We start from the raw sequence: 144,179 nt of genomic DNA on the forward strand, positions 1-144,179 counted from the left end.
TCAAGTACCGATTCATTTAAAAGAGAACACTGGATAACTGGGACAAACGCTATGGACATTTGAGCCGGAAAGCAGCTTGGAAGAACAAAAAAAAAAACGAAACGTGGTTAGAGTCTATGCGGCTCGCTAATGTCAATATCATGTATATTTTGTAACGGTTTAAAGCTCTATGGACGTTTACAGAACGAACAGTACGATAAAGTTAATAAGAGAGCTTACAAGAAAGTCAATAATTCAAAAATAGCCGCTTAATGCACCTATAATAGTCATGTCACTTTCCTTATAGGGAAGAATGTGCCAATATCGCTTTAACAATCTTCTTCGTATGATTTATACTCATTGCAATGGAATGCACTTTTAATGGCTCGTTTTCTGTGCGTGCATTATGGTAGTGATCCACTATTTTTGTATGAGTCCATGCTAGAGAGAGGTTCTAACGAGTACACTCTAAAAACTAATCTTTTAATTTTAAAAGAAAGTCAGTTGTCTGAGTGACACTAGAATGTATACTGCTATTGCAACAGAATGTTCTTCTAAATATAACACACATATTCTGTTAATTCAGCATAAATATTCTATTAGACTAATAAAGTATTATGTTGAATATGACAGAATATTACGTTATAATAACAGAATACCTTATAGAATCACTGAGACAATAGACTTTCTGTTAAAATTAACGCATTAGATTTTTGCGTTTACCTCTCTCCATCACTGCTGAATGAATGACACTATAACCCAATGAGTGAATGATGGCTTATTTCATCTCCATCGGTGTTACAGCCCTACCGTGGCAAGAACATGTTTAATACAAGTGATTTTCAATGCCATAATAAGAATATGAAATAGGACACATAAATAGGTCGACATATTTATAGGCAGGTTAAAGAAGCGCAAAAATATATTAATTTCAAAAACAACATGAGCATCTGTTTACATACACAAAGTACAAAACTGTATATTGTACTGTAAGAAAAACTATATTGCATAGCATGTGCCATTATTTTTAAAATATTGAACAACTGCATTCGGCAGCTGTCAAATTATTGAAATTGTGTCGACTGCATGTTTAGAAACTTCCCCGACTAAACGAGAGTGTACCCAATCACCTTGCACACTATTGGCTCGTCATGTGACCAGTGATGTGACGAGTTCATGTCCAGATCCCGCTGGTTCTACTGTTAAAGCTACAATTTATTTTTTTGATTGGTGTTTTACGCCGCACTCAAAAATTTTTCCCTTATACGAAAGCGGCCAGTATTATTGTGGACTGAGTTAGAGTAAAAAAGGTCGTGCGTGCCTGATCATGTTTAAAAAATCGACAAGTACTTCACGAAGGGCTGCAGTTAAAGGTGATGAAAGATTGACTGATGTGTATTATTAGGCAGTGTCGTGGGGATTTCTTCATTCAATCAAGAATTGGCGGCAAAGCCAAACAATAAAAGGTACTCGTTGAGGAGACTATTTTTTTAATATTTGTCATAATCATTAAACCTTCTAGATATTTATAAAAACATCTGACCATGCATTAGTGAAACAACAATAGGCCAAGGTTTTTTGCTATCTACTCAAACCCAGGTCGTATCATACCAAAGACTTTAAAAATGGTACTTGCTGTTGCCTAGATTAACGTTCAGCACTGAAAGGTTAGATGACTGGTTGGTCCGGTGTCAGTATAATGTTACTAGATGCGGTGTCATGTCTGGTGTCTTCGGCACGTTACTTCAGCACATTGGCTGCACGGACTAGCCCTGCTGCAAGAAGACAAAATATGTGCACATAATTCGTGACTCCTGGCCCTCACGTGACTGAACAATTCTTGAGTTCGACGTTAAAACCCCAGTCATACATAATCTACCCCTTCATGAGCAACCTACGGAATGTCGTGGGTGTCCCCCAGGCTCTGCCCGGTTTTTCTCCACCATAATGTTGGCTATCATCTTATAAGTGAAATATTTTTGAGTATTGTGTAAAACACCAAACAAATAAATAAATAATTACCCTTCCCTAACTTTTAATCACGTGGTACTTAAAGGTTTATCGGGACGATTTCAGTTTTCAAAGCGGGTAAATTTTATTCTGGGTTAACATGAGATAGCATCCTTTGAATACGGTAGCTGTTTATCATCAGAATGCTTATCATCACGAGCGACAAGGCGAATAAATAAGACCGAGTACATTCCGTTCACCGGCTTCATGTAATAAAACCTTATCTTGTACATGGTGCAAGTTTAGCCTTTCACAAGCTCGGGTGTTTGTTTTTTTTTAACACTGGATGACAGTGCAGCTTGTCAGAGCTAGTTCGTCCCAGAACAAAAGAACGCCAAACGAGGTATGCGCACACCGTGCGATCGACTCAATTACACGGAAGACTGTAGGGCTGAAGCCATTTACAGCCTACACCAATCGGCAATAATTTACCTCCCTCCTGATCGATCCCTTTCCATCTGCCTAGTTTTCTGGATACCCTGCAGTTTCAAGTCGATCCTCATGTACACGAGGGTGGATTTCTGACAAGCGAACACTTTTTATGATACCTTCGGCCGGACGGTGTTTATCGAGGCAGCTTGATCGCTATCTGCAAAAAGAAGGGTTGGGATGCAGGTTAAATTCAGTTCCACAAGCCGCCCGGACGCTATATCTTAATCGGTTTCATCAACTCAATGCCTGTCGTGCATTCCTGCAGCGATCGGCCAGACCGTTGCTTTTATGTAAACGTCACCAACGATTTATACGGCAATACATACGCTGGGGAGGAGGGATTGAACTAAGAAACGATGCACCGTTAATTCCAATCAGATAACATCTTCTCAGGGTACAGATTAGAGGGTGAAGTTCGCAGAAAGGGTAATCACACTAGTAAAAGTCGAACCCCATTCCCTAATTGTGAATATGTCACCATGCATTGACATCCGAGGTACGAATTGACCCTTGCCACGGAGTTTGCAATCTCGCAAGACGAGTGATCTCTACGGCAGCTACAGCTAGCTACAGCGTTCTGCTGAAATCAAGCCGCGCAACTGACTGTTTTAATAGCTGTTGGAATTGTACACGAATGCTGATAATACATCTAACGGGAGAGGCTGTCAACCTCACGCTTCTGCACTCGTTGTATCCCTCTTGTCACAAGGAAGGTCGCGATCAAACAGTTCGATCAGGTAAGTCAACCCGCAATGTTCACAATAACCGTCGTATGTCACAAGCTGCTGCCTCTATATTATCATGGCTGTCTACACAGTTTTGTATCAGTGAATTTATGCAGCGCACTTCAGTCGTATTCATCTTAATTCTCGTAATAAATCTTTAGCACATCATTCCCTCTTCATACAAAGCTGCGGAATTATTGCTTTCCGTTATTAATGCGTGCGTCGTAAACTTAGACTTTCTACGTAGACCAAATGTAAAACCGCCTGCAGCTAATTTCCCCTGTGAGTGATTCTGTTTTATATATCAGATACTAAAGCAGGACATACATATATGCCTCGATAATGTGTTTTCGAAGGTTGTTATGGCTGAATCGTTCAGAATACCTAGACTTGAATTACCATAAACCTAAATATCATCGTTTCAAAATATCGACATCCTCGTGCAAGGTAGGGGCCTCCATGGTTTAGTCGGTTAGCGGGCTAGCGCAGCATAGTGACCCAGAAGCCTTTCAATAATGCGGTGGCTGTGAGTTCAAGACCAGCTCATGCTGGCTTCCTCTTCGGCCGTACTTGGGGAGGTCTGTCAGCAACATGCGGATGGTCGTGGGTTTCCCTTGGGTTCTGCCCGGTTTCCTCCCACCATTATGCTGGTCGCCATCGTATAAGTGAAATATTCTTGAGTACGACGTAAAACACCAATCAAAAAAAAAAAAGAAATCGTGCAAGGTATAGATTCTATACACATTTGTAATAGAGTGGCTAATCACCAATCCTCTAGGGAATAAAACTGAAACGTCAAAGATCCACAGTTTTTAAAGGTGGAGTAAGTATGTAAGTTACATAAGGTCCAAATGAAAGAGAGGGAAGTTAGCTATCTTATAAAATAGTTATAAGGCGGCTTTCCTTCAAAGAAAAAGAGACACTGGAAAATAATTTTTTGTACGATGGGTATTTGGGACATTTTCTGGGTATGTATGGAACGCTACCGTTCTCTAAACACGAATATTACCTGCTATACGATGGAAAGTGATGACGTCATGTTGCACTGAGATGTTACCCTGGTGTCGTTATGACGAAACTCGAAAACTGCGTTTTTTATTAGCATTACTAAAAATATATATGCAATGATAAGTTTCCGAGCTTAATAGAGAGGATAAACGAAATGGAACTTTAAAAAGAAGGATATGGTTTTAAGGAACATTAAGAACGATATGCCCAAAATATAAGGATATAATAACTTTTTCATTTTTGGGCCATACTTGATATTTCGTAATAACACCTGTATTTTATGCATATTTTCCTTTGGAATTATTCGGGAATGGTCGATTAATACACATCTAATCCCCATCTCCCCCGCCACCCCCCAAACACACACTTACACCAATAAAATTGTTTTCACAGCTATCACCGTTGACATTACGACGTCAGGTTATTTAATTTCCTGAGTGACCGCTGGGGTCTTTTGAAAAGATATGCCCATGCAGAGGTACTTATTAAGAAATAAAAACCAAGCGTTTTATGTATCCCTTAAAGAGTCAGGGGCTTACGGCTTGATATAATGAAGCCGTTTAATGTGTCATCTGTCTTGTTCCTTCGCACATTTTAGCTGTCCAGGGAGTTATTTGCCTGTGGCCGAAGCTGTCCAGTTAGTCATATTCTTGGTGAGAATTCATACATTGAAGCCATTCGACGACTCAATTGCCTAAGTGCCATGAATCAAAGTTCAAAAGCTGAAGCAGTCGGAATGAACCTGTGCTTCTGTTTTGTCCCAATTGCTTTGACTTCTGGAGCAAAGGTAATCGAGAACTTTCAATGTGAATTTATGGATCAAAACTTAGTACACGTGTACTAAATGCTTCATGAATTGAACCGTGTTGAGGAAGCGGATCGTGGTCGAGTGGTTAGAGTGCTATCGGTTAAACTGCTGGGACATATGAAGTATGGGTGCAGTCATATGTGAACCGTGAATTTTTCGATTCCTAGCTCTCAGTGATAGTGGGCACTTTGTGACAAAAAGAGTTAGATACTCATGTGTTCGGTAGAAAGTCGTGCCATGCAAACATCGCAACTATCGCTCGGAGTGGTCGTTAGATCAGATCGTTGAGAGCCAGTTGACTTCCACAAATATTGTTCATATCTCTCTATGACAAACGTTTTCAGACACTCCGTTTTCCACCGTCAACAGAATACCCCTCCATTGCCTAAATGAAATAGTCTTGCTTATGAAGATAAACAGAAAGGAAACAATCAAATCAATCTTTTCAAGTAGTCAGGTGTTTGTGAGTCTCCCTTGGTTGAGGTTTAACAGATTAAATGTACTAGAGAACATGAGAATTTTGTGGCTTCACGGAGTTAAGCTCCTATATGATTTAGTTGCTGTTGAATATCCTAATCATGTTGGATATGCTAATAATCCTAATCATGCTGGATATGCTAATAATCCTAATCATGCTGGATATGCTAATAATCCTAATCATGTTGGATATGCTAATAACCCTAATCATGCTGGATATGCTAATTATCCTAATCATGTTGGATATGCTAATAATCCTAATCATGCTGGATATGCTAATAATCCTAATCATGTTAGATATGCTAATAATCCTAGTCATGTTGGATATGCTAATAATCCTAATCATGTTGGATATGCTAATAATCCTAATCATGCTGGATATGCTAATAATCCAAATCATGCTGGATATGCTAATAATCCTGGCAGTTGGGAAGAATTCGCTTATCCTTGTAATGGTCCAATTGAACGCATTTCGGCATTTTCGCAGGTAGCTGGCAGGCCTCCCCATGTACGGAGAGGAATTTTAATAGCAAATTGATTTCCCAAGGATGTAAAGCCAACGTTCTTCTTATAAGTAAAAATTTATCACTAAGCATTCATCATTTATGTTTTTAGCAGGCGTTGTGTTCATTTGCCTGCCTTTACGCGTGGTTCATATCTGGTCATCAGGATGATTAGTGTACAATTAACTCCAATATGTGTGCTCTATGCATCGTTACCACAATTACCTGCCTTACGGCAAGTCTCGTTATCAGAGATTTTTCTACATAACTGCCGTTACATGAGCTTCATATCTGGTTATCAGGTTGGTCTGTGTAAAACTGTCATTACGTGTACTCGAAGTATGGCTTTCAGGGTTACCTGCCTGGCCTTGATTAATGTCTGGCCGTCAAGAGATTTTGCAAATAAGAGTCCTTATAAGCGCCCGTCATGTCTGTCTATCACGAGGATTTGAGCATTATTGCCAGCCCTTAGGCGTGCTTCATTCCGTCTATCACATGCCAGAATTTGTGTACAATGGCACCCCTTACTACTTTTCATGTCTTTCTATGAACAATGACCTCCCATTATTAGTTTTTCAAGTCTTGTTATCATGACGAATTGTGCGCAATTGCTTGTCACGCGTGTTACGGTTAACATGTATAATTGCCTGCCCTTTATGTGTGCGTGAATCATCGTGATGGGCTGTACACATTTACCTACCCTTATTATACATGTTTCATATTAGATTATCATGGGATCTTATCCAATGTGGGGTTTTTATTTTATATCAACGTATGTGCTTATTATCTGCACTTCTCCATTTTTTGTCTTTGTAATCACCTTCAATTACGCCAGGCTTGACCTCGTTACACATAAATTGTGCACATTTAAGGCAGACATGTGTTCATCTATCCTTCTCTTTTACATCAAACTTCCTCGAATTCGCTCATATAAGTCAAATCTGCAATTGAGCAAAGGAAACGCTAATCATTCACCTCATGATTGGCCATGTCTCAGTCCGAATTATGTGGAAATAAAATATACATATATATTCAGCGTGGGAAGTTAGCATTCCGACTTCATGAAAACACACAAGGGAAATCAAACCGGCGTGCTAGTTTTAGTAGCGTGTGATTGGGTCAGTATGCTCTCAGTCCAAGCCACGTTGTTGACTTCCAGTGTGCCATGGATGGTTTATTGTGCCTGATAGGTTCCAGACAGGTTTCTTGATGGATTTCTTGGACGGTTCCGGGTTGCATTGACGTTAAGCGGACCTGCCAGCACACTCGATTTCGTTTATGTCAAGCCGTCCTCGCGATATTGCTAAATTACCGCTCACACTGCTGGAGTGGACGAAAGATGGGAGGAGTAGAGACTTGAGCTGTCACCAGCGATGCCTGTGCCGATGCGGCAGAAGGTCGTAGCCGGGGCATTTGTAGACAGGACATATGTCGCTATCGATCAGAAGGCACTTTTAACTACGGGCTCACTGGCTGTCTTCTTCTGTAAGAGCTGATAAGCCGCGCTATGTGCGTGTGTGACGCCCCTAACAGGGGAATTCCCTATTGTGGCCAGGTTTAGAACAGCAAGTGCTGCATTAGTCTTGTTATATTAACTCAGCTAAGGCGTTTACCTCAATGGGCCGCGCAAAAACGTTCCAAACCCATATAAAAGCCAGTGTTGTTTGTTATGCAACTGACTCAAGGTTTGTCCTGGTGATTATACAGTAAAAATGACAAGAGCTACTTTTTATCTGGACTCTGTGAAATATCTGCAATCCGCGGTTGTTATGCCTAATACCGCTACATATCCTCTCTGCACATTCGTCGACATTTAATCTGATCGTGTTCATACACCATATGCTTCTGCTTCCAAGCCATCCCCGACCCTAGTCTACCCCCTCCCCCCCCCTACAATCCGCTTCACCTGTTATCACATTAACACTTCCTGTATCACAAACGTCACCATCCCACGGTTCCCAAGTCCGGAGGTTTGTCAGGAGGTAATGACTAAAGTCGGAGGTCTACTCCCACCACCCCGATTTCCTCCATCGATAAAATTCTTGAGCGGTAAACGCCATTCACTTAAATGAAATGAAATTCATCCCACCCCCGCCTGTAATAAGGAGAAAATTTCCCGCCGAAACAAGTTGGTGCCAAACTATGTCAAACACATGGTGATCCATCCTCTGCTGTAACCTTGCAGTGCGGAGCACTCTTATGGGCAAAACATTACAGAAATTGGAATGGTTTACAAAACGGAACCAAACACTCCACTTGTTTTAAGCGGTCCGTGTTTCCTCTTTTCAGTTCAAAACATGTGTTGCATTAGTTGCATGAGTGCATTGATTTTCCTTTCTATGTAGCAAATTTTTCAACTTAACCCCCCCCCCCCCCCCCACACACACACACACACAACACACGAAAGTCCAAAACTTTCGGCCGAGGTCAGGCCATATAACCGCATGCAGCTTGAACTTAAATCTACAGCATCAATTCAAAATAGACATAATTTTGATATGTTTTAATCAGGTGACAAAACAGTGCAGAAATTTATACTGCATTAACATCCAATCTGTCCACATCCTATCTTCAGTTCGAAGGCAAATCTTGAACCGAATTTGACGAATTGTGCTTTTGTAACTTTGGGCTATTCTCTCCATCAACAGTAAGCTGCAGTGTCGCTGGCTGCCAACCGGACCCGTTCCTCACGGCACTGCGTGTCTACTCCACACAGGCTTGTTCACAACACCGAAGCTGAGCCGCGTTGAGAACACATAAAATGTCTGAGAGAAATTTCCCGAAGGAATCGGATGCGCTGAATGTCGTAACGAAAGCATTAATCTATGGTTGGCTCTGACAATGGTGAACGTGATGGTTATTGTCAATTTGAAACTATTTGGCACGTTTGCGGTTGACAGACGAACAGATGGGAGCTTCAGCTTGCGTCTGTTCAACGACAGAAACGGCTTGTGCTGTTGAAAGTTATATAAGACGAAAACGAAGAAACATGTGTCTGTACATTGAAATGTCAAACGACACCCACTGGACTCAAACTGGAACATGCCTGAGGAAGTCTACTTGCGCTGTTTGAAAACCCATATAGGGTCCATTTTCGTAGGCAAAGAATGGCACGGGTGTTCGTAGGTTTGTAGCCTGCCTTTGTTGTGTATGACTTCTTTCTGATTGTGCCCGGATGAGAACTGCATTTTGTCGACAAATCAGACAACTCCTAGTAAATTAAGATATTATTTTAAAATATACTATTTAAAGCGATCTAGAAACATTACTTGTTTTCACTCTGCTTATGGGTAATAAAAATACGCATGTGTTTCTACCTATTTTGGTTACCAGAAAAAGATAAGCAATTATAGTCGATTTGCGTGCTGTTTATGCATATTTCGTGGGACGCTGAGTATTAAGTACACATGTCTAAAGTTGTGTGATCCTTTATCCACGTTTCAGTATTGATTTCTTTCTGTAAATTCTAAGTGAAATGGAGAATTAACTCCAGGATACACTGGACAAATCAGTCCCCCTTCTCCCTCTCATTTAAAACCCCTCTCCCTCCCCTCTCCCTCCCCTCTCCCTCCTGGACCCCCCCCCCCATTTAATCTCTTACCACAATGATCCGTTCATGCACGACTATTCTCCATGGGCATCACAACGCATAATGCTTGACTGCATATGTCAAAGATATTGACTGAGTATTGACACGATGTCTTCACGATAACTGACAAGATCCGCCACAATCCGCCACAATCTGCCACAATATGCCGAAAAACAACATCGGCTACACGACTTAATTCGTTCATATTTTGAGCCTTTAGGCCTGTACCTATTAAGTCGCTGTTAAAGGCAATGCGACAGAATATGACAGCGCAACCACGCACGGCATTATGTTTTCAGGCGAACTCAAAGTGGCGGACAAAAAAAATCTACATTGCTGCCATTTGCATGGAAATGATTACTGAAATAAAGAGCATCTGTTCCATTTACAGGTAAATTGCAGTTCACTGCGTTCAGTAACGGGTCACGGTGAACTGCACTTACGATCAACCACGGCTTACCAAGTGCATAATTGCCCATTCACTAACGTATTAAACTGAAATGAAATACTGGAAACTGCAGATTTGCCAGATGTGTATGGGGTTACCGTTCATGTAATTCAAAATCCCGCCATTTCACGTGAAGTTTCGATAAAATGATGTGACTGACACGGGAACAGGCACCTTTCTGTATAGTTGATGTATTTACTTCTTTGATTGGTGTTTTACTCAAGAATATTAGACTTATGGGACGGCGGCCAGCATTACGGTGGGAGGAAATCAGACAAAGCCCGGGGTAAATCCACGGACAGCCAGGTTGCTGGCAGACCTTTCCACGTACGACTGGAGATGAAGCCAGCGACCAGATTGGTGAGAGTCTCCTGGGTCATTCCGCCGCGCGGGCACGCTAATCACATTGGCCATGGATATGGCCTTTAATATATGAATTTTATGGAGTGCTAAACACAAGTTTAATGTTAGCTTGTCTTAGAAATACTTGAAATCAGAGAAAAAAGGCAGATTGAACTTATATTTAAACTCTTTAATGTGAGAAGTCTGCTGTTTTTGTTGTTGTTGTGATTAGGAGCATTTGTCATATAATGTTACATATTTTGTATCATTACGTTTCATGCAAAGTTGTGTTCGCATTAAAATCCTGTCTGCGACCCTGTATATTGCCGGTCACATATGTAGCTAGTCTCATTAAATATCACTTATGCTCACTCAACTTCGTGAAAATGTTTACCCGTATACAATAAGTGACCACTGGATAAAGATTTAAAAACATCACCCTTCCTCTCTGAGAACAAGTGTTTGCCATGGATTTGTGCGCATGCGTCGTACTTAGACCAGAGATTTGTGGTTAAATGAGCAGAAGACACGCGAACGATTTGTCTCGCGGAGTCTCCGTTTTCAATAAATAAATTACGTGGGAATTCCCTTGACACGCGAACCGGTGGAAAATCATCACATGTCTCCTGGTTGTGCTGAACCCAGACGCTGTCTTCAAACAAATCCGCTCCATTATATAGCCTCGGAGTAAAAAACACAGAATGCAGAAATGTTAGACGGATATAATTACATGAAATTGCAAAATGCGCGGAACGTTAGATTGAGGAAATTTCAAAATGCTGAAAGTTCAGAGTGTAGAAATGACAGAATTAAGAAAATTCAGAGTATGACTATGCTTAATGGAGAAAATGTAGAGCGTAAAAAATCATGAATATACAAAATAGAGTGAAGAAATTGCAGAGTAGAGAAATTGCAGTAAAAACTTGGCAAGGTGCAGAAAATGCCGCGTTCAGTTGATTGCAAGTGTAATTGAAGAATGCAAATATCGGAGAATGCATAATTACATCTTATATTAATTCAATATATTAATGCAATATATTAATTCTGCTGTCGTAAAGCAAGTAATTCTCCTGGCATAAAGCTTTTGGGGCAATAAGCACGGAAGTCTGAAAAGGCCATCATCGTAAAGTTGTACCATTGTTTCATGGCCGGCATGGAGTGTAGCGATGACACGATGATACGAAACGATAGCACGACAGCACGAAGCGTTGACCCGATACTAGCTTCGTACCATCGCTTCGTGCTGTCGTGCTATCTCTTCGTGCCGCCGTGCTATCGCTTCGCATCACCGTGCCATAGGCCTTAAGACAAGTAACGCAGTGAATTTATTACTAGTTCCGCTTCTGCTTCCTACTTAAAGAGATAGCCATTTAAGCCACAAAGAAATATATATTTATGTGCTGACCAAAGAATAAGAAAAAACTTAAGTTACAATTGTAAAGGATACAGGGGTGCTACCCATCTCCAATATCAGCAATTTGGCAAATTTTTAAACAAGTATCAGTAGCGGAAACAGAAAATAAAGACCACAATGCACTGCTCTCATCACGTGAGTATTATTGTGAGTGCGATGGCACGAAGCGATGCCACAATGGTACGATGGTACGAAGCGATCGAGCATCGTGTCATCTCTTCGCACCCTCGCGCCATGGAACGATGGTATGGTGGTAGGATGGTGGCTTCCATAGATATGCATTATTATTCTGAATATGTGACAGTTATTCGTTGTCTAAAGATTCTAAACTCTTGAATACGTGTGCAAAATTCAACGGAACGCATAAGGAAATCAAACCAAAGCATAAACTGAACGGTAAAGACACAAACAAAGAATTGGTGTTATTTATTTATGTATTCATTTCATTGGTGTTTTACTTCGTGACCAAGAATATCTCGCTTCCAAAAGGGTAATCAGGCGTAATGATGATTTGAATCTTGGGCTTCCTTCCTCAAGTTAAAGGTGGTAACAATGTGACGCTGTTCATTGGATATTTACGAATGCCTAATAAAACGTTTGCGAGAATTAAAGTAATACCAGATGTTTGCTAGAAAAATGGCTTTGGCATAATACCGGTAATGCTGGCAAATTTAAAAGTTAATAGTTTTGAAACCCTATCCTAGGGTACCCAGCAGGTATTTGGGAAAAGGAAAAGAAAAAAAAGAACAACAAAGTGATTTTTTGTGAGAATTTTATTATGACTTGTACATTACAAAATTTTACCCATAAAGTCATGGGATTTGTTTTTCTTATGACTAAAACTCCTTAGGCCAGCGCTAGAAAGTGGGCATAGAGGCCACAAGTGCTCATTGTTTGCCGTGTCGAAGTCGTGTGGGCTTAGTCGACAACGCTCTCCTTTCAGGCTGTGTGATCTTGTCAATAGCTTCCGACCACGTGATGTATAATGCACAATGCTGCCTACTCTTCGGATTAATAAGCAGAGTAATTAGACTTCGCATGACACCATGGAGATAATCACATGACTCAGAAAATTACCAGCCGATTTGGCTTCTCATAAGTAACGGAGAACCGCTGTGGATTAACAGGGAAACTTCCGCGAGCAACGGCTTAATTCCCGTTTACAATGGCTGCCTAACAACCGCCTAATGAGGAAAATGTCGTCTAAATAGCGCGAGGGCTGCGCCGATAGAAAATTGGAGGAATTTTATCAATGCACAGTAATAAACCGACAAGCCAATTAAATAATTTGGCAAACTATTGGCTGTTGTCACTCACTGTATCATACCTTCAATCAGCTACTCAGAATCCGTGATCATAACTCATTTGGTCATTCAATTACATTTATACAACAAACCATACGTCTTGATGTATTTAAGAATGTATTTTGTTTTTCAATCTGGGTATGCTTCTTGGGTGAAAATTTACCTTGATATTTAGAACAAAATTTTAAAATGGCGTGTTAAACAGTTCAGAGGTTCAACGCAATATATCCTCATATTGCACGTTTATATGATTTAAAAACATTTGGAATTAGTAAAAAATGGCCAACCTTCGGTAGGTTATGCTTCGGGAAGAACGTGAAGTCTCTAGGAAACTCAGGGGAGACAACTGTGTTTTTTTTTTGTATTCAGTGTATATAATTACACCAGTATTTTACTGGATACCTGTACAGGACTGTGTGTGACCGTATACTCTCGAAACTGCCATGTTAGATAAAAACTTGAAAATGATACATTCAGCATTTCGGTTGTGGTGGTGGACCAATAGCATTTATAACACTTCCGGTTTCCTTCATCCATTACACACCTTCATACTTCGAATTTTACATTTAGTAAGGTGTTACAGCTCAGTAAGGTTGATAAATATTAGCCGGCGGCTACAAAGTACAGGTAGTTCGGTAGTTCAGTAAGCTCTATATAAATGTCTAGCCCCCCATGTATGTTTTAACCTGCTGCTATACGCTAGACCCCCCCCCCCTTAATCCTCTGACTCTCTTTATAACGTCCTACTCTTCTCCTCAGTCTGTCATTGATATCTTATCTGTATTCATATATGTCTTTATTTATTCATTTATTAATTTGATTGGTGTTTTAAGCCGTACTCAAGAATATTTCAGTTATGCTATGACGGCCAGCATTATGGTGGGATTAAACCGTGCTGAGCCCGGTAGAAACACACAACCATCCGCAGGTTGTTGACAGACATTCCCACTTACAGCCGGAGAGGAAGCCAGCATAAGCTGGACTTGAACTGACAGCGACTTCATTGGTAGGAGGCTCCTGGGTCATATCACATTACATTTCGTATGTATTTATATATACAACATATATTTTGTATGGTACACTTACATTTTCCATGTTTATGTCATGTGGCTTAGCCAAGCAACTACTTTTTCTTATTATTGTTTTTTTTAACACATCAAAACGTATTCTTCAAAAGGTCTAAAAGAACTTCCATCGTTCGAGTAAGTCGTCCACTTCGCCACGGGACATGTCATTACAACTTGAATTGCCCCCCAGCCCCACCCCCGCTCCTCCAACCACCACCCCCCACCCATCCCCACCAGTTCAGTATGCTGTGTAGTCTTTTGTACAGTCCTGCCTTTGTCATGAGGTTTTTTGGGTAAAATGGCATAAATCAGATATTACAGGTGAATATTTGCATCTCAGCTTGGGCACGAGTCAGCATTGCGCTGCAAAATGTACCCGGTAGCATGGAAAGGGCGGCATGTACAGTGAAAAACATTATAAAGAGTATGACAGGGAACGAGAAGGCAAGGTCATTTCTTTTCTCCCGATATACTATGCGGGGAAAGAGACAGGCGTTGATAATCAGCTGGGAAACCATCACTTACCTCCCCCACAAGGCGGGCTAGAAGCTACAAAGGTGGAACACCTGTATAGTCGATTGGCTTCAGGGGTTTAGATATGAGAAGATCGTAACATCGACAGTTATGGCCATTAATCATTTTAATATAACAGCGGCGAGGGCGGGCTCTAGCCTCGGTTGACACGAGATCAATTCTAACAGGGCATGTGGTGTCGCGCACTGGGACCCCTATTAATGTATGGACTGCTTTTATTGAAAATTAAATCGTCTTCTGCTAAATATGATTTATTTCGAAACGCCATGTGGCACGGGAAGATTTAATTATGAATTGTACAAAGAGTTTGGCGCATGTTATAGGACAGGCTGAGATTTATATGAGATGATTTTATGTAGTGTACTTGTTCAGGTACTGGACACTATCTGCCAAACGGTGCGAAGCTGTGGTTTATGCCTGTTGGATACTACCTAGCGACTAATGACGCAGGTTCAAATCCCATTCCCGTTTGTTAAACCGTGGGTTTAGGTCAGGAGGGGTTTGCCAGTCAACTGACAAGGTGTGGAGGCTTCTCTTTGTATGATTCCGTCCTATTTTCATGCTTTATATACTTTGTGAGGTCTTTGGTCGTCCGTGTCAAACGTGGTTTTGGGAATTGACCTTGCGAGTATTGGCCTGGAACGTCCATTTTGGTTGACGGCTGGTATACGAATGTCTGTTTCCTCCTCCGGGAAACCGGTAAATAAAACGCTCATAAATTCGAAGTCAAATGCCAAAGAAGTGAATAGATAAGAGTAGAGGGGTTATGGCTGACAGGGTATCACTGTAAAGGTGGCATCCTGGTAAATGTGACAAATATTTGATACCCGCGCTAACCAAAGAGCAAAACAAGTATATGGTGTCCAAAACCGCGTCATTAGCGTAGGACATTCCCTGTGCCTCACAGAACATCACTAAAAACTGTTGTCTGCCTCTGCGTGACCCGTCCTAACTTTGCATTTCGTATACTTTCTTAGTACTTGGTTCTTTGTGTTAAACGTCGTTTTGGGCATTGGCCTTCTGATTATTCACCCAGAACGTCATTTTTGGTTGATGGCTGGTATAGGAATGTGGTATGGATCTCCGAGCTTTACCGGTTTCTTCTGCCGGAAAACCTGATTGTCGCCAAGTGAAAGAAATTTTCGTAATCACGAAGTTAGATGCCAAGGAAATAAATGAATAAATAAATAAATAAGAGCAGTGGGATTACAAAATGTCACTGTAAAAGGTACTCTAGAAATACATTTGGGTACATGGGCTGAATGTTTGATATCTCTGAGAACTGAAGAGTACTTATATCTGACAATGTCTTATTGTCTTATATCTATAACGGTAGAAGAGTATGGGTGTCTGAAGGCTGAGAGGGTGTCAACATCGCCTTGTTGTGAATGTGCCTAATGTTTGGTGGTACCTATAACCGTGTCTGCTGCATGTACCCAACAGGGGGTCATCATAGAAATAGTTTCTTAGTAATATGGCAATTGGTTAATTATCCTCACAACAGTAGAAAAGGTGTGTTGATGAATATATGCATATAGATATAACCGTTTTGTAGGTGTTTCAAATTTTGTGTGGTTTTTTCTGTTAATAACCTTATAAAAGCAAAATGCGTGAATGACAGCTGATAGGATGTCACTGTAGAATCAACGTATTCGTATATGTACCAGATGTTTGATAATTCTAGTAGCAGTAAAGCGACATAAAAGACCATGTCAATCTGAGTAAAAGCCATAGCAGCGAAGAAAGTGCAGTGCCTCGTAAATGGTCACATCTAAAACGTTTACCTCATTTAGGACAAAACGAATAACTGATGTCTGACAGCGTCTTCCGATTAAGTGTGAAAAACATCTGAAAACGTACTGTAAGTCTTCAACTTTTTTTCTTTAAGCCTTTAAAGCACTTTTTCCAGTGGAATTTACAATCAGTATGAAAATGAATGTTTCAAAGTATTGGTCACAGGTCAGTTGAAAAGGTAGAAGAATGAAGGTTTGGACCTTCATTCTGACACACTAATCGTCTAAATGGAGCGAGCTATAGGTGTTTCCTAGTGGTTATAGTCCTACAGGAGGACAAGCCTCGAGACATATGCTGACATGATGTATAGCTCGAAGAAGTTTGTCTTATCGAAAATCCGGATGCTAAATTATTAATTTTCCCGGTGGCCCATCTTTAGACTAATCCAGGAACTAGGCGTTAGCTAGATAATCAGATCGATTTTGCTTACGGGTCAATCCGTTCAGCTAATCACAAACAAAATGGGGATTAGCTCATTACGAGTTGAGGGTTTTTTTTATTGCTTGCCCTTGTCAGTTCGTGTCACGCGTTCTTTCCTTCTCAACAGCACAATAGCTGTGTACTGACGGAAGGGCAACCATTGTGTGATTATAGACCGCATCGCCGATTTATCTTGACACTGATTGGTTGGTTGCCAGTATAAGCCTGCTATTTTGTGTTCGCGTGCGGCCAGAATGGCAGTGATTAGCATAACGAGCGAGGAAAACACAGTTGACTTTTGCCATTTTATCCACACAAATGCAAGCTTAAAAAAGTGTACTGAAAAAGTAATTATTGGTTGTAGAATATTAAGACAAATTGCCTAAGCGGAAAATTATGACAAACGTAAATTTTTTACATGTTTGTTCCAAGATAATGAAGAACACCTCTGAGTTTTATTCAAAATAGAATTTCTGTCGGCATTCCACTTTGGCCGCATGTATTTAAGCTTAGCTAGCTGCAGAGTACCGACACAATGACTGAATGAGATTTAATTATTTAAGATCTATCAAGAATGTTTTGTCAAGCTCAGACAGTGGCTTGGAGAAATTTATTGTAACCAAAGGTAACTTCCAGTATGTTGGAATCACGTTGTTTAGAACTCGACACCGTCAATAATTTCTTTCCTTAATCTTTACTTAATCAATTGGCTCTTTACGCCATACCTAAGTATTTCACTTATACGACAATGGCTTATACGACCATCCGCAGTTTGGTCATGCCATTATTGACGCCGAACATGCATCATTTCTGATGTGTAAATATCTCGTTTGAATCCTAGATTGTCATTTTTTTACCAGTACTTATAATGTTTGTGTAACGCTTTGTTCAAGAAATGTTTATTCATGTGACTGTAATCAAGTGCGCGAAACCTGCTAGGACACGTTGAAAACCACCTTTCTTTGGCAAGTACTTAACAAACATCCGTACGTAAAGCAGCAGTCGAAGTTCCGTTAACAACGCGCTTTAATTGGTGAAACGATATGGCAAGTCGGGCCTGCCAGATCTTTAGTTGTTCATTTTGCATTATCCTTTGTTCTAACAATAAATCTGCATGCCTCACTTTAATTGGATCGTTGGTAAATAGTCACGATGAGCCATATGTGTGCTCCAAAACGAATATAGGTGTGTTAAATTTGAACAAGCACGCCGGGTTGTTTGAAGGGTTTATTGTTACACACCTTCCGATCGGAACAACTGATTAATTAGGGTTGGAATGCTGATGAAAGTTTTAATTAGAGGCGATGGTGAAGTAAAAGACACGTTCGGCCTGTAGCACACCTGTCTGTTTTACTGATTACGTAATCTAACGGTGTGGTAACGTTAACCTGTACTCCACGGGCATTGATTTCTGATAGACCCGTGCCTGCTCGATGCTGAGGTATAATAGATGTCACTCGTCGTATCTGTATTGCTCAGTTAGGTAAAGAAAATATGGTGCAGTTTATGCGACTTAAATCCCGCGTGATGCGCTCACATGCAAAATGCATATACGTGCGAACCGCACTCGAAATTGTTCCGTAGATAGCGCGCTGCCACAAGCCTTATGGTTGCGAGTTCAAATCTCATTCAAATCTTTTTTTTTTCATTGCTTTGATTTCGAAGTTTAAGAACATAACTGGGACATAGTAAATTTGGTAAAAAAAACTTATTTGGGTTACATAATGTCGACAACACAATAGCTTGTTCGCACCACGTCATGTCCTGTTCAACATAAGATCTCATTTGTTCAATATAATGTCACGTTCGTGGGACATCACATCTTGTTGGGACGAGTAATTAGTCAACTGAAATACATGATACCGTGCGCATGTTCCTTCTTTTCTGTTCTATTAAGCACCAAAAGTCACTACCAGACATTCGCCATACACACCCACCAAATTAAACCAAGCAAACACCACCAACCAACTAATCAGTTACGAAACTCGTCGATTTTTCGACATATCTGCCCAACCCTCTAGTCGTCTGTTTCGTTCATATTTATATCATGTATTATAATTCCCCAAAAGATATTTCGATATAAGAAAGATGTTTTGAGATTTGAAAAGAAAAAAAAATACCTGTGCCATCACTAATAGTAATATGTTGTGGTACTTATTTGCCTCTCAAAGTACACTTTTTGGGCGAGATATCAGGTTATTTACAATAGTCCGTCCCATACGACCCGCAACACCAGGTCAGCTTATCTTGGATCCTAATACATGTACTGTCGGTAAATGTCATAAGACCTTATCCACATCACAGTCTATTGGAAGCCAGACTGTGCAAATAACGGGAAGATATACAAGTTCGTGTATTAACCTGTGATGTTTCCAGTCGTAATAGCATCAGCGGACCTATGCTATCGGACGGACTAGGATCGTTGTTTGACCGTGCTGGCAGTCCCCTTTCTTTATTAGATATTAGACTGTGTGCTAAAGGTACAAATTCGCCTAACGCAGTGCGTCAGTAAGTGCTTGAATAGAAATGAGCGCATGCGTGGTCTTCGTAAGCTGGGCTCCTTTGCTGCTTTTATAATTTGTGCCTAGCAGATTAATTCATGATTTATCGTTGCGACAATCAGATCCACTAATGATAACGTCTTGATTTGATTAGTTATTTTCCATCTGACTGTTTACTTTCATGATTATTTAATTTTTTAATCAATTTATTTGATTCTTTTGTTAACGCCATGAGTTTTTCCTTCATGCGATGGTAGTCGAATATTTCATGACTGCCTTTTCGTCTACTTTTCTTTGTTTTCGACTGTGGCCTTTAGTATGGGAAATTTGTCCTGTAGCTGTCGAGGGACAGTGTTTGGCTCCGGGCATTCACCGGTTTCCTTCACCCCCCACAGTCAAACATCCGTTTACTCCTACACAATGCATGTTGTTGTAATGTGATTGTATGTTAAATGTGATGGCGACACAGCGTGTTGAGTAATTTTAGATCGGCGATGTCTCATAAATTGCAATTAACATCACTGCATTTTTTTTACCTAATTCTGCTTAAGCCATTGTGCTATGAGGCGTGTAAATGGCTACCATTTACGCATTTACATGAATAGTTAGAATAAAACCTTGGCCGATGTAAAGTGACAGAGTGCCGTATTTCACCGGTTACGTGTAAACATTTGCAAGCTATCACACTGTCGTCGCTGTTCTGGTCTTACTGTCTATGGTGTACGTCTTCAATTATATAAATTAAAAATGAAATAAATAGGTAAAATAGCTTGTGTATGTTAAATTTTGCATGGAACTTGTTCAGAAAAGGTAGTCTTCTGTCAGTTTAATAGAGCAGTTATCTGGTTACACCGTTACACCTGTTGATATGACAGAACAGAACTGTTATGTAGAGCACAATAGCATTGTATATAATAACATAGTCTATTATGCCAACGCTGAGAAAAGATGGTCGTCTTTTCAATTTAACTGATTAACTTTAAACGTTTTTTGCACATGTTTCTTCAGTTTTGTTATGGGATACCAAGGGTTCATTTCTTTCTTCTCTTGCTAACGACGGCTTTCACAGAAATACCTGGAATGTTGCTGAGAGATGCATGTCCATCAATAGTTATTACATAAATCGACCCGTTTTATATAGACCGTCTATAAATTACGTTACGTAATTGAAAGGAACATGAATACTAAGCAGTACACTTGGTCGATACGCAAACATTCCCTGAACTCCTTGCTTAACAATAAAACAATAAATTTCAATATCCGTGTTTAATTATGAATCATTCTTTGAGACATTTTAAGACTGAACATTTTAAAATGTGTTCACCATCCAATGTGTTGGAAAAAGTGGAAAGCACATCTATATAGGAATAATGGCTGAAACATAGATAATGTGGAAATGTCTACAGTTTGCTTTTCTTTGGAAATATTGTGGTGTGTTGTCAGTGAATATCAAAGTTGCTGTGTGTGCTATGAAAGATTTAATTAGGAGCAAGTCGTTGAGGTGTGTCTTTGAAAAATAGGTAGTATTCCGTGTAGACAAATCCACATAGAGCTTGAGATAGTTGATAATTGAGCCAGGCGGTGACTAGACAAAACCTCGGTTGACCTAAAGTCACTTAAAACCCCGTGGTTTCACTAAAAATGCATTATGCATTAAGCCTTGGGAAAGCTTTGGTACTTTTGTGGACCGAGCCAGAAGCACGGGGCTTGCTGGAGCCGCTGGCAGTGGAAAACAGGGCGGGAGAAAGCGGTGGCCTGACCGTGGGAACGTTGCCGTATAATGGACCACGAATATAATCTCTCGGTCTTACTAATGATTTGTGCAACCTAGATTTTAAGGAGAGAAAACCAAAATAATAAGTAAACAAGATGCTTGTGGTCCTTTTTATGCGAAAATAGTCAATCAGCCAAATTATTCCTGTGCAGTGTTTTGATTCTGACACATTCCTTGAGCAATATGAGATTTGGAGGACAGAATACCTAGAAATAAATCGACAAGGTATGTGTGTTTTTGTTTCGCTTTTCTCTTGAGGCCAATGTTCCCTGGTTATCGGTTGCTCCAGTAGAGTGTGATGCGGAACTATGGCTAAAGCTGCCGACAGATCTTGGGTCGTCCATATGTTATTGAACATCGTCTACAGCAGCCTGATGTAATGTCAAAATTTCCAGGCGTGCGCGGCGCGTAGGGTGACAGCCGAATAACGAGTTCCCATTATCTGTGCGGTAAGAGAAAGCTGACGGCGGTCCGCAAGGTACTGACCGCATTCCTCCGCACTGTTCGCTAGTCACCGCCGTATTGACGTATCCAATAGGCTCTATCCGTACGGATTGATCGAGAGGCCGGCCCCTTGGCCGCCTCTCCTTATGCAGAGCCACGCGTGCTTACGCTGAGACACAATCACGTAGTGTCTGTGCGCGGACCAAATGTGAACAACGGGATTTACTAAATGATCTCTTTTTCTTTGCTGTCTCTCGCCAGATAACCCACCAACCAACAGGTTTGGGCTTGATTTCCGGATATTCCCAATCGGTAGTGGCTCCCGGACGATCCGGTCAGCGCCGGTGACATTTGTGAACAAACGGAGGGCTAGGAACTATCGACGTAATTTGCGGGTGCTGGGAGGAATGCGTTTTGTGGCCATTCCTTATGCTCGAGATAAGGGCTGTGTTCGCATCCCCGTCAACAGCCGGGCCTTTGGAGGTTGTATGTGGCATGGCCATGTTGTCATGTCTAGTACTCTAATCCCAGCGAAGCAGGTGGGTCCGTTAGTATAGCCTGTCCCATTGTATCCATCGACAATAGCACAGCTGGCACAACTGGAGGTGGCGGCGATAGTCAGTCGGGCTGCAGTCATACAGACAGGCATACGGCGGTTTGGAGTGTTCAATACCGGTACATCCTCGTAGAGATATGCCGAATCGTATTTGTCTGTAAAGCCTACCCGTGTCGAGCATGACCGTTCAGTCCTCGTTCAATTATGTGCGGCTGTATTATCGAAAATTGACGGTGGCCTGTGCGAACAAAGAGGAAGATGACCAGCGTGCTAGCCCGCAGTCGCAAAACCAGCGACACGAGTATCTCGGTGAAGTACACGCCATGCGCTAAAACTGAGCCGGCCGAGGAAGAAGACTTGGAGGAAATTGCCATAGTGAGTAAAAATAACGAGAAAGGGTCGATCCGAGATCAAAACGATTCAAATCAAAGCCATGAGAGCAGAGATAGCGAGACGGCTGTTACTGCCAACGGACCCCGCATTCTGTCTAACCTCGGGCCATTCCAGTCGCCCTCGGATCGTACGAAACTGATCGGGGAGAGACTGAGTTCTAGCGGAACGGGAGTCATCAATATCTCATCCCCAGTGTACTCGGGTAAAATCGTGGAGCAAAAATCCAAATCTACTTCCAAGCAGAGCCTGTTGGAAATCGTGAGTACTAAGCTGGATCGTGTTAAGCAGAGAAACCGGCAGTCTCGGGACGAGGTCACGCTAATGAACAAGACAAGGTCCAGCGAGACGGTTACATCCAAGGGAATACGCAAACTCCGACGGAAAGAGATCGTAGAGAAGTTTGGCAAAAAAAGCCAGCGCTTCGAGCACTTCGAAACGTCAACAACGAGCACAGAAAAGGATGGCTGTAAATGGACGTTTGTGTTCGACCCGTCGGGTCGTCTGTGTTACTGGTGGTCGGCCGTTGTCGGCATAGCCTTCCTTTACAACTTTTGGGTGATTATTTACAGATACGCGTTTCAGGAAATAGACAGTTCGAATATAGCCTTGTGGTTTACCCTGGATTACAGTGCGGATCTCTTATACGTTCTGGATATAGCTTTTCACTTTCGCACCGGATACCTGGACGAGGGTGTTCTTCAGACGGATTCTACAAAGTTAAGGATACACTACATGAATTCGGCAATGTTCTACATCGATTGCCTGTGTCTTTTACCGTTAGACTTTCTTTACCTGTCTATCGGCTTTTATTCTCTCCTCCGTGGATTTCGTCTGGTGAAAGTCTACCGTTTCTGGGCATTTTTGGATAGAACAGAACGACACACGAATTTTCCCAATTTCATTCGCACCTGTTCCCTTGTGCATTACTTATTAGCTTTGTTTCATTGGAATGCTTGTTTATATAAAATTGTCTTAGGAAACAACAACGCCACGTCATGGGCTTTCCCCGAGGATGACGTTGTGTTGAAACAGTACCTTCACGCTCTTTACTGGAGCACGTTGACCTTTACGAATGTCGGGGGCTTGCCGTCCCCCACGACTATAGAGGATTATCTCTTCGCTGTTTTTGAGCTGATATGTGGTTTGCTGCTCTTCGCCACAGTTCTCGGCCACATTGCTAACATTGTGGCCAGTGTCAGCGCTGCCAGGAAGGAATTCCAAGGTAAGCACATATTAATCGCTCTTTTCACGCACATCACATGTTTTTATCACACCACTGTAATTACAGCTATACATTATTCAAATGGCAATTATGTTTTTTTCTCCTCTCCCAAGTTGAACATGACTTGTTTTAAAGCGTGTTTTTTATTGTCCAAAACTTGCATGTCTTAAATGCCAAATACACAAGAACGTGGACTAATTTTCAACATCCTGAATTAGTATGACAAAGATTGCACAGTAATCCACTTAAGCATAATGATTGGAGAAATGCATATATCTATCTCTTGCAAGATCGTTTAACTTGCATATATTGAGTCTGTCACGTGTTATATGGCCATGATATCTACCAAGTTGGCTTATTGTGTGTCAGGCCAGTAACCTGTGGTTACACATGAAAACATGGATATTTTTCCTGCCCTGTAATCTGTGTTGTATTGAGAGAAAGAAAAAAAGTGATGGGCGTCTATATCTCTATGCATATCTATTACCGCTGTGTTAAAAACTGCACGGGTTTTATATGGCTCTTCGCCGGCTCAGAATATAAACAATGCAGCATTAGTAAACGGCCCCGTCCAATCGATAGTACTTTATTTGCCATGTGCATATTAAATGGAGGTCGGTTCTTCAGTCAGCCTGCATGAGCCATTGATCCTAAACGTAAAATCAGCAACACCTTTCCCTATGACATTTAGCTCAGGGAGTCACACTTGTATTTCAACTCGCGTCGGCGCTGAACGTTTTTCTGTCGACAGATAACCACGTGTGATCTTGAGTTTGACCTTTATGCATTGTACGCCCTTCGCGCGGTTTGCGGTTGCGGTCATATGAGGGTATATTTATTATCAGACAGTTAATATTCGATTTATGCCCTTGGTTAGCATAATTAAGGCGGGCGTTATTGTACGTTAAACGTACGAGACAATCCTTCATTATTTCATTGTCCGTGCAGAGTTTGATTAGCTCCCGCTTTGCAGACGTGCTCATAATAAAGCGCTATTAAACCTCTCGCCAAAAGCTGTTACATACTAGTTTATTTCATGAAATTTGAGCTTGTTTCTCTGACGCATATGCAGACGTAGACAGCCTCACGAGCTATGTAGCTATGCATGTATTTTCCCATGCCCCAGTATCTCTCTCCTCCATCTGCCCTAGGGGTTCTTTGTCCTCTATACACTGGCACACGTGTCTTTATTTGTCAACTATACCACCTGTTACCCGCATATACAACATTCCTTCTGCCATACCTCCGTCAGTAAAGCCACGGACTTTTCTAGATCGGCTGGCCGCCCTCAATATTCTTGAGTACTGCGTAAAACACCATTCAAATAAATAATAGAATATGTAGATAGCTGTGTTGTTCTCAGTCAAATGGCATGGTCTTTCAAATAACTGGTAACACTTGATACACATTTTGATACACTTATCGAGATACGACCTTCGTAGAAGTTAAAACTTCTTTAGTATGACTTTAACGAATAATTAAATAAATAAATTCTGGTGACAAGAATATGTCTTAGGGAATTGTCGTGAGAATCTATGCGTCGAAACAGACATTCGCATACCAGCCGTCTACCAAAAAGGACGTCCCGGGTCAATAATCGCAAGGCAACATCCCAGAGCGACGTTAAAGGAGAAGAAAATTTAAATATCAAACAAAAGAGTATGCATTTCCTCGCAGGTGCATTCCATAAAAAATTATAATATGTACCTCAAGTTGATAAATTATAAATGAAGTCAGCGCCAGAATCCGCTCTGGGTGACTCCATTTTGCCTAAGAACTAGTCCTGAAGGCTTCTGTGTTACGAGGAGAATTGCCGTCGGAAACCGCCGAAGTGCAGCTCGTACATATCTGGTAGAACTCTTCTTCTCAGCAGATAGCGAACAGTACAGTTCGTTTTCCGCTTGACGATAGGGAAACCGGAATGTTGGACGACGGTTCCGAGTTTACACGAGCCAGCCGGCAGTTTTAACGACTCCCATTGGCTGAGAGGCAACACACCTCCAGCATAAATTACAGGATGTCAAAGATGGAGGACGTTATGGACTCAGCGGTATATACCAGCTTTGAAGTTTTTAGGCTTTACTCTGCCTGACGCTGTGTTGTCATGACATATAATAAACAATAATACGAAAACAATGTCAGGCCACGTGGGTAAATAGTATACCAGCGAAATCCACGTTTACCTACGAATACAATGTACAAGACTTACAACATGCAGAGTAAAACCAGAACAGTGACAATACTGCCATAGTTAGCAAATGGTCACACTAAACTGGTGAGGTCAGTTCAACTCAGTTGGGTTTTATCCTTAATGCTAAAGTCTAAACAGTAGTAAATTTACAGTTTAATACACTTATTAAGTTGCACGTGTTGAACCCTGAAATGCATGTGAAGAGTATGGAAGCGTGTCAAAAATTGCACGCGTTGAACCCTAAACTGCATGTGAGGAGTATGGAAGCGTATCAGAAAATTGCAATCGTGCAAACCTTTATTATGAGGAGTATGGAAGTTAGGCCGAAAATTGTAATCGTTGAAACCTGTATTATGTGGAGTATGGAAGTGTGGCCGAAAATTGCATTCCTGCAGACCTGTATTGTAAGGATTATGGAAGTGTGGCCGAAAATTGTATTCCTTGAAACCTGTATTGTGTGGAGTATGGAAGTATGGCCCAAAATTGCATTCCTGCAGACCTGTATTGTAAGGATTATTGAAGTGTGGCCGAAAATTGTAATCATGCAAACCTGCGCTGCGAGAAGTTTGACAGAAAATTTTACTTCACTACAATTGTGGCCGAAAGTTGGAGCCGTTGAAACATGCACTGTAAGGAGTACTGAAGTTTGGTTGAAAATTGCAGTTCAAACTTCACTGTGAGCAGTATGGAATTGTTTTAAAATAACAGTCCTTGAAACCTGCATTGTTGGGAGTACACAAGTACACTCTACGATAATTGCCGAACGTTTAACCGTGCACTGTGAGGAGTAGGCAAGTGTGTTCGAAAATTATGATCGTTGAACCTGCACATTTAGTAGTATGGACGTGTGTCCGAAAATTGGAGTTGTTGAAACTTGAGCAGTGGCTGACATCAGAACATAGAATTAAAAAAAAAATGAAAAGAAAAGGAAGCGATTCAAACTGAATGCCTAATGCCATCCATTCTTTTAGCTCATGCCTAATTAACACGCACACCCGTACTTTTGAATCTCCCGTCATTATATCGACATGAATCCTACGAACAAAGGCTACCATAAAATTACATGTTAAGACACATCTTATCCTTACCACAATACAAACGTGAACTGCGTAAAGATGTTGTATGTTTTCCAAACACAGCATATTTTTCCTACACAGTACGAACCCCTAGCCACTGCTTCACTGGCAAAATGCTTTCATTGTCCGCTTCAAAATCGGAAGACCCGGGATCAAACCTGGCTCAGGTCATGCCACAGACTTTAAAAATAAGCTTGGCACTCAGCAATGAGAAATTAGAGCAAGCAAACAAGACTGGTTGGCCAGGTGTCGGTATAATGTGACTGGCTAAGGTGATACTTCAGTGTTATTTTGGCAGAATGCCACAAGAGCACTGTAAGTACACACATCTAGTGACTCCTCGTAGTCATTGATTGGAAAGTTGTTCAGTACGACATAAAACAATTATACTTACATATGACCATCAAGTGAGGGAAATACACAATACAAGCTGATGTTAAGATTTCACGATCTCCTCTTAACAAGCAAAGAAATGTAATGCCAACAATATTGCAGTTTTAACCACAGTTTGGCACCATGCCCAAATCTTAAATACTACACGATTGTCGCACCCACAGTCAAGCGTATGATGAGGTTCTTTAGATTGAAATGTAACATTAGCCGTGCTAAGGCGTGGTGTGTCACAGCTAACACTGTGCAAAAAATAACACATTTACAGTTTTCTCTTCATGTAGACGACGAAATTGCCCCTTATTTACAGAAATTTTCAGGAAAGTTGTCAGGAAACACTTTTTAGCCGTAACAAAATATTCTGCTACTACAAAAGACAGAATTACCTTTTTGTCAACATTGTATTTGCTCGGTGTAAAATCAAAATTGCTAAAATGGTAAAACTTTGTATTCTTACTTTGGTTTTTGGTACTTTGTGTCATACGTCGTGTTGGGATTTGGCCCTACTTTTATTGACCGGGAAGGTCCATCTTGGTTGACGACTAGTATCTGCATATATGTTTCCACGCCTAGATTCATAATAAACCTTCGTCGTCGTATGACTGAAACATTGTGACGTACGAGGTTAAACCCCAAGCATTCATTCATTCGTTCATAATAAACCAGGTCGTGGGTTTCCCCCGGGCTCTGCCCGGTTTCCACCCACCATAATGCTGGCCGCCGTCGTATAAGTGAAATACTACTTGAGTACGGCGTAAAACACCAATTAAAAAAAAATAATAATAAACCAGGAATCTGCTGGTGAACTAGGCTTCCCCGAGATCTGCTCTGTTTGTTAGTTTATTAAACATTGGGCTGAGAGAAGTTCTATACCAGTGACGTTTAATCTCTTACAACAAACATTACTTCATGTTTTATCAGCTAATTCTGCTTATGCCATGGCACTAGTGAGAACGTCTGTGAAACTTTAAAGTATATAGAAACAGTTGGAATAAGATCTTATCTGGCGTTTGGAAAAGAGGTCGTATTTCACAGGTAATACCTGTGGTCACATGTCAACTACCAAGCTGTCATCACTCCTCTGGTTTTACTCTTTATACTGTATTCCTTTATATTATTTGTAGATTGAATTTTCTGAATCAGTGTTATTTGCAGTTCTATGACGTTACTGTGTTGCCAATTGCATGGGCTTAAAGAGTGTTAAGCAATGTTGTTGCGGTTATTAAATATTTCAGCATAACATATAACATTTTTACTTCAGGGGGATTAAAAATGTCTCCATTTATATATGTCATTGCTAAAGTAATTCGAACCAGAAATGTGTAGTTTATTGTTTTTTCCTGCTTTGCGATAACGGATAGTGTAGTGCTCATGCAAAACAAGACAACAACTACCAGATAGGTTTGGGTTCAGGCTCCAGTTATATCCCGATTCCAACTCTATCGCATATCAGATGTACTCTCTGTGGTATAGAAACCTAATTTAGGTGAATTAGGCGATCGGCATATATGCATATACCGAAGTCACCAGCCATTGCCATTACCAGTACACAAATTTACTGAACACCTGTTTTGAATGCAGCATGGGCTAATATGAAATAACACGACAGAGTACAGTCGGTGGAAGGAAGTTCATTTGAATATCTTGCAGTGAAAGAATCATATGTTGAGTGTCACTGTACAGAATATTCTCACGGTGTATCTAACGTTCCCAAATATGTATACGTGCACATCATGGTCGTTGATACAGCTGTATGACTGAATATATTTTAAGATTATTATTATTATTATTATTAGTGTTGTTGTTGTTCTTATTATTATGGTCTTATTATTATGCCTTGATCTTGAGCACAAAACCATCACCATAATGACAGTGTTACATATGTAAATATTAGTCAGTCCTTATAGTTTTGCTTGTTATCACCGACTGTTTTTTCTCATGATATGAAATGCAATTAAGGGCAAGATGAACGATGATTTGTTAAACTGCTCGCCAAACACGTCAGCCGTTGTGAATGTTGTACACATGTCAGAGGCAGCAAACACTAACCTGCAAATGGAAATGAAATGGAATTTATGTTACTGAGTTTTTTGACAAATGTGATCAGTGTGAAAGGCTGGATTGTGAGACGTAAAAAAAAATAAGATTCCCATTTCACCCCCGCATTCTACAGCTCTGCGCCCTCTAGGAAAGAAATGGCCCTCCGCGAGGCCTTCATTTGCCAGTGAAAATTGGGAGACTTTATTCACTTCCACACGGTCCCTTGCCATTTGCAGACGACAGATAACACCGCTTTTCTCCTTTATCCGTTCTATTTCTCCACTTCTATCTCGTCCACTCTTCCGTGCCAATTTTTCCCCTTGGTTTGATCAACCTTTCGGATTAACCACTTCTATTATGTGCAGCTCAGTGAGAGCTGCCTTTATCCGAAGTGTACTCTGGTCCGGTACTCAGTGCATCACTTAGCCTTCGAAGGTGTGATTGCGCTCTTCTCGGTTGTAACGTGCAGATGTAGGGGGGATGCAGAGACCAGCATACTGCAGTTATACAGGGTTACTGAGCGCTTGCTGCCAACACTTCAACCCTACGCGTTCATCGGCGTTGCACGTCGTGAGGCGGGGGCTGGAAAAATTACTCTGTAATTAGAATTAGTGTAATGAGATTAAAAGTGCTGCGAAATATCTCCTTGATAAGATTTCCTGGCTGACAATAGGCCCCTCACAGCGAGGAGTAGAGGTACTGTGAGCACCCTTATCCTCCTGCCGATTTTCTCCTGCTCCGGTTTTCAGGAATTATATTGAGAGCCCACGTAAAAAAATATCATTTTGGAGTCTGCCCGCTAACCAAAAATGTTGTACCGCGAGACTGTCGTCCGTATGCAGGGTCACGTGATCAGGATCACGTGATCCCTGAATTGGCTTAAAATTGACTCTGTGAAGGTTTTCTCAAGAAGAGGCTTTTGTGAGTCGAATCCACTGCTATCTAAGTGCAAGTCAACACGACATCTCATTCCGCGTCAGAAATGTTGACCAGGAGTGCAAACACGGTCATCTCAGCATTTTTGCTCAATATCTGCCCCCCACCCCCCTTACCCCGCTCCCTTCTCCACCCCATCATTCATTGTCATCACTGCCAAAGTGCATGGATTAAAAAAAGATTTTCAAGAACTAATCGTTTTCAAATGATCATATTTGGGCGAACAGCGAGACAAAATGATTTGGTCTCTTACAAAATAATGGACTTTATAACGGTTTATTACTGTGTGAGCATAGCATCAGAAAATGAATAACACCATTTGGCCACCATTTTGTTCTATACATTTGATATAAAACTCATACGGTTTACCGCAAATCACATGTCTTAAGAGTACGAAAAGTATTTCTAACACCGAATAGCGTGAATCATTTCTTATTTACGAAGTGTTTCGAATGCTCTCTTTATTTTACTCCATTGAACATTTTGCTTACACGTATCTGCATGTTCGAGCTATTACCATTTCACTCAGTTTCTGTGAATCGGGAATGTCTTCAGTATTCGGCCTAGCAGGAAGTATTCGATGACGAGATTAAAAATCTATATCTCACACACGGACCACAGGGAATCTGAGAACTTTATTATGTAACCGGATGATGGGCTTATTGTGGCCTATAATTAGACAAGTTAAGATATCCCGGATATATATATATATATATATATATATATATATATATATATATATATATATATATATATATATATAGATAGACAGATGGACAGATAGACAGATAGATGAGAGATACATGTATGTCACATTACGCAGTTTACACAGCTTGCTAAGGAGCGGCTACCTTTCCAACACAATTAAAGACGTCCACCATAGAGAGTAAGCCCAGAGCGGTGACGACAGTGTTATAGCTGGCAAACAGTCACATTTAAAAGATACAAACGTTAGCCTACATTACGCGGATCCCAACATGGAATACGCGAACATTATTACGTAAATGGATGATGGACTTCTTGTGGTCTATAATTTGAAAAGTTGAGAGATTCCAGAACTATGTATGAAAAGGGTATATGTAAAATTACGAGGTTTACAGAACCTGCAATGGAGCGGTTATTTCAGGCTAGCTCCCTTACCATTATGCTGTAGTTACCTTCTTCAGTAGGTGCGAAAACGTGGGAAGACCAGTGAGCCCGTGGAGCTATCACGGAAGTAAAGTGGATTGCTTTGTCTCCGGTTATTAGATTGCCTGCGAACATCGTCCTCGTATCACACGGTACTAGATTCACATCCCAAACATCCCCCTGGCAGGGGATTCTTAGACTTCAGTCGTCGCCAACGCAAAGTATTAAGCCGATTTTCCCGCGGGTTATTGTCTTGTGTAAGGCGGGTCATCAAGTCGAATAAGAAAGTACATTAAATTCGACCTGTAAGTTCTTCCTCTGGTTTGTGGCTTGACTGGGGGTGAGAAAGGTCGCTATAGCTACAAACCAGTGATTAACCGCTCTAATCCCAGAGGCTTTTATTACAGTAGTAGTTACCCGGATTTTACTGAACCTGTATACAGTGCTACTGGCAAACCCGCCTAAAGAGAGATACAGTAATGTCCATGCATAGCTGTCTATGGACACAGATCTGGTCCAGTCGTTCTGGAAATCAATGGTGGCTGTCTGTGTGTGTTGTCAGAGGCATGTCTATATAAACATCAACTGTTTGTCCGCGATATGACTGACATTGTGCGGGAAATATCTCTCACTGACAGGTATTAAGTTTACAAAGTCAGGATCAACATCTGTACACGTAACATGTATAACCGACCGCTACGACAAGTTAATATGGCTATAGTATCTGTTTGTCTCGCAATATGTGCATGGTCTTTGTGATTTCGTTTATCAACTGTTGTAAAAGTTTCATCCAATACGAAAGACAATGAGGCGAGTCGGCATTTCAGGGGTCCCAAGTGTTCACACAGATATGGACGAAATTTGTTCTCGTAAACTAACTCAGCTAAAAGAGCGAGATTTTACGCTACTTGCTAGATTGAATACACCTTTCGCATAGCCGGTTTTGTCGGCCCAACTGTGCCATTAGCGGCTGCCGTAAAATCCCGCCTTTTCGCTGCGTTAGTTCACAACATCCCACATCCTGTCTCGTCTCAACCTGCGTAAACTCGCGAGATTCCTGATATGTCGACTAGGATTTTTTGCGTGAGATGCATATATAGTGAATGGTGCAGCAACTGAATCTCACTTCAGTATCAGCGCGACTCGCAACATGCGCATGGCTTTTTAAGCACTTTTGTCCATTGACTGAGATGCATGCGTAGTGAACGATGCAGCGTGCAGCTAAATATTGGTATGGTATCTGTCCGACTCGCAACATGAGCAAGATCGGTGTATGATTTTGTTTTCTTTGGTGGCGTGTCATTTCTGCTGTCTTCGGCATGATACTTCAGTGGCGGCAGCACTTTAGCGGCATGGACTAGCCTTGCCACAAAAACACGCAATATACGTACACACATCTAATGACTCCTCGTCGTCATATTACTGAAAAATTGTTAAGAACGATGTTAGACCCTAAACATACATACAAACATACATATATCGTTTACTTTACTTGACTGCAGAATGATGGATAGGGGAGAATGTTAAACATAGATGGCGGCCGTCACGTTTATTGCTGAAGGAAACTGGCCACGGAATTTGACGAACTTTGTTGAAACGTCTTGACATAAGCTTCGCAAGGTTTCGAACAAGCCCCCTCCCGTATTAGAGCGTGCTTGTCACAGTAGTTCTTGACAAATAAACACTTGATATACAGTGTTGCATGTATACCAATGGGCTTCTTGTCTCTGTGCTTGTATATAAGAGATGTCTAGAACAGCTTACAACGGTAAAAAACTTCACGGATGCAATAGTTAAAAAATCGAAAGACACATTGCGATGCCAGCAGTTGTAGGAGTAATATCACCACTGCATTTATTGGGCTGTCTAGGATTTATCACTCAAGGCAAATACATTAAGCACAGAGAGCTTAATAAAATGTTTTTAACGATGTGAACTGAACTTGGGTTTACAGACGCCACGTCAAAACCCGAGAAGTCTCGGGTGTGAGCCACGTGTGACGCCACACCAATCACACGAGCGGACCACACACGCCACGTGGTCGCACTAACTTAATGTGAAATTCCATCGTAACAGACATCCTGATATGTCTGTGCTTCTTCATGCACTCTCATGTTAAAGGGTCCATGTGTCTCTATATAAAGATTGACAAATTATCTAACAGTTATTAAGATGTTGATCGCAATGCCGTAATAAAATGAATGACGAACTTGAAAGGAAATCTAAAAAAAACTGGTACATTTGAAACCAAGATATTGTTATATGCACATTTAGTCCTGGACATTCGAGCTATGTCGTTATCTTTTCATTTATATTCCCACTTGTAAGGCGGTGGTCACATATGATTAAATAAACCGAGCGTCTTGGGCAAACCGCCGCTATTCACTAAGAAACGAGCAAACCTGCTGACTTAACCAAAACAATGCAAAAATCGAGACTTGGATTCGATTCTTACACCGCCTTGTTGGGGCGGTCGAGCAGCTGTGGTTAGAATAACATCTTAAGTCACTGACCCATCGAAGACCCATATATCGTCTTTATCGTCTTTATTTGCAACCTATTTATTTGTTTTGTTATTTGGTTGGTAACACTTGCTCAAACCCACGGCCATCCGCAGGTTGCTGGAATACCTTACCACGTACGTCCGGAGAGGATGCTAGCATGAGCTTGAGTTTTAATCTTCCTCCCCCATACTGAAGTTCGTCAGATTTAGGATAGAGGATACCGCATCATTAATGTGAAAGCTGAATTAATGTTCCTAAATTACTGGCACAGTTTAACGAAGCAGTCCCAACATGTGGGTGGCGTAGCTTCCTACATAAGCTATAATGAAAGAAAACGTCACCATGGAAAATGCATGCGGCAGCGTAGTAAAGCGAGAGCCCATGTAGCGAAGTGTTCTCCAAACATTATATATTTTTAACTATTGTAATATCGACTCTGTTAATGAAAATGGAAATGTACCTCCAGGCTACGTTATCAAACTTCACAGCACAAAATGTGCATTTAGTATTTAGCCCATTGGTCACTTTAGCGTGAATTGTTGTATTGACAGTCGGCCGAGTATGCATATTTGTAGCCCAAATTACGTAGGCCTGTATGACTTTCTTATTGTTTATCGTGATGAATAGTATTGTGTTCACCATCTGAATACTACTCCTTGTGTAACGTGATCTGTGAATTTCATTCTTGGTGGTCTTGTGTAATATTGCAGTGTGTAGAATGTGCGTATAATACTTGTTGCGGACCTCCGAAACCGAGACCTCCAGCGCGGCACAATAAGCCAGAAGCCTTTCATCATCGCGGCCGCTGCAATTCATGCCCAGCTTATGCTGGTTTCCTCTCCGGTTGTACGAAGGTTATCGTGAGTTTATCTCGGGCTCTGTATGTTTTTCTCCCGCCGTCTCACTGGCCGCCGCCGTACAGGCGAAATATGTACATGTGTAGCTGAACTATATTACCCCAATAGCACGGGGCTTTACAACATCACCAGATGCTATCAGATCTGTTTTATTAGATATACATAGTATAGATAAGTTGATTTCCTCTGGCCAGTGTTATGTATTGATACAAAAAAATATATATCATCGATATTTACTTGTGTTGTCAAACAAAATATGCGTGTATTTTGAAACTGCGATATGTTGCTTTCAATTAAATTGGCATACTTCTGCACTTTTGTTAGAGTAAAAATTGTATTGTGGTGATTTAAACAGGGAACACAATGTGAATGTCATATTTAGTATACTAGCCCCTGCCTTTGCACAATCATTAAACCATGCCTTGAAACTGCTGTCCTGGATGAATCCAGAGCATTTGGCACCATTTCCTTGTCTCTCGACGCCGTTTTAAAAGCAGAATTTATCTTACACGAGAATCTGCTTTAGCCAGTCTCACTGACACTGATCGGAAAGGTGGTGACATATCGGTTACGATTGATCGGCCTGCAAAATCTCCCTGTGCGGTTGTGGATCCCTGGGACCTCTTGCCGCCGCCATCTTGGATTTGTCTTGTCGGCTGCCGGACATGTTCTCGGCATATTACTAAGCCGGCCAGTCAACTCCAGACAGCCTCGGCTTAAAGAGTCAATCAGCTGAGTTTTGCTTTCAGTGATTTTTTTAGTTGAATTCATAAAGATTGATTTGTTCTCTTAGGCTGTATCTTCTTCCTAGCCGGTGTGATATATATAGTGAGAAAAGGTCTTTATAGACACAAGCGCGCAACAGATGTGCTGCAATAACTTGGTATTCGCACAGTCAAGTGAGGAGCGTCTTGACAGGAAAATAAATCAATGAGAAAACCTGTTCTGAATTCAGATCTGCATGACATGTCAAGGCAAGCTGGTATCAGGAAAAAGATGTCAGTGGTAGATCCGGACCTAAGGACGGCTCTGTAATGTGTTTGTACGCCGGGACTATATCAGAATCATGGCCGTGGATCATTCATTACCTAATAAAAGGATGACAGGCAGCGCACCAGACCGGCCTTTAAGATAGATTGCAAAACTGACTTATTTAGATGGGAGACAACTGTCAACGTCCAGAAAAATTCATCATAGGAGCAGTTGACCGAAAAAGACTGAAAACATGCGTTCTCCATTAGGCTTTAAACGGTTGCCAGGTTAAAGCACATTATGCTGGGTAATGGAACAGAGTGTGGTAAAAATCTCAATACATCACCTGTTTCACGGTAGACTGCGAAAAACAAGCCAGATCACAGCAATGGGCAGTATCTCATAATATAGGAGACTGCAACACAGCGAATAAAATCAGAACAGTTTTACACTCATCCCATTTATGCATTCAATATTTATTTATTTATTTATTTGGTGGTTTACGCCCTACTCAAGACTATCTCAGGTGTGCGAGGGCGGCCAGCATTATAGTGGTAGGAAACCTGGGGGAAACCCACGACCATCCGCACGTTGCTGCCAGATACATTCAATAGTAGCAATGTAAACGTCCCTATCACTAAAGAGAATTAGGTATTTAAAAATAAGTCGTGATGTTAATTAAACGTCACTGGTATAGAATTACACAAAACGCTGTGTTTTCATCACATTTAACGTACAAAAACAGGGAAACAATGTACAGGTTAGAGGCCTAGGGGATGTTTACCTCACCAGCAGAATCCTCTTTTATGCAGGCATACGACGTGAAAGGCTACAACTCGTTTAGTAAAACCATAGCAGCAACAACGTCACACAGGCTGATCAAACACGGTATATGGGTCTGTGTGAACTTCACATCCATGGTGCGTACGCCAGCAGAGGAGAGTTCTGCCAGACAAGAAAACGTGGCGCATTGGTCACACATGTAAATAGAGGACAAGGTTAATGGTATATTGAATATTGAAAATGGAGCATTATAGAAAATCTTTGCTGATGATTATAAACGTGCCACAACAGAAAATCTATGCTGGATATTACCAGTGGAACACAGCAGAAAATACCCGCAGGTGATTACTGGTTTTCGTGAACAGTTAAAAGGAAACACTAACTGAGGTTAATTCACAAAACGTTTAATTTCACTTGTTACTTGTGACCATTTACCAATTATCGCACAATCGTCGCTGCTCTAGTTTCATTCTCCATGATGTAAATCTTTTATTATAATGTATTGCGACTTGACATGTGCAAATCTTTGCTGAAGATAACAAATGGAGGTAAAAATGACAAATATATACACTCTTTGTACAGAAGCTTTCAAACCTTGACTACAGTAACTAATGGTAGTTGATACTACCCTATCACGTGCATGTGGGGATTCGTTCTAACCAGTGAGTCTTTCCCTTATTAAAGAACACTGAAATTAAACACAATCAGTGGTGAATTCCATTGAAGAGTTTTGACAGTTTTCAAACTGACAGACTGCAGATCGTTGAGTAAGCAAATAATTTTGAAGCAAAGAGAATGGTGTATTTAGTCGATAAACCTTTGAATCAGTGTGGTGTAGTGAGTGTCCCTCGCCAACCACCAGTATAACTGAATTGAATCAAACCCCATCCTCATCGATAAACCACGTAATAAGTTCAATCAAGTTATTTTAATCAAGTTATCTGTATAAACTCTACTCATTTTGTGACTCCACTCTCATGATCTTGAAACCTCAGACATTGGGTTTGTAGATTTCATTGGCCTCACTGCTTGAGCACAGTGAGATTCGTCGTTTGTGCAACCTAACCATCGCTAAAGACCTTTTATCTATCCCCAATATGCTGGGCATAAGTATACGTTACGTTTAGAAACGTTCGTCAGTAACGTGCCCAAAGTCGCTGATTATGCATTCCCTGTATCCTCTGAACCGACCGCCATCGCGTACAGGAAAACTTTTTGATGTCGTTACACAGAAACTAGACAAGTTGTCCGGTTTACTAAAATACACCATGAGTAACCTGTACTGGATTGCTCTTTAATATCATGGACCCTATGCAAGCCCGATGTACATAGACCGGCAGTTTAGTACCCCATTTTGACACAGCAATCCGAGGCCAACCGAACGAGTTGCCGTCCAGGCGTACATTTTTCATGGAAGGAAAGTTTTTCCGGGCAGTATTTCAAACATTCATGACCATGTTTCCAACTCTGATCACTAGCCCTGCCTGCTTCATCACACACACATTTTCTCCACCTCCGCCTGTTTCAGGTCCAAGCTGTTTAGGCCATTGTGTATTCCTATCTTTGCCAAAAAGAATTATGAGCAAATTGCTAAGGTAGTAATTGTGTATTGGGAGATAATAATTTTAGATCCGGCTTGGCCCCGAGACCCCACTGCGTTGAAAAGGTGCTGTGTTCTTCTTGCAGCACTGTTATATTTCTGTGCTCGATTCCCACCCCAAGCTCTGCAGATCTTCATTTCACGTTTAGCTACCTGTACAGTACAGCAATGCCCGCATTTCCCAAGCTGTCCAGCCCGTCCAGCCTCTCTCCCTTCTTCCTCCCCCCGGCTGTCATTAGAGATATTACTTAGAACCTTGGTCTGACAGTAGAGGCAAGCAGCTGAAAAGTGTATTGATCTCTAGTCATATTTATGATAAAACAAACGCGGTCTATCTCCGCTTTTAGTGTTGCTCAAATCAAGGGTCGCTTTACCTGTGCCTCTCTCTCCCTATTGGGTTTCCAAGGTAACGCAGCATCCCACACACACGGCGCTGGCATATCATTGAATGCCAAAGGTTATCCCATCAGACGAGGCGCCTAAATTAGGAAGCCTAAGTAGCAACGGTCAGCCAAACTGGTCTGCTGGACAGACAGGCCGGTTTATGACCGTTGTCCCTGGAATTAGCAGGGCAAATAAATTTCTCAGATCCTGAGACCAATTCCATTTGAACCGTGTTCCGCACGTTGTTATATGTAGCAGAAAGGCACGATGGGAGCAGTTTTTGTTGGGGGATAGGGCAAAAATGGGGGGAGACAACCAATGTACCCTTTGGAATTAGTGAGTAATGCTTTGACTAGGGCACGATTGACCTCTTTGAACATAGCATCTGTGGACTGATTAGCGCTCTTTGTGCAGCAGTTAGTCAGTAAATCCTCTAGAAGTGTCACGGACACGATCACTAACCGATGGTTTAGGCTCATTCAATCAGGGAACGTACCAGGCTTTTGTACCCAAATGATCTGGATTATATTGCACGGAATCTAAAACGGCCCAAAATCTCAATGCGACTGTTTTTTTTTTTATGTATTATTCCTGCATAAACCAGGATTCTGCTTGTGGTCTAAGCATCGCCGAGACCTGTTCTCTATGTACCGTTTCCATGAAGCTGTTTACATGAAGCTATTTACATGAAGCTGTTTACAAAATGTGATAATAACATAGCATTTCGAGTTCTTGTAGACCGTCTAATGAATTACAATTTACACCACTTCTGGTTCATAATTCTACTAAAGCCATTGTGTTAGAGGGCGTCTAAGTTGCTACAATTTAATCAGTTACATGTACTCTTTGTCAACCACCACACTGTCTTTGCCGCTCTGGATTTTGCTCTGTGCTGTCGTTTTTTATATTTGTGTTTATCTATGTCATATCAGGCCGAGTTGTTGTGCTTAGCTATATCGTGCAACATGTTATCTTGTTTAACTATTGCGTAACACATCAATATACCTGCGTTTTAGTTATCATATACCACAATATTTTTGCGTGTTTATTACCTACAGACATATATTACCATAATTTATTGTTACCTTGTGCCACGGAATGTTCTTGTGTTTAATTATCTCGTACCACAGTACGTTCTTGTGTTTAATTATCTTGATTATCACAATGACCACCTTACTTTTCACCTTGCTAAGCGCTAAACACTGAGAGGTTAGAGCAAGGAAACATGACTCGTTGGCGAGGTACCAGTATATTGTGACTGTGTAGGGGTGTCATATCTGGCATGCCGCAAGAAGACACAATATATTTGTGTTTACTCTTTTCATAAAGTAACGTGCTCGTGTATTTATTTATGACAGCTATGTGTTTGTTTATGACAGATGACAACACATTTATGTGTTTATTTATGACAGAGAACAACACATCTATGTGTTTTTTATGCATGACAGATGACATCACATACATGTGTTTATTTATACCAGAGCAACAAAATCGTTAATGTGTTTATTTATTTAAACAGAAATACTGACGCACACAGTGCGGTAGTGCATGAAGAATGGTATACGCAACAGCTGTATTTTTTATGTAGATATCGCACTGGCAAGTAGATATTATTTTGTTTATTTAATAATTCCTGTGCTTGCGTTATTAGTAGTTTCTAGTATACGACAAACACATGTTTCCTATATGTCAGTATTCTGTTATTTCGTTCAAGAATTTGTTACACAATGGTGTCTGCTAGTGCGTTTACTTCGGTTATTCCAAATGCTGCATAACTTCCTCGAGCACCTAACACGTCTCACCGATCATCCCAAAGAGTGTTATTACATATACGTTTACTGTTACGAGTGTTTTGTATCGACAACTGATACATTATTTGAATACTGATTGTACTCAATCGCCTATAGCATACCATGCGCCTTTCCAACATCAATGAAAACTGTTGACTGCTTCTCTTCGCATGATTCCGTCCTATTTTCGTACTTTCTTAACTGTTTTTGGCCTTGCGATTATTGACCTGGAACGTCCTAATTCGTTGACGGCTGGTATACGAATGACTCTTCGGACGCATAAATTTAATATATATATATATATATATATATATATATATATATATATATATATATATATATATATATATATATATATATATATATATATATATATATATTAGGCCTGGATCAGCTCCAAATACAGAGGCTTCATAACACCGTTAGTGTCAATACCTTATAGTATATATATATATATATTATATATATATTAAATTTATGCGTCCGAAGAGTCATTCGTATACCAGCCATATATATATAGGCATACATATATGTAGGTATTGACACTAACGGTGTTATGAAGCCTCTGTATTTGGAGCTGATCCAGGCCTAATCTTGTCGTCGAGTCTGCCAGCAATCTATGCTCAGAGAAGTTAATGTTTCTAGGTGTTACAAGTATCAACACGGTTTTCTCGGGAGAATACCGCCTTGGCAACCTGCCCATCCCCAATCATCCTCATATATATACATGTATTTGCGTCCGCAGCATGTTTTGCCCCTCGAAAAGCTTGCGTGATGCAACCATTGGAGATGGTTCGACCCATGTACACACTAGGATCGTTCTCCACTCACTACGCCGTTTATCTACAGCTTTGACTTTCAAAAGCCATTTGCTTTTGACCTCAGGAAACAAGACAGAAATTAACCATCCTCACGCGAATCTTCCATTGCATCTGTATAATCTATACGCTATTGTTAGGAAAAGGTTTTCATATACTATACGTCTTCGCAATGCTGACAAACTGGTCAAGTAAAAGAGTGTAGGTAGTATTTGTTGCCGCACGAGTCTTGGCGGTCGATCAATAGTACCGCTGTTGCAGTCGATATTTAACACTGTGAATGGCTGATCTGTCTGATTTGTCTATACTGTTTACTTGAGCATTTTAATTGGCTGAGTTTGTTTCAGGGCGTGCTTGTCTGTCCGTTTCATTGGTGTTTAACGTCGCTTTGAACATTATATTCATGTAGCAAGCCGTACGCAGTGCCGATACATATATATGTATATAGTGTTTCCCCAATGGAACGCCATGTCGAAGACAACTGACACGACGCCCTACCCAGTGACATTGGCCTGTTCGTCTCACACTAAAAGGCCAAAATTACTGTTGTTAAGTTCTTAGGTATGAATCTAGTATGTGATTCACCATCACAGAAGTGCACTACACTGGTAGAGTTGTCTCCGCATTGGAAGGGAGACAAGAGTTATATCTTGTGTCCCGTTATGTTTACAGCTTCAAAATATACCATACAATGCACTAAACAGCCCTTCTGTCATCAGCACAGTTGTAAGAGATTTAACGTCGTATTTTACCATTTTTCAGTCATATGACGACGAAGGAATCCTTAGAATGCATGTAATGTGTAATGTTGCAGGACGGATTTCCTCCGCTCTTTTATCTAGTTCTGCTTCAATGAGAAACAGACTACTCAACAAAAAATTGGCAGAGAAAAGGAATAGGCCAATTCTGGCCTTGGGGTGAAAATGACAGTGGCCTATGTATTTTTCTGTTGTTGCCAAGCATAGTGGGGTGCATGTAGTATTAAAAGCAGAAGGACCTTTTGAAAGCACAAAAATCAAGCGTAAATGTGATCATTAAATTTCTTTTAGTTGCGTAGTACACTGTATTTGTATTTAAGAGGGAGATGTGAATTTTGAGTGGACTTGCCATTGGAGCTACCCAAAAAGATGCCGTCTTATAAACACCGAGCGATCGGATTGGAAGAGAAATATTATTTACTACTTGTTGTCACTACCGACGAATCTTTCTTTAATGATAGCTACACAGTTCCCATTAACAAAGCTCCCCAGCGTGTACCCTGGGTTATTACAGGACACACAGTCACTACTGTGGATCTCTTTTCATTCCACATCCTATGCCGAGGGATTCCATTATTATTTATTCACGAGGCAAGAAGTGACACCTGCTGGCCACATTAATTGTGTTGAAAATGTTTATATAACATCGCTAATTAAACTGACGAGAATAATTGACGTGAGGTGATACCCGATCCGGTTTCCGTGGAAGTACATTAATTATTTACTGTTTCTATGGACGATTGCTGTTAAGAGTTAGACGTGACACGACTGGTGGGTATCAGTTACAGGAGAGGCCTGATTTGTCACGCGGTTTCCTATCAACTATGTCTTCCTGAGACGGGGCGATGGCGGCAAAACGCCACTCCCCATCAAACTGAACATAAGTGTCCTTTGTCACTCCCTATTAAACTAAATCCAATTGTCCTATGTTACCGTCATTAACCTAAACCTAAGTGTCCTATGTCATTCATTATTAAACAAAACCTAAGTGTCATATGTCACTCGTCATTAAACTAAACGTACGTGTGCAACGAGTGACATTCGTATACCACACGTAAACCATGAATGGTCTTTCAATGTTCCACGTCGAAACTCCTACTTTGAGAAAGTTCACCGGCCCTGAAATATGATTTCCGCCATGTATAAGTGAAATATTCTTCCGCACGGCGTAAATTACTAATGAAATAAATAAATCATTTGTGATTTGAAGCACTCTTGTATTGCTTATAGATTCAATACTTCTGAAAGGCGCCAAATATATTCGCAACGAATCATGAAACGTAATCAAAAATATCACAGTAGCGAGACCAAATTCGTTACTATCAGATGGATATATCGGTACAGTGATATCCATACATATACATGTAGGTCTGTTTTTTACTCATTGATTGGGATCTGGATCTCTTGCCAGGTACGTTGTCTTCGAACTGACGTCTAACTGAACTGCGGCTGACCTGATTTGATCGCTAATTTAATGTTACACATTCTGGAACATCCGCTATCTGTCTTAGATTGAGTCAGCAGGTTTGTCGTATTTATAGAATAATATATGAACAGAATAGAACTGTAACAGAGGTAAACTGATAGGATGCCGGATTTCACTGGTTACGTTTGTCTGTTTATTCACTAATATAATATACAAAACATAAGGTTCATATAATAATACAGATACATACTGACGGGAATAAAGCTCCATGGAGCTTGCCCTATTCCATTAACATACAATTTGTATATAATACAGGCATGTGAACTATGGTGATCATAAACATCGTGATTATCTGTTCCTGTGAAAAAAGTAAATAAATAAATAATATACACAGGTGCTTATAGTAACAACTATCAAGTATATTATTGTGTGTTAGACTAAATGGAGAATAAGTGCTGCAGAATACACGATTTCAGTTTAGATTTGAATAAGGAAATTGACTGAATATGGCGTAATTATTAAGAGAGTTTGTTCCGTTCCCGAGGGCCTGCTACTTTAAATGAACGATAGGACAGATTACTTTTAAAAGGGGTTCGATACAGATCTAATGGCCGATGTGTTATGCCAAAGTAACGTACGTCAATGTTTTTAATAATGTAATTATTAAAGCTAGCTGGTAATACTTCGGGGTGATAAAAAAATTTATGCAATATCATATTAGTATAAAAAATGTTCAACTCAGATAAGGGCAGATTTTAAGAATACAAAAAAGTGGCTTTGTGTGTTCCAGAGGCCTAGACATAGTCACAATTCGAATAGCGCGTTTTTGCAACATTTGCAGAGGTTGCAAGGGAGACTTATACGTGTTTGCCCACAAAATATTCCCGTATGAAAAATAAGGGTAGATCAAAAAATAATAAAGGATAAAAAGTGTTTTTTTTATTCACGGAGTCCTTAATGCCGTTTAATATACCTAGATTCCTCGAGACCTTTTTACGTATACAGTCTATGTGTGATGTCCAATTTAGCCTTTCTTTAAACATAAAGCCAAGAAATTTGAACTCCCTGACTCGTTTAACATCTGTCCCAGAAAGAGTCAAGGGAACAGTAATTTGTGGTCTGTGTTTACTCGCGGGCGAAATTAACATATATTTTGTTTTGTTAACATTTAGTGAAAGGTGGGTTGTACAGAACCAAGTGTTCAGCTTTACTATCTCGTAAGATGAGGTCGTGATAGCCACATCGACATTTTCACAGGAATAAGTTGAGCTAGTATCGTCTGCAAAGAGTGCCATATTAAGGACGTCTGTTACTTTCGATATGTCATTTATATATAATAGGAATAGGATTGGTCCCAGAATCGATCCCTGAGGCACACCACATGTAACGTCTGTGGATTCAGACAATACATTGCTGAAGGATGTACATTGTGTAGGGTTTGACAGATAGCTACCCACTCAGTCATTTGACAGGTCCCGAAAGCCATAGTGATCTAGTTTTGAAAGAAGAATGTCATGACTGACAGTGTCAAAAGCTCTTGATACACCAAGGAAGGTAGCCACAGTATAACGCTTGTTCTCCCTAGCGGTTATAAGTTTGTCATGTTAGTCTACAGTTTTCTAATAGGTCATGTCTACCAGCTTTGTAAACCGGGAAAACTTTTGCTTTTTTTAGATTATCGGGGACGACGCCTGATAAGAACGACAGATTAATAATGTGGGCTAGAGGAGCCGATATATAGTCAAAAAAATGTTTCACAATGGACATATGGATAGCCCAGTAGCAGCATTAGATTTCAAGGATGTTAGGGCATTAAAGATGTGTGTTGGTGAAATCTATAGAAAAGAAAAAATATTGTCATTGGGATTTCCGAGATAATCTGAAAAGATTTTCTCCACTGAAGGTATATTAGACTCAAGATTTGAAACCAAAGAGCTAAAATATTCGTTGAAACCCTTAGCTATTTCAGTTTTATCTCTTGACTTACGCCCATCAATTTCAAAACACGAGGGTAAGTGTTCCTTGTTTTTCCTGCTCATTAATTCGTTCAATGTTTTCCACGTGTTGTTGATGTTATTGTTATACTTGTTAAACTTATTTTCAAAATATTTTTTCTTGCCACGCGAAAAGTGGAATTGAGCAGATTTCTGTACATTCTATATTGTTTTCGCGTCCGATCAGTTTTATTTATTAGCTGCTGGCGGTAGAGTCTATTTTTCTCATTGATCGATATCAGGATGCTTTTGGTTACCCACGGTTTGATTATTTTTTGTTTACGCTGATCGTAGTTGATGGGGAACATTCATTATACAGTGAACTAAACTTTTCAAAGAATACATCCATTGACATGTTTACATCAGTAGTTTCTTGATCCCAGTTTACATTTTGAATTTGCCGGGAAAATGCGTCTTTGTTAGCAATGAAGAATATGCGAAAGCTTGTTTCATGTACGTATGGTTTTGTTTATATTTGACTTTTAGAATATGGAATATGGGGAAATGATCGGTGATGTCAGTTAGGGGAATGCCAGAAAGAAAGTGATCAGTGTGAAAATTAGTAAAAATATTGTCGATTAAAATGGCAGAGCGGGATTGGACCATTGTCGGCTTGGTTATTTGAGGAAAGAAAAAGTGTGAGGTCATGATTGGAAATTTTTAGACAGTTGATGGTGATCAGTTTTAAGAAGATTAATGTTGAAGTCGCCCATGAAAGGCATTTTTCTTTTCTCTTTGGCAGATTTGTACGATTGATAATAGATGGGCATTAAATTCAGCTATATCCTTACCAGGAGGGCGATACACGATTCCAATGAGGCAGACCTTGTCAGAAAGTTCAATTTCCACGAATTGAGTCTTACAGCTGCCATCATCTTTTTAAAAAAAACTTATGTCTTTCCTTACCGTGCATGACTCTATGGTGTTCCTAATATATAAAGCTAGTCCACCACCCCTCCTTTCTGAGCGCATCGAAGAAAAGCATTTTTAGCCGGGCAATTCGTAAAGAGTTGATGTAGATAGGGTAAGCCAACATTCGGAAAAACCTAGGACTGAAAATGAATAGTTTAGGTTGTGTAAGACACCAAATATTTCCGTGAAATGCTTTTAATGCTGCTGGCATTCATGTGAAAGAAGGAGGGATGGTTATTAGAGTTTTGTAGAAGTGTTTCAGTGTTGAAAGCACTGGATGCGAAATAACTGGATTGGTGAGAACTAATGTCATTCCAGTAAGATATTTCACATTCATACACACATATATCCATACAGACATAGGCCTATTTATACCATGCGCACACGAAAGACAACAAGATACTCAAAAAAATGAATAAATAAATAAACTAAAAAAAAAAAAAAAAACCAGCAAGAGAAAAACGTTTGTGCGATCTATCGAGTTTACCTCGACGAATGATACTTATATACTGTATATGTTAGACTGCTTCGGCTGTAGGGAAGTAGCGAAAAATATTAAGGGGTGCAGTAAATAATGCTTATTTCATTTAGGTAGGTGACAGGTTTATTTATTTATTTATTGATTGATCTGATTGGTGTTTTACGCCGTACTCAAGATATTTCACTTATACGACGGCGGCCAGTATTAAGGTGGGAGGAAACCAGGCAGAGCCCGTGGAAAACCCACGACCATCCGCAGGTTGCTGGCAGACCTGCCCACACACACGGCCGGAGAGGAAGCCAGCATGAGCTGGACTTGAACTCATAGCCACCGCATTGGTGAGAGGCTTCTGGGTCATTACGCTTCACTAGCGCGTTAAACGACTGAGCCACGGGGCCCCTGTAAATGACAGGATTCAGATATTTTATTGAATTAGAATAGTACTTATTCTATTTAGGTAGAGTAGTACATATTACATTTAGGCAGAACAGTTCAAACTGATAAATGACAGGATTCAGGTATTTCATTTAGGTAGTGTAGAACATATTTCCTTTAGGTAGAACAGTTCAGGTTGCTAAATGACAGGATTCAGGTATTTCATTTAGGTAGAGTAGCACATATTTCCTTTAGGTAGAACAGTTCAGGTTGCTAAATGACAGGATTCAGATATTTCATTTAGGTAGAGTAGCACATATTTCCTTTAGGTAGAACAGTTCAGGTTGCTAAATGACAGGATTCAAGTATTTCATCTAGATAAGGTAGTACATATTTCATTGAGGTAGAACAGTTCAAGTTGTTAAATGGCGGCATTCAGATATTTCATTGATGTAGAATAAGATATATTTCATTTAGACGCATAATGGAATAGAAGTGTACATTGACCAGGGCTTTGGTCAGTGTCTAAATGTCTTCGGCCATAATAATCAGTTCAGTTAGTGTCCACTCTCTGTCATCTCCTTGACCGGTTATTTTGTAAACATGAGAGAAGACTAAACGCATAGAATTTACGAGATAGTGGTTGATTCAGAGAGGTCTGGGTTGTACTATATGCAATTACTGGATAGCATGTCACACCTCCTATTGACTATATCGTCGCAGTTATGTAGGCGTATTATTGAAGTGAGGTGTAGCAGAGCCATGGGATTTCGGAGAGGGGGGTATACCACTCGCGAAATCATGCAGTTCAGACAAAGCACAGAATTGTTTGACTTGATCGTTCAGGGTCTTGACATAGATGTTTCCATTCCGTGACGATGCCGAGCTTATATTATGGTTATTTACACAGGCCCTCAGTAATAACTGGTTACGTTGAGTCAGATCTTTCTTTAGCACAATAGAAGTTCCTTTGAAAGCTCTTCATATGCGTATGCACTCGTTTTTAGTTTTTCTCGACACAAACTTGACAATAACATCTCTTGGGTTAGATGGAGTTATAGAACCAGTAGGGCAAAGTCTGTGCACAATGCTGATATCACAGGACTTTGTGATATCATTAATTTGTAGCTTGTTTAATATGTCTATGATTTTATCAACACAGTCATCAGTAGTCCCTGTCGGGCTGTCTCCCTCAACCCCAAACACTCGAATGCTCTCCATCCGCCCATACAGCTCCCGAATATAGAATCGACAGCATTTAGTCCAATGGTCAGACTCTCGATCTCGTTCTGACTTTTCTCAAGTTGATAAGAAATTTCCATCACGTCTTCCTGTAACAAATTATTTTCTTTCTCAAAATTAAATATTTTAGATTCTTGCTGTTCAATGAATGTAGTCAAGTGAGTCACAATTTTAGTCTCCTTGTTATTCAGATTTTCTAACAGTTTCTGACCTGTCACAATATGCTCCAGCTTACTCATGATCATGCCGAGCTGCTCCTGCATGAATGACACAGGTTTGTGAGCTGCCACAGGTAGTTCCATTGCAGCTGTTGGAGATATCGGTTCATCAAAACTACTCTGAGAAGAGATTTCCTTCCTCTTTTTCTGCCTAGGTGGTTTAGGCATAATATAAACTCATCACGGTAGAAAATCCACTCAGCACACCCTACAGTATTGAACAACAAACTGGCTTGCTTGAGTGCAGCTTGGGATCCCTGCAGAACGTGCAGTGTTTGTAGCGACACCTCGATATCCCATTTATCACTGTAGGACTATTTCACAAAAACATCTGTGAATACTGCCGCTTTTAACCAGTAAATCTGCACACATGGAAATGTCATCACTCCTGACACTACAACAACCTCAAGTAGTTTCAGTAGGTATCGTGTACAACGAGTAAATTACAACTTGATCGGAGAGGACTTTACTCTGACCTACTACCTGTCGGCTATATTTGCGTGGTTCACGTGTGATCATTTGCCAACTATAACGCTGTCGTCGATGCTGTGAAATTACTCTTTTCTGTGGACTTACTGGAAACTTTGTTCCGTTTGTCCGGTTTCCTGCGAAAAATAATCCTTTCAAATAAAAACTTTTTTTGAATGCATCGCGCTAATACGAAAAAACAAAACAAAATAACCGAAATTTGTATTTATGTGCTTAGATACATTACTCAAAACAACAACAATAATAACAAAGCATTGTCCGACGTTACATGTCCTGTGACTATATATAGACCCTAGTGTTCTTTCGGCCGAGGTGAAATCTAACCCCGCGCTGTCCCATCGAAGGATTGATTGATTGGTACTTAAGAGACGAAGAAGTCCCAGGTGTTTTAGAAAAGGTCAGCCAAATATCGGGGCGAGATCTGTTGACAGTATTACGGTTTCCATGGGGAGCTCTTTCCCTAATGTCTCCACTCACGAGAGAAACTGCACTGTTCCGAGACAAATGGTGGAAATTTGGTGATGCGTTTGTTTTATTGTTAAGCCGTAAATAGCTAGCGCAGAAATCTGATCGCCGTACCGTTCCCGATGACTCTTTTGTTTGTCTCCGTATATTGAAAGCGATCCCGTTCTACACGATGACTTCAGTATCTGCTAAATGCTGGACGTCTTTGTCCAGTTCTTCTATGCAGAGCCGAGAATAAGACCTAGCCCTTGACAAAGATAATGCAGAGTAAAATTAAGTTGTTTCCCAGCTATATTTCAGAAGAAAAAAAAAAACATTTGTCACACAACTTGTACATGTATGTCATTTCACAAATAACCCAGGAAAGCTTCCAAGGTGCGGGTAAACTAAAAATACATACGTCATCTGTGCGATTTGAACCCTCCTTGGACTATGCTTAATAAATAAAGCGTATGCTTCTAATTGGCCTAACACTGTTATGAATACTCCGTTGGAATTAGCCCGGAAACGAACTCAAGGTGCCTAATTAATTGTAGTATTCCCCAGCATGGAATATCAACGAATACCATAATAACCCGGGAGAATAATTCCATGGTGCTACACTGTAACAGCCTTGACCTTGTACCAGAACAATACAGGCCAAGCAAGTAGCGAAACCAGACCTTCTGGAGCTGTACATACGCTACCAGGTTATTTTTAGTGGATAATCATTATTGGGCATGTCTATCTGATTTGATGCAATGAAACAATGTCGAGATAGATTCCAACATGTTATCACTGTCCAGTTACATTCCAGTACGTTACTACTGTCAAGTTAGATGTCAATACGCTATTACTGTCAAGTTAGATTTCAGAACGCTAGTACTGTCAAGTTAGATTTCAGTACGCTAGTACTGTCAAGTTAGATTCCACTACGTTACTACTGTCAAGTTAGATTTCAATACGCTATTACTGTCAAGTTAGATTTTAGTACGCTAGTACTGTCAAGTTAGATTTCAGTACGCTAGTACTGTCAAGTTAGATTCCAGTACGTTACTACTGTCAAGTTAGATTTCAGTACGTTACTGCTGTCAAGTTAGATTTCAATACGTTATTACCGTCAAGTTAGATTTCAATACGCTAGTAATGTCAAGTTAGATTTTAGTACGTTACTACTGTCAAGTTAGATTTCAATACGCTAGTACTGTCAAGTTAGATTTCAGTGCGCTATTACTGTCAAGTTAGATTTCAATACGCTATTACTGTCAAGTTAGATTTCAGTACGCTAGTACTGTCAAGTTAGATTTCAATAGGCTATTACCGTTAAAGTTAGATTTGAATACGTTAAATCAGTCAGTTATATTTTAATACGCTATTACTGTCAAGTTAGATTTCAATACGCTATTGCTATCTAGTTAGATTACAGTACGGTATTGCTATCCACTTAAATTTCCATGCTCTGAATGTCCAGGGATAGATTTGAATACGTTTTCCTTGAGTACCAATGTAATACATAATATATCAACCGGCCCCCGTGGCTGAGCTGGTAGAGCGTCCACTTCGGGGAAGGTAGATCTAGGGTCAATCCTGTGTAAGGTCACACCTAATACCTTAAAAGAGATATCTTGTTTGGCGTTCAGCATGAAGGGGATCACTGGTTGACCCGTATCAGTATAATTGCTGGGATTTGGCGGCTAATGATGGATAAGTCATCTCAATGAAGCAACACTGCATAAAAGATCGGCATAACTCCGTCCTGCAACAAGGAGGCACATTTTGCGTGCATACACTCTAAGGGCTTCGTCTTCGTCATAGGGCTGAAAAATTAAGTACTACGTTAAACCATAATCACTTACTCACTCTATTATACCGGAAAATGTTTGATCTCTGTGACACGTTGTGAACAAGGCAGACAGACCAAATGTACATAACGTTATTCAGCGACGGACGTAAATCACGAAGGAAGTATTTGCAAAGAATGTCGGAATGGTGCACATGCACTAGAGTTCCAATAAGTTAGCTTCTTATGTGTTTCTATGGCAATAATTTTTATCCCGGCCAACTTTTTCCCCCCACACCAACTCAACCCCCTTATCCGACATGCTCCCCAACCCCTCCACTCGACAGGCTCGGCAAAGATCACTTTTATTGGTACATTAAATTAACAACCCCTTTTGCTACAATGAGCTTAGAATTTCAGGAAACTCTCGTCTGGTGATAATTGTGCCGGTCATGTTTCGGTCAAACATAATGAAGCTGGCGATTTCCCCCATCGAGCGTGTGTTGTCCCTCACACCACGGCTGTCTTGTTAAGACAGGAAGGGGCATCGAACCATCTATGATTAAGCCTGTTTGAAATTCGCCCAGCGTTGTAACTTGGAGATTGGGTCAGTTGTTACGTCACAGCTTTCTCGATTGATAAGCAATGGCCGTAAAATTATTATCCCGTCCCTGATGAATATTCATAATTACAACTTTGTCGCCAGCTATCGTTCTCATTGTTTTATTAAACATTGAATTCTGCTCCAATTGTTATGTAGCCCGGCCCTCATTCATCATCGTATTGTGTACCTGATGACTCAATCGATTTTAAGCAAAATCTCCACAATGCATGTATGTATTATTAATATAGCCGAAGCACTCTCATCGGACAAGCTCTGTGGATTTTAAGATCTGGAGCAAAACGAGTCTGTTGTGTAGGCTTACCTAGTAGGCATATGCAAAGCCACAGCCGAATTATATCACCTACTGTGTAATTCACCACGCGCGGAACTACTGATTTAAATATATCTCGCAATCCATCATTTCCATCAGTTGATGAATCCATTTCCAAGCATACGAATCGCCGTTCTGATCAACACTGTCTTGTTTACACCATTTGTAGATTCTCCAACGTTTGCGCAATATAGCATTCCTTGTGAAATAAAACCTCTCTTTTACCAGTCTGTGGATATCTGCACACCACACATGGGGAAGATTATGATTAACTTGCCAAAGTTCGGTGTTTTTTTCCAGATAAAACAGATCTTGCTCTCAAATGCACTTTTAATGTGTAGTCAAACCTCTAGTACACATTTTTTTTGACATCGCGAGCTACACAATTTATTTATTTATTTGATTGATGTTTTACGCCGTACTCAAGAATATTTCACTTATACGACGGCGGCCAGCATTATGGTGGGAGGGGAGGCAGAACACGGAGAAACCGACCACCATCCGCAGGTTGCTGCAGACCTTCTCACGTAAAGCCGGAGAGGAAGGTGAGCTGGACTTGAACTCACAGCGACCGCACTGGTGAGAAGCTCCTGGGTGAAAACGCTACGCTATGCTAGCGCGTTAAGCGACTGAGCAGCGCAGGCCCTGCGAGCTACACAAACACACTGGAGAAACACAATACGTATTTGCACTTCAGTACTTCATACCAAAATCAAGCAGTAAACCAGTGCGTTGGTTGAAACCCACCAAAAACGAGGCTGGCACAGCATAGTCAATAAATCGCGAGGAACTATAGGTGAAACGTCAGAGCCAAGCCAGTGAAAATAGCCTATTCGTTGCCTGGAGAATCTTAGGCTGTTCCCCGAAGGCAAAGCAATACAGGAAGCTTCGAGTGGCCATTTTTTACATCTCCCAATAGAGCTCGCTAAAACCATGAGCACATTTTTCCGAGCTAGTTGATTCCTATCGAATTTCTTAAATATTTGACCCTGTTTTATGAGGTTGGATGGCTGCGAATTAAAACGGGAATGAATTCTGCCTGTGGGCATCCGCGGTGATATTGCATGACAAGGTCCTATAGTGACGGTTCTTGTTCTTGCACTCGGGTTACAACAGAACTGGGCTCCTCCGATTTTCAGAGATTCCGCCTCGTTTTGGAGCTCCTTCCGTGGATTAATGATCTCCATTGTTAGTGAAATCCGGTAGAAACTTTCGGTAGCAAGATCTGTGGCTAGGAGAGTAGTTTCAAAGTAAGCCTTCAGAAATAGTCACGTCGTTTAGAAATGTAACGTGCACGACTGAACGTGTCACGGTCGTGAACTGTTCCAGCAATCAAGTCATTCTCTTATCTTTTCTTGAAAGAGAAAGAAAACTTCTTGATTTGAATTTTGTACGTATCGTTGTGCGTAATGTCACTTGTGTGGTTTGGGATTCTTGTCGATATTCGCGAAATCAAGATTTACGGTACAAACATTAACTTATATAGTGGTCCTTGCTTTGCAAGCTGTTACTGTAATCAGAAAACACACCGAGGACAAACTGACATGGTTTACGAACATGATTGACAAAACTGACTCACTTTGTCTTTCTAAAGTAGCAAGCTATGTTGTAATTCTACAATGTGTTTTGATTACAGTAAGTATCGTCATAATCCTCTTTCGTACCACAAAATCTATATACCCAGAAATCAGAAATAGCATATCACGTTCGTAGTCAATAGTACATTTATTAATCGCTATCAGTTTATGGGCCGGTTTCATGAAGCTCACTTAGCTAAGTAAGCCCTTAACTATCATGATAACGTATGTTGTAGAGATATGAAGTCCACTTAGCTAAGGGCAACTTAACACTAAGTAACCTTTCTGAAACCGGTCCCATGTCTAATTTCTTTTTCTGAATTTGTGTACGGTAGCCCTTATAGTATGTGTTTTCTGCACAAAAGCTATTAAGAAAAGAAAAGATTCGTTGTCATTGGTGCGGTAATGGTGTTACTTGGACGGCGGCAGATCTCTAGAAACTCCAGCGGTAACCGAAGCAGTAATTCAGCAATTCAGTAAGCCTGAACCGTGTGGGTTGTTTGGAAATGCCCGTCATCTCCCGCTGGTCTATTACCAAGGCATGTTATTGTCAAACTTCGTGTAAAGATGTTCGAAAATTATCGATGCCTGTGAACTCAGTGTGGTTATTATACGTCTCATCTGTTTGCCAAACAGCGTGTAAATCAGTCCAAATAGTATTGGTCGGTGGGTCAGTTGCGTCCCGGTGTTACCGTCCGTCTGTCGTTTCTGAGAGGTGTCTCAGACTAAATCGTATTGTTCGCGATCCCAATGTGGCTGTTCGATGTTCACCTTTGTAAGAAGTAACGTAGACAAGACTGCGGAGTGTGTGTAAATTGTTGCCTAATGAGGTCACGAGACATCTTACTGACAGTAATAAACAAGACTTTCACCGTGGCCTCAGTTAATGATCTGGAAGCCTGAAATTAGCCTGCTAGGAGCCGCTAGGAGGCGTTGAAAGCTTACCGGTACATGTGTACTCATTGTCGCCATGCCAGTACAAGTTGCATCTCGACGCACGCCAGAATGGTAAAAACCAGAGAACAATTATGAGAAAGTCTACATCACTTACGTTGTATATCACATACATTTCTTTCATTCTTCTCCAATGTAAATAAAAAGAATATCAATATTTTAATACATGGTTTAGGACACTCCTGTACCAATTGACAACTATACTGGATGTTCCTTGTCGGTAATCGCAAGACAAATTTCAAAGCATAGTTACGCACAAACCTCCTTTGAATTAAAAAAGTTTTTAAAATAAAAAATGAGGAAGGAACGCCTTATACGCGCTTCTGTGAAAGGGAGAGGATACCCAAATGATTTTAACTGCGTTTCATCCGCATAAGGTCGAAATTTTTTTTTCAAATCTAGGCGCCGAACAGATAGTCGTACCAGCTATCACAAATAACAGACGTCCCAGATTAACAATCGCAACATAATAAACAAAATGGCAGCATAGAGAGTAAAACCGAGTGATGACGGCAGTATAAAAGTTGGCAAATGGTCACACGTAACCGGAGAAATACTGCCTTTTGTCACTTTATCTCATTTATGGATTTTCCTCTAGCTATTAATGTCTGTACAGTAGCAAATTACATGTTCCATTACACCATGATGTTAAATGTAATTTATAAGACGTCGCTGTTCTAGAAATACTCAAAATGTTGTGTTGCCTTAAAATTTTCCACGCAAAAACATTAACAGACCGATGTCTAAAACAATGTTTAGCAAAAAACAAGGAACTAAGAATTTATACTAAGTATGAAGCTAGAACGGATTTAGACAAATCAAGCCGGAGACAGTTTCCAATGGTGTCTGAAAGACGCAACTAATCACTGGTAAGAAGATAACCAAGTTGATATCTCCTGAGGCAAATCCTAAGTCGATTAGTCACCTAATCAGACTGTATTTACAATCTGCTAGCACTAAAACCTACACATTTGGAAAAAAGGTCGATATGTCAGTCTTAAAGCCCTCAAAGATTTACAAGAATTCCTGGAAACAGACCCTGAGACAGAGTTCTTGGAAAATACATCCAACGATTTTGGATGACTAAATCGATAATAAAGAGCACCAGTTTTTATTGTTCCGTATTTCTTTCCTGAGACCTGAAAGTCTACATGGTTTAGTTAAATTTGAAACAAAGGTTTGTAGTTGGCGTGGCCAAATCTATACTACGTATAAATAACTAGAAGTACTTCAGTTGGATGCTAGTTTGACACAAGCTAGTGAGAGTCATGTTGTCTTTTTGTTTGCTTTTTTTTTGGTGGGGCGGGGGGGGGGGGGGGGTAGCAAGGTCTCATTTGTCATTTTGTCTTGTTTGTACTCATATTTCTTGATCCTGTGTCTCCTCCACTAAACATGTATTTGCGATCTTCAACTAAACGTCCCTTGGTGTTTTTTATCTGTTCTGCATTTACCCTTTAAGGAAAACGTTACCTCACATGGCTGAGCCGGGGACTATTTTCGTTTTAATTACAACCTCGAGCTGCTTTTTTTCTTTTTTTTTTCCTGTTCTTTCGCCGTTATCGAAATTCATCCGGGCCTTTGCGGATATGTCGCGGCGTTCTAATGATTGGATAATGGAGGAGGTTGTTTTCTTCGGCATTTGGTGGGCGAATCCTGAGCCGAGTCCAGCTCTACGCCGACCACGCTTGGTGACAAATAGGGCCAATATAGGGGCGTTGAAAGAACTAGACAGTCATTGGTTGATAAAACGCCTTCCTCGTATTTACTGAACACTTTTACAGCCTCGGTTTACTGGAACTCCTTGACCTCTTCTACGAAGCCAGTTTCGTGCAGATGAAGCCGCGCTAACGTAGACAATGTTTTTAATAGAGGGGTTTTCTTTTTTTGAATTGTGGACGACAAGCCTGCAACCTGTTATTTAAGACCCAACTAATATTATTTTGTGAATTGGCAACTAGATCTGTTTAGTGGGTCCGAAAATACATCATGGATAGAGGCATTGAATATTCGGTCTTTTAAGAATCATAAAGGACAATTCAGTGTTCGAGTTCTAGCTATTGAAAAGCATGACGGTTTGACCACTAGGTCACTGACAAACGTAGATGTAAAACATATATCCAACAGTACATTTGTATCACTATATAGGGTGTTTCACTGTGTGCATTTTACTTGCTAATGTCACAAAACAAGACACCCTGCCATAACATAATGTAGAAGCATTCTAAGAGGACACGCGAACTATTTATATAAAAGTGCCTTTACTGCTGTATCTTATAATACCCTCAACAAAATCAATAGTAATGGAACGCAACAAACCTGCTAAAAGCATAAAGCAGTGGCCTATCTATAGCCAGATTACGAGCAGGATTTAAAGATTTAAACTTTCACTCATTACTTCATACGTATTCTTCCCATATTGGACAGCACTGCATATCAGCATGCTGTTCTTTGTATTCCCTTGGCCGTGGCCTCTACGGATACTGTTGTACACAGTATATCAATGTAAACATTTAGCTACACTTACAGCGGATGTCAGATGTTTTACGTGATGTCATAACTCGCCCGCTTTTCGATTTCGCCAATAGGTATTCTGTTCTGACCATGACCACAAAATGTGTTGTCAAAGCCGAATCTCTGTTGTCTGGCTAGAATGTAGCAATATCCATGTTACAAGTATGTGTAATATATTAGCCAGAGTTCTACAATACATAGTTATTTGACTGAATAAATTATAACGTTCACAATATTTAGAAAATATACAACATATTGACGACGTTGTAGGTCTGAAATGAATGTAGATGTCCGATTTTTTATCAGATTTAAAGGAAATTTAAAGGAAAAAGAGAGAAGGGTCGACATTTGCACGAGAGTACGGAGAAAATTTGCTCAGATACTATTTCGAACGTTGTAAGGTTCTTGTAGCCGTGCGTCTGAATCTCAACTGAATATCTATGAAATCTCGTCTTGTACATGGCTCAGATATCTGTATGGCGCCAGTGTGGAGGAGACAAAAGAAAAGGCGCTGGGATATTTGACAGTAATGAGAAATAAAATTGAGGTGGAAATATTCCAAGGCAGGCTTAAATTTTATCGATCAAGTCAATTATTAAATTTAAATTTCAAGCGTCTGCTATTCTTGCAGGCATTGGATTTTACGCCATATTTTACAATTTTTCGGCCATATGTCAACGGGAATTCGTTAAGTGTGTGTACGTTAAGCTTGTGTGTTCTTGCCACAGTGCGAGTCCATGTGGTCAATGGGCTCCCGCCACTGAAGTATAATGCCGAAAACACCAGGCATGACACCCCACCCAGTCACATTACACTGGCCCCGGGTCCAACCAGTCTAGTTTCCTTGCTCTAACGTCAGTACTGAGCGCCAGTACCATATTTAAAGTCCGGCCGGGGTTTGATCCCTAGGCCTCCTGGCTACGACGCAGACGCTATAACACGTTAGGCCACCAGGGCGATCGGACCGTTTAATAGTGTGATGAATGGATTGAAACTGCTTATCTGCGTTAATCCTTTTATTCTTTAGTTTCCGATTTTATATCTTATGATATAAGGCAATGCAGTTCGTAATACTTTGGTTTCTGACAGCAAATATAAACCTAGACTGCATATGTACTTAACGTAGTACATACTTAGGTATTTAGACATTGTAAATCTTGTCTGCAGCTAATGCCCCATTTGATCGAACAGGCTTGCGAAGCGGATTGTATTAATACTCACCACGTGAAAACACGTAAACCCCTTTCTCAGAATGCCCTGTGGGGCCAAAGTTCCATGTGGGAGGCATTGGTGTACAGCCACAATTAAGGTACACGGCGAACACAGTGGCAATCTGTATGCACATTCTGCATGTAGCTACATGCTAATGCTTCTCTCTAGCCAGAGGCATTTTCTTTCATCTTTTTCCATTAAGACTGCACTGTTTAATGGGAACTATGGAAGCTATTGAGATCACATTACCTCGGCTTCCAGCCTTGGGACGCGTGACGAAGTTGGCATGAATTGCAAACGAGCAGAAAATGTGTCGCGTAGAGGCATGATGACTTGAGCGTCTTAACTTATCAGAGTGAAGCTCATCTCGAACTAAGTGGTTTATTGGGTGGTTTCTTATCACATGCTGAAGGAGTAAGTGAGATGGCTGTTTTGAATGCGCATATAACTGGATGTTCTTTTACTGATAGACAAACAAATCCACGTTCCTGGCGTATATTCATGTATAAGGCATTGTAATCCTCCATAGTCACGCACACTCAAAAATTAATCTATTAATTTTAACAGAAAATCTATTGTTTGAGTGATGCTAGAATGTATTCTGGTATTGCAGAATATTGTTGTGTTATTTATAACACACATATTCTGTTAACAGAAAGATTCTATTAGACTACAAGGATGTTATGTTGAATATGACAGAATATTGTGTTATAATAACAGAATACATTCTAGTATCAGTCCGACAACAGACTATCTGTTAAAATTAACGGATTTACTTTTTTAGTGTACAATTCTGCACATTTTCTGCATTTTGAGTTAATCTTTAAACTTTATCAAGACTTGAGCATAATTTTAAAAAACGAAAACTGTAGGCAGTCATGTCAAAGCTGTAGCTTAGAGTTGAATGGCTATGTGCTGTATATTTATCCCTTGTGTGTTCCCTTCAACGCAAGCGTACTGATGCATCACACTAAACAGCTACCCGGCCTCTTGTCCCCAGGTCCAGTTACCCACCTGCATCGCACCAGATTGAGAAAGTGTTTTCTTTTGCCATTCTCTGAGTGAATCAGTGAGTGCTTGGGGCTTAACGTCGTACTTGTAATGTCCCTCCTTGTTGCAGGAGGGATTTACACCGCTCTTTTATCTAGTGCTGCTTCACTGAGACGACTTACCGAAGGCAAGTAAGTCGCCCCGCCCGAGCCATTATACTGATACGGATCAACCAGTCGTTGCACTATCCCCTTCATGCTGAACGCCAAGCGAGGAAGTTACAACTTCCTCTTTAGTTGCCAGTCTCTGTCTCAAATACTCTTGTATTTGTGTTCTTCAAGAACTGGACATTTTCAGTACTGTCGGTAGCTGTTGTGGATAGCTTTGACTTTGTCTTGCTAGGGTATGTGCTTCATGTGCCAAAAACATCAAAGCTGAACAAACACCTTCTTCTTTTCCTTGGGTTGAAATATTTGTTAACTCTCCAGTGTCAGTTCTATTAATATACATGTGAGGTACATTATAGCAAAACCAGAGCAGCAACGACAGTGTGGTAGTTCTGAAATCGTCACGCGTAACAATCGAAATACACCATCTTGTCATTTTATCTCAGTTATAGGATTCGATTCTAACTGTTCGTGTAATTTTAAGTAGTTAAGTAGTTACAAATTACACGCCTCTTAGCACCATGACTTAAGCTGGATTATGCAAAAAAGAAAGTGATTAGTTGCAATTTATCAGACGTCACTGGACAAGAATTACTCTACTTCTTACCCAGAATTCCCCCTTGAGAAAAAACGCGTTCAGTTAAAGGATAATATGGATATAACAATATTAATTAAAAACATTAGTAATCAAAATGTTGAGGGACATTTAAATAGGCTCTGTCTGTTTGTCGATCCTTATTTATGTCTTTGAATAACATATTCTTTAGAAAAAATTTTAAAAAACCCAATTGTTTTACAGCTGATTTTGTTACATGGAGGCACGGATTCGTTACCATAATTTCATGCTTATGGAAGACATTAAACAAGTTTTAAGAAATAAAACCTAATAAAAAAAAACCGTGTGAGAATCACCGGAAATATTTGTTAAATTCAAATTTTGTCTCTGGGAAAACACATTAAGGTATATGTGTTTCGTTTAAGAGGTTTTAAAAAATTGGTTCTATTTTAGTGCATCAAAATTGTGTTCCACAATGCAATATTTCTTGTACATAATGACAATTGTACGTAATACACAGGTTACCGAAGCGCGAAAAAGTGCACTGAATAAATCGAATTCATACAGATGAATAATCAAGTTAATAATTCTAAACATTACAGTAAATACCCTAGGTAATATATAGCCGGCATCCCCTCCACACACCACACACCACCACCCCCACCCCCCAACCCCCTCTACGTGCCGCTTCCACCCTGGTACCTCTAAAAGATAAGTAAGAATCGAAATCAACAGCATTTCTGCATCCCTCTCTCTCTCTCTCTCTCTCTCGCTTTTCGAGCGTAATGTTCCTCGCATTGAAAACGAACTCTGAAAAATGGACCCCTTTTTCTTTCCTGGCTGAAAACGGACCGCCTTCCGTTCAGTCAGCTGGAAAGTTTAACCCAAAGTGGAGACGACATTGACGAATACGGTAAAGCGGCTGATGATAACAATGCACAGGCGATATATCATAGACGGTTCACAGGAACCGATGATTCGGGGTCCACTTCTACCAGCTGAAGTAGCAAAAAGGATATGATAGTGCATGATTTATTGGAAGTGGTGATATTGAATTCTGGCAAGCGTGTCACATCGGGAAGTTCGTTTTGGATTGTACAGAACAGATTCTTGTGCAACGATATGGATCTTCCCAGACCCGTATCGTGTTTACTTTGAATTTGCAACCCACAAATCAATTTTTCTCAAGAGAAGACTTTTTTCTGTCAATGCGTTTTTTTTAGAGTTTTTTTTATAGTAATCGTGTCATCTTGGAAATGATTCTTTGCTAAACAAAACAAGTTGGATACGTTTTCGCTTTCAGTTCTGATCTTTTTGAACTCTCTTTGAACATCTCTCCTTTATAAAAAAAGCAATTAAAATCTATTAAAACAGTGTCACACTTGTGTGTGATGGAAAAACTAAAAAAAACCGAATGTGTCAAGATTTTGAAGTTTCACTGATTTGTAGCCGCACCACTTCTGTAACTTCAATTCAATGTGCCTGTTTACTTCAAAGATGTAAGAATATATATAGAACATCCAGGACACACAATATTTCCAATCTTTTGTTATATTCAGCTAATTTGGTGTTTTATGACATACTTAAAACATCACTACTTCCAGAATAGCTTTATGCGACTCAATTTAGCCTTAGAAACTCAAGCCAGTTCACTCCATTACACATGTGTTAAATGTTTTATTGAGCACAGATGTATATGCCTGTATAGCTAAAGGTTAAACTTTGGAGTGGCAAATGAAGTGTTTCGTGTACAAATGAACGTGCCTTAAACATGTATGTTTTCACAAAAGTGGGTGTAGTACCCTTCTTAGAAAGCAGATAATGTTACATAACGCGATGGTTGATATAATGAATATCTAATGTCAGATATGTTCTTTGCGGGTTTTTTTCTTCTTCATTGCACATGCTGTACTGTGCCATTTAATGATTGATGTTGTGTTTGTAAAATCGCGAAACACACAAGCGCCACTTATACATTTTACAGTCTCTATAAATTATATCTAATACAATTTACTCTCTTATCACTCAGGAAAGATAGGATTCTGTCAATTTGAACACATTAATTATTAGCCTGTTCTTTACAAAAAAATCGCAGAATTTCGGCACCATTAAAGAATACCACAGCTAGATTTTGACCAAAAAAATGTACTGAACGTGTCAGTAGGTGGGAATCATCATGACTCGAGTTGGCGGAGATCGTTGGAAACTTAATTCCTAGAGATGTTAGTGTCATAACCACTAAAACTGTCGACTTGTGGCAATCAAACTGAGGCGTGACTTTATCGGGACTTTGCCGAGCTGTTAAACTGATAGGCCCGTGAAGATTCAAAGGTCAGAGATGAACAAGTCTCAGGAAAGCACGCACCAACCTTCCTCCATTCCGTATCGAATTTGACAGCAGTGAAACGTAAAAAAAAAAGCTCGTGCGCTTCCCCGAGAACCTAGCTAGAACACTTCCGACTTTAATAAACCCTCTAAGTGCCGACTCAAAACTGCTTTTCAGAAAATGTGCATTAAAAACATCGCAAGTGATGCATTGCAATCATGTCTGATTTAAGTTGGTGTCTTTTTTTTAGTTTTTGCACCTCGTCAAGGAAATTGCATTTAGATCCACATGACAAAATAACAGGGTCAAATTTGTGAGAAGATATTTGCAGCAGAAAGCTTTTCCGGGTTTTAAACAGTACAATACTACAGTCCCTGGAATTATTCGCCTGTCGACCAAAACCTTTTTTTTTTTAATTTTTGGCCTCTCAACTAAGCGTAAAGACGTTAAGATGCTAAATATCCGTGGCGTTGATCATTGGGTCGAATTTCGCTCCTTCAATTTCGCTCCTTCGCATGCGCACACGCCACTGATACTAAATTGCTGGTATGTCGATTTCAATAGCTTTTATACCATCACAAGATAATGAATAGATTTGCAATGTCACTGAGTGTCTTAACCGACTTAATGTACAGAGCACTGTCTCAGTCACACAACAGGCATTTGCTTACCGTCTAATGTTACCCCTGGCAATTTTATTGGTCGATATATACATACATATATATATATATATATATATATATATATATATATATATATATATATATATATATATATATATATATATATATATATATATATATATTCAGCAAGCTGGGAAGGAAAAAAGTGGTCTTTCTGGCATGTAGTGTGGATTTAAGGATGCACAAATCATAGGTATTGTTGTTCACTAGCGATCAAGTGAGACACATGCACAAGGAACGTTGAAATGTGAGAAATACAAAAGACATGGATGTGTTGATATCTGATGTAACGGATCATGAAAAATTTGCCGAGCGTAACACGCGTTTAGGCTATTTAATCAAGACTCACATTCACACGTCGTAGAACTAACTACCACGAGCTTTAAAAAGCAGTTACAACTTGCAGCCTCTTGTAAATTTTATGACAACAAGTACCGCAGTGATGAGATACGTTGCCACAGTAAATTCCCCCGTTTTAGTGTTGCCAGAGCGTCGTAAGACGTGCTCCTGTTTGAATTACAGAGGAAATGGTGACATATATCTTCACACATATATCTTCGCACACTACAAATATGTGGCAACATTCAGTTTGACATGTGTATGGGTGTTTTGCTATTAAACTATTGATAATCTTATCGTTTTAATTATTTAACATTTAAACGGAGTACTAAACTTCAGGGAGACTCGAATTAACCACTGCCTTTCCCCAGGTATCTGGAGAATTTCTTGGTTTGAAGTCTACATATGACTGAAAAATAGGTAATTACGACGCCAAACCTCAAGCACACATACGAAACTATGACTTTCTTAAAGAAGCAAACGAAAGCCTTTGATCGTTTTTTTTTTCCCGAAAAAGTAATATCCCTGTTAGGCTATTCCTGTTGCGGTCTTGTCATAGGTTATTAACATTGATTCATCAGGACAAGGTTTCCTTGTAACAGACTCATCTTAATACTTATTTATTTTATGTGCTGCTCACTGGAATGGTATGTCAAGGACACCCACCCAGAAATGACGCCCACGCTGTCACACTAGGTACTGTACTGATACCTAACAGACCATGCAATGGTTACCGCTGTCCATTCATGAGAGTCAAATGAAGAAATAAGAGGTCTTTTGTTATTACGATATCTCACGACCAAACATCACAAAAATATATCTGTACGTCTCTATTCTTATATTTGGTCTCGTCTGATCATTTCTTTTAAGGCTAGGAAATGTATACAGGAAATGTACAGCTGTTGATCAGACAAAAACCTGTGGGATAATTCAGGCCCACCATATCCACGGAACGTATCAAGTGGATTGCCTTCAGTTTGTAGTGTGTAGGCTGAAGTACTCTGAATTTTCCAGGAGCATTGGATTCCAAGTCCAAACAGCAAACTGACATAATCGACTAGTTGCTCGACTTTAATTCACTTGTTATAATGCATGTAGTCATTTCATTTTAGGGTTGTAAGCAAAGTGTCTATTTTGTGCGAAACATTTGTGGTAACACAACCAAAGATTATTTTCTGTGTTCGTCCCATTTAGCTTTTCGCCTTATTTTGATACTAATTTCTCATTAGTTTTGCTAAGAACGCGGCCTATTTTGAAGAGCCGGATATGCTATTATTATTTTGCTATTTAGAGCGTAAGTGTAGTGATTAGCTCGAGGAAAGACGAGTTTTCTCCTAATGTATAAAGAGGGCAGGATTTTTAAGGACGTGACCTCTTCAGATAATGATCTGAATAAACGCGATTTCACGGTTTTGCGCTTGGAACGTAAATAGAGTCACGTGGTGCTGCTTGACCATTAAGCACGCGCGGTTCAGTTACGTGGGCATTCGCTTGGCCAATTCTACCTCTTTCCGGCATCCTGACTGTTTATGTTTCAAAGTGTGACCTACTTGACCGTATATGGCGACGCAGGGATTCCGTAGCTAAGAGGATTAACACGCCAGCACGGAGCAATGACCCAGAAGCCTCTCACCAATGTGGTAGCTGTGATTTTAAATCTGGATTCCCCTCCGGCCATACGTGGTAAGGATGGTCGTGGGTTTCCCCTAGGCTCTGGCCGGTTTCTTCCCACCATAATGCTGGCTGCTGTCGCATAAGTGAAATATTCTTGAGTACGGCGTAAAACACCAATCAAATAAAGAAATAGTATAAGGCAATTAGACCGCTTGTTTAGAGCAGATTTCAACTGAAGTTAAGAACGGCGGCGTACAAAAAGATCAATAAGTAAATAAGAAATGACTATTCATGCCTAGCAAATTTTGATACTTTCTTTCCTGTTTATGAATAATAAACTTAGAATCGTTTTCCGGCGTTATTAACGTCATTATCAATCTATTGATATCAACTGCAATATCCTAAAACTATCACTGTCGCTGAATAATCTCAAACTACAGCGATACCTTTATCATTCTTTGGAAGAAAAGTACTCCTTCAACTCTCGACATAAGCACTCGGTTAATCCTTCACGCACAGCGGTCTGTCAGCAGCCTGCCGATGGTTGTGGGTTCCCCCGCCTCTGTACGGTTTCCTCCCAATATATTTTTCTGGCCGCTGTCGCGTAAATTAAATATTTGCTGAATTCGACTTAAAACACAATGAAATAAATCAATAAATCAACTCAATAGATTTTTTACTTGATCAAGTATACTGTAGCCAAATGCGTAATTTTGTGCCTCACACTGTTTAAAATTTAAGTAGGTACCTTTGCACTGTCTTAAAGCGATTGTATATTAAATCTGATGACAGCACAGCATTTTGAGTATTTCTAGACCAGTGACGTCTAATAAATTGTAATTAACATTACTGCATTTTTTTTATCTCGTTCTCCTTAAGTCAAGGTACGGGGTGGGGTGTTGGGGGTGGGGGGGGGGGGGAGATGGATGTGTAAATTGCTACTATTTCTGCATTTACATGAACAATTAGAATAAAACATCGACAGAGGTAAACTGACAAAAGGCAGTGTGTATGAGAATTTGCCAGCTACCACACTGTCGTCGCTTTTCTGTGTTTTTCTCTCTATGCTGTACGTCCATCACACTGTCGTCGCTGCTCTGGTTTTATTCTGTATACTGTACGTCTATCACACTGTCGTCGCTGCTCTGGTTTTCCTCTCTATGCTGTAGGTCTATCACACTGTCGTCGCTGCTCTGGTTTTCCTCTCTATGCTGTAGGTCTATCACACTGTCGTCGCTGCTCTGGTTTTACTCTGTATACTGTAGGTCTATCACACTGTCGTCGCTGCTCTGGTTTTTCTCACCATACTGTACCTCTTTAATCATATTAAGTAAAGATCATAGGATTTACAGTGAACATAATAATGTAAAACGGTAACGATGAGAAGCAATAAGGGTACAAACGTAGAAACTATCCAGTTTCATCCCATTCAGTAGCTTGAGCTTCTCATTACACTTTATTGTTTCTGAATAAGCAAGTCTGTACGCCACACTGTTTAACGTTGTAAGAAAACGTATATGTAATACGGTAACATTACAGAGAAACAAGCCACTCAGTAACTTTGCATTTCGCCAAAAGCACTGCACCTAGAGAAGAAAGCCTATGTGTCACACTGTTTAAGATTTTTAAGAAAACGTATATCTAAGCAATAAGAAGGAACGAGGGCATAGACATTTTTACTCCATATCGCCTATATCAATAACTTTTCATTTGACCTGCCTTACTTCTCCATCCCCTGAAGTTAGATATTTGTTGTTGTTTTTTCGATGCGTTAATGGACTCCTCGTTGTCTCTGGAGTGGACAGCTTGGGAATGGAAAAGCTATCGATGAATTTCACAATAGGTTAGTGATTTTCTATGGGAGGCGATGGTGTCTTCTATTCTTGTAATACCAACATTTTTGCATCATAATGGCATTGCAAGAATAGCTAGGCTTGCGTGTAAGTCGATTCCACAGACTGGTATTCTGGCGTGCAAGGCACATTACTCAACATACCCCCCCCCCCCCCACCCTCCCCCAGATACTACCTGACCAAGGCTTTCATCCCATCAAACTATGTGTCTACACGCTTGAACGAGATCGATGAAGATCATACACGTGACGACATGAATGCTAGTAAGTATACTTGTAACTTCTCTTGTCTGCGCGGTCACTAGAACTACTTCACATTTCCCGCGTGGTGAATCGGACAACCTCTTAGACTTCACAACGGCTCTTGAAGGCAGAGTTTCCATCCCATCTCCATCCCCAGCTTTCCCAAGGGAAACTGTAGACATCCTCTCAATAGACAAAACGGCCTTTGTAAGGTTTGTTAAACCCCAGTGAATCTCTACAGCACCTTCAAAATGTCAGGTTGACCGCAGCAAACGCATTGTGTTGAAATGGTTGCTTTTCCAGCAGGTCTACAGATTACAGGAGAATTAAAGGGGAAGTAAGCAGGCAGAGCCCAGGGGAAACCCAAGACCCAAGGTTCCCACATACGGCCGGCGAAGGCACGAACAAAAAGCTAGAAATATATCCTATCCAATTTTCATTAGCATATAGATATACTAGTGGAACCATTCAGTGTATGTTTGTACAAATGTAATATGGTAGTAGCAAATTGCCACGGTGTTGTTGCAGATGCGAAATGTAACACACCCCTTTTGTTGCCCTGGTTGTCATTGCAACTTTGAGATAAAAATGAGCCGGACCCTATATTGTGACCTATGTTTTCATCAAACATCTGAATTCACCTGAGATGATTCTGTCGCTCTGACCCTCCTGTTTGCCTGAGTTGGACCCCATTTCGTAACCCCTGTTGTCATCAAGGAAATATATGAGCTCATCCTCTGATACGTCCACCACTTTGTGACTGCTGGTTTTTGTCGTATACCATCGTCATCGCCAGTTTTGCCAACAAAAGTGCACACCGGAAAGCGTTCAAGGGACCGGCTATTTCCTCCTTAGGCAAGATTGCTGGTGTCGCATATGAAACAGGAAGTACATGGCACGTGTGCCATTTGAAGTGTATTGCATTAGAAAAGTGTTTGTTAACCTACCCGCTAGAGACTCAATGTGGGAAAGCTATTGTTACCAATCTATTTTCTGTGTAGCCCGTGAAATTGGTTTCTATTTTTGTCAAACATCTTACTGTTTGATAACGAAAAAACTCATTGCCTTTGAAGCTGACAAATTTAGAACGGTTGAAATCGAGCTGTTCGTATGTTCCAGGAGAAGCAAGTTGTATTGCAGCTTCCACCTTACGTCGCCAACTTGTCATCCACAATTTCTACCTTCAACATATGAAGATGGACACCAAGATGTAATCTGCTTACGAATGCTGCTCACGACGGTCCCTTGTCAAATAACTGGTTTAGTTGTGTTTATCGCAGATCTTAGATGCCCAGAGATATTTCAATTCGACTCACCTGTGGTCACCAATGTATTGTAATCTGGGATGTTGTGTGAATACACAAGTTCTCTCTTGCCTGAATTAAGGTATCAATTGCCAGAATGGTAGATTAAGATTGGAATCTTTGAACCAGGAACGCAATATCCGGTACGGTAAACGGAGTGCTTTAGCTGCCGGCTGGACATTGAGCAGTAATAGGACACGCGATTAGGCCTAGATTAAAGGTTATAATGGCACCCAGCTGTTGTGAGGAACGGATTAATCCAGCCGGTTGCATTTCGTGTGATATTCTCCCATTCACTTACCCATTTGGCCTGACCATTGAAATTTGATATCGGTTCTATTGATATCCGCCAAAACACATAAATATTAATCGAATTTCGCTTCACTTCTTGTGTTTCTCTTAAAAACAGATTCCAGTCCAGTCGATGTAATAGGCCTACCTGGGCAATAAATGTAGAAATTAATAACCACATGGCCACAATCTGTTAGGAATTCCCATAACCATGATAGATCAAGCCTTTACGGTGAACCTGAGTGCATTTTACAGGACCATTTATCTTACTCCATGATGCCTACAAAAAGTCCACTTTTGATATTTAAACGGCCACCTTTAAACATCTGAGTTGGTCGCAATGACATGGAGGCTTAATGTGTTGTTTTCAGTTTGGCACTGAAAAGCATTTACCTAGATGAATGAATTAGCTAAGAAACTCTGTCAGTTATTCAAAGCGAGGTAAACAATACGCTTCTACGTAACATTATCTATAGCAACCTTAGCTATGACCCTTCCTTTGGTCATGTAATCCTTAGCTCTGGCGGATCTTTGAGTACAAAGAGGTCGAAACTATACTTCTGTGTGGAGATGTTACATCGCCCCTTCTTCCAAACCAAATGTTATAAACTAGGTACTAACGTCAATACTTGTATCAACGCATAGTTCCATAGTATTGTTAATGTTGAAAGCCATGTACACTGCGCATAGTGTCAACGTGCAATGAACCAAGTAACACTACGCCTAATACCACATTAGCAATATAGTGCCTCCACCGATTTCCTGTCTCCTGTTACCCAAGAATAAAGCAAAGCACTCAGATACAGTACGTCTCTGTGGTGAACCTTTAATAGCATTCGTCTCTTTTTTTGTGCGAGTTGTTCCGTGTACATACACGTACCCCAGTGCAGATGAGAAAGGCTGGGCTTTAATGGAGGTGTTAAGAGCTTGTTTTTGAATGGCCCATGGTGTTAGTCAGGTTCGAGGTCTAAAGATCATCCTTTGTTACCCCCCACAACGCCTCTATTTATGGGTAGTATATAACCGATTCCATGAAGGCTCTTCAATGGATCAACACCTTGGCTGATGGCAGGAAAGCTCGGTCAGTGTTCTCAGAAGCATTCCGACAACAAATCATGTAACTGCGGAATACCGTGGTAAATGCTCTTCAGTGAAAACTGACAGTTCACACGGATGTCCATGCCCAATGATGTTTTTGTCGATGTGTCCCCGCTTATGCTGTTGTAATCGATTCATGAGCTGGCTATCAAGTGGTAATAGAAACGTGAAGTCTCCGATCTTACGTCCGGTCGTAGGATCATCCATTCTGCTTTTCAGTCACTCTGACATTTCCATATATGCAAGCAATCCCCACTTTAGAATTCTGTTTCCAAAGCGAATCAATTGCCATAGATTTTGCCTTGCTTGTTTTCTTGCCTGTAGAATTTGTTCGCTCTTTCCACGTTATTTTTTAGCTGGTCTTGACGCCAAAAATCGCTGTAACCATGCCGCGTTCGAACAACATGCCACAGACACCAGACAAGAAACCCTACGAAATCCATGTATACAGATAAGGGATCAGTGCTTGGTAGATTTCGTTATGGCGAGCGCCAATATATACAGTATCTACCTATAGGTTTAGTCGAGAAGAATTTAACCCGGCTCTCCCTTCTATCTTCTAAGGCGAACGCTTATTAATTTTGCCAGTGTCACCTCAATCCTTTTAATACACTAGTCCACACGTGCATGTGCATTCATTTTGTCCTCTGACAAGCAAGCACTGTCGCTTGGTATGCTTCGGTGTTTTGTTTTTCCGCAATATGTTGTTGAGAATCTGGATTTAAATACAATGCATGGTATTAAAATTAAATTGTAGTGTTAATAAATAATTCTATGAAGATTTCGTTGAACTTTGACTTGGAAAATTATTATTTCTGTTCTATGGAACAGTGTTGCTTCTGACCATTTTTATCATTCCGTTTAAATCTGAATTTAGATACGGTCATATATATTAAAGATACCTTAAGTAAATGGATGACGTTAAAAGCAAAGAAAATAACCATGAAACGAAAGGAAGAAAGACCATTAAAACTTTCTAGAAAAATAGTTTTGATTTGTTTTACAATTTGTTTGACCTAATAAAATTCATTGAAATATTTTTTCTATGACGGCCTAATCTGACCACAATGAAACCAGTGACATCAATGGTTTTTATTATTTAACAGACATTAGGCTGTTGCATTTCATCATTCAAAATGCATACGGAGATCTACGAATACATTAGCTAATTTCACCTAAAAACAAATTATTTTAGGTAAAAAGTATACGCGTGTCGTATTTGATACCTTCTGCTTCACAACTGACCACTGTAGAATTTGATCTTTTAACACAATTTTACCTGGTGAGAAAAAGTCTAGAAAAAAGTAAATCCAGCCATTTTCCTGGTCTTTCATCCAGTATACTTCATTTGAGAGTGGTCTTTGCCTTTAAGCTATTGACATGGAATCTCGAGCAATCGGCATGTATTATGTACGAACCTCCTATATATCAGTTAAATTTTGAGCCGACCAACCGAGGCATCATTATTTCTTCCTGATCGTCTGTTGATAATATCGCCCTCTCTTCTCTCTCTTCGTTGTCCAGGTTTCAATAACTAAAATCTATGCTTCTAAACAGATATTCGTATCCCAGCCATCAACCAAAAAGGACGTTCGGGGTCAGTAATCCCAAGGTTTAGCACAATCAAAGAACTAAGAAGGTGTACAGAGCACGGCTATAGTCTTGCTTTTGGATTGGCTGGGTAATAGATTTATTTATTTCATGTGATTGTTGTTTTACGCTGGACTAAAGATTTAAGCCTTCCGTGGTTAATAGCCTAGAACTGGAAAACAACACGAAGCTTCACATGTGAATGCCTTGGCTGCCACATCAAGCATGCCCTTTAACCGCCTGAGCCAGCAATGACGCCGCCCTGCAATTGATCATCCATGGATGTCTACAGCGACGCGTAGGCCGGGCACTTGGGTTCATTCCCTAACATAGACATTTTAAGATTTTAAAATTAGCTTGTTTTGTGATGCCCAGTAATTGAGAACTAACAATGTACCATTTTAGGCTGTATAATATATTCCTTCCTACGAGACTGAGATGTTATTGCATGGCGTTCCAGTTTCGTTATTGGCATTAACACCGGCCTGCTGCAATACATTATCCAGGCTATATGATAAAGTCATTGTTATAAACGACATTAAATTTTAAATCAAATAAAGCAATTCGTTTTCAACTTTACACCATGGAACTCACATTGGTCCGTTTGAGACAAGTCGTGTATCCTGAAAGTAGTGGGTGTAGACTGTGCCCAAAATTTCCTTGCCCATTGATATTGGTATGATTAGGCTTATGCTGGCATTGGTTCACTAACGAGTTATGTCAACACTGTTTCTGTCGAAGCCCCGTTCAGACCAACAATTACCCAGTCCGTCTGAATGTAGACGGACCAGCCCCAAGTCGCCATACTGATCGATTTGCTTCTTCTGTGAACATAGCAGCTGACCGTGAAGAGACCAGCTTCAGACTGCCACACGAGTGTTGTCAAACAGTTTATCAGTGGGAGAGCGGCGTTTTGTCCGGAGGTATAGTCAAACTCTTCATAATCGCTGGCAGAAGATTTTCACACAATAACCTGTTGGCCCACGAGAAGAGTTGCTGGCGAGCCAGTAATTGTTTGGTATTCGTTACCCGACCAGAGCGTTAAGTCGTTGACGTTCCGTCTGGTAAGAAAACAGCAGGCGTCGTGTACTGGAGATTTAGAATCGATGTAGACGGCTTTGCCGTACCAAAGACGGGCTTAACCCATCTGATACCGATCCGACTGACCCGAAAAGAAACGACCAGCTCTTCTTCTTTACCCTTTTAGCTTACTTTTATCGACACTACCTAACCCGAAATCAACTTTTAGTTTTAAATATACATCCTATACGCATCAGAGCGTACCTTTATATACCATTATAGGGAGCTGGCCTTGTTCTAGTTGTTAATCACGGTTGCCTTTCAATGGTAAGGACGCGAGAGACGAGTGTTCAAACACTGTGACAATACTGGATCAGTGACATCATATCAGGTGTTTGTCAATTAATACACATGAGCTGCTTGATTTCGTCAATAAAAAAATGCATATACATGTAGATTTATGAATATATTCGTCGAAAGAACCTTGAGACGAGCTATTCCGAGCAAAAAATATGGATGTGAGGCAGCCGTAGAATCTGGTGTTTTAATACCATTTTACTCGGTTAGAAAAATTCTAACAAAACAACAAAACTAATTTGTTGGACAGTTTTTAATGGCCTTTCATCTGACATATACTTCATTTTAATGCGTTCTTTACCTTTAAGGAAATAGCTGTAAAACTTTTTATGTTTAATAATTGTTTCATCTACAAGCAACATAAACACACGTGACCTGGGTTTTTGTTAACCACTTTTACACCTCATATCTAATAATCAGTCCCATAAACATGTAGTAACGAATGATTATTCAAATAAGCACCTATTCTTATCTGTGAATTATCGACATGAACACCTGTGCTCCGTTAAGTGTCCATTTATCCACCTTGTATCCGATACCTGTTCACGTAATCTCTTTAGAAGTGACTCTATATTCACGTTAACAACTGATACTGCACGCGAATTTCAAGCCAAGCAGTAATCACTTTTCTTTGTTCAGTTATCGGTTGTATGTAAATTCGGGTTTAACGATTGTTAAACTGTGGCTGTGGTTGTCTATGTAACTAGGGCAACGTATGCAGCTTTATTATCGCCATAGTGTATTTCTGTAAGCCATTCCCCTATATTCAGTTTTAACGTTATGTAGTAGACAAAGTATTCTTACTGGGTTATTACGTGTCACTGACTAAAGGCAATTTTGGTAGCCATTATGGCTAATTTTACAGGCAGGTGACATGGGCAACTAATTCACGTTAGTAAATTATAAAGAATTTATTTGATTGATTTATTTATTTATTTGATTGGCGTTTTACGCCTTACTCATGGATATTTCACTTATATGACGGCGGCCAGCATTATGGTGGGTGGAAACCGGGCAGAGCCCGTGGGGGAACCCACGATCATCCGCAGGTTGCTGAAAGACCTTCCTACGTACGACCGAAGAGGAAACCAGCATGAGCTTGACTTGAACTCAAAGCGACCGCATATGTGAGAGACTGTTGGGTCATCACGTTGCGCTAGCGCGATAACCAACTGAGCCACGGAGGCCCCCCTATTTATAAAGAATGGCAATGTATATGTTAACAACACATGCATTACACACAGTACACGCTTGACAACTGTAGCTAGCCCGATCAAGAAAACAATAAGTCCGCCTCAACAATATTTAATTTTTTCACGTAGAAGGGACATTCTCGTTTCGTTGTAAACAAATAAATAACAAGATCAACTCCGCTGAATGCTCGATACAATTCCTTTTCATAAATTAAATTGTTACTTCTACTATTATAATTCCAAACGTTTCTAATGTTTTATAAATCTTGCCTACGTCAAGAAGACTTCCATTTGTCTGCAATGACAGTAATGACAGACACGAAAGGAAAAGCGAGCTGTAGAAGGAAAAAGGTACGGCTTCAGTTTAACGTTATAAAACATGCATCAATCTGCTTCCATGTCAAGCACAATCATTGGTTGACCCTCGTTGTTTTGAAAAGTTGTTTTATCCACCAAGTATCTTGTCGATTTGCAAGTTTCTAGGCCCTGTAAAACTCATCTGTGTATTGACACCCATTCCCCTTGTTCACACGCAAACCGGGTTTCTGTTGACAAAAATTCCTTCATTTGAGAATGCTTTCCCGTTGAAAGCCTTCCTTTGGGTTCTTGCTCGTATTAATCAAGCAAATTAACACTTCAGTCGTAAATTGCAAGTCCTTCTAAAGCCAAAATGAACACAGGAAAGAACCCAATTTAGGTCTTCAGACTAAGGTTATGGAGGTTCTAGGATTATACAAATGTAACACCAAGTATAACGTTTCTATCGTGCGGATAAAAGCCTGTGTATATATACATGTATCATTTTGGTTGGCACTATATCGATGCTACCACGTCTGGTAACGGTTATGTCATTTAACGTGGATACGTACGATGTAAACCATGTGGTTCACTGTTAACAATACCGAAACATGACATTGAAACTGAGCTTCAAAAATCTAATATTAACATCCAAAACATCTAATTTGGTGAATGGAAAGGTTCAGTGTTATTTATTGTACATGTGATGCCCATGCGAGCTGACATAATATCGACAGTATTTTGAAAGCCATTAATAATATCCATATCCAAATTACGTTCTTTATCCACGGTGAGGGTTTTAACATCAAGCGGAAACATCCCTAAATTGCCTCTATACTCAATTACCCAGACAACTAACAGATTAATAAATAAAATAAATGCCAATTTAACAGAAAAACCAGATTCTGCCACCCCACCCCCATTCAGTGCATTGTTCTGCATAAAAAAAGTTTTGCTCTTTCTTTAATTTTGCATCTTTTTTCTGTCCTTGCTATCTTTATATGTGATCTTCAAATGGATCTAGTATGTAAACATCTTTTGCTAAAATGTGGTGTTAATGTCACGGTGAATTACATTTGTTTGAACTTTGATAAACATTGAAGACCGCAATTCCTTTCATCGTGGTATTCCTTGTGGCGAAGAACGTAGTTGTACAGATAAATTGCTTAGCACATATGTAATTCACGCTGCTGTCATCAAGGCTTTTAAAACAATCTAAACATGTTGAGCTGCACTCCCGCTTTTTTTTTAGTGCTACCAATGCATCGATAGATAATAAAAAAAAAGACTAAAGCGTAGAGAGTAAAACCAGGGTAGGGACGACAGTGAGGCTGTTGGAAAATGATCACACGTAACCTGTGAAATGCTGCATAGTTATCAGTTTACCTGTGAAGGTTTTATTTAAACTATTCTTGTAAATGCTTATTAAGTACTGGCAGCAAGTTACACGCCTACTTGCACCGTGGCTTAAGTGGAATTAGGTAAAGAAATGCAGTGATGTTCTTTACAGTGTATGACATACCACTGGTCTTGCTGTGTTGTTATCATATTTAATGGGAAATGATATGAAAGTAACAGCCCATACATTGTACAAAACAACCGCCAGTGCACAAAACAACAAACAATGGCTTTACGGAACGGCTTGGAAACTTGTTAGATCTCCTTTATGGACATGTTATGTGGGCGTTGTTGGAAATAGCGGTTGATATTGAGTCCTTTTGAGTGAATCTAATTTGCAGATTTTTGCGCTGAGACAATGCGCCTTTCCATCTTGTTTTCCTGTCAACTAGCGGAAAATGATAGAACTAAATCTCCATTTAGTTGTTAGAAGTCGTACTATTGCGGTCAGTTGAGTTGTTCTTCTGTGTTTAGTTTATTACTAAAAAAATATTCTGTTAAGCTTAACAAAAAGACTGTTTTTTGAGTGATGCTAGAATATAATCCGTTATTCCATCAGATTATTCCGTTAAATATATCAAACTTATTCTACTAATTCAACATTAAGATTGCATTAGACTAACAGGACATTATGTTGAATCTGATACAGTGTTATATTATAATTTACAGTATACATTCTAGCATTACCCAGACAACAGCCTTTCTGTTAAAAGTAACACATTATTTTTTGAGTTATCACAGATGTCAGCTAATCCTGACTATTGACAATTCAACAAGATGACGACAAAATTTAACATCACATTTAAGAACATTTTTTCTTATATACGATGCCGGCCAGTTATGGGGGGAGGAAACCGGATTTCTTGGCGTAATCCACCGGATTTCTTGGCGTATTCCACCAGCTTTGGTAATTGACTAATGAATTATCCCACGTGTGACTCTTCTATTCTACACCGGTTGAAGACAAAATGTCTCCAACGAGCGTTAAACTGCTCAAGCGGTCATATTAGCTCGTCGACCGATTATTAATTTAATTAAACTTAATTAAAAAAGGCTTAATAACTCTCACATCATACACGAATACGTAATACAAACAGAAATCCAAGCTAACGAAGCTTCAGTCTTGGCACGCTTCTGTACAGCTGGGCTTAGGTTCTAGACTAGAGTGAAAAGAACAATTAACGGAGAGTGCAAAACGGTGGCATTTACGCTGACCTAGTACTTCGCCTAGAACATTGCGGACGCCTAGCGACCAATGCGGTTATACATGGCGTTCGTTAGACACTAATTGCCATGCTCAAAAAAGGCGCTAACGAAGACAATAACTTCGCTATACGTGTTTGCTGGTTGGAGGAGAAACTCAGTGCACAAGGGCATTTGTCTTGGTTTTACCTTCCAGGCATGAACCTGTGTACCAAAATATCACATTCGTTGACAGCGTTTTGTGCAGTTTTAAGAAATGATGGTGGGGGAGTGGACGCTGGCGTGGTCCTAAATAGAGTCTAGTGGAAGGCTCCGTCTGTGAAGACGGGATGAAACACTTCGCAAAGATGAGGCGTCTCACCTCGAGCCATAAACAAATCTGTCTCTACGTACGTCGTCGTGTTACAACGTTAATGCAATGGAGCTGGACGCCAGCGGGCTGTTTATTGAACATCGTGCCAGTGCCATTTATAGCATAATATACGTGCTATAACTACACTCCAAGGCCGAGGTTGAACTCACCAGAGATGAGCACTGCTAATCATGCCCTCACTGTCCTAATACAAAGTTATTTACAGCAAGCAATTCCCCCTTCAAGTCGTTTTTATACAGTTCTTTGAAGGTGAGTTTTAGAAAAATAACCTGTTTACATCAAACATAGTTGTATTCAGGAGTTTATTTTTCTGACGAGAATACACACACTGCTGCTGTTTTACAGATTTTCGACATTCCGAATGGGATCAAGGAAATACTTTGGGTGTAGGTAAAATCAAAGAGCGTTCTACATCAATTCTAACACCTAGCCTGAAATATGAAAATAATGTCAATGGAATTAGTAATACGGTGACGTATTAACTGGCAGCATATCTACACCCAGCGGCATGTATTGGGTATCAGATAATAACTCACGTAGAGAAAGGACATTAAAATAATTGTTTTAACCCAGTCTGATCACAAGGACACAGTGATTTGATAAGCTGCGTGTTTTTTACACAGTTAGATGCTACGGATTATGGTTAGTAGGCCTATACATATATACATATATGCGTCACTCTGTTTCAATAGGTAATGGTGACTACGTGTGTGAGAATTATGCTGATGCCAGATATGATGGTTAACACGTGTACATGCGTCATAATGAAGCAGTATTTGACGGTAAATACATATGTTTACGTCACATTGATACCAGATGTAATTGTTATTGCGTATAATATGCGTCATTTTGATGTCATATATGGGGGTACATCCAAAAGTTGCGTCATAGTTATGCCGGATATGATGTTTAATACGTATATATGCGTAGTATTGATGGCATATATGGTAGTATTTACATATATGTATACTCCATGTTAAAATCCCGTGTAATGTTTGATAAGCTTGTTTGCATATATAATATTTGATGTAATATATGATGGTAAATAAACATATTTACCTCATAATAATGCCAGATGTAATGGTTCGTACTGTATTATTACTATTGTATTATTGATGTAGTACATGGTAGAAATACATGTTTTTGTGTCATAAGCAACCTTCAGATGGGTTTCCCCCGTATATGCAATATACGCGGCATTGATGCAATATATGGTAAAAAATACGTGTATTTCAGTGACACCAGTGCGGGCTGTGATGGTTTTATATCCTCCTTTCATATCTGTGTCATCCATGCCTATGTGTTACCCTTCATCTGCACCTATAATGTGTGATAATAATGAGACAAACCCAGTACTGTGATGTTTACCAATAGCAAGGATTTTTCAATTTTGGGATATATGCCTTCCACGTGGAATTCACTCACTGACTTCAAGTTCAAATTTGGAATTGGATGGCATGCCTTGAATGTCGACTCTCTTTCCATCAGTGAAAACTGTTTTTGTTTACATGTTTTATACTCTCTATAATGTCTTTACTATCTATATTACTATTTTAGGACCTAATGTCTTAGGTTGTTTTGGAAACGGGTGTCATTATCATTGACTATGTTTTCGGGTTGACGAGTGTTTACGATTGCTGATATCATGCTTAGGTTTAATACCATTTATGATCTTCATTTTTAACATGAAGCACACACTTTGTGGGTATTTTAGCACATATAGATTTTTAGGCCTTTCTTACGGCTAAATATAGCCCTTTATTTAGATAATCTGACTGCTGACCGACGTGGCCCTAGTGCACTTTTGCCACTAGATGTCGCCTTGGCGTAACAGGGGGCTGACAGTCGCGTGCTATGATGACAGGAAGTGCTATTTATGAGATCAGCGCATGACAATCATAGCAGGAACGTGAAGCTTCCTCTGTTATAGAGGAGATGATGGTTTCTTACAGGAAACCGTTGTGACAGAAAGTGATACATATCATGTCAGCGCATGGCAATCATACCTGGTCTTTGAAGAGCAAAATAATGTGGTCTCAGTTCTGGGGGTGATATTTATTGATGTGATTTGTTGACCTAACCAGTTATATTTTGTAATGTGATTAAGTTTCGTGGATATTGTGTTTATATACACGCTAGAAGAACGTCTTTTCTGAAGACAAGAACGTCGAAACCAGACGTTTTTGATGGAATTATAGACATTTTCACATCTTTGCCGGGTATCGACATCCGTGTGTGTCGGTGTACTGTCTCGACTGGTGCCACGAAAGGTCGTTGTACTCAAACATTCGACGCCACCGAGGAAACAAATCATTATTGCTCGATATCATGTACAATCAAATGTTTGAATACAAATAGTCCATTATCACCTTGTACATAAATGTTTATTAAGCCTAGATTAAGCGAAGGTTAGCATCGATGAAAATAAATATGTGCTGAAATTTAAAAATGGAGAGATGAACAAAAGCGTGTTCAACCTCAATGACAAAACCTTGTCTAGAATTGTTTTTTTTTTCTAAGCAAGCTGGAACATGTATCTCTTTTTTATTTTAGTGCGCACAATAGCGTGTCTCACGCATTGCTTGAGAGTGGGACAGTCACAGTGTGATCTGCTCTTTTTTATTTAATATGAATCATTCTGTGGTTTTGGAGTTATGAGATGATGACAGTGGAGTGATGCCCGTTTATATCGGTGATATCTCCGCTTTACCGTAAATCCGCGAAGTGTAGCATGCGATGATGGCATGCATCTAAAAGAACAGCATCAATCATTATCGTGGTAATATTTCTTATAAAAACGCAAAATCATACAAAATGTAAGGGCAGTTGTATAAGCTAAATAAATGCAAGCCAGTATTCTCAATAGAGACATCATGGTTTAGATGAATACACCTGGTGCTATAATTTCGGACACGAGATACGAATTCGGCAGAAAGCTTCTTTATGTCACCTTGGGTCTGTTTGAGAAAGTGTAACCCTCAGCTAACTCAACATACGTTGTCGTGGTAGTTAAGGGTGTACTAAGCTAAGTGAGTTTCATGAAACCGGCCCCATGGTTGAAGTCCAGATTCTGACGAAGTCCGGTCCACTAGGCCCAGGTTATTGGGACTAAGGCTGACAGACTGTGTGACAGAGGTTTCCTGGATTCCCGGCAGTCTTGAGGGGTGAAGACTCCAATCGTCGTCTCCCCGCTGACAATTTGACATAGTACAAAACCATAATGTCTAGAGCCTTAAGGAGACATTCCTGTACAACTCCGCCGACTGTGGCGTCACATCCGGTCACATGTTCGCTTCACCTCGCCATCTACCATCGCCGAGTGTCTGTCCGCTCCAGTGCTGTTGAAACTCGCTTCTCATCCGTGCTGACAGATTGCGCAGAGGTGAAATGGTCAAGGAACTATTGAGTTTTCCGCTTTTTCTTCTGACATGTCTGACCATAAAGAATCGGAAATGTCGAGCCACACATATTGAGCACATGTAGCTCAATGTTGTTCTAAAAATAGTCAACCTTTAAAATACAAATATTGGAGCGCAAATATTAGCGCATAGATTTCACTTGTGATAACGGCTACACTCAGACCTGTGTCTAATATTAGTGATTTCTAATTTAGCAATCATCATAAGCTTTAAACAAAATAATCCGTTGCGCGTACTATTGCAAGAAGCTGCATTAGCGAACTAATTATCTGATTGTATAAACAGGAACTGATGAACTCGTCAGAGACCTTCCCGCCTATAGTGAGTCGGTTTAGAACAATGTGCTCATTTTTTCTTTTCTATACAGTACGTCACACTTCGGTGTTCGTGTGTACATCAAACGCTTCGGTGTTCGTGTGTACATCAAACACTTCGGTGTTCGTGTGTACATCAAACGCTTCGGTGTTCGTGTGTACATCAAACACTTCGGTGTTCGTGTGTACAATAAACACTTTGGTAGTACACAAGTACTGCAGCGACACAGCAGGAAACGGTCTTGTCTGCGATATTGTTCGGTTTGTGTACCCTATCAGAGCCGCCCAGAAGTAGCTTTTCCGCAATTGCGGAAGCATACCTTGAGGTTGCTTAGGTATAAACTACATAGATTACAAGAGAACAAAACAAACATTATTGGTGGACTAAAGAACGAATTCCAACTCTGGTAAGATTCCATGGGTCTCTTTCATATCCTCTGTACGCAATTTGGCGATAACTGCTTCATACCCTCTATAAGTCGGTTTAAATCCCCACAAACGAATTACTTTGACCAAATAAATGTTCCTCTGGAACGCACGTCCAACACAGCCTGCGGGTTTATTAGACCTATTTAAATATTGATATTCTGTCAACCGTCTCCATTGAAACTATTGTGTAATCTGCAATGTGCGCTGTACTTTTCTTGTCATCTCTATCTACAATATCGATAGGCTATCAACGACATGAAAAGAGGCAGGTTTCAACAGCTATATTAGAATGAGGTTTTTTTTGATCAGATATCACTGTATTTAGCCTTAACAATTTCCTTGTTTTAGACCTTCCCAGCTCGTTAGCAGCCGAGGATCGAGCGCATCGGAAGCACATATATTATTAATACCGGCAATCAATGACTGTGGATGTGTTTGGAATTGAAGGTTTCTCTGTTGAGCGGATTTGTTATGTTCCTACTCGGCGGTCCAAGCGAGTTAATAAGCAAGCGACGCAGTTAGATATCCAACAGAAATCCAGAAGTAATTGACCGCCAGTGCTTTTGTGGTGACATTTGTATTCAAGTTCGTCGCCTTCTGACAGCGACACGCAGTTGAGAAAACTAGGCACAACACTCGTGTGTCATAATTAATAACTGAGCACATGTGTGGTATTTGACGTGTTGAATACCACGAGACGTCAAGGCACGGAGAGTGAAACTATCTCTCTGAGCATCACTTAGACTCATCGCTAGCTGTAATTAGTGATTTTTGCGAACACTGTCACAGAATGGATTGTTTGTGTCTTGTCTACGTGATATACCCATTCTAACTAAATGCTGTAGAAACGACAGGTGAATTTGTTTTTTTAATGCCATTACTCAGTAAAAATTAACTATAGAACTGGATTATGATGAAAGAAATCCCTGTACGCATCTAAAATACTGACCACTAAATGAAAAATTATACATGATGACATAGCATTAAAATAGAGAAATAAATCTAAAATAATCAAAATAAAAAAACCTCCGAAGGTCAGTTATTGTATCTGTCTAATACATGCAATACAAATTTAGTCGTTTAAATCACATGAAGTCCTCCAGGTTTTTGCTGTTTCATTTGATATGTTCTTTGAATTTTGCAAAACTCTGTTTGCACTTTGCCCATGAGTAAAAACTGAATAATTCACCGGCTCATTCTGAGTAGGCCACATTGAGAAATGAGAAGAGATCCACTGTGATGCACTCGATGGTATCAGTTTTTGAAGGCACAACAGCCACCCATCACATTACCTAAATGGGAATGTGTTTGCTCAAATTATGCAGTGGCACTTAATTGAGTGCCTTTAGTAGCGGTAACTAAACAGGCGAACACCTATAAATGTTGCTTCCATTAGGTCCTGTGATCTATCGTAGTGCATGTATCCCTGACCTGCAAACTCCCCGATGCATTAGTTCTGGGGTCGAGGCGAAAGCAGTGGGAGATTGGAAATGGAGGGTGTGGGGTATGTGTGTGTGTGGGGGGGGGGGGGATGGGGGAGCACGTGCTTGAGGCAGGAACGAGTGTTCTTGGTGCGTTGTGTGAAGCATTGTTGGTTAGGCACCACTAAATCGTAGAATCCCTCAACTGTGCAGCCATCCAATAAAGGTTAGTGTGGTGAAAATGCTTATCGAAATGTTCGATCAGCTACAGAGGACATCGTTGTTGCTGGCTTTTTTTCTGACAGTTAATCCGAAGAGAATTCATTAACGTCCATAATGCCTGTGTTTTAATGGAACAACATTATGGTCATCACTCGCAGGATCATTCATACTTTATGTGGGTGTCTTTGTCCATTTTCTTGTTTGCTAATGGACGATAGCGTTCATACCTTGGTCATATACGTATGTGTTGGTGCTATCCCGTGGAGCTTTTGTGGGGTTTAGTGCACTTATAACTAATCTCCTATACACAGAACAGGTGCCCTGACGTTCGGAGCCCTCTCCCCGCACCAAACTGTCACAGCGTTTTCAGCTTTTTTGGAAGCTCTTGGTAAATGGAAGCCAAACATATATAACTTATGTTGGATAATTCTGTAACACAAAAGCCTTTGTGTTCGCAAAGATTTTTTTCCTTTAATGTAAAATTGATGAGTGAGAAGTTTTTGGTTAGCTAAAGGTGTAATATCTATTGTCGTGAAAGGTATGAGATGATTTTTTGTACAAATCGGCATCACAACCCAGTTAATGGATTCTCAAATGTTTTGCTACAATTCTATATTTTTAGCCGTGTGACACCGCAACATATATATAACAACATATTCCTAGGTTTAATTCATGAAAACTTAGCTGAAAAATTACATTTCTAGGACAATAAACTAGGCCTTTCCTTTTGTCTTTAAATACTGATTTTGTGGAATCCATTTGATTTCTTTTGGGACTTGACTTGGTTGACGGTATGAAATAGGATTTTTTTCCTTTTGTTTACTCCAGATATATAGGCATGATGCATTCTTGTGTTTGACTTTTGCATATGTATTATGGTCTGGGTCTTCGCACGATTAACTATATTCAGCATGTCTACATTCTGGATGTCTCATCTCTTGTGTTGAGCTGGATATGGTCTCGGTGGTTATTTAATATGCGTTTTCCCTTGGTGGTATCGTCGAAACAAATCCCCCAGGCGATGAACATATACAGTTATCAATAGCGCAAGTCTTTCGAGCAGCGTGTGGAACAACAGCCCGTTTCCATAGAAAGGAGCTCTTCTATGCTGGAGATAAAGAATGCTGGTCTTCTCGCTCGCTGATAGATTAGGTTTAAGCTCATGCATACAAAATCAGACGTGAAAATGGAAAGCAATCTTGCGAACAATGCATGTGTCGAGAAAATGTGGCCAGACTAAAGTGTCTTGGGAACCAGGAAGGAATCATAATTCGGGATTTGACGTCGGCAATTGTTGAACGGAGCGCCATATGGAGAAAATACGAGTAAAGTGAATTTACCATCACGGCGGAGGAGGCAACTAGTATTCTGTTCCTCACACACCTGGGAATTTCTGCTCCGTTTCCAAGGTCGTATAAAACATGCTCCGCTTTGTACTTGAATCCCCATCCACAACTAACCGAAGGGTAATTCTTTTGCGCTTGAAAGAGATTGATGGAAACCTACGCCAGCTCGTTCTTCCAAAGAAGCAGTAATTTAAAGGTTGGTCGGGGGCCAAAATAAAATGTGTGTCGGAGACGAGTTTATCACATTAGGTATTCCTTTTATACAAACTGCGCAGTATGTCTACGTGGGAAGTAAGATTAGTCCTGATCAGCCGCCTTGAGACTTATAGTTGAAATCGACATTCGAATACCAACTGATGATCAAATGGACTCAATATCGACAGGAAAAGTATAGGTTGATTCAACAATTAATTCAAGTCGGTATTCTTCGCCCAGTGAGAATTTATTTATTTGTTTATATGATTGGTGGACAAAGGCCAGCATTATGGTGGGAAGAAACCGGGCCCGGAGGAAACCCACGACCCGCCCAGTGAGAAGAATAGAAATTGTCCATTCTGGAGCGGCGTTTTAGCATTATAATTACTCATTGTTTTAGATGATTAAGATGCCATTATCAGTCATGTTTGGTTAAATACCCTTCTTGACCCAGTTTCACAAAGCGACATTTTTTTATCGTACCTTTGTCGTATGATATTTTGTACGTCACTTTTGCCTTACCATTGTCTTATACGTGCGATTATCGCACATGTTCCACATCTTGGTGAAACTGGACCTAGATGTCTGATAAAGAACTTTCTTGAGAATGGTGCATGCCAGTAAGATTAATTATCTATGTGTTTATCTCAAATGCCAAGTGTCACCTGAAAAAATGAACTCATTGAACAAATTCGAATGAATAAACGAATGATTATGGCTTAAGGTCACATCAACATTGTTGCAACGATATTGTGACGAGAATACACTTGACAAATTGTAAGCTTAGAATCCATCGTAATAACACCACTTCTAATTCAACTGACCTTTTCACGCTCTGTGATTACGAAACGTCTTAATACTCGTGAGATGACACTCCTCCCAGTCACATTATACCGACATCGGGCCAACTAGTTCTGTTTCCTTGCTCGACCCTCTCAGTGCTATGCGCCAATGGAGTCAGTAACAAATACCATTTTTAAAGTCTTTCGCTTGACCCGGGTTTCATTTCAGGTCTTAAGAATTCAAGGGGGACGCTTTAACCATTGGGCTACCGAAGGCATCTTAGCTGTTACTGTAAGCACTAATTTCATGAAAGTTTATGTAACTGAGTGCATAAGCCCAATCAGTATATTTGCCTGTATTCATTTGTCAAAACAGAGAGCAAAAAATAAAATAAATTTTTTCGGTATAGTTTCACTAAAATTTCAAAATACAGTTTTTACTGAACTTTCTACTATAATTCCATGTTTTACTTCCTTTTATACTTATAGGAGACAAGAGAAACAGAGCTTCAAAGAAGTGTTGTTTACAAAACTGAGTGAATGAGTGATACACTTAGATAGTCAATCAGTATTGCTATTAAGTGCTAAGGATCTTGTTCCCCGAAATCTATCAATAACCAAAGGACAGTTCAAGCCATATGTACACTGAGAATAGCCCTGCGGAAAGCAGCCATGCGCCGATCAACAAGGACCGGTATTTGGTTCGTTACGGGGGTAAAAGCTTAGGGCAGATGTATTTCGGAGATACGGGGATCAGCGCACCTGAAAACAAAATCTCAGGTTTATTTAGGAGATGTTTCGGTCGGAAGCTGTGAGCCATGACACAGTTGACACATGTCCCACGCATATAATCGCTGTTCTCTTCACCTTGCCGAAAAAAACCGCGATAAAAATTGAGGCACACATTGGCTGACCCGCTTTAATTTCTCATTTGTCTGAATTAGCTCGAAGGAAGCACTGTCGTCCAGGGCAATGAAGTGGGTGGTCGTTTTGGGTTGTTTGCCCAGTAATTTGCCAGCTCTTGACAAAAGCTTAAATCAAAATCAGCACAAATTCCATTGCTGGGATACTGGCCCTGTAATTTTCCTCGGCGCTTCTGTGCCCTTTACGTGTGTACGATGTATGACCACTGCAACACAAAATGGTTTTTGCCAACCAACCAATGATACTCTGGATTCGATTTAGAAAAGATGATCCACAAATTAATCTTTCCGTCATTGTTGCTTCAGGAGATTCCACTTCACAACTATAACTGTGTATACAATATAATTAAAGAACCATGGAATCACGTTTTGACCGGAGACCAGTGGAAAGAGCACATAGGACACATTTCCAGCCTGATTGCGCAAGCCGAGCTGCCTTTATGCAGTTACTATGATACCTTGTACACGATGTATAAATGCTCTCGCATATCGACGAGAAACATGTAATGCCATTCACTTTTACTCAATCTTCCGTAGACCGCTATTATGGATACCATTTGATACATTTCACCATTTTGTCGTAGTTTTCCTTGATGATATTCCACATTAAAAAACAAAATAACAACTCTAGACCAAAACGTCGACGGTATCTTTTCTTTACCCCTCAGTGATCATCATTAAATAACTCCGATGACCGTTTTTTTAATGCCATTGAAAACGGGTGTTCTTGAAATTATATAGTCCTGATAGCTCATTACTTGTAAACACAACCACGAGGAATATTGGTCTCAGTTAAGGTATTAATATTGCCAAAGTTCATGGTTCGTGAATGTCTTTTACATTAATGTAAACCAGAATTTTGCGTCGTTCCCTGACATTGTTTAATATGGTTGTATATTAAATGTAATGACAGTATAGCGGTTCTAGTCATTCTAAACCAGCGACGTCTAAAAAAATTAAAACTATATCGCTGCATTTGTTTGACTTAAGTTTGGTTAAGCCATGGTGCTATTACAGTTGAACAACAACCATATGAAAGAATAAATAAAAAACTAAAAACGGTGGCACATTCTTCTGCCATTATAACCGTGTCGTTCTGCGCGTCTCTAAGAAGGTTCATGGCGAAGAAACGACCATTGTACCGTTCGTACGCATAGTGTGTGGCCAGAGATCCTTAGCTAATCCATCATACGTTATGTTAGACTGATTAATGGCCTAAGTTTAGATTAATGGACATTAATATAATCCAGATCGTCAACGCGTTGACGGCTTGAAGAGTACCATAAAGGTTCACATGGCCCATATTTCAGCTTTGCTGGTATTCTGTAGACCGTTTACTAGCAGGGCTCTTTTATCTGAAACGAATCGGTAACGTGGAAGGAATCTCCAGCCTCTTTTACCAAAACTCGAGGCTTTCAGGATTCCCTTTCCATAATAGCCACATCTCTTAGAATAGTTCCACCCACGAACGAGAGGGTGTAATTGTGGGTTGTTACAGACAAAGGCTTTCGACATGAGTACTCGTTTGCACTCTGCTGAACTACCAGTTTGGTCATCAATATATGTACGAGCTCTCCCCGATATAAACTATTTCAGCAAGGTTCATGTGGTTATACAAGAATTTTATACTGAGATTTAAATTGTTATAGAACGCAGAACCGCTTTGCACTGTATTTATTTATTTTTTTTTATTTTATTGGCCTCACTCTCAAAAGACTCAGTAAGCCAAGTTACGGAGTTCATAACTGTAACAAATGGATACTATAATTAATAAATGAACTCAGTGTAAAAGTTAAACGGACTGAATGTAAATTGTAATAAAATCTTAAGCCTGTGCCAGTGTGAAACAAATAGCTCAGTAAATTTACCCAATAATAACAAAGACTGTCTCGTTCAGTATGATAGTAAAACGTGGCTAATCAGTTGCAGTAGTTGGGACAACATGTGTGTTGGTTAGTTAAATGCTATTGGGGCAAGTGAAAACTTGGTTAAATATGGGGAAAAAAGAGGAGAAAGATTTCAAAAATCGAAATAGGCCACAGCCATGCCGATTGTCCATTGGACCTTGCCTTAGTGGTGGCGCCTAAGCCTGGTTGCGTAAGACACGGATCCTATCAAGACGTCTCGGAACAGATCCGCGGTCCAGAAAAAAAAAATCAAGTTACTCCGAAAACAAACTGTGACTAGTTAATTCCGTGATTGCGGAAATGGGTGCTCGGCGCCTTGGGTGGTGTTCTGGGCTGGATGTTTTTTGTTCTCCCAGTGATAGAGAGTTGAAAAATACGGGGCTCCTGGGCAGAAATAATAGAGCCTGTATTCACAAGGATTTGCTCAATCAATCTTCTGATAAGGCAAAGACGGACGCAAAGGTTTTCACCCATGTCGATCAGAGCTTTCAGCGGTATCACGGGATCCGTTACGTTGCTGTCGTTCACTGACCTTATTTTTCTGCCGACCGACTAAAACAGACCCTATTGGGCGTTCAAATCACTGGCGACAAAACTCGAACTGACCTCTGAGATTTATCAGCTTGAAAAGGGTTGATGAGGGCGGAGTGGAATTATAGGGTGGGGTTATTAAACGACAGTTCCTTGTCCGGTTCGCTTTGATCTCAGAAGAGACAAAAAAAATCTAGGTGGAGCTTAGCGAAGAGTGGCAAATATCACACGGAACTTCAAGTGTGGCTCTATTTTCAAGGAGTGATGGTTTATTCATTTATTTATTTGAATGTTTATTTGAGTTTTACGCAGTGCTTAAAAATATTAAACTGATACGGCGGCGGACAGCATTATGGTTGGACGACCGGATATAAAGCTAGCATATAAAGCAGGTCTCGAACTCACATCGACCACATTGGCTAGAGGATGCTCGGTCATTGTGCTGCCTTAAACCACTAAAATCGTTTAACATCTTTTATCTCGGCAATTTGTGGATATGTGTATAATGCCATCCGTTTACGGGCTGGTTTTATTCTCGCGTATTGGGAGATTGGGCCTCCGTGGCCGAGGGGATTAGCCGGCCAGCACGGCGCAATGACCCAGGACTCTCCCACCAATGCGGTCGCTCTGAGTTGACAGCTTATGCTGGCTTCCTCTACGGCCCTATGTGGGAAGGTCTGTAGCAATCTGCGGATGGTCGTGGGTTCCCTCGGGCTCTGCCCGGTTTCCTTCCAATATAATGCTGACCGCCGTCGTATAAATGAAATATCCTTGAGTAAGACTTACGTAAAACATCAACCAAATCAAATTTGTTTGGGCTCTTTTGCCTTTTCGTTATCTGCGAACACATTTACCAAGCGACGACATACATCTCTGCTTAAATAATAAATGAAAGACATTTACAAGGTTGGTGAACCCTTTCTGTTGACATAATTCAGGATTACTAAAGAGAATGTTTGAAGAAGACCAACAATGTGAACAAATGTTCGAACCAACTTTAAACATATTTTCCTTCATGAAAACCGATCACGACTATTTCCAACTCGATAGATAGTTGGCCGCTATGTAAACAAGGAGAGGGCTTTCAGTTAACATTAGGACTCCTGCTTTGGTTCGCACTTTTGCCGTACTTTTTGTACGAAGCCCTACTTTACCTCATAGTATTGTTGCAAATCTTTCATCTCCGTTGAATTTCGCCTGGAGGTACAAAGCTTCACAACCGTATGGCTCATACAGTACTTATCAGCGGCAAAGAGATTATTCCATCATCTTAGCTCCTATATACAACTACGCTATTCACATGTGTCCAATGTTATTGGTAGGGCAAATATTGACATAATTATTATCGTATTATGCAAGTCCATTAGAGATGTTTACTGCTCAAATTGTATCTCAGAACTGACTAGACATAATTGTATAAGCAGGTGGTGTGTATATTTGACGGATAAAAAGAATTACCCTGGTTTCTCTGGCTTAACTCACATCGTAATAGTTCTTTTTTTGCGTATCCACGAGACGCCATTGTACTAGTTTGCTGAGTCTAATGGCTCTCCCGCAGTATTTTGTAAGCAAATGTTCCTTAAGCAAATAGTTTCAACTGTAAAAATGATTATTGTATTATTATCATTAGTTCATTTTATACACATATGTATGTTCATCGGGTTTTTTCATGACTTTCTGTTCCATTCATATCATTGTAGTGACATGCACTGTTCAACTTGTAACTTAAAAATATAACAAAAGACTTAGAGCCATACAGTGTAAAACTAGACCATCGATAACAACGTGATAATTGGCAAAAGGTCACGCGTAACAGGAGAAATCCGACCTCCTGTCAGTTTACCTCAGGTAGCGTCTTATTCTAACATACAGATGTATAAACTACAGGCATTCTAGAGGCACGGTTAAGGCAGAAATAGGTACAAAAAATGCAGTGATATTCATAGGAATTTATTACACATCACTGGTTTAGAATTACACGAAATGTTGTGTTGTCATCACAATTAACACACAATAACATTAAAACAACGCAAAAAAAGCACAACTGTACAGGCTCACTGAAGGAAGACCAAAAATTATGCTTGGGATGTTTTCATTTAGCTGGGTTATATTCCCCATATTCCCTTCATTCATGTTTAAACTGGGATTTTTTGTTACAGACAATCCTGTTAACTACAAACTGGTATATTAACCCTAAGTATGTTTCTGGTTTACAGCTCGGTTAGACGGAGTGAAGACCTACATGACGTTACGCCGAGTTCCTTTACGCCTCCAAGACCGAGTCATCAAATGGTTTGACTATCTTTGGATGTCAAATAAATCAGCGGACGAGGAAAAGACGTTGAGTTTGTTACCTGACAAACTGAAAGCTGAGATAGCCATCCATGTACATCTAGATACGTTAAAACGGGTGGAGATATTCCAAAAGACTGAAGCTGGGTTTTTGTGCGAACTTGTGTTAAGGTTGCGACCTGTGCTATTTTCACCTGGTGATTATATATGCAGGAAAGGTGGGTTTTGCTGGTGTTCTTTTTATATCTTTGCGTGGTGGATTTTGTGATAGGTAAAAATGTAACGCCAATGCAAATTATTAATTACTATAGTATGTATGACATCTGCCATAGGCGACATCAGTGTACATATACGTTACCCCATTGTACCTGAGAGAACTCATTAATATTTCGTAATATGTACCCTGCCATCACAGGGCCAAATGTAAAATGATTGAATTTGATACGTGCACGCGCCAGGATCAACCAAGGATTCCACGGCAAATCAACGGAAGCAACTTAGGTTTGATCGGCTGATTACCTCCCTTTGTTGTCCCATCTATTATGGGTATGTTCTAAAATTGTTTTTTTAAGAGGATTATTTCAGCTTTATCATTGCTTTATTTCGTATTCTCGGCTTTCAGTTTCGAGTATTACATTTCTATTAGGAAATGAAGAGGAAAGATTTTTTTATAGAAACTCGATATAGCAGACATGACACTGTTAAAACGGTGATCATACAATCTTGCTTAGCCAGGAAATTAATGCAACAGTTCTCGAAAAGACTCGATTATGAGTTCTAAATGGGCGTGTTTGTCTATTAGAAATAATGTAAAACCAATGTTATGAACTGCGACCTATTTGCATTTAATCTATTATTTCAGAATAATACTTGACTTTCTATTTCAAGTCAAATCCCTTGAGATTTGAAATTGTTCATTCGAATCCATATTCTCAATGTGTTATTGATCTAATGAAGCATACAAGACCTTACTCCATTACTCCTAGAATAGCCTAATTTCCTACCTAGCCTTGTATAGTTGTGAAATTGTATTTGTTCCCTTTAGTGCTTTGACTGATCCTACCCCATTCGTTTTTCCCAATCGTGATGACGGTCGTAAAAGTGAATTATTCTTAACTATTGATCAATCCCGAGTAAAATAACAGGAAAGCACACATCAACTTACCCCTTGTATTCAAATGGGAATCTCATCCCGCGTAAAGGGGACTCGGGCTCAAGCTGGATTGACCACTGTTGTGTTGTAATGCGCGAGTTCCGCGTTACCAGTTTGACCATAAATCGTCGTCGCAAAGCCGGGTATGAACAACATACACCATATATATTTTTTGATGCGATTGGTGTTTTACGCCGTACTTCAGAATATTTCACTTATACGACGGCGGCAAGCATTATGGTGGCAGGAAACAGACAACATTGCGACAAATGTCCCACAAAGTTACTATTAGTTACAAGTAGTATATGCAATAAGGGTTCTGGCACACCCTCCCCTGGGGCCCTCCCCTGGGGCCCTCCCATCGGCAAATAGAGGCTCCCAGCCCCTTCTCGGGTCGCAGAATAGGGGTTCTGGCACACCCTCCGCTGGGGCCCTCCCAGAACAAATAGAGGCTCCCAGCCTCATTTCGTGAAAAGATATAAGCATATTAGCCACACCCTCAGCCACAATAAGGGTTCTGGCACACCCTCCCCTGGGGTCCTCCCCATAACAAATAGAGACTCCCAACCCCCATTCTCTACTTCCCCCATAACGCCCCCCCCCCCCCTTATGGTTTTAAAAAAATCGTACGCAGTTTATTTAATCAGGCGTTTTGAATTACAATCACTTGCACATGTTGTTCTATTTACTTGCACATTTTCACGTAGAATGGCACGAGTGTAAGGCTTGTTAGGGCTGGACCAAGAAATCACAACATCACCCATAGCAAGTATGGCCGTTATCTATATGGAAGCTTCCCCCAAATAAATCCATGGCCCTTAATGGCAGCTTCCTAGCAACCCCATCGGTAATCGAACCGTCACGTCAAAGATTCACGCTATTCAATCACACCGTCGTAATTAAAGAAGGGAAAACTTTCTCGGCCTATTTCTACTTTCATATAGATGACTCCATTGGCAGCCTGTAAATTACTAATAACGATTATATTTCCACATTAACTCGGCAGATGTCGATAAAGCTGGCAGAATTTTGAATGTCAGCAAATGTCAACGCCTTGTACCAGGCTTGATTCATGGCCGACGCAGTAATGATCATCTCTATGTATTAATTCTTCAAGCTGACAGCAATGGTGGTATAACAGCGTGCTTAAAGCTGTAATCGGTTTTTATGGATACATATTTTATTAGTCAGTTTCTGCTCATGGCGAGGCACCTTTTAAAAACTAACATTAAACCAACATCTTCGCCTAATTCTTTTCCGCCCAGAGCTGAAAGCTTTTGATAAGTACAAAGGTTGACGCAAGCGTTAAACATTAGGATTTCTAGTGTATTTTCTGTGCAAAGCATTACCTTTAGAATTGCCAGATGTGTTTACATGGTTATTGTCTTCATTACATTAATCTCATTGTATATTCAACAAAATGTGTGAAGAAGAGGAAGGATTACCTTGGACTCTGCAGTTCGGGCTCAATTTAGAACTTTCGTGGGCTAATGCCCATCACAAATGAATAGGAACACGTTCTCATCAGGCTGGTGTCATGTTTAGAGTTTTCGGCATGTCGTTGCAGTGAGGCAGCATCATGAATAGGTTAGAAAAAGAATGGCATTCCTCAGGTTTTGAGAACCAATGGCATACCATTTCGCGCCCATTGTTCTCTTGCCGAGTGCACTTACCACTCTATCTCTTCACTATGTATTGTGTATTGCCAATGACGTGATGTGACTACTTCGTATGACAGACACGTAAAATAACCAACACAGTACAGCTTAAGTTGGATTTACTTTTGAAAGATTTTCCATCGTAAAATTAGTGAAATAACGTTATTGTCAAGCGACGTTGAATCCAATAATGAACTATAATAATTGCATGTTACCTGTTTCTTTTCACAGGTGAGGTTGGCAAGGATATGTATATAGTGAACAGGGGTCGTCTTCATGTGGTGGCCGATAATGGTAAGACTGTGCTTGCCACCCTAAAACCGGGCAGTTACTTCGGAGAAATCAGTATTCTTAACATGGGTACAGCGGGTAACAGGCGGACAGCTTCCGTAAGGTCCGTCGGGTACTCCGACCTATTTTGTTTATCCAAACAGGACCTCTGGGACGTCTTGAAAGAATATCCGGCAGCCAGGGTAAAACTGGAAGCGATTGCTGTGAAAAGATTAGAAAAATATAAGAAACAACCATTAGAAAAAGGTAAGTGTGTTTTACTGAGCAATGCTGTCTTGTATCCATATCTGAGTGGCCATTGTTCCTATGGGGGTATTTATTTATTTATTTGGGGGCTTTCGTGGCCGAGGTGATTAGCGTGTCAGCGGGACGTAATGGCCCTAGGAGCCTCGCTGTGAGTTCAAGTCCAGCTACTGCTGGCATCCATTCAGGCCGTACGTGGGAAGGTTTGACAGCGGATGGTCGTGGGTTCCCCATGGGCTTTGCCTGGTTTCCTCCCACCACAATTCTGGCCGCAGTCGTATAATAGTATTATTGAGTATCAGGTAAAACACCATTGAAATAAATAAATTTATTTACTGGATGGAAATTGTATGCCTTACTCAAGAATACTTCGGTCAGCATTATGGTGGGAGGAATCGTTCTTCAGTAATACATGAAATATATGGCTAAGCGTACTTACGATAAATCGCCATCTCAAAAACAGGAATGAGCAACAGACTACACAGAATTCCTTTAGGTTTCATGTACACATGATTGCTGAGTTACTTGCGCAATAAATGAGCAATAGACTGCAAAGCATAGGTCAGAATTACTATAGGTTTCAAATACGTGATATACATCTAGGTCTCAGTGGGAATATCTGCTTGTGTTAAACCAATGTTATTCTCGACAGCCACGCACAATTAAGAAGGTTCGTGCATTTCACGTAAATCTTTCTGAAACCTAGAACTTTAGACTCGAGTGGAAAAATACAGAGACAAACAATCGTTGTAGCAAGTTATATATCGGCACATGCTTTTGTCCACCTGATGGCTGTTCTGCACATAAACAATCAACCTGCTGTCTGGCGCACACAAGATATGAGTAATAGCACCTGATAACTATCAACAGAGAAATTACACTTATTGGACGTTTATTTATACCTCGATCAACATTTTTTTCAACCCTCTAAGCAGTAATTTTTCATTGTCAGTTATATATTGAATGGACTCGTTTAATGGACCACGCCAGCTTCGCGATCTAAACGTGTCAGTGCTAAGCTGAATCTGTTTTGTTAATCTATGTCACATCTCTCTCGGTTTGTTAGAGAACCAGGAAGTTTCATTAGAAGTACACATGTAGCAGCTCATGGTGTGTTTTGTCCCCTACGTCTATTACACTTAGGACATATTTAATTTATAATCATGGTAATATACTATCGGTTTTTTTGGGTATGTTCAAGTAAATTATGACGAATATTAAAGTTTTCAATAAATTTTACAATCTGTGAAAATCGTACCAGCATGCGACATGTTTAAGGGATTTTAAGGTTTGTCGTTGAAACATTTAGTAATTTTCAGTCTAGCAAGAGAATGTGTCGAAAATGATGATGGATTCATCTCCCGCGCACAAAAAAGTGGCGGTTTCTTCTCATTTAATTATCGTTGTATCAATTCTCTTCTCCGAAATTTAAGTCAAAAAGTTTGTCAGATACTTAGTCGTGCTTTAGTTCCGTCTCATCCGTCCAGAAGACTGCATTCGAGCAAGTTGCTTCGCTTAAATCAACCTGAGTAATCATATTAGAATAACTGTAAAGCTTGTACGTTTTACGAAGAATTGCAGTAACTAGATATAACTATCAAAACTATTGTTTTCTTCTTTATTCTTAGCTGCCATTAGTAGAAGCAAAAGCACTCCTGGGCTCGTGGAGTCTGCGGGTAAAATCCCTCTGGAAGCTATGTTTGTCGCACGACACCACACGCTGCCTCCTGGACTTATCCAACAAGCCCGCCCATCCAAGCCAAGTCCGACTTCCAGTGAAAGCAACGTTCGGCCCAATGATGGCCAGGACGGTATTCTTTTGCAAACTACCTCTGAGCCAACGCTTCATCCAGGCGAAGACTTCGACCAGGTGGCAATTACGGTCATAACAAACTCTGCGTCGACTCTCGCCGCGGTGCCTACTGACTCTACTCCTCAACGGTCGCCCTTACCCAGCGAGGGCACTTGTGTCTCCTTTACGCCACCCCTCTCTCCAAGACCGCAAATGTCGGCGGAAATGTCCGCCACAAACATCCTTAATATCAGTGCCACCTTGCCATCGGCACTGCCCGGTCATATCCCCCGTATGGCAGTATCCCCCTCACCCGACCAGGGTAGCCCCTATCATCGTCCCTCTCCCCACGTGCCACCCTTCCCCCCTACCCCAACTCATCTGTCCCCTTACGCTACGCCGTACTGTGGTTCGAGCTACCCGCCTTCACCTAGCTATTTATCCGGCTCCACCACGTTCGCCTCGCTTTCAACTCAGCCAAGTCATCATTTAGCAGCGCCACCTGGTGTTCAAATACCCATGCAGCAGGGAGGCTATCATCACTTGTCCGGCAGCGTCTCGCCAGTCACGCCGTCACGTGACCCATCACACGAGATACTTTTACAGGAGATTACTCGGCTGAGAGAGAGACTCGTTACCTTGGAAACAGAAAACGCTTCCATGAGTATAAAACTAAATCAACAGCAATGGGAAGTTCAACATCGATTGGCAGAAATAGAAATGCATATTTGTGGAAGCGAAAGTCCCGGGAGCACAGCTAGTGGAGAGGACCCGGAGAAAAAGTGTGAGCCCACAAACAAAGAGTCAGTGATTTAAAACAAATGTGTATGCTGATATCCCAGTTGATTATTACATGGGTTTGTGTGGGATACTTTTTCCGGGACGAGTCATTTCTTTCTCCCTTAAGAAAAAAAGAAGAAAAAAAGACTTAGACTTAGGAACAAACACCGACGATTCTGCACAACAATTTTTTTATTCCAATATCTACGGATTGTGAGTTCAAAATTACCGGCTGACCAGTTTCATCATTAATAGTGTACCAGGTTGAAGTTATCCCGATGCTCGGATCCAAGATTCGATTCAATTTCCTTGATCTCCCTTGACGTTTCGTGCTGCTACCTCAAAAGGGGAGATAACCCAGGTTGTACATTGCCTATTTACGTCGATTTCTTCCAAATTCCATCATTACATGTTCAAACAGATCTCGGCATACGTCTGTATAACGATTACATATTCCTACGCGGTGCCAAGTTACTTTTGTTTTCTGTTTCTCCCTTCATTTTATACTTTATTGTCATATTTATTTAACTGTTGAAACAATCTGTTACGAGTGCGTATTCCTTTACGCGTATGTACGCTCAGACGAGATCATTTTCTTGATATCGTCCGGCATAGTAATAACAGTTGGGGTGATGGTGATATCATTATTTTATTTTATCTTTTTACAAAGTGGTAAATTTATTTTCAAAACCCTGTGATATAATGAGTGAGCGTGTGCAAAGCAGTATATCCATGACTTGTAAATTATATACATCGTGGGACAGGGGAACAGCATGGCTGTATTAAAAAGGAAAACAAAGTTTACAAATACGTACAATTCTATACATATAAAATATATATATATGTTACAAAATATATATATATATATATATATATATATATATATTCCATGAAGAGTCTAAATCGGAGTATGGAAGGGTGTTGGAAGCTCATCTCTTAATACCTTTTGATGTGATTATTGCTTAAAGGCATGTGTAGCAAAACGAAAGGGTTGTTTCTGTGTTGGTACGTGTTCTGTTAAGTTTGACTGCATGTAGGTAATATGCTTTATACACTGTTCTTCTATTTTCAATTGCTTTCTTTCTATTTAAAACATTACGATGGCCTGAGAAATCATTGACAGTAGGCCTACTGTGGCGAATAACTGTATACCGTCCCAGCCAGGTATATCTATATAGTTCTTTGCGTGGTCAGCGGATGTGGTTAGAGCCGTTGTGTCAGTAACAGGTAGAAACAACTTCGTGAAAACCAGAAAGATTTGACTTTTATTGGCGTTGCAATGTTTTGTTTCCAATTGTTATGTCTTTGTCGATGTCCTTAAATTAACGATTTTATGTCCGTTGATATCTTTTATTATTTTTATTCTAGAATATATTTATCAATCGTATGTTTAAACACAGTCATGATCGTTATTTCTAACTAATATACAGTCGTTGAATCGTTGATGGACTGTTTTAGGTTTTCTGGCTTCACAGTCTTGATTGGTGTCGCTATACGTTGACCAGAATGCTCCAAGCTAAAAACCCAATGAGCTGGACACATCATCTCTTTATGACACCGTTTAAACCAGGCATAGAGAGTTGAGATATAAAGGTAAATTTATTTACCCCTGGCTGGTGATTTTGGGGTTTTGGCTCATTGTCCCGTTTGTTGGGTTATATTTCAACGGTTTCTTCATGCGCTAGATGCAAATGTATTTAGATCTGTCCTGTTAAACACCAAATTCGATTTTATTTTACCCATACCACGGCAATAATTTTATCGATGAGGGAAACCGAAGAGTGCCATGTAAACCACATACCGCAGGCAATATTTAAACAGATTTGAAGACAACCAGGTCGGATCATACCAAAGACTTTAAAAATGGTACCTGCTGCCTCGCTAGGTGCCCTGTGTCAATATAATGTGACTGGATGGGGTGTCATGTCTGCTGTCTTCGGCATGGCATTTCAGTGGCTGCAGCACTTTGTTGGCATGGAGAAAAGAAGGCACACTATGTGTACACACACTTAATGACTCCTCGTCGGCATATAACTAAAAAATTGTTAAGTAGGCCTACAGCATAAAAATCCCTCAAAATCCATGCCTACATGATTTTTTTATTCATATGATAGCAATTATTTTTTGTATGGGGGAAACCGGAAAGTCCCGAGGTAAATCACATTCCTCAAGCAATATATGTCCAAGCGATTTAAAGACAAGCATCTTAACCATTACGACTCTGGTTCTAACGGTACTTTTTGCTGCCTTGATTGACGCTCAGCTATGGAAGCCGATAGAGAACATCTCGTTACCTGGACCTTTCTAATACAGGGCGAGTCAGCGAGTTAGGGAGGTAGCCAGGTAGTGAGACAGCGAGAAGACTTACCTCACTTCGCTACCTCGGTCTTTGCAAAGGTCGAGATAACAAGGGAGCAAGATTATGTTTTATCGCGCTACCTCGCTATCTCGCATCGCTACCCCGCTGCCTCGCTACCTCGCCATATCCCTTCGCTACCTCGCTGCCTCGCTGCCTCGCCCTAAATCAGAAAGGTCGAGGTAGCCAAGTAGTGAGATGTCTATCGGCTTCTATACTCAGCACTAAAAGATTAAAGCAAGAAAACAGAGCTGATTTAGGTAACAGGTCTAGTGTCTCCAGTATGATAATTTAAGGGCTGCAGCACTTTGGCGGCATTGACTTGCCCTACCAAAAGAAGGCACACTATATGAACACACAGCTAATGAGTCTACGTTTGTTATGACTGAATAATTTGTAAGCACACAAAAAATTCGACCATTGTAAATTTCCGGTCCAAAGAAAGATCCCATTTAGAGTCTTAAGACACAGATAGCAGAATGAAGAATGCATCTTAATCAAAAGTCCCTATTTAAAACTTAAAGCATCTGCGATGCAGAAATCACAACGTTAACATAATTTTCACAGGCTCAATGAAGATAAAAATGTAAAATATTCGAAAGTAACGATCAACGCCATATTACACTACAGACATTAACAACTGGCTGGTACAATACAGAATATTACCGGAACTCGCAAACAAACATTTATTTATCTGACTGGCGTTTAACGTACTCAAAAATACATCACTGATACAATGGCGGCCATCACAATGGTGTGACAGAGGGCCGAGGGAACACACGACATCCGCAGGATGCTGCAAGGCCTTCTCACATACGGCCGGAGAGGAAACCAGAATGAGCTAGACTTGAAACCACAGCGACGGGATTGGAGAGACACTTACACACTAGAACACAATACACTTTTATAAAATCGGCTATAAGACGCTTGTAAACAATGGCATCGTTGTAAAAGCACCAAAAGGAGAAAAATATGAGAGATCCTTGGAAATTCCGTCCCGTAACTCTTTCAAGCAGACATATCAAAATCAGTTCAGCATGACCATGAGTGTTACACTGCTGGCACTGTACAATTCCGTCAAGTATCAATGGGTGTTTTGGGTGATGGGAGGGTAGTAGTAAATGTGGGCAAAAAGTTTCTAGTCCTAATGAAAATGAACAGACTTATGATCTATTTTGACCAGGTGCAAAAAAATAGAGGAAAACATAATGCAGAGGTTTATGGTTTATCATCAACCTAAAACCTCTTTGCTGCAGTATTTTCCAATCAGTGTCCCAACAATCTTCAACCCGGAGGCACGTCTAGAACCCAAATATACGAATTGACCACGTGTAACCTTTTGGGACCTCGCTTGTTCAGATGTTTAACCAGATAGCTTGCTATCACTATACTACCTTCTCCATTTGTCGGCTTTGGCTTTTGTCAGGAATATGGTGAACGTTGGTAGTTTCCTCCACCTTTAAACCTCTGGTTTCCTCCACCCGTAAACATCTGTTTTCCTCCACTTAAACTTCGGGTTTCCCCCAAACACAAACCTCTGTTTTCCTCCACCCATTATTCTCTGGTTTTCTCGAAGCATAAACCTTTGGTTTTATCCATTCTTAAACCTCTGTTTTCCTCCACCCTTAAACCTCTGATTTCCTCCTCCAAAAATCTCTGATCGCCACCTATATAAATATCTGGTTTTCACCCATAAACCTCTGGCTGCCTTCACCCATAAACCTCTGGTTTCCTTCACCCACAACCCTCTGGTTTCCTTCACCAATAACCCTCTGGTTTCCTGTACCCAATAAACCGACCACTGTCATATAACTTAACAGCTCGTTAGCACGGTGTTAAAACAATCAATATTCTTGAGTATACGGTGTAAAGCAACAATCAAATAAATAAATAAAAACAATCAATCAGTCACTCAACTTATAGGCTTACCCTGGCCAATTTATCATAATGCAATATAATACAAAATATATACACACATTTGTTTTTTCTCGATTTCACAATCCTAATATCGAAAGAGAACTTCCTGACTCTTTCTGATGTTTTTCAGCAATGCTAAAAAAGCTATTAATTGTATAGGTCGCATTATGTCGGTGCCTGTTCTTGGACAGCCGCATTAGGCCAAGAGAGCTTTCAGACAGCCAATAGCATGGGAATACGAATGAGTGCAACTCATGACACCCTCCCCCCAACCCACCCCCACCCTTGCCCCCCAACACACACCATTGCTCTCTCACTGTGTGTGAGGCTTTGGTGGCAACAAACAATCAAAAGGTGGGAAAGTTAGTCAGTAATTTGGCAATGGTAGGTAGCGGTTGTCTAGCACGCTCCGGATTCGTCAACCCATATTCATCGTATGTGTGAAATATTCTTGAGTATTGCCTTAATAAACAACTAAAATACATTAATGATCTCATGATATTTTTTTAGCTCAAACAGTCTGTCATTATGCCCTCTACCTGCACTTATTGCTAGAACATCACCACGAGTTTCGCATCGACCAACCACAGCATTCAGCAGTAAACAGTAAGCAATAGATTCCACTCATGTCTGTGACATTACAAAGAGATGTACATCTTGCATTACCTTTTCATCCTAGGTTACCCATTATCCCTGTTACGGGAAAGGTGAGGAGTTTAATCAAGTCATACCAATCTTAAATCGCGTTTTCTTGCCACAGGTTAATAACATTAACGCAGTGGAATTGACTATCGACATTTTCAGCACTCTGGGGGGTTGACATGAGAAAAATCTTAGTAGTGGACAGAGTCAGACCTAGGTCAGACACATGGGAAAATATTGTAATTAGATAAGTGAAGACCAGATACCGATAATTGACGTTTTGACCTCCGGGTCACCGTATACTTGGTCAGCATTTGTATTGTCGAAATACACACATCAGCTCTGAAATTTAAGCGTCAATATTTTACTTTATTTATTCAGTTGATTGGTGTTTTGCGTCCAAATCAAGAATATTTTATTTATACGACGGCATGTAGAAAAAAAAAGCGAGAAGAACTCGAACAGATTTGACATAAATGGCCTCGTGTGCATTATGAGTAAAACCTGAGCAGCGACGATGGCGTGAAACGCCCACACGTAATCACCAAAATACAGCCTCTTCTCAGCTTACCTGAGTAAGAGGTTTATTTTGTTCATGTAAATGCTTATAAAATTAGCAAATTCCAGGCTCCCTAACACCAAGGCTTAAGTAGAATAAGATAAAAAAATCTAGGTAATTTAACACTCGTCACTGATCTAGAATTACTCAAAATGTGACGTGGTCATTACATTTCAAACCCACGACCATCCGCAGACTTTCTAACTTCCCACCGACAAATTCGTACAGTTCATATGTCACTGTGCCGCGTTAGAACGCTCTAAGCGATCTTAAAAGAAAAGAACACGTTTACTCAAACTATACTTTAAATGAAAGAGCCATACAAAGTGTGTGCAATTCTATTTAATTTGTTTTTTTTTTTTACACTTTTCTAATGTTTTCACACTAGAAGACGGTTTTAAACATTTTCATTTTCTCCCAAATTCACCGATCCGAGGCACATGGGAAGTCCTGCCATATTGTAGGCTTGTCCAATTAAAACCCTCTTTTTTTGCTCTTGAATATTCATTGTGACGTCAAGGTGCTTAAGGTTTTACTGTTACTATATGATTTAAGTGCATTTCCAGCCTGAGATAAAAAGGTCATATATATATCGTGATAATCGTGTATTTTAAGGTCTGTAAAAACCAACTCAAGAATGGAAGAGTTTGGGATGTACTAAATATCCACATCATGCCCACATTCGTGGCTGTTCTCTGACAAAATGTGTCTGGAATGCTATGTCCTGAAGAGCTACTACGCAAAGCTAAGCCCGATCACGTGTGTAATCTGTCAAGATGGCGGCGTAAATGAGACTTCTGAATCTTCCAAGTTTAACTATTAAATACTGAAATAACAAGCCCTGCTGACTGACTGAAATTGAGATATTTTGTTTAACCTTAAGTATAGCCGTTTCATTAAAGGTATAGGTTGTATAAATGTGTTCTTTTCTTTTAAAGCCCATTCACAATTTCAGGCAGGCTCACTTAAGTTCGTACAGTTGTAAATCACGTCCAGGCCATAGCTATCTGTAAGTTCGTACATCGCAATCATACATGTATAGCCACCAAGCTAAATGTCCGTCCTGCAATTATACACCGACAATACAAAGGATGTATGGAACGTAACACTAGAGCGGTGAAGAAAACGGGATAGGTGGTAAACGGTGGAATTGTAATCAGTGGAATCCTATCTACGGTTTTATTCTAACTGTTCATGTAAATGTTCGAATTTAAGTAACACAAATGCCACTTATCCAGTGTTTATGCGAATCAGGGTTCCATAAAATAGAACGAAAGTAACCCCGCGTATTGAAGTCATATTTGTCAATCTATATTTCGCCTATTATGCTTTTGTCAACGTAAGAATACATAAGCTTATGCACGCATATGCATGCACGTATCTAAGGTCTTAACTTATGACTTCAATACTCGGAGTTACAATCCTTCTATTTTAAACTAGACACCTCTTGTCGAGACTTCAGCAAAATAGGGTAAAAAAAAACTGAAAACTAAATGAAATTTACTAGATGTGACTGGTCTAAATGTACTCAATTTAGCGGGTTGTCATCACATTTACGAAGTAAGAATGATGCAACGTCCTATAGTGTCCCGCCATATGCTCATACCTCAGCGTGAAGACAGGTTCTCTCTATAATAAGGAAAAGTACATTTATGCGTTCCGCAAAGGTCCTTTACTTATAAACATAAATGCATCTGTTACCCATGCATAGAACCTTAAGTGCCCTTCAGTGTGTCCATATAGGGGAATGTCAGGCTATTGCCACTATGTGTTTATCACATTGTCTCCTAGCACTGCGAGCACAGCGCGTGATGGATAGAGAATGTCTCAGGTATCAGGTACCAGACTGCCTTCCAAGGGAAAAAAAAATTCCGCATTGTCAGACAGCTGGTAGTACAGACTTTCAACCAGAATCCCGTGGACTCTTTTCCCCATAGGAAGCATTAGTGTATCGTAGAGATGTAGAGGTCATGTGACAAAGTCAATATATAAATGTCAGAGGAGTGTGTTCCAGAAGTCAATGACTAGAGCCTTATAGTCTTAGAAGAAAAGAAACATTCACATCACGTCAGTTATGTTATAAATGAATACAAAAGAATACAGCAGGGTGAGTAAAACTAGAGGAAGCATGACAGTGCCATAGTTGGCAAATTGTCACACATATTTGGTCAAATCTGGTCTAATTTGGGTTTTATTAGAACTGTTCATGCAAATGCTTTAAACGTAGCAATATAGCCCTCCATCCCCTCCGCTTCCACAAGAAAACATGAATTTCATGAATAGGATCAACAGAAAGAACTTAAGAAATTCCGACTTTCTGAGAGCCAACATCGTTTGAGACTTTTGTATCATTTTATGTAAGGATTCTTTCACTCACCATGCCATAACGTTGGTCATTATGAGATAGGTAAAGCCGCTTCTGGCGTGGTTCCGTATGTTGTTCGCCTATATGAGACAGACTCAAGGTTTCTGGTCTGAAAGCTCTCAATTCTGTCCTGTACAGCCTATAACAACGAACCATCATCCTTTGTTTTCAGTGGATCAGACTTCAAACAATTATGTAGAGAATAGCTTACATGAATAGTTAGAAAAACTTTGGTTTGTCATTGTTATTTTAATGTGTATTACAAGAAGTCGTTTCGACCTATATGTACACCTCACAATAGTATGACCACAGAGTGACAATCGCAGTATTTGATCTGATTTGATCCTAAAAAGTTTGTAGAAATAAGTTTTCTTATTTAGAAATGCATTTATCCAGCAGTAGACGAAGTACTCCGTTTATCATTGAACAATAACGGTCGAGAGGGGGCTTTAGCCTTTTGGAGTTTGCAGAATAGCGACATACAACTGCAGTGCAACTGTAGTGTATACTGTGCGGATGCTGGGGGGTATTGTGTGTCTCAAACTGCAAGCAGCCAGCGCAGAGTACCAAAAAAGCACGATTGTTCACTGTGCACTGTGCTTCATAGATGTATCTGTAACTTTGATATATGAACAGTAACTTTGATATATGAACAGTTACAATTTATGCGCAGTTACAATTTATGCGCAGTTGAGCTACATACTTTAATTAAACTAGCTTGGTACACGATTTAATACTGAGTCCATCCATTCATTCATTTATCTAGAAATTTCTTGGGTCTTTCTCTACTATGCATTTAAACTTTCGTATACTAACCGTCAACCAGTAAAGACGTTCCAAATCAATAACCGCAAGGCAAACTCTCAAAACTCGGTTTAACACCACTGGAAACTGCTAAGTGCTGCCTTTGCATGAATCCGTCCTACTTCCTGGTGGTTTATGTTGAACGTTGTTTTGGGAATTGACCATGCGGCTATTGACCCAGAACGTCCGTTCTGGTTGACGGCTGATATACGCATGTCTGTTTTGACGCCTGTATTAATGGCTTTGCTGTGCACTAGTCTAAATCTAGGCGTCAATTTCATCACTCAAAGGAACTTGCCTCTTCTTGACACTTAAACCAGTCAAACCAAAATACACCCAGAGTGTAGACAAAAATGTAACAGATGCATTTTAAGGACGACATAAATCGTGAATGTAACACTTTTATCTGCATGCGGAGCCTTGGCCATAGTAATCAGTCGACAACAACAGTCTAAGGTTTGTTGAAGACCTCGTCCTCAACCAATACGGATGGCAGATTTGTACATCAGATGTGGGAAAGTTCGTTAGTAGCTTGCCAAAGCTCAGTGATATACGGCGGGTTTTTCCAGTTTGCTGTACCCATGAAGCCGATCGCCCTCATACAGGAGAAAATATATCGAGTATGACGCTAAAAAATGAAATAAATATATAAATAAATGTAACAATTCTATTATTGCGAACTTTGGTAGCCCCTTAGAGAGCATCCGTTAGTCCCTGGAACTAAATATGTTTTTTTTTAAAGCCTCAAAACCGAAACATACATTAGATAAAAAAATGCAACAAGGACGACATTGGGTTCATTTTCAAACAAAAATTAGCTAATTACTGATGCACCATTAGTGGTTCTATAAACAGAGAAGTGAGCTTTCCTTCGAAATTCCATTTCTGGTTAATGAACAAAAACAAGCCATCTTTAGACGTTTACATGGCTTTCGCGCATTGTAGTGTTAATTCATGTAAAGATTACAGTTTGCCTATCCTCGAGGCATTTCCCAGAGAATCTTCAAGGAAAACAAGCTCTTTAACATCCGGGGTCGTTAATAACATGTTACGCCTTGGATAAACGGATTAACAACGCCTGAGCCACCAAGTAGTCAGCCTAAGACCTTGACTTACATGCTATCCGAGAGGCGGATTCTGCAAATGGCGGAAATTGCTCATCCTCCACTTGTGACGTTTAACGCTTTATGGCAGAAGCCATTTTTTTTAGTTCTACGCAGAAACAAAGAAGTGCACCGTACAGGAAGCTAATAAAATTTACCACGGCGGAAACCCAGCCTTACAGAGCTTGATATTTACGGTGGGAACAAAAACTGGGTCAATATCGTAGTCGTTGGCAAACAGCGATAACGGAGTGGAAATTGGCATTTGCTCACAGATGACCGAAGAAACGTTAATTTCCTAAAAAATAAATGACCCAACAACCTTGAATTATTGCACCTCACGCTGACATGTTTGGTATTTTGTTTGGTTTTATGGCTGTAATGTAATATATTGTGCAATTAATGGTTGACGAATCTACGAATTTTATTCCAACATTTTAACACGGTCTAATATCCAACAGTCTTTTCGTCACTGCATGCTATTCTTCCAAGCTGTTTACAAATATGAGTACTAAAGGCAATGTGTACCTTAAATTTACATGTTGTGTACCTACATCTTAAAAGTACACCAAATTGCGCTTCTGTGTCTCTTACACAAACACATATGTACAATGCTCCACACATTTACCTTTTGGGAGTAGAACGGCTTATCAGTGTACAAATATATCTATGGTTTTTACACACGATGAATAAGACTAGCTCACTAAGAGGTTGGAAATTAAGGCGCAAGAAAGCAACGTTTGCGTCGATTTAAAAACTGATAGTGGACTCTACGTGATCGCCGTCGTGTAAAGTATGGCGTAAAATACCACTTAAAGTATATTACTAATGATAGCACACCGTGTACCGCACTACGATTTTAAACCAGTAAGCATAGAGCTTGGCGAGGTATCGTATTTCTAAGCTTGCCCAGATATTATATACTTTTTTATTCTCAGAATGTTTAGGGTAATGGCTGTGCTTCTTTGCATGTGGCCGGCTTTTTTAGGCCGTTGGATGTTACTCTACCCAAATTGATCTTTTGAACAGCTATAAGTAGTCTGGTCGACGGAGTGGGTTGTTATCTTTGGCTTAGGGAGCGAGTTGTATAATGGTTAGAGGAGATTGTCTTTGAATCGGTAGGACTTGCAAGGTGCGGGTTTAAATCCTAAGAAAGGGGGTCGGTAGATTCAGCCGCTTTCACTGCTTCTGTGGCCTTGATGACTACACGTTTCCCAAGACACTTGTGGTGCCGTTTGCGAGGCCTATTATTCTTGAGAAATGTCGTCACTAACTTGCCACCATGTATCGGTGGTTTACCCCTGGCACTCATCGTGGAATTGAAACATTCTTGAGTAAGGCATTAGACAACAACCAAGTATAAAGAGTACGGTATAATTTATTGGCTTACATACACGACTTGATAAATTTTAATATTATCTCACCATTGATAGAGTGAGAGATTCAGGTCAACCGTTTACTAGAAAACATATGCTACTATATATATCATGTAAATATGCTTAACAATACACCTAAGACTAATTCATGCATTACAAAATTTTGAACGCTCACTTGCAAGACTCACGATTTTTGTGATAAAGGGGTGTGTTTTCACCAGAATACTTGGGGAAAATACCGGTTATCCCCTGTAAATAACGGTTGTCTCTCTAAATACCGTTGGCTCCTATAAAAAAAAAAAACGGTTGCCCCTACAATTAACGGATTCCTCTATAAATATCGGTTGCCTGTATAAATAACGTCGGTCTCTGTAAATAATAGTTTCCTCTATAAATAACGGTTACCTCTCTCAATAACGGTTGCCTCTCTTAATAACGGTTGCTTCTGTAAATAACTGTTGTCCCGTGTGTGTCATAAAGCTGACACAGAAACTGTGAGAAGTAGGTGAACCCAAATCAGTCTTTTTCTAAGTATCACCGTGCATATATACATGTTGAAACATCCCCGTTGTTACTTCACCGTCTCTCATGCTTATACCAGTTGATTTTGGTGCAAATGTCTGAGCTGTCACCAACGTTAATGACACAGAAGTTGTGCTGTATTATTTATGTGCAAATAATACAGATCATGAACTCTATACACATGTTTTTCGATCTTGAAAGATATCTAAATAAAGCAAATCCATTGTTGTCATTTTGGGTGGAAGAAAACATAATGGTCAATGCTATTTACAGTTATAAATCAATGCAAACGCTTTAAAATGCGTGGTAGACATTAAGATAGGCAGAAAACGATTTTAACAGTTCAAGGGAAACTACTCAGAACGCATACCTAAAGGTGACCTTGAACCAAGATTTAACGGCAGATCTTCCTCATGCAACGGGTGGCTGTGTTATCTGAAGATATAAACGTCAGAAGCCCGTCCTTGAAGCACGTAAAACATTGCACACAGCGGTTACTGCCGGTACTGCATCCTTTACATCCCTGTAAAAGACCTCTAATTTTGTATAGTTCTTTTAATTATATTGCTGCAATGTACTCGTAAAATGTTTTGGAAATGCTGTATATACATATATTGTTACGACCCAAACTGTCTGTATTATAAAGAGATGGCTTGCTCGAAATACACGACAGTTTAGCCGCACAAAAAAGTAACCAAAACCAGCAGATTTTTTTTCAACAATTTATTAGGTTTAACAAGAACAGATAACAAGACTTATACAAATACTAAAGTACTTACATGTACAACAGTGTCAAGTAGAATGGACGCATATATTCCACAATATATACCATACAGGCATAAATGCTCAGAGGCAAATTCACAAGAGGGAAAATCTACAGTATAACAGAGTGTATGACGAAATATACACGCAAATCCACAGACAGGGTCCGTGTACTAATAGGCACTGTGTATACAAGAGCACAAATTAAACATACAAGTTCAGACGAACAAGTGCACGGTGGAGATAGGATATAACCAAGCCAGAGGCTATAAAGACACCAAAATTTAGCACAAAAGGCCTACTAAAGTAACACACAGCAAAAGCACCCAAAATTCTCAATAATTCTCCTTTCTCCTCCTTTGACCTGCTTTCATTGGTCTTATATAGACTGGTGGAATTTTCTAGAATAAGAAAATTCTTGAACACTTCTTGTCAGCAAGCAGGCCCCGAACTGAGCATATTCTGGAACATTCTAAGGCAGAGACAGATAGCAGGCCCTGAACTCAGCATATGTAAACAGTGGCCAGTTAAATTTAGAAGCTAACGGCAGTTGTTCACATAACAATATGTCAATATTTTGTATGTTTTCTTGAAGGAATCCCCGTGTGGTCCCTGGTGGTGTGGTGGGTACACAACAGTATGAGGGCCGAGAAAGACCATTGTCCCACTGCCTGGTTATACCAAGGGCAAAAATCAAAAAAACATCAAATATGATGTTTTCTTAGGGGTCCACGCTGGTTGTCCTGCGGTACAACTATTGTTTTCGTTCGGATTATTATTGTTTATTCAAGTTTTAGAATGAATGTGGTTTTTCGGGAATTCTCCAATAAAATCCTAAACCAGAATGCATTACTATTATCGCACTGTACGTAAGGATCTAGCTGCTAAATCATGCCTGATTTTATTGCTTCTTTTCTTAATTTATTTGATTGGTGTTACGTGCCAGTGAGTTCAAGGTGCCCTATGGATATTGCCCAAACTATATTTTTGATATTAACACGCTGGGAAAGTTCGTCAGTAACCAACCAAAGGTCGGTGGATTACCTCGGGCACTCCGGTTTAGTAAATACAGAAACATTACCACATACACGTATAAATATACCATTTAACAACATTTGGTCAATTAATCAATCGATCGACCGATCAAATCAATCACGTCCATCTTTCGCCAGATACATGCACATATTCAATGGATTTATCAATAAACTACAACACTTTTTGTAAAACCTACGACGAGCAAGGGAGAGCCGGATTCCAACACACTATAGTCTGTTTCTAGCTGCCTATAATAAGTTCTACAATACAAATCAGTCAAAACTGCATTTTGTTAGGTACACATAACGTTGCCGGGTTGCATTTCTATAATATTGTAAAAATAATGTAGGTTTAAATTATTTTTCTTAAATCATGATGTTAAACACCATAAGGTTGGTTTCGACACCAACACCCTATTGCTATTCGTAACGTCATAAGTACTCAAAAGCCAACGGCATTGTACATCATTTAATGGCCAGCAAACATTCGGGAGAGTGACCGGGCCCCAGTAACTACGACAATTAAATGGAAGGCAAACTTCTAATACACTTACTTAACAAAACATTAAGTAATAAAGGCGTGAATTTACTATTTGCCGAAGCAATAACAGAACAGAAAATAAGCAAAACGCTCAAGGTTTGACAAGTTATTTCATGTTAGTCTTATGTTCAGTATTTAATAAATCGGTAGTCTATCCACATCTGTTTTTACATGCTATATTATTGACGAATGACAAGGTGAGAAATCTCATGGTTACCAGGAAAAATCTGATAGTTACACAAAACATTGTAAGAACAATTTCAATGGATAAAAAGATCGAAATCGCCAGGAATATTCTCGTACACTTTCAGTTGTTATATGTTAGTATTCGTGTGGATGACGATATTGTGCGGGTGTACTTTGTCTGTTATGTGGTGCTGGTAGTGGCCTTATCACAAATGGCAATGAACGACAAACACTTTAGTATCACACTCTTGCGACCTTACCACAGCGCAGCGTGATGCGCACATTCCTTGAAATAAAACTGTGCGCCCAAGGTTGAAGGGAGATAAGTCTTACTTGTAATAGGCAAACAGAAAACCCTTCGCAATGAATATGCTTAGTATGAAAGCCATACAGCTTCATCAATGCGGCTAATGCTAAAATATCTACGATGATAATTACTAAAATCATACATGTTATACTGCTGTACAATATGAGAGTCTACATCACAAATGATATACCAAATAATGATTGCCAACATATTCTTTGAGTAAACAATTGTTAACATTTACAACCTTCACAGGTGTTAATTTAACATAAGTTAGTGTTCCGGTACAAGAATTTCTAAGCATTTTGCGAATTTTCTGTTTATTTATTTATTTGATTGGTGTTTCACGCTGTACTCAAGAATATTTCACTTATGACGGCGGCCAGCATTATGGTGGGTGGAAACTGGGCAGAAAAGGGGGGAAACCCACGACCATTCGCAGGTTGCTGTCAGACCTTCCCACGTACGGCCGGAGAGGACGTCAGCATGAGTTGGACTTGAACTCACAGCGACTGCATTGGTGAGAGACTCCTGTAACATTACACTGCGCTAGCGCGCTAACCGACTGAGCCACGGAGGCCCCTGTGAATTTTCTAACATTTTATAATGTATAACAGTAACCTGTTTAACAGAGTAATCTGTATAACCCCAATCTACCTGCACCTCCGGGCTGGGGTGGGGTGGGAGGGTTGATTTCTCTTTGGATTAGTAATAGAAGCTTTAATAGGAAGACGTGGCTGGAGGAAATGTGCCTTAAGTCTAGTGGTAGAAGTGTGGACTCCAAATAACAAGATGGTATATGTAAGCCCCGTAACACTATCATGCTTTTCCCATCTATTTCTGCCAAATTGTTGAGATCGGTATGAATGTTGTATACTGTATGACACTTCTAAAAGAGTAATTTTGATGCTTGTCTTGTTGTATAATAAAAAATCAGATAAAGAACGCCGAAAAAAGTCACTTTAGATTTTGCATACTTCATATTTTTTATTTTAACGGAAATTAACAAATTCTAGAAGCATGACCTCCAAGTCATTGCATTCAATTTAGGTTCTTCATCTAAAAATCAGTTGCCGGACGTGTTAATCTAGAATGTCAAAAGCCATAAATCTTGCGGTTACGAGGGAAAATGTGTGTGTGACGTAAGTTAGTGTTCGTTAATGCGCATGGTCATGATGCCTAACAAATGGAACATTTTTACCCACAACTCAGTGCAGTTATCCTTTCCTTATTCTGTAGTGGAGAAACGACGAGCAACAGTTGATTCTTGAAAAACAATCGAGGCGGTGTTCTGCCTAGTTGCGAGTTGTTTCACCTACTTAAAAGTGTTTGTAGTAATGTAACAACTATCGACTATTTTTCAAGAATCGCGCGGTGCCATTTCAAACAAATAATAATAAAAAAATACACCACAATTAGTGTCAATGAATACTCTTTCTTGTCGCAGGAGAAGCATTTTTTGCATAGTGGAATATAATCGCATGTCGCATGTCGCATGGTTGATCTTTCGTGACGGTGTTACATGAAGTTTTAGTTCAAAAGCGCCAGAGCTTTTAACCAATGGGAGTCCAGTCGGTTGTACTCTATATAGGTTACAACATGAGCATACAATGATTGAGTGAGTGAGTGAGTGAGTGAGTTAGTGCTTGGGGTTTAACGTCGTGCTCAACAATTTTTCAGTCATATGACGACGAAGGAATCCTTAGGGTGTATGTAATGTACCTCCTTGTTGCAGGACGGATTTCCACCGCTCTTTTTATCTAGAGCTGCACTGATTCGACTTACGGAAGGTAAGTAAGCGCCCGCCCGAACCATTGTACTGATACGGGTCAACCAGTCTATGCACTATCCCCTTCATGCTGAACGCCAAACGAGGAAGTTACGACTTCCTCTTTTAAAGTCTTAGGTGTGACTCCACCCAGGATTGATCCTGGAACTACCGTTTCCGAAGCGGACGCTTTACCAAGCATACGATGAGTGTGTAAGATTATGGACAGTGGCTCGGTTTGTGATTAGTTACTTTTGAAAGTAAATCTCCGCAACATTGACACAACCTTAGTACAAACTCTGTTTTGCTGTTCAAATTTGTGCCCAGGAGAATTGGTGACGCCTCTCTGCTTTTTCTCACACTAGCAGCATTTCATGTATTTGAAATGAAGGCGAAGAACGAAACTGTTAGAAAATAAATTTCACATTTATCAGAAACGAATGAACGCCTCGCATATAACATTCTTATGATTGGTTAGACAAAGGATTGATGTCACAACAAACGTTTAAAGTCATCCTTAAGGAAAAACATCGATGGTCTTTCCGGATAGCGTAAACCAAGCGGTTTAAGGGAGAAAACTCCTGCCGGGCCAAAACATCCGAAGGTTTGGATGAATTCGAAATCAATGGGACACCAACATATAATACTTTACACTGGAAAATGAGAATTAGACGTATATGCTTAAGATCAAGTTCATCTAAAACAGCGCCTGAATAGTTTTGAATAGTACTATGTTGTTACTTGACCAAGTGTTAGTTATAGCGCTTACAAGTATCTAGTGAATATTTTACAGACATGTATAGATTATATTCTTTGCAATTGATAAACCAAATTACCAAAACAAAGTACCAGTCACTTGACCTTACCATGCGCTGGAATCTTAAAACAAAATGGAGAACAAATGGTGTTCGTGTGAGCATAACAGACTTTCCAGATCATTCGACACTTGCATTTGCAATTCTTATATGATGCTAACAGTTTGTAGTGATCCTAACAGTTTATAGGGATACCAACAGTTTATAGGGATGCTAACAGTTTATAGGGATACCAACAGTTTATAGGGATGCTAACAGTTTATTGGGATACCAACAGTTTGTAGGGATCCTAACAGTTTATAGGGATACCAACAGTTTATAGGGATGCTAACAGTTTATAGGGATACCAACAGTTTATAGGGATGCTAACAGTTTATGGGGATACCAACAGTTTGTAGGGATCCTAACAGTTTATAGGGATACCAACAGTTTATAGGGATGCTAACAGTTTATAGGGATACCAACAGTTTGTAGGGATCCTAACAGTCTGTAGGGATACTCAATGATTGTAAGGATACTAACAGTTTGTACGGATGCTAAGGGTTTGTAGTGATCCTAACAGTTTGTAGGGAACCTAACAGTCTGTAAGGATACTATCAGCTTGTAGGGATAGTAACAGTTTGTACGGATGCTAAGGGTTTGTAGGGATCCTACAAGTTTGTAGTGATCCTAACAGTTTGTAGGGAACCTAACAGTCTGTAAGGATACTATCAGCTTGTAGGGATAGTAACAGTTTGCAAGGATACTAACGTTTTAACGTGATGCTAACATTTTGCAACGATACTAACAGCTTGTAGGGATAGTAACAGTTTGTACGGATGCTAAGGGTTTGTAGTGATCCTAACAGTTTGTAGGGATCCTAACAGTCTGTAAGGATACTAACAGTTTGTAGGGATACCAACAGTTTGTAAGGATGCTAACAGTTTATAGGGATTCTCACAGTTTATAGGGGTGTTCATCGTTTACAGGGAAAGGATACCAGCATATTGTTCCCAATAACACTAAAGGCCAGTAGTTAGACGTTATAAATACAAACTTAGTTTATCTATTCTAATTTGAAGGTGCAAATGGAACTTGTAACTTTTAACTTAAGGTCTCTATGGGTTTCTTTTAGACGGCAAAAAAATTTAAAAAATACCAGAAATACCCTGAATGATTATATTGGTGCTAAAGAAACGGTCCACATAACTTGTTTTATCCTGGCACACAGATACACTTTACCCGAGGTATAAGTTAATGAGTGTATAGAGTGTAGTGGCGCTGTGTTTATGTCAACCTCTGATTGATGACCTTTTAAAAAGTATATATCCTCTTTGTGTGTTAATGCCTAGACTTACTTCCTTATTCATGAATGTTGTTTTATAGATAAGGGTCAAGCCTTTCACGACCGCCCGGGAGTGTTGTTATATTGAATATTATAATGGGAGCAATTAATCGGCTCAGCGGATAAGGCTAGAAAATGACATCCAGAAAAAAGCTATACAGCAACTTCAGAATAGCACGGGAACAAAGAGCAAGTTTAAAGCGTGTGGTGTATTACAACTAAGTAACATGAGTTCCACTCCGTTTTCGTTCTGGTTTGGTAATTACGAATGGAATTTGGAACAGACGTTAAACCTTTTTTTATAAAGGTGAATCTTTGATGACATCCATGTTCTGATTGTACAAGAAGTTTAGGGCTTCGGAGTATGGAGCCGGCTCCGCTAGGACAGGCGTGGATAGTCGTGGGATATATCAACCTCAGCCTTTGGCTCAATTTCCACCTGGTGTCTGCTCTATTCCGACAAGAGTTAACAAGGTTAAACACTGCGTTCGACAACTCCATAACGCAAGCGTCCCTTCTTGGTCAGCATGATGGCGTCCTCTCGCGCATGGAGTGTGCGACAAAATGTGTTTCCAGAAAAAATTGTTTCTCGTTTTTTTACAACTCTAAGAAGCGGTTATGTCAAACTCATTGCTATGTTTTCGCCCAGCTTGACAATACTTTCGTCACAAGCAATGGAGAGGAATATCACCACATTGTTCATAGTGCGTATTTACTGGTACAGGACACAAATATACGACTAAAGCTGAGTTTTAAGACCATTAACAACCGTACCTGGAAATGCATTTTATTTCTTTTTCTCAGTTTTTCTCTCATTGAAATTAAAATCATTCAAACATTTTAAGTAGTAGATGTATTTTACATGTATGGTCAAAGTTGATAGTGTTACGTTCTTTGAAGTTTTGTGAAACACCTTTGCCTTTTGTACAAAAACATTTGTACAGAAAACGTTGTATGTTATTTATTATAAATGACTACAGCATTGAGAGTAACATTTGAACATTGATGACAGTGTAATAACTGCCAGAGAGACATATTACAGATGAAATCAGGCTACTGGCCAATTTAGCTGAGTCAGGGTTTTATTCGAACTGTTCATGTCTATGTTCCTCATTAAGAACGAATATCATAGTTTAGACTGCATTAGATGAAAAAGGCAGTGATGATAGCTGCAAATTACTTAACGTCACTGGACTACACTCGACGTCACTGGACTACACTCACAATGCTGTGTTGTCATCACACTGAGTATACAATCACATTAAAATAATGCAAATGAACCAGGCCTCGGGGATGTTTGGTCCAACAGCAGAATCCCGGTATACAAATATGTTTTTTTAGATATAATACTGCTGGTAAATTTCTGTTATAAATTACCAGTGTAAATTTTGCTTGGTTTTTTATTTTGTTTAGTTTTTCATTTTGTTTAGTTTTTTATTTTGTTTAGTTTTTTTTTTTTGGAGGAGGATATGAAATGTTTGAAACATGTGTTCAATAATCTATGTTTTGGTGTTCAGGATCCTGCGTCACAATGGAATCTCCGCATCTGGACGCCAAGTGTAACAGATACATGTATTCCTTCAAGTTCAGCAACGACGTACTGGGTTGCCCGGTTTCAACAGAGATTGAGAACTTTTTATCACGTGGAGACGTAAGTTTTCAAGAGCTAGAGCAGCTAGACCATTTTTATAATTGTGAAAGGTCGTCGTCAGGTTGGACATATGACCCGTTGCAATCAGAGTGTAGCTGAGATTCGCATTTTGACTGTTTTCAGAACGTATGAACTAGCATGGTACTAGACTTGATATTGGTTTTCATTTATTCGTCCAGGATATTCCTTTCCTTTTTGTTTTGGGAAATAGACTTACGTTTAATAGCGTTGAAATGCCCTTTATAGTTGATGGCTGGCATACGAATGTTTATTTTGACACCTTTAGATCGAGGTTTAGCTTCTCTTTCTTTTTTTACACGAACATTTAGAGTAAATTCACACGAGGCAAGGTTTTACCGGTTATGTATGATCATTTGACAACTATGGCATTTTGGAAAACAGCTGGTGTAGTCTTTTGTATTAGAAAGGTTATGGCGATATGTCAGTTTTACTTCTCTCGAAGTTTCTCCTAGATGAGCTTTTTTTGCCATCAATCATTTTTTTCTTAACTTGCACGATGGCGTCCAGAATTATTGTGTGAGGATGCCATTTACTGATTTAATCTGCTGCTAGTTTTACGTGGTAAAACTGCAGATAATTTCAGATAACTGCAGATAATTTCACTTTTGCGACGGCCAGACTTTCAATGTATGGTTACAAACAGGCAACAGTCGAGCAAAGAGTTTGGTACAAATACCTGAGACCTGTTACAAGTTTTCGTACTTACCAGACACATTACTCCGATTTTCATTGGACAGCGACTGTCATGTAGATTTGTGGAATGGTGTATATAGATATTATCATAACCGTGTGTTTCAGCTCTCGTTAAACGTGCTCGGCTGAAACGACAGGCCGACCTCAGACAACGAGAGCTGACATAACATCGCGAGCACACACTCTTATGCGAGCAAAGTTTCAACGTGCAGTATAGTTTAAATCCGATATTCTTTGCAATTAACAGCTGCATGATGACTTGACTGTAAGTTTGGCTTAACAACAGTGATGCACAGTCTGTATTTATTGAACCAACATGTGGTGTGGTCATGTAACCACTGATCGTGTCTGGCTGCAGTGGCTCCAATTTAGTGGAAATTCTCAAAACGATCTCTTATCACTCATCATCATGATGGGAGTGGTAGAAATAATAATGAAATTACTGATGACTGCAGCGAGTGTGAAGCGCCGGATATATTTGTTCTCTTTGCTGTTACATTCAGTAGATGGCAAATCTGTGGTTTCCTCCACCCAGAGTGAAACGAGAGCAGGTCGCCCATTGTATGAAATTTTTCGCCAAGTGAATATTTATTGCGGCCTGGTGTTTAGGTTACTTAGTGATTTTTATCAAGAAGGTCAGGCATGTTTTCATTGATCTTTAGTAAAGGCAGTACCGTCGCATAGTGAACCATGTGTGACGCGTTTCGACTAACGGCAAAATTTTTTGTCCGTTAAAATGAAGACATTAAATGTGTTTTCTTCACAATTTGATGTTGTTGTCGTTACGTTACGCCAAATTCCGATGCTAGTTCAGGGGTTTCCCCGGCAGAGTTTGCTTTGAATGTAAACGTTGGAAATAGTCCGTTTTCACAGGATGGATTTACGAACCATCCTATACCGAAAAATATCGAATTTTTCCTATCCTGGAGCCGATGGCATACTCGTATGATGGTTAGGATATCTCCGTTCAGCTGTCAAACGCTGATGTTTGAGCTATTCGCCAATGCATGTGAAGAAAACTGACAACACGGAGCTGGACTTCACCGGTTGACTGTCGTAGCTGCTCATTTAGGTTTTATTCTTAAGGCTGTTATCCTTGTATTATATTTTACAGGACAGATTTGCTACATCGTTGCTCACTTACCGGATACGGCAATACATGGTGCAAGTAACTGGGCTAAAGTGTCGCCCTTTACATGAGGGCTACTGACACCAGATATTTTCTCATCCTTTTACTGAGTAGTCGTGTGACTTATATTTTCCTAAATCGCATTCGACGTTTTACTGTTATTTTTATTCATCTCATAGCTTTAGACACGTAAAGCTTGTATCATAATCCCAGGTAGCGGCAATCTCGCAGGAAGCAACCTCATCTTGGGCAATATCAACTATGCCAACAACCACAACCACAACGCCACCTCCATTAATTCCGATCTACGCAGAACCTCCGGTTCCACAAGAAGGTACGTATGACGGCAATATGAATTATTGTCCACTGTCTATGCGTGCAAACACAGGATTTCAAGTAGCAAAGTTTCTGAGGGATTTACTAATATCTTTTAGGCTTATTAGGGTATAAAGCGAGTCAGTCCTTATAATTTGATTTAAGCAATGAAAGAATGTTATATAATGTTTTGCTTTCACTCCAGATTGTGGGAAATATTAGTTTTGAGAAGAAAAAGCTGCTTGCTTTTGAATGAGATTCTTTGGAACATTGGTGATCAATGCTTTACCGTTAGTAAGCAACGTCTCGTGCCCAGAGAGCGAAATGACGAGGCAAAGTGTGCATCTGCGGGTCCTTGTCATGAAGTTTCATGAATAACTGACCCTTTAAAAAGTGAAATCGGAGAGAACTATGAGCGCTGAAGACATAGCATGAATTGTATTTATTTTCTCAGACGCATTTTCCAGGTAACAAGGCGTTTACGCTGTGAATAACTAGGCTATTGTTGTTACACAATGAGTTTATAAGGGAGTGGGCACACGTTTGTATTCGTTATACAGGTTGCAAAACGCGTTTAGCTGTAACATAGAGAAAATATCTTAGTGTCTCAATCATACTGGTTTCCCCGAGAGCAAGGATGTGTATTTAAAACATCAGCTGGAAAATGATTTTGATTAATTTGGTTTGTGTTGGCGACATTACTCGCACACGACTCCAGTTTATTGGAGTATAACACACAAATTTAACCAATCGTATTGCGCCTTAGGAACCTAAATTCTTTAAATAAAACTATTTCATTATGAACATTTTTGAAACAGGGCTATCAATGTTGCACGTTTCCAAATAGCCACTTTTTACCCTGACAAGATTGTTTGTTCAAAAGAGTGAAGTTAAGCCAGACTTGGCCTTATACAGAAACTAATGTCACTTTAGCCCGGAACAAAGTTAATACAATTTTGAACAGCTGGACTCAAGTTTTCAAGTAGCTACGTTTACGATAAAATCATCACTTTCAGCAGTTCTCGGTTAAGCTAACAACCCAATCGAGCTATTTAAGTGGAACAAAGTGGTTGGCGAAAGGTAATTTGAAATCATGGCCGTCTATGATAGGATAAGTTAAATTAACAAGATGTATTCCATCCGTTACATGTGACAATTTGCCACCTACCACTGTCGTCGCTGCTCTAGTTTTACTTTCTATGCCGACAGCCTTTTATATTATTATAATTCGCTTCCATGCCTGTTCATCGGTTAAATAGTCCCAAAAGCACTTCGGTGATTAGTATTATGTTTATCGTTTGTTCCTGTAGAGAAATCGTGTCGCTGGGAGGGAACTTCTCCTTTCTGTACAGCCACCTGTAAAGAAGGATGGACTTTTGAAAGATCCTCGAAGACAGGTGGCGGAAAGAAATGTTGGACTGGCACCAAACGCTTGTGCTGTATGGGTACGTTTTTCTTCTGAATCTTTGATGAAGATATGTGTATTGATTTCAACTGTTATTGTTAACGGACGTTTTCCACTCGCTCGTGCGTGTTTCCGCATGTGGTTTGTTAAATAGGTGTACGCCTTTCTCTTGCATGACTTCGTCTTCCCAGTGTATGGCTTGTCACCTGCATGAGTGAACTATTTTGTTTATTTATCTATTTGACTTGTATTTTACACCGCACTCAAGAATATTTCACCTATACCACGACGACAGGGGTTATGGTGGGAGGAAACCGGCCAGGGCCAGAGGGAAAACAGGACTTTCCCATGTACGATAAGGGAATGAATCGTTAAGGTATACATATAATAACGTGAAGAAAAATGGGCTGGAGTATTGTTTTCGACACGCGACTGAAATCATCCAAAATAAACACAAAAAATCTGAACGCTTATCAGTATCAGTTAAAACTGGAAAATCACATGAAATAGCCAGTGGTAGGATTATGTGTCACATGTATAAGGTTATTGTTGTAGTCGCATTCTCCAGTACATATAAGTCGAAGGTCCTGCCAACAACAACAATCTGGGGATTGTCGTAGATTGTCTTGGATTTACACCGGGCTATTTTCGTTTTCTTTCACCATAATGCTGGACGCCGTCGTATAAGTGAAATACTCTTGAGTACGGCGTAAAACACAAATCAAATAACTAAACAAATAAATATATTTACACATGTATTTGATTGCTGTTTAACGCCGTTTTCAAGTATTTGTCACTTATACATGTACGAAAATCTTTACGAACTGCTTTAAAAAACTTAAAACAAAAATGTAAATGAAGTTCTCCATTTATATAAAAATATATTATAAATATTTTTGTATTTTAAATCGAAACCCCTAAAATATATTTGATCCTATAAGTTGAAAATTGTACAACATACCTCTGGGAAATTAGAGGATAAATTGACATAAATCAGTACCATCGTCGTATAAGTGAAATGTTCTTGAGTACGGCGTAAAACACCAATCAAATAAGTAAACATCAGTCAGTATGATGAAGTGCAGAAAAAATCTAAAATCAACATCCACATTGCTACAATTTTTGCAAAATTTGATAGCTTTAATATGACAAAAAATAGTTTCAAGCTAAGTAATTCATTTCACCACACTTGAAACCAGATAAAAACCCAGAAAATTGACATAATTGATCAGCATTATTGAGGACAAAATCTTTATGGAAAACAATGGAAATAGACGAGGTGAACATATTTCAGTGGCATGCTTTATTTTACATTTCATACTTTATTTTCCAGAGGGAACCAACTGTGACATCGTTGGAACTTTGCCGGTTTGTGGAAGCAGTCCTTCGTCGTGTTATTCTAGGAGTCAGGATTTCATCAGAAGCATCAATGCGGGTTGCTGGACTGGATACAAAGCGGTCTGCTGCGATTTTAAATGTAAACCTTTGTTCATCCTGAAAACAATGCATTTTTAAAATTCTGCGAAAATTTCTGTAGCAAAACATGACCCGTACGGTCTGAGTCGTCAGATTAACTGCTGAGTGTACATCAGACCGAAAATATGCATAATTTTCTTGGAAAATAAGGAAGGCTGAACTTATTCTGTAAGTTTTCACGGTGAAGCCATGCATCAATTATCAATTAATCAATTAACCAACCGTTTTGAAAAAGAAACGACAAACTGATTACTTACTGAATCACACCAGTTACGAAACTAGTAAGTTGGAACAAAGGTTTGAGTAAATGTGAATTTGGAAAACAGCTAAAGGTAGGGAAATGTCCATGAATATAATAGACTTACAGCGCAGAAAGTAAAATTAAAACAGCGTCGAAAATAATTGGTAAAAGGTCTGAGGCAGCCGGTGAAATACAGCCTATTGTCATTTTAAATGTACATGTAAATCTTTAAATGCTGACAACGTATACGCCTCTAACGCCAAGGAAAAATGCGGGGATGTTCGCAATTTATTAAACGCCACTGATCTTATACTACAAGAGATAAAATAAAATTCATTTGTGAAGGTCTTGTTATACTAAATCCTGCGAACAATTTCAAACTTGGTAGTGTCGGAAACAGGGTTTAAGTAGATAACAGTTTAGGTAACAGGTGTCGCCCTTTGTCAAAACATATTAAACTCCGCCCATTATACGGCATGCGCAATTATGATGTCATCCAAGGTAATGAGTGTACAGATCTCTGAATATAGGGGACAAGTTAAAAGAAACAGACTAATAAGGCTCGGATGTCTGCAGTGCGCATAATACTACAATGTTAACTATATTAGTAGTAAAATTCTTGAAGCTAGTAGGCCTATGGTCACTCAGTTCGACGTCACTGACAGCCTTTCGCCTAACAGATTCGTACATAGATATAACTAAACTTGACCGGTATCTTTCTAGATCGAGTTGGGTGTAACGGAATGATGGAACTTTGCGACCTACGCTTTGACCAAGTGACTCTTGCAGGATCACACAATTCTGGTAAATGCTGACTGAATTATTTTCGCCTTTCGGTTGTTCTTGTATTATTATAATTATTATTTTTGTTTTGCTTTTAATCTGCGATTGATGAATATCATAAACTTTAATGCACTGCATGTTTGTCATGGTAAAAACAGAAATAGCGGTACAATGGTACAACATTTTGGACTACAGCCCAGCAAGTAAAACCAGAAAGGCTACGAAAATGTCACAGCTGGAACATCATTGTCTAAACAGGCAATATCATTACCAAACATGATCACAATGTATTACAGACACTTGACTCATGATTAGCTGACCAGGCATTTTCTAATCAGTTTTTTAGTAATGCCGAATTCTGCCGACTTATGTGTGTAATCACAACCTCAGCTATGAAGACACTATAGGAATAATGTCAGCTCGAGGTCTAGTTTTAAATCGATTTACTTACTTATTTGATTGATGTTTTACGCTGCACTCCGGAATATTTCACTTACACGACTGCGGCCAGCATTATAGTGGAAAAAATCCGGCAGAGCCGAGGGGAAACCGAAACAACCGTCTGTAGGTTGCTGGAAGACCTTCCCTCGTACGACCGGAGAGGAAGTCTGCCTGAGCTGGACGAACTCACAGCGCTGGCATTGGTGAGAGGCTCCCGGGCCATTGCGCCGTGCTAACCATGAGGCCACGAAGGCCCCAGTTTTACGTTGATGATTGAATCATTATAGTTTTACCCGACATGGGCAATTTTTCGGCTATATGGTGGTAGTTTTAAATAAAGTATACCTGAAAATGTATGTAAATGTATATCACTGGTGGAAAATCTCTTATGACTGAAGACAAAGTATACAATGCACAGGTGCACTTTAATAGGTGCAACTTGCAAATGTAACCTTATCTTAAATACACTGCTTCCAAAACTCAAAATTCACCTGTAACTTTCCACACTGAAGTCACTCATAGGAGTTCTAGAAAACAAAGGAAACAAAGGGAATCGAGGGTCAGATATATATCCAGTGGAAATTTAGAAAGCTTTAGAAAAAATGGCCAGGGCTGTGAACCAGAAGGTACCATTGATAAGACGCTCAGATGGCTTTGCTGCATGTAATAGAAGAACGCAATGATATGACCACCTTTTTTGTCGCCATATACAAACAACACCAACAAATCATTGTTATGATTTATTTTCTTTAATTATTTGATTGGTGGTTTACGCCATTCTCAAGAATATTTCACTTATACGGCGGCGTCCAGCATTATGGTGTGAGGAAACTGGACAGAGCCCGATGAAAGCCCACGACCATCCGCAGGTTGCTGGAAGACCGCATTGTTAAAAAGAGTACATCGTTAGTACATGTATCCTGTGTCGATTGTCATTAGATGATTGCTTCTCACTTTGTTGACTTCAGAGAAAATCCTTCTTAATCTTGTCAGACAAAAAAAGAGGTATAACGAAGTAAAATGTAAATAAATCAGCACGAAAATTATCCTTCTCACACGCGAACTACATACATGTACCAAGCAGCTCGGGGCTCGAACTTGATTTGTAACTTGTCATGGCAAAATCATGTACATGTACACCAACTTTAAAATCAGTTATGAAAATTCCAAATCACAGTCAAAAATAAGCCTATAATAAGTCCAAAATAGACAAAAGAGCACGAAACTCAAACTTGGCCTGTAACTTGTTACCGTAAAGCCACATAACCATATTGATAGTGACGTCACACAACTCTTTCTATACATTTGTGTTCAGTCTGAATAAATCTAACTCTGGTGAACTTAACTCATGTGATGTTTGGGTATTCAAAGAAAAGCAAATCTAATATTCAATACTAGTTCTAGGGTCAGGGAAGTCACGGTATAGTTATTGGCGGCATACACTACAAAAATACGGTTCAAAAATCCCGCTTATTATAGTGTAAACAAAACAAAAAAATAAGTGGGGATATTTCCAGTACAGCCTATAGTCTTTGTGATTGATCTTCACCTTCTTTTTCTGCTTGCTTTGATTTTAATGAAAGTATTTACTTATATGGCCCACAAATGCTAATTACTTCCAGGATCTGGATATGACGGCCATCTTTACTACTCCAGCGGGATTGTTGCCCTTGACTGTCCATACCGAAACCAGTGGCTCAGTTTTACTGACCAACTCAAACTGGGTATTCGATTCTTTGATATCGACCTCTGCTGGAAAAGTGGAAGAATATACAACTGTCATCTCAATGCCTATACCAACACTTTAACACACGTAAGTACTAACAGGCTAATGGATGAGAAAGTTGTGAATTTATCTGCTCTTAATGTAGCCGGTCCACGACTCTCATTTTGACGCGTGTTAAGTCTAACAATCGTTGCCGACCACTTGTCTTTTACCATTATTGTGTGCAATTCTTGGCATGACATGTATGGGAGTTCGTCAGTGACGTGTCAAGGTCGGTAATTTTTCCGGGTTCATAATTTATATCAAGGTGAAATGCCAGGATTTCCTTGGCGTCTCGTAGATTATCATTTTCTCCACTCACTCGAAAAATACTTACGGTATTGAACCTTCCCTGTCCAATATCCTCTGTTTACTCCGCCCGTAAAACTGGTTATTATAAGATGACTGAAAACTAGATTATGGCGTTAAACAAATATCAGATAAATCGATTCTTAACAATGTCTTAATTCCATGTATTTCTTTAGCTGGTCATAGTGTAAACTGTCCCTTAAACAGCGGATGGTCGTAGGTTTCCTCCCGCCATAATGCTGGTGGCCGTCGTATTCGTGAAATATTCTTGAGTACGGCGTAAAACACCAATGAAATCAGTTCAATGTTATAATGAATTGAAGCATGTGTAGAAACGGTTGCATACTTTTTCAATACACAGGTTCGCTGATCAAACCCTATGTTTCACTCTAAGACGAAAAAGGTGTTGATCCATTTCGAATTTAGCTCCAAATGATTTGGTTACGTCTGCAATCCCAAAAAGCAAATGCGTTCGTTTTGTACACGCTTATTTGTGTAGCCCTCCATGTAAGCAAGACTTGTATCACAAGTACACAATTTGGTACACATTAAATATGTAGATATATAAAAAAGCAAGATACATATTAACGTTTCTGTACAAATGTTACAATCAATGTGTGCTTGTAGTAGACATCTTGTATATTTTTTGTACACCATTGCTTTAAAAAAGTAGGTCAAAGAGCTGATGGCGTATTCCAGAAGTTGATTCTGGTTACACTATCTCCTGGCTTCGATCAGTTCCCCATGGTAGCTAAAAATCGGCATTGATTTGAACTTTATACCGCACAAAACACTTTTTAATAAACCCGACAATATGTACCTATTAAACCGCGATATATTAAGTATTACTTTTCCGTGAAGAATGCTCAGTGAAGAATTAGCTTCATGTTATACTTACCGAAAGTTTTGGTGCCAGTATAATTCTTGTTTTCGTAAAGATTTACCTGAGGGGATCGTTAAATTTCAGCACGCATTTGGATGTGGATGTTTACAAAACAGTTACGGTTAGAAGCAATCGAAATTATATTTTCAGTATAGCTGAGCCCAGAGCTTGCATAAATAAATAAGAAATCATCTTTACACGAATATCGATTATATTTGGTGGGTAATGTCTTCTAATTAGCTAGGTTTTAAGCTGGATTCCAAGACCTTTGTGTTAAACCTTCGGACTTCGGAATGTCTCACAAGTGTCACCCTGGAAAACTGGAGAAGAAGCTGTCAATACAAACATTGTTGAACTGACCCTTTATACACAAATATCCTTAACATTCACATCTTAACGCTTTTTTCAGCTTTTTGTTTTTACAGTGTATAACGTATCCAATCAAAACATCATCATACTTGTACACAAACACTTGTGAATTTATATATGGTTTACCACATTATTGCTTTAGATCTTAGATCTAACGTGATTAGATTTATTGATTTGATTGCTATTTTACGCCACAGACGAACTATGAATATTTCACTCACACGACTTCTCCAGTGGTTGGGGGGAGGAAACCGGACAGAGCCCGGGGGAAACCCACAAACCACAGGTGGTCAATGGACAGCGATGTTTCTCCAATAAGACATCGGCCAGATTCAAGGGATTAGGAGATCTCCTAATTTAATAACCCATTGTAATTGGAAACGAACGATGTCACTGTTGTAACAGAGCATCGTCTACAAGACTGTAGACAATTTAACTGGACAGGGGTCCATACCGCTTCATAAAATGAGGCCAAACACTAAGTATACATTGCTACGCATGTGAACGCATTGGCTTTACCATTTTGTAGCTCTTTTCCGCATGTTGACAACGTTCAGACTTGCATACTAATGCACTGTATAGGGAATGCTGGGCCAACTTAAGAAGGCGACAGAATGCTTAAAGTTGTATTTCATCATAGCAGACCAGCAGCTAGCTGTTTCTGCCGTACTTGACCCGACCCATGGAGGGAGTGGTGTATACTTGTGTTATAATAATTTATATTCCATCCGCCGTGACTGAGAAAATCCTATTGATGTTGTTGTTGTCGTTTCGTCCTTTGACTGCATTATTAGGAAAGATAATATTTGATTTCACACTGTGTTTCTGATTACCAGATACCGAATTGGGTGAATTTATGGTTGTTGGATCAAAGCAGTAAGCCAACTTATATATTTATCGAGCCAGAAGTGTCGGACCTGATAAAAATGAAGCCATGCCCTACTCGATACCTTGAACGTTCTGGAAATCAGTTTGTTACAATGTCTGTTTCAGGCTTTGGAACAGATCGCCTCATCTCTGGCCAGATTGGAGAACCACAATCAAGTCATCGCCATACGTTTCCATGATTGTGACAAGGTGCCTGAGGACAAAGGGGAAGATCTCATTCGAGAGCTGACGCGTGCATTTTCTGGTAATGACGACCGGCCAGGCCTCAACGACGACAAAACGAAGACCGGAAAATGGCCCACCTTGCGCGAAGCCATTTACAGGAACAAGAGAGTTTTTGTCTTCATTAAAGAACGTCTTTGTGACTGGACTTGTAGAAACAGGCATCCATGGGTGTTTTCAACGGTGAGTAATATTTCACTTCTGTATATCCACACAAGGAACTGATGCCCAGAAACACGTCTAAAAATTGTAAAGAAAGTCAGAAAGTACCTCACCCTACCTCCAAACTACATTGGCAATCAGCTGCTTCCACAAAATAATAGAATTAATGAGCTGTCATTTTCAGCGAAATTACACAATCAGAAAAGTCACAATGAAAATGATCATGAAATATGTAGCAGGGACTAGGGGCTGTATATTCATCGCGTTGAATTGGATCGTTGGATATATGAACAGTTGGAATATGTTATCGACAACTTATATTCCGCCATGCATGGTACACGATTTGAATATTGATTTCATTCATTGGAATAGAACATACCTTGCCTCTTTTCAGCATCACCGAAAACTGTTGACTGCTTCTCTTTGTATGATACCGTCCTATTGTCGTACTCATATACTTTCTTAATCCCTTGTGGGCTTGTGTTATACGTCGTTTTGAAAATTACCCTTACGATTATTGACCTGGAACGTCCTTATTGGTTGTCTGTTTCGCCGCATTGATAGAGAAGTTTATCAAATACTGACTTCGGGTCACCAGTAGACGGTTATCTCAAGCAACTGGACACAATTTGTCACTTATAGGCGTTTTATCGGAGTGTCGTGCCATTCTTAAAGACAAAGAAAACACTAAAATAAAGTATGTATCAGATGTAAAAGCTGTTTAAAAACGGTCCAAGAAAAATAGTTCGATTTGGCCTTTTTACAATTTGTTTAACCTAGTAAAATGCATTTAAGTTTTTATTCTATGGTGATCTTTTCTGACCGCAATGTGACCAGTGATGTCACATAAGGCTTTTGCTACTTAATGCACAGCTAAATTTCCTCATTGAATATGCATATGCATATAGATTTATGAATGGATTAGTCGATTTGACATTGAAACGAATTATTTTAAGCAAAAAGTACAGGTGTGACGTATTTCATACCTTTTGGGTCACAATAGTCCACGGTAGAATCTGATCTTTTAACACAATTTTACTTGGTTAGAAAAATCAAAATAATAATAAAAAATAAATAAATCCATTTATTTCCCTGGAGAGTTTTAGTGGTTTTTCCTTTGATATATGCTTCATTTTAGTGTGGTCTTTGCCTTTAAGAAATTTCAGGCTCATATCCAGGTTAACCAGCTGTGGTAAATCACTTCCCGTCGTCAGATAGCTGACAAAGGCCCTAATTTACTCACCACCGAACAGACAAGATCCGGAATTGAATGTATTATCACAATTCCCTTGAGAAGAAAAACGGGAAATTAATTTTCATGTTTTGCCGTTTTGTTTTAATCATGGATGGCTATCTTCCTTTCCCAATAATAAAGTTTTCATACAAGCTCGTAAGAAATATTCAAAACAGACAAACTGGTACACAAACTTTAAACACACTTAAACGAATTAAAGTTATTTTCCACAAATTTAGTAAACATGAAGTTAGACATCATGCACCAACCACTCCAGTTCAAATAATAAAAAATAGCATATAGCAGAATGTCTCCGGCCGTAAGTGGGAAGGTCTGTCAGCAATTTGCGGATGGTCGTGGGTTTCCCCAGGTTTCTGCCCGGTTTCCACCCGCAATAATGCTGGCCGCCGTCGTATTCGTGAAATATTCTTGAGTACGGCGTAAAACACAAATCAAATAAATAAATAAATATACTCCAATGTTTAGATATACACGGAGTCAATCAGTGATAGTGATTTACCGCGACTTCATCATGTAAATCTGTAATGTTGACATCTACTATATACTTAAAACCAATGAGAATCCTGATACACAAATCAGCTCCTAGGCTCCCAGTTACATTATAATCATTTCGCTGGCATTGATATTGCTGACGGAGAGTTACTTCGCTCATTTGTGAATTTTACACACTGCCAATCACAACCCGTCCACATCGATTTAAGGTGACCTTCTTGACCTAGTCCTTAACGTGCTAATGCAGTACAATAACCAAGGGGCCTATTACAGATGTGGTCGGTAAGTTTACTTGTTTAACTTTTCATTGACTTATTACATTATATTAGCTGGTACATAGCATGTTACTAAAATATTTATTACTTTTTAACTACCCGCAGAATTATTACTCAGACACCTGGATGACGCGTGCAGTATCGACAGGTTGCGCGGGAGTAGTGGGTGAAACAAAACAGCGCTGTTCCACATCGTCTCCTTTCGTCTTGGCTTCTGTCTTCGCCAGCTATGGACTCTGTATCAGCGACATGGCTTCTTTGGTACGTATTTAAATATATGTGTTATATTTAATATAATAATCTGCTTCAATAGCAAGATGCATTTTAGCATCACTTGAAAACGTACTTTCTTTTAAATTTAAGAATAATTTTGAGAGCGAGCTTCACCAATATTGTTTGCATATCTGTACGAAGTATTTGAGAAAACCCGTCAGTAAATTGTCATATGTCGGTTCTTTAGCCCGAGCACTACCGTTTCCCCCTACCACTAAACTGATCGCAGTTGTATTTAAGAAAATTCCTCGATATGAGGATCAGATATATAAAGAAATAATGACTTAATCTAGTCTGTGTGCATTTCAGTGAAGTAAATATGAGTTTATATTTGAAATATCCGTCGCCGCATTTAAATTCTTTTCAACCAGTTTCAAACTTCTGCATAATTATTAAAAGCGAAAGTAAGAAAAGGCAGACCAGGTTAAACATCTTTGTTCTTCTCCGCCGCCATATTCACATGCCACCTGTTAAATACTGCGTGAATGAATTCGTCTGCCTCGGAATGACCAACTTCATTCAAACCAAAGGCGAAGCATGTTGGCAGCAAATCAATTTTTGTTTAGTCGTGTCCCAAATTACTTGTACGTTTTAATTATCTCTGCGATCTGTTTTAATTTTTTGCTTGATTTTGTCTTTTGCGTTAAAGAGGTTGGTTGACAATTGGCATTACATACGCGTAACAACAGTCTACCTACGAAGTTAACTGCTGCATGTGACTTGAGTGTGTCTCTCATTTTTGACATTCACGTTCAACGTTTTATACACTAGAAAAATCTCATGTATAATAGAATAAAAAAAAATAAAAGCACGTTTTCTCTTTGCAGTGTAACAGACACGCGCGGAAGTCTGCACTTGAATGTTTCCATGAACGCCAGAAGTACGGACTAACGGTGAATTTCATCACGGTAGATGACGTGGGCAACACTGGTGGCGACAACTTTCCGCTGATCACACATGTAGCTGACGAGGTGAACCGTCTGAATATCAAAGCCTTTGGAAAACAATCAATCCGGAAATAACTGCCTTTTCTCCGATAATGTTATGTATATAGTGACTTTACTGAAGGTAACATAATCCCCTACGGGAATAAACAGCCATTTTATGATAAACAGTGTATACACATTAGCAAAGAGATGTGATGGTGGATTGTACTGCAGCGGATAACGTTACCTGAAGAAAAATGGCGTGTCATGGGCAAAAAGCCGTTTAGTCCATTTGGGCACTCCGAAGAAAAGTATTAAACCAAGCATCATATTCATTGCCGCTACGCCAAGCTTCACTTTATTTGAAGACGAAGCTATTAAAAATAAAGTTACCAATCGTGATACCTATCAGTCCAATGTATATATCACCGTGTTAGATATATGAACAGTTTCAATCAAAGTGCTATAAAAACATATATTTTGATTATCGACAGCTTACACTGTTGCATGGTACACGATTTAGATACTGATTTCACTCAGACGCCTAGAGGATTCCTTACATTCTTCCAACACCACTGAAACAAGATGACTGCTTTTCGTTTAACACAAACCAGCAAAGAATCAAGAAAGTAGGGAGGTCAACAGCTGTGTTCAATGATGACGGAAAGGCGCACAGGATTCTTTTCAATCTTGAATCGGTCTTTTGAAATCGAATAAACTGTAAAAATGTTGGTTCCCTTTTATTATCATATCTTTGATTTGTGAAAATACCGTTTTCGTAGTTGTATTAAGAGATATGTTGACTCCAGTGTGTGTAACTTTTGTTATGTAACAATCTTTTCTTATTACATTGACGACGATCAAGATAATATTACATTGGATACTATTTTCCTGCATTGGACTTATTCATGAACTAATTTTCAGGCAAGGAGAGTATCTGAAAAAGTTTTCTGAATTTTCGTTCAAAAATTTAGGGGTTTACCGGCGAGTGATGCATTTATTACCGGAAAACATAGGAAATGGTTTTAAACAGACTGAATAGATTGAATACAGCTCCACATTTTATCACTGTGAATGAAAACCCTTTTTACATTTTGGACAAGCCGTTTACATTTTTGCGCAAGGTGACTATCTAAAAAGGCATTCGGAGTTTTAGTTCAGAAATTCAGGATATATCCTGTATAGATTTAATACAACTCCATATTTTATCACCGTGAGAAAAACCTCTAGGAATAACTAGATTCATTTTCCGACAATAACGTAGGTACAAACTGATTTATTGCTATAAATCATTGTTATTCCAACAAACAAACATAATTTTTGCTTAAGTGAGGAATGAGATGAGGAAATGTCTTTTAAGCCACCATTTGTCATACGACAATCGTCTTACTTCGTCCTGCTTCACCTCCACAGATGAACACATTCTCTCTGATCAATGATTTTGTGATTCTGTCTAATTGGATTTATTGGATTTGCATAGTTTTCATTTTATTATATACATTAATTGTGATGAAAACTAAATACTAAATTGCAGTTAACATCACTGCATTTTTCAAAACTAATTCTGCCTAAACCATGATGTTAAGGGGTGTGTAATTTGCTGCTATTTATGCATTTGAAAATAAACACTTAGAATAAACCCTAACTGAGGTAAACTGACAAGAGGCCGTATACGACAGGTTCTGCAGACAATACATCTTGTCTGTAGATGTATTTATACAGACAAGACTGTTCTTGCCTTGTAGATATACAAGACGGATAGTTTCAATATTGACTACATTATCTCTACTCGGACAGCAATAAACAGACGAGTCCTGCATATAGCGTGTTCATATCTCACCTTGTAGCATTTGTTGGATCCTGCGTGTTTTTAATTACTATTTTTTATTTATTTTGATGTCTCCAGACTTACCAGGCTATTATAGTTCAGCAACAAGTGGGTAACGTGGGATCAAGACATTCAACTCTGATAACAAAATAGCAAATACGGATAAAAGTACAAGTACATTGCAGAAATACAGCGTAAATATAGATAAGGCCAAATTAAAGTACCTGTTCACACAAGTTAAAAACTAAACTGTACCAAAATATATTTACAGCGAGAATCTAAAACTGATAAATTTGTAAATGTAAAACAAAACATCTTTAAATATCAATGATAGATCGGCGCAGAATTAATACTTTTACACTTTCAAAACTTCTGAGATTAAAATGTTCATGTATTGATGATATTCATTAAAAGAAATCTAACGCCTTCCGATGTCAATCCCGCTCCCACAAGGAATATGAAATAAGTTAAAATGTCGGCTGGCAACAGGCGGTATATAATACCGCAGTTGGGAGACTAGGTATTTGCAATCAAAAGTTGAATTCACAACATTATTTAATAACAAACTCAAAGTTCTTTCTCCGATCGTCTAGTGTAGGCAAGTTAAAAAAGTTGCATCCTGATCGGATTTGATCTCGGTGGTATATCTTTCTGGTCCTAACACTAAAATTTTTCGAACCCTTCAATTATAAAATTCTGTTGCGGACACCAGATTTCACAACAATATTCAAGCCGACTGCACACATGTGTAACGATAAAGATTTCTAGAGTTGGAATTAAAAGGTTCGCATTAACGTGCTTATCACCACTTCGTAGTAGTTATGCGGTGATCCGTGAAGTCGCCGGGGTGTTCAACGAGATAAGTGACAATGCCGCATTGGTGCGCAGCAATAGGTTGTTCCAGTTAGTCTTTACCCTAAATCGACGGTGATTTCTCCTGATTTCCAACTGAATCCATTTTGCTAAAGAACGTCCAGCCTAGATCTTATTTAAGCGTATGTTTCGAGCAATTTTAGGAAGTCCCGTCCGTCCTTAGAGTTGAAGAAACGATTAGGTGGTTCAGTTAACAAAGTACGACGCAAACTCCTGCCTGGTGCTTGCTCTACATGTATTATTTTCTCCATCAGTAAATCGTCAGTTCCAGCTGGGCGGAGTGCCCTGCAAGAAGAGAATGAATACCCAATACACTTATGATGTCCGCCAAATAATTTTATATTCGCTATATTTATAGTCGTCTCAGCTATCAGTAAATCCACACAAGCATGAAACTGGTGGACTTTGGACGCGTGTCAACTCCATCCGTTTAAAAAACCTTTTCCTGCAATTACCGCCACTTTTACACTTGTGTGTATTTTAGTTAATGCAGTCGCACTCCTGTGACCCACCGAACGCCCTGAAGCAAGACATTTACACCATTTCACTGACGTCAAATATCCCATTACCAGCCTCAAGATGACCTATCATACTACTCTTGCACATACAACTACTGCAACTCAAGTGCATTCTTTTGTGGCTTGTCTAAACGTCCAGTCAAAGCACTGTTACAGCGCAATTTGTGATAAAAAAACATAATAATTATTTGCCACCCCTTGAGTGGCTTTTCTTAATAAATTATTACAAATAACTTATTCGTTTCAAGAAGGATCCGGTAAATTTCATCACAAGAAGAACACGCCTAACCTGACATATGCCTTGAATGACAATGATGACAATAACTTCCTTTAAGAATATATTTGCTACATATTGCCTTATTACAAATTGCGCTCCAGACGCTAACGCAGTTTGCAACAAATCGTAATCGATAATAATTATTAAAATTTGCAACTCCGAGAGAGTTTTTTTTTTATAAAAAAATAATTACAACTTGCGTCTTCCAAATTGGCTTTTTTTAAATAAACTTTTTCGTTTCAAAAGACACTGGGAAATGTGTTCATCATGCCATTATCTTAACTGCAATTGAGATGAGAGTAATGATAAAAACTCTTCAAATGATATTTTTTAACATATTGTATCATTATAAATATCGTACTATTACACCTTATGATGCAGATGTTATAAGTGTTGTAACGGAATTTGTAATAATTTATGACAAAACCGTAACTGAGGTACTGACAAGAGGCCGTATTTCATCGGTTACGCGTGACCATTTGCCAGCTATCACACTGTCGTCGCTGCTCTGGTTTTCTTCTCTGTGCTGCACGTCTTTTTTACTTTTAGAGTAGCTGTAACAACTCAATTTATAATAAGTAACAAATTCTAATAAATACTTGAAAGGAAAAAGTTATTTCAAAAACTCACTCTGAGTGTTGCTATTTGTAATAATATATTATATAACGTCACTCCCAGAGTGTAATAATTGCATTTGCAATAAAAAAACAATCTGTAAAATAATTATTTCAAATGTTCATTCTGAGAATAGCCTGTTTTAATACATTGCTGAAAGGAAGACGTTTGTGGGACTTGCATTTTGTACTAATTTATTACATAAAACTACTACACAGCAATAAAGTTTCAATAAAAAGCAATTTGTAATAATTATTGTAAAAAGCCACTCTAGGAGTGGCCATTTGTAATAAGTTATTATAAAAACAGTGGCTCTTTACGGTGACTAGACATAGAAAGGAAAGTATATTGAATGGATATAGTGGATAAAAATCTGGGCCATCATCCAAAGGCGATAGTCTTTGAACATAATTAAAGACATACAGCTCAGAGTAAAACCAGAGCAGCGACGACAGTGTGATAGCCGGCAAGTGGTGACAAGTAACAGCGGAGACACTGCTTCTTTTTTACCTGAGTTAGGTTTAGTTAACTGTTCAAGTACCTACCTGTAAATCCTTAAATAGTAGCAAATTACCCCCCCCCCCCCCCCCCCCCCACACACACACACCGCAGGACCATGGCTTAAGCAGAACTGGATAGTGATATTAATTTTGTGTTCAAGACGTCTTCCAACACTCCGCAACGACCCTTGCCCATTATTTGCATGAGTGCAGTTGAGCACTGAGAAATTCCTTCCATTCAGGGTCTTGGGGTTCCCACTTATTTTACGGACCCCACCCATCTTCAGTACATTCCGAACTGGTTAAGATCAGAGGCCAATTTTCCAACGCCACCTTGCCTGCTTTGGTAAAGGAAAGCAAACAGTTGTTACAGGAGGCGAATTTCTTTCAGAGTGCACGGGCTAGTGGAAAAGTTAAAAGAGTTGACCCTGCTAGAGGAAAAGAGATAAATATGTTCGAAGTTTTTTTTGTTGTTGTTGTTTCATTCTTGAGTTCTGAGCCTATAGTCCTTTTCAGGACTGGGTTCCGACCAGCAGCTGATAACTACATGTATTAACCACTTTCTAACTATTCTTATAGTCCTATTCAGGAATGGGTTTCACAGTTACTGTTGTGCTTCCAATTAGGAGGTGGACATAATGTAAGTCACTTGACCTTACATTCTCCAGTTTCCTCCGTCTACACTCAGTTTCCTTCCACTTTAGTGTGGACAGCTGTCATATAGTTGAAATGTTCTTTAGTACAGAATAAGAATATGCATAAATGAATAAATTGTACAGGTAGCTGCTCTGTAAGCCTTGATATGGAATTCATGCCTGGAATATTCATTGTCTGCCCGGCTCATTGAAAACTGATGACGCTTCTCTCTTGTGTGTTACCGGTTTTATCGCTTATTTGTATAATTTCTTACATACTTTTTGTCTTTGGGAGTTTGTGTTAAACGTTGTTTTGGAAATGGATCTTGCGATTATCGACTTGGACGCCTTTTACGGACTACGAATGTTATATGAATGTCGGACTTGACGCTTATATCCAGTATGTACACCACAAATCTGGTGTAGTACCGTACTTGTCAATGTAAATAGGAGACAGAATAGTTTACTTTTAGTGCTTTGAGCCTACAACTTTGAATTTGGGGACCAAATTGCTGGAGGGAAGAGGGCAATGTAACGACATGACACGGTTACAAGTTCTGTTTTAATGGCTCTTGGAATATATTTCTATTACCTGAAATACTTGGACTGAAACTTTCTTATTTAACTACTAGTTGTTGTTCTTACACGAAGGGTGAAGAGTGTGACTTTATAGTTTCACTTCATTTTCCTGGCTCACTATTTCTTCTATGTCTAATTCTCGTTGATATGATAGAAGGGGTTATTGTGGGGTCCTACCAAGCGAGTTTATTTCACAAGATTTCTTCCATTTTCGTTCTCCACGACAAAAGAACTTGGTTCGGATGAAGATCACCATAAGGGTCAATTGTCACGCGCGAACGTGTTTCCATAGTGAATGACGCAATGCAGAATGGGTGTGACTGATACTGTTCTTTTGATTGGTTGAATGAGGGGATCATGGTTGGGTACTATAAATAGGTGAGCCCGCGAAATAAAATATGTCGGTTATTAAGAACTCTCTCACGGAACATAGCAAAATTATCTACAGTACTTCGCGATCATGGCACGACAACAGCCGAGTGCTGCCGATCGACCTACAGTAAGTCATTACTTAAACCTCCTGTAGTTATCGTGTCATACATCGATACACAAGCATATACCCGTGCACATGGCTAATTTTGTATGCAGAAGAGGAACTCCCATTGCCACCGAGTCCGGTGATCCCGGTGATTACGAGGGTTTCTAGGTTCAAATCCTGTTTGTAGTGCCTGGAAAGGACCTTTAGAACTCACCACACTATAGTCCTGAGTGCATCCAGCCGTTGGAAGAATTCTTGAATAAAACAAAGGTTCCTCGTATTTAAAACCGGTGTGTTGGTTTCTCCCCCCCCCCCTCCCCCACCGAATTCGGTGGTTAGTAGTTGATGGACTGAACAAGGGGAAATCCCTAATGCAGTAGCTATAATTAGGACGGTTACGTTTTACCGTTGGAAGCCTTTGAAGTTGACCTAGTTACGCTCTATCGATAAAATAGGCTCTGTGCTCCTGTACAAATTTGCGACCAATCAACCTAGGATGAAAGACAGTCGAGACTTTAATGGAGAGGCAATTGTATTTTAACACGGATGGGATATCACCGAGTATGGTGATTTCACCCTGGTGTAATCAGCTTCTTTCCTGTTGATCACTGCCGCACTGTGCTATCCGGGACAGTCTATTGTATTATGATGTAATAAAACTGAAAACTCTTCAGTTCCTGCTGTCTTGTTTATGAGTCCGTTCTTTCCTTAGTTACTGTCTAATTAAGCACCTTACTAGAACCCTTGGTGATAGGTTAATAGAGTACCTTAAACTCCTAATGCCCCTTATAATCCTGAGTTCCTGGTTGTGGAGTTATTAGAGGCCCCCAGTAATAACAGTCAAAGCCTTTAGGCATCGGCAAAACTCAATAAATAAATCGTCCATTTAGCCCCATATTATTTATCACCCCGTGCTCTTTGCATCTTAACAGTCACTTATGGAAAGTTAATAGGGTTTGAGCATACTCCCTACAGCACATTCGTCGCTCTCTGCCTTTCGCTTTACATCATGGCCACCAATAGACAAGCTTTACCTTTGGAGGTTGTGAGAAACACGTAGGCTTGTTTACGATTATCCTCATCACTAATGTCCTCCGCGGAACTATTTATTCAGCATTCATTACTAAAATTGTTTTAGGTGATGGTTAGAGTTCTCTAGATAAAGAGAATGCATGTGTATATAGTGGTATTAGAGACAAACGTTGAGACGAATTGTTTGTTTTCTGACATCACTTCCTGCCTCACCACTGGACCTCGCCGTTGTTAAAGATTTCTGTACAAAATTTGCTATTGGTGGTGGTTATTTAAGGCGAAAGGTATAGAGAGAGTAAGGGAACTGAGGTCCGTTCCTTGACAAGGGAGGTACTTTACGGGCGATTTTCTTTCCATGCATTGGTCACAAGGCCAAAGTCCACAATGCTTTAAATATTTAGATATATTTTCTTTTGTTTCTTTGAGCTGCCTTTTTTATTGTTAAATGGTATAATGTTGTAGAACAGATTTCAAAGTTTCTATCAGGGTAAAAATTTTCAGTTTTTTTGATAAAATGGAGGCGGATGCAAAAGTAGTGAAAAGTCCTGGTTCACCGGCCTCTATCTGACAGGGACTGACAACTATCGGTTGGTCATTTCATCGGTCAAACCCTACCAGGAATTTAACTGAAGTTATCTGGTTATCAGACCCGAAACGTTCGGGGCTCGCTGATAAAAATACGGTGCTGTGAAGCCAAACGTTAACATGTATGTAAAAGGGAAATTAATTGAGGACAAAAGCACTCACTCACTCAAGAAAAAAAAATGATGTATAAACTTCTGCGAAAGTGACACGCTATAAACCTATGACTTACTGTGTATATGTGAAGAAAAATAAACACGTTTAAACTAATTAATTGTGGACTGTGGTATGTACGTCGTCCGCTGTCAACACATTTTGAGCTCTCGATGCTCAGTTTTTCAGAAGTACATTCATGATTGTTAGTCAGTAAGTACAGTTTGGTATGCTTGCAAAGAATATGTATACAATTTGGCGCTGGCTGGCTGAAGAAAACAATAATTTTGGGCTGTTTTTATAGTTAAAGCTAATAAAAATCACAACTCCTATGTAGTTTGGCTGTGACACCTTGTCAGTTTCTAGTGGTACCCATTTAGCAGTGTAGTATTTCTAAACCAATTCTGTGTTAAAATGGAGGCATTTTTTTGCATTACAATGCTCGAGTAGCAGCAAATTCAGCACTGTCGCTAAATAGCAGTTGTGTTTTTGGACGGGGCGGTTGAACAGACACCGGGGGATATGGAATTGTTCCTTACAGACACCAAGACCATCACACGTGGATGAAGAAACATAGCCACAGATTTATTTACATGCTACACACACAAAACATTAATATTTCAGAACAGTTACTGTTCATACATATGTCACAACACAAGATGTATCAATACCAACACATTAGCCTTGGGCCAAACTGCATAAACACATTGCAGTTGTAACCCACCTACACCACGTGTGTTATTTAGCTCTTGGTAACGTAAGTGATTTGATTAATGGATGTACTGCTCGGTCGGTGATTCCACTAGAATGACAGTGTTTGTTAAAAACTTTCTGTCGTTCCAGTCTGAATAACCTGCGCAACAAGATTAGGTGGAAAGAATGGGTGGGCGTCGTCATCGGCCTTTGAGAACACACGGGCGTACTCCATCGTATGCTTGCAATCGTCAATCAGGAACGTATGAGGGTTGTGCGAGCTTACACCGAAGGCGCCTTCCGACACGTCAAGGATCCCCAGCCCATTCAGCAGTATTACTTGGACACACGCTAATATACGAGGAGACCTTCCAACTAAACGTCACTACTCTATAGACGCCCCGTGCCACATGTATACTGGTGTAATACAACAGGTAATTTGTGTTCACGGTACGCTGGCGTGTTTGATGTCTTTTTTCGGTCACACACCGGGGTTCGATTCCTAAAAAATACGCGGTATGGGTTAGGTCCACTCACCCTGGTCCTCGGGATTATGCCAGAACATACCTACATCAACCCTCGCACGCACGCATGGACCAGGCCTCGCATAAACTAGTGTAAAATCCAACAGCTTTGTTTATTATGTACATTAAACATAGGATTCTTAAATAATAATAGTGGGGCCTCCGTGGCTCAGTTGGTTAGCACACTGGCGCAGCGTAATGACCCAGGAGTCTCTCACCAATGCGGTCGCTGTGAGTTCAAGTCCAGCTCAAGCTGACGTCCTCTCCCACTTACGGCCGGAGAGGAAGTCAGCATGAGCTGGACTTGCCGTAAGTGGGAAGGTCTGCCAGCAACCTGCGGATGGTCGTGGGTTTCCCTCGGGCTCTGCCCGGTTTCCACCCACCATAATGCTGACCGCTGTCGTATAAGTGAAATATTTTTGAGTACGGCGTAAAACATCAATCAAATAAATAAATAAATAAATAATGGAACTGTTGGGATGAGAAGCTGAACTGAAAACATGTAGAGCTGGCACTCTAACTAGCATGGTTTGGACAATGAAGTCTAATGCTCGGTTATACCTTTCGTTCTTTCGGCTGTGGCTTTGGGTCAGGCGGTTTGTCCGGTATCTTGCGAAGGTTGGTGGTGCTTACTCCAGGCACTCCGGTTTCCTCAACCCATAAAGTGCCATCATACAAGTAAAAAAAATCTCCTGACCATTGCGTTAAACAAAATTAAATAAATAAATCAAAACTTGCTGCTGACGAAGCCAACTTTATCTCGTAACATGTGCCGAGATAACATAGATGGGCTCTGCGCATGCGTTGGCTATGGTTTTCTCGCTATGGTGTCGGTAAGCGCGAAACACGCGATAGACTGGAAATAATTCTCACTCTTGATGTCATTATCACACGTACAATGTAGCGCCTGTGTGGTCCAGGCCAATTTTGGGCGACTTGAAGTTATTTCAGAGGAATTTATTGTTTCATCATGTAAATGATGATTGATAAATTTGAGCAAATTCAAAAATGTCGGTGAAAGCGCCTTAAAAATTGAAGATCTGGAAAGGACATCTGCTGATATCTTAAAGCAAGATGTAAGTACTAGTTAGGGTAGGCGATCATCTAAGCATAAGGCCTCAAACTCAAGCTGAAGAATTGTAATTCAGACATTCTCTAAAATAAATTCTGTGCAACGCAGTATCAGCTGTATGACTCTACTCTCAGTGTCAGATGTACCGCTGAAAGAACAACATAGCGTTTCGACCGTAAATACCACCTAGTTCGATAGAAAATTGTTGTTGGGAACAGTTAAATACCGCGCAAACGACGCCAGCAGACACTTTCGGACTATTATAAGCACTTAATCCTTGCAATTTCACGAAGAGAACCAAATACAAGTAGGGTTTAACTTTCATTCCTGGACAAGGCGATGAAATCATAAATAATTGACGCCCATGCAAGTCATACAGCTAAGCAAGCCAATTTGGTGTTTCTTGTGAGGCAGGGCCTCCTATATGTATTGATCTCAAAGCGGTTTGTATACCAGCCGTCGACCACAGTACACTTTCCGGTTGAATAATCGTACGGCCAGTTCCACCAAGTAATTGAGAAAGTATATATAGTATGTGAAAAGCGCACAAGTGCTGGGAGACCTTAAAAGGAATCTGGTCAAACAGTTAGAGGTGCATAAATAATAATCACGTGAAAGGTCTGATATGAACAAAACTGCACGTTAACATTTTGTCTGATTCTGTGGATGCTACATTGCAGTGTACTGCGAATTCCATCCTGGCCGTACATCTGGCCTTCCCCAATTGTCAGGATCCTTTGTTATCGCTGGACGTCACAAAAAACGGCCTGACTAGATCCGTGAAGAGAAAAAATACGTTGTGGAAATGATGCCTTGATTACAAATTGTTTCAAGAGGCAACCATTTTTACAGCGCATACTCGGAAGCTATATTTGTTGTAGCTCATTCCATACAATGTTTATTGAATGTCTTGCCATTTTGCAACAAAGCCTTCACTTATAATTTTTTGAGCGCATTGGTAGATTTTTTTCAGCACATTTTTGCAAAAGGAAGGACAACTAGACCTTTGAAAAGACACAACTGCTTTCCCTATTCGACACTGGTTACCAACCCGAAGGCCATTCTTCTTACAACGTATATGTCATAGTTAGTAAGTCTTGCAAATAAGATCAAGCGGCCGTCTTTCACGGATAACGTATGACAGCTGCTATAGTTTTCTCTCTAGACCTTTTTAAAAATTAGATTGGTGTTTTACGCCATACTCAAGAATATTTCACTTATTCAAATGCGATCAGTATGAAAGTGGGAACTCTCTATACTCTAGTGTTTTATTTTGTGATGAATTGGTAAAATTTTAAATGTTTCGCCGACCTTTTCTGGTGGTGACATGTGGCAAAGTAGGCATTTGTGAACTAACCAGATAAAGCATAACATTACACATTAACAACAAATGTTCCGTTTTTAAACACATCTCTACTACAGTTTAGAAATGCATTCTTGTTCTGCTATAGTTACCTTGGGAGATGTTTATAACCATTTTAAATTTAATGTAAAGATAGCCATGTATGCTAGAATATATTTTACCTTATATACGTTCTTAGTTCCTTGTGTTGAACGTGTTAGGGAATTGGCCTCTTCAGTATTGAACGGGAATTTTGGTTGACAGCTGGTATACGAAATGTCTTGTTTCGAAGCATAGATTTATTCAAACTATTCACCACATTTCCATGCAAACATTTCACATGTGTACCATAATAAAACACATCGCTTTGGTTGCTACAGTTATTTTTCATGGGCAAACGCCAGGACGCGCCTCAGAAGTGTAGCAAATGTATTTAAAAACGAGGCTCTTGTTTTTATTGTGTGAGACTAGAGAGCATGGCGCCGCTCTGCAGTTTCTTATCTTGGAAGGAAGTCCCAAAATACAGTTGTTTTAATTTCACGTTTTTCATCAAATGAATGGGTTCGTTAAGTTCGTTAAGACATTTAGGTATAAATCTCCTTGAAAAAAATGTCCTTGTCTCTTGTTTAAATTGCCCACTGTTGAGTTTTTGCTTGCCTGTAACGATGTTATCTGCATGTACCATGAATCAGAAGGTTGATTAGAATGCCTGAAAGCAGATACTGTACATGCAGCCTGTTATGCTTTCCAAAAAACGGAGTAGACAGCTGCTTAATTAAACAAAATATTTACTTCATTTAATTATGTTTTAGGTGGATGGGTGCTTTTCCAGGGTGGGCTTAAATTCAAAAAGATAATGAAAGCCTTGAAAGTTATAATCTATTTATTTTCTTGAGGAAATACGTGACTCTCCAAAGGTATTAAGTCGTTAAGCGGAAAGTATGTTTTGTAAGGTGAGCAGTCAATGTACTTTATAAGTGGTCGTAAAGGATATTAAGGTATTCCGGATGACA

General features: G+C 39.8%; 1 protein-coding gene across 1 annotated transcript; it reads left to right on the forward strand.

Annotated features, from left to right (window-relative positions):
- Positions 1 to 22,351: 22,351 nt before the first annotated feature.
- Positions 22,352 to 97,875, forward strand: LOC135479396 (cyclic nucleotide-gated cation channel beta-3-like). Its single transcript, XM_064759219.1, has 4 exons — positions 22,352 to 23,744; positions 91,121 to 91,414; positions 94,239 to 94,544; positions 96,170 to 97,875. Exons 1-4 carry the CDS (start codon positions 22,388 to 22,390, stop codon positions 97,147 to 97,149), a joined length of 2,937 nt encoding a protein of 978 aa, XP_064615289.1. The 5' UTR covers positions 22,352 to 22,387; the 3' UTR covers positions 97,150 to 97,875.
- Positions 97,876 to 144,179: the final 46,304 nt, after the last annotated feature.

The sequence above is a fragment of the Liolophura sinensis genome, chromosome 12 (genome assembly GCF_032854445.1).
Source record: "Liolophura sinensis isolate JHLJ2023 chromosome 12, CUHK_Ljap_v2, whole genome shotgun sequence".
NCBI lineage: Eukaryota > Metazoa > Mollusca > Polyplacophora > Chitonida > Chitonidae > Liolophura > Liolophura sinensis.

What these genes read in the sequence shown, in the direction of transcription:
- LOC135479396 (XM_064759219.1), top strand. Translation starts at nt 22,388, where the DNA reads ATGACCAGCGTGCTAGCCCGCAGTCGCAAAACCAGCGACACGAGTATC. An exon ending in TGCCAGGAAGGAATTCCAAG is followed by an intron (nt 23,745 to 91,120) that starts GTAAGCACATAT and finishes TCTGGTTTACAG; the next exon opens with CTCGGTTAGACGGAGTGAAG. An exon ending in GAAACAACCATTAGAAAAAG is followed by an intron (nt 94,545 to 96,169) that starts GTAAGTGTGTTT and finishes CTTTATTCTTAG; the next exon opens with CTGCCATTAGTAGAAGCAAA.